We start from the raw sequence: 111,204 nt of genomic DNA, 5'->3' as shown, positions 1-111,204 counted from the left end.
TGCCAAAGGCTTCGCCCGGCGGCCCTTCAATCCCCTTTCCCAGCTGAAGGCTCAAACTGTCCTTTATTTAAATGAAAACCAGCACTCAACCACAGCCAACCTCAGGACTGGCGAGACCCTGCCATCCCAGCCCCCCGGGGGGCTGGGGGGGGAAGAAAATGAAGCACAGCAGGTGGGCATTCCGCATCCGCGTCCACGCAGCGCGCACGCCCCGGGCACAGGGAGAGCACCGAGGGAGGGCGATGGCCAACTGGTTCGGATTTTCACGACGGAAAACTCGGAAGTGATTGCCAGACGTGTTCCAAAAATCCTCACCCTGTCCCGTTGGAGCCCTGAGCACGTGGGGCACCTTCACTGTCACCGTCATCTTTGGAGCAGCAGGGGCAGAGGCGCGGATGAGGCCAGCCTGTCAGAGGTACTGACAGAGCTCCCCCGGGGAAACGAGGAGGCACCTGACAGGGAGGGGGCACCTCCGCGCGGGGGAGGCAAGCCGCAGGACGGGCCGCGGGAAATGATCTGGAATGAATTGGGTGCCTGTAAATTTCAGGTCCAAGACCATCAGGGAGACCAGGGAAACGGGCCGGGCTGCGGGCCGTTGCTGGTGCAGATAACCCGCCTGGAGATGTGATCACTCTTCACCGTTCTGCCTCCACCCGCCCAGGGGAGCCCTGGGCGGGCGATCGGACTGACCCAGGGCTAGAGCGACATGGCCCTTCGGTACCACCTGAGGTCCCCTTGGCTAATTAGCGTCAGGACAAGATTACCCAACACTGTCTTCCCGGGGCCCAGACACAGCACAGCACCCAGTAAGCGCTCAAGAAACGTCTGGTGAAATTAGTATTTATTCACAAAGTGAGTAAAATCTGGTGCGTCCAGCATTCTCACTGGCTTTCCTTGCTTAACTACTGAGCTGACGGGGAGAAATGTTAACTCTGATCAGCGCTGTTCTCACATGTGGATTTCCAACAATAAGAACCGCGGATAGCCCCGCTGTTTTGTAAAGAAATTCTCACCCTCCTTCCCAATACCCCGAGTCATAAATTCTGGGGGCACCTGGGTGGCCCCATCGATTGAGCATCCAACTCTTGGTTTCAGCTCAGGTCATGATCTCAGGGTCGTGGGATTGAGCCCCGCATGGGGAAATCCACGCTCGGCAGGGAGTCTGCTTGAGATGCTCTCTCCCTCTGCCCCTCCTCCCTGCTCTCTCTCTCTCAAATAAGTGAATCTTCAAAAAAAAAAAAAAAATCTGAAGTAATCATTAGTTTTAAATTATTACTATTTATTTAGACCTACTAACTTGGTGTGATCTGCCTACACGATCTAATTTAATTCTCCCATCAACACCCTGTAATGGGACTTTGAGTCTCGGGGTGCAGATTGGGAAACGGAGAAGCGGAACATCAGCTTTCTCAGGACCACACTCGTGGTCCCCGAACGCTGCTCTCTCCAGGGGTTCCCATTCACAAAGCTAGTTCCAAGGTGACAGCAACGCTTCCTCCTCTCTTCCCAGCCTGTCTGCCCGCCCCTCTCCCCGCCCCATGTGGGGAAGTACAAACTTGGAACATGGCCCAGAACTACACTTGGCATGTTTCACAGAATGGTTAATTCTATCATTTAAAAAAAAATTTTTTTTAACCCCCTTTCTTATCAGAGCTCAATCACCAGTTCCAATCATCATTCCTGTTATTCAGAGCCTGCCCCCACCACCCAAGAGGAAAAGTGGGGCTACTTGACCCGCCCTGGGACACTTTCCCCTGTCCCCAGATACGCTGTGAACAGGTTGCTTCCCTGAGGCCCAGCCAGCTTTCCACTACTCGCTGAGTCCCCACCACCGGTTTAGCTTACCTAGTGGTGACTCTCCGCCAGGGGGGACTTGGACATCCCAACACTTCACTACCTCCCTGACATCAGGAAAAATGCATCCTGTGGCGCAGCCAGCTCCAGGAAGGGCCCTGGTGCCCGAGCGGGGCGCTGTGGGAAGTGGGCTCCTGGCCAGCCCCTCACTAAGTCAGCTCATCTGCACAAGTCAGCTCATCTGCATGGAAGCGTTTTCTAAACGGCACTGTGAAAAGAAGGGCCATATGCACCCCGATGTTCATAGCAGCAATGTCCACAATAGCCAAACTGTGGAAAGAGCCGAGATGCCCTTCAACAGACGAATGGATAAAGAAGATGTGGTCCATATATACAGTGGAATATGACTCAGCCATCAGAAAGGATGAATACCCAACTTTTACATCAACATGGATGGGACTGGAGGAGATGATGCTAAGTGAAATGGGTCAAGCAGAGAAAGTCAATTATCATATGGTTTCACTTATGTGTTGAACATAAGGAATAGCACGGAGAGTATTAGGAGAAGGAAGGGAAAAATGAAGGGGGGGAAATCGGAGGGAGAGATGAACCATGAGAGACTATGGACTCTGAGAAACAAACTGAGGGTTCTAGAGGGGAGGGGGTGGGGGATGGGTTAGCCCGGTGATGGGTACTAAGGAGGGCACGTACTGCATGGAGCACTGGGTGTTATACAAAAACAATGAATCGTGGAACACTGCATCAAAAACTAATGATGTACTGTATGGTGACTAACATAACATAATAAAATAAAATAAAATAAAATAAAAAAATAAATGGCACCGTGCAAACAGTACGCATTACACCTGCCGTTCATTTGCGGAACATTCGAAACAACAGACTGGAAATAGGGATTTGGGGATTATCTGACAGTTGGAATTGTTCCCATTCATTTTGGACAATGAATCGCACCGTTTTCATTTGTAAACTAGCTCTTTAAGTTATTTTCTGACAGCCACCTGGGATAAAATAGGTGGAGCCGTCAGACACAGACCTGGGTGAACAGACTGAGTTCCCCTGAAAACAACTGGATCTCTCCTCTTGTATTTCAGGCCGCGCCAGGGCAAAACCGAATCCCCCAGGGAACGACTGACCTGACCTGTGGGCCTGTTAACCCCTGTGCAACACAAGGGTACCACTTACCCGGTGCGGTCCCGCGAACTTGAAGTAAGGTAACCTTCGAGGGGCAGCACTGCATTTCCAGAACCCTGTGCCTGCCACTCTCTCTTACCCGGGCCCCCCACGTTCCCCAGGGTCCCCCCAGCCAGGGGCCCTGCTGCAGACTCTGGCAGCAACTTCCGGCCTGAGGTCACCGTGAGTCACCCAAACATCCCCCTCTATGCCCAACCCCTTCCTTCTGCACAAAAGGACCCCCTCCCAGATTTGTACACAGGAGCACTGTTCTGGGGACCCCCAGCTGCAGCCCTGAGTGCAGGCCAGGCCCCTGGTTGCCTTTGTGACGGGGACAGATGATGATCACGCAACAGGCTCTCAACGCTTGGATCGTTTTCAGCTCGTTTTTTCTAAGGTTCACATGCCCAGTTTTTCTCTCAGCAGGACAACAGCGTAATAAGAAACTGGCAACTGGGAAAATGAATCATAGGAAAATTTTGGCCCCACAGAGAGCCTGGGTTCAGTTCCCTCTTGACACTGACTGGAAGCGGCCTAAGCTGGCCACACGCGGCGCGGGAAGGCTGGGTCGTGTCACAATCCCAGGCTTTGGAAGAGAATGTTCCGGCCGCCAGAGGCTAACTCAAAAAGTAGCATTTGGTGAAGGGTGGTGTGAGCCGAGAATCTCCCTGGCTCAAATGTAGAGCTGGGGGAAAAAGAAGGGAAAGAGAAGACAAGGGTTCTGGGATTCGGAGCTGGGGACACGAGACAATGAACATGTCCTCTGAAGACCACTCTCAGCCCCTAGGCTACAGTCACCTTCTGCCAGGTGGGACCTACTGAGCACTGGTCACCCGCGTCCCTCTGGGGACACAGTGGACGCTCCAGCTAATAGTGGGAGCGAAAGTTAAGTCAGAGCACACAGGTCTATATGGAAGGCGGTCATAGAAACACTCCAGCGCATTCAACAAACTAGGCCATTTGAAAAGAATTATCCAGATTGTGTCACAAACACTGAGGGGGAAAAAAAAAATATACGGGTGAAGGTATCTCCACGCTAGTACAGTTCTGTGGGGGGTTGTACCCCCCACGCAGGACATATGGGGAAATCCAGAAGCCTGGAGGAGGCTGGGGGCGCCGAGAGGATGAGGGTACCCACGCTGTGGGCTCAGCGCCCCATGAAGGAAGGCTTAACAGGCAAGTGAGGAATTTCTTATTCTAAATCAAAGAAATCAACACTGATGATTAAGAAAATAGCATTAAAAACTGCAGAGAAATCTGCAGGACCCACCGAACAGGGCCCATTGGAAGCAATACACAGCCAAAGGAGGGATAAAAACTATCGAAATGAACAAGAGCTGTGTTTCTCGGGGCACCCGGGTGGCTCAGTCGTTAAGCGTCTGCCTTTGGCTCCGGTCAGGATCCCAGGGTCCTGGGATCGAGCCCCACACCGGGCTCCCTGCTCCGCAGGAAGCCTGCTTCTCCCTCTCCCACTCCCCCTGCTTGTGTTCCCTCTCTCGCTGTCTGTCAAATAAATAAATAAAATCTTAAAAAAAAAAAAAAAAAAAAGAGCTGCGTTTCTCTAAGAGCAAACTTGGCCGGCATCCGAGCGGAGAATTCCAATTCAGATTGGTGGAGGGAAGCACTCACGTAGTAAGTCTGGCGAGGATGTGCTTTATCGTTGTAATTAACCTACTGAAACAGGCTGTCTCCTTACACTGAGAGGTGCATTTGTGCCTCTGGAGAAAAGTCAGCAAGAGACAGGATTTACTGTGCCGTTAAAAGTGAAGGAAAATACGGACTAGTAGGAGGGAGGGAGGGCAGGGATTCCGTGCTCTCAGTGCGGGGCCGGCCTCCAGGGCACACCGGCCACTGGTCTGCCTCGGTGATCGTCCTCTGCCCTCGCTCTGGCTGCCCCTCCGGAACAGCAAAGCCTCGTCCACCCCCCGGACTGCTCCCCACTGATTACCGATTCTCCCCGATTGCATGTTCATGAGAAGCTCTCCCAGCAACACCTTGAAATACAACTTCTGTGAGTTGTACATGTATTTTGCCCAAGTATCTTCCTTATTGCCAACGGTTTGGTTCTGAGTGTCTCATGAGTGAGACAGGCAAATGGCAGAAACACAGAATATTAAATATCGCGTCCTTCTGTGCCTTTTTCTTTCTGGTAGGAGAGGGAAGGGGTCTTCCCAATTTCAGAATTCTGGGTTTTCCCAGGTAACTATCATGGAAATACCAGAATCTGGCTTCAGAGGCACAAGTCATTCTCCTCCGGTGGTACCTCCTAGAGTTCACATCCACGCTGCTCCTTCACGCAACAGAACTAAAAAGATTTGCATTTTGTTTAGAAGCCAGTGATTCACAAGCAGGTTATTTAAAGACACTTTTTAATTTCCCATTTTGTTTTTAACATGTGATTTGGCCAGAAAAAGAAAGGGCATTCAAAGAACTTTCTTTGTAATTTAAGATTTCGTGAAAGGGATGGTGGGTGAGAAACTGAAACCAAAAGGAACATGATTTAGAATAATCATCTCTCTTAAAGTACATACACGTACACATATGCAAATAAGCGTGCCTATGTTTGTACTGATGTGTGATGCGGAAATAAGCCGGCAAGGAGGACCCCTTCCTTCACTGCAAAACTAATAAACTGTAACTAAATGTTTGCTGTGATATAGAGCCAAGCTTAAAATAAGAATAAAAATTGCCCAGGTGCCATTAAGAAGCAAGAATTCAGAGTGGGGGTGGAGGTTGGGGTAGGAAACACGGCACGATCTCCATGCAGGGGCAGGACCCAGAAGGGAGCCGGCTGCAAAAGGCTCAGAACCGTCAGGTGCTCCCACACCTCCCACTACAGCAAGCCTGCCGATGCAGAGTGAAGGCAAACTTCTGATGGGGACGGGGGGCAGCAGGTGCAAGTGACCTGTGAGAAACCAAGGAGACCCATGCACCAGCAGCCGAGAGCATTGTTCACCACAAGATGAGAAAACAGCAATATAGTCCAATCCACTATAATCACTGGGGAGTTGGCACAGGAAACTCTCAAATTACTCTGTGCAGTAGGTATACAAACCACTCACAAAATAAAGCACGCTTGCTGAAGAAAAGTTCGCAATCCTAAAAACCCCATGAAAGAGCAAACTATCCCTTTTTCTGCAGCTAACAGGAAAATTAGGATCTCCACAAGAATTCAGGAACATAGATGAGAGACCATAAAACAAGTGTGATTAAGAGGACTCTTTAAAAGGAAGAAAAACAAAAGAGTTGAAAATAAGGACAAATTTGAAAAAGAATCAAAGATAATTCCAGAAATGAAAAGTATAGTCAACAAAATTACAAACTCAATGAGAAGGAAAAAAAAAAAACAAACTGAGACTGAGAACAAGATTAGTGAAATAAATACAAAGAAGTTCCTGAGACTACAACACAGAGAAATCTAGAAGATACGAAAGAGGTTCAATATAAATCTAAAAGAAATCACCAAAGGGAAGAACAGCGAACAGGAAAGAGATAATATTCAACAAATTAAGAACACTCCAAATTTTCTTAATGAAGAACACAGAGATATCTAGACCTACACACAAGAGGAATTAAAAAAAAAAAAAAATCCTGTGTCTAGGGGCGTCTGGGAGGCTCAGTCGACTAAGCACCCAACTCTTGATCTCAGCTCAGGCCTTAATCGCAGGGTCCTGAGTTCAAGCCTCCATGCACAGCATGGAGCCTACTTAAAAAAAAAATTCCCTGTCTAAATAGTGGTGAAACCAGAACACCAAAGATAAAATAAGGGGAAATTTCGCACTTGTAAAATAGTTGAATAATCCAGAAATGTACCTGTAAGCTCCATGGATGTGGCGACACAGTGAGGACGCAGGAGGCAACAGGGGCTCTGACCCTCTGCCTCTCATGTTGGGTCGTGGGGCGGGGGGACACAGGTTCAAGTACTGCTCGCTTTCTGAAAACCTCAATTTTAGGCCAAGTCTAAACTTGGCCAGACTGAGTAAACCCAACAACCTCCGGCTTGCTACACATCCAGGGACGCCACACCTTGTACTAACAGGGTCCTGGATTTTCGCCCTCCCTCGCTGGCCATCTGGGTGGTTATAGAGCGTGCACCACTCTTCCCGAGTACAGCAGCCAATGCTTCCTAATGCCTACCGCCTGCAAGCGTCCAATTCCAGAACCTAATTTACCCAGCAATAAAGTACCCCAAGTGTATTCTTATGGCAAGAACCCCATCTTGTGGCAAAACGGTTCAAAGCCGAGTCTGGCCGTACGCTGCAGTGCCATTCTCATTCTGAAGACAAATCCGGGTTGAGAAGTTATCATTTTATCTGCTTCACCAGACACAGTATCTTCCCCACCATTTATCTTGTGTCTGGGATGGGCACCAGGTCTGCAGTAAATCTGCAGAGCACAGGATTCTGAGACTTTGGGGGTTATTTTCAGGAGAAAGCTGGCAGTCTTTACGCTGCTTCCTGCAGGAATATTTTAAGGGCAAACCAAGCACTGACTCTGGGTTGGCTTCCGAAATTGATCATCTGTCCGTTCTAGGGATGGTCCAGACATTCCCACTTTCTACAAGATGAACACACTTGGGCTAAAGCAATCACAAGACAAAGATGCCCTAAACCCCTAACAAATGACACCCTAATTACTACCATACATAACCACGCCACCCCACAGCACACACCTACCTAGGTCAGAGCCCTCACACCTTCAACCTCTAGAAGGTACCTGTTATTCAGGATCTCTTCTCCACAAGACAGTAAAACTCGATTCTAGGTATCTTCTTCCTTTAAGAGGAATGTCTTCCTCAGTGTCCTCTGCCACTGTCCCTGTTCCCATTTGGCTCTCCTATTTAAAGAGATTTTGAAAGGTCTTATTGTTAATAAGCTCAAAAATATGAAGCACTGAGCACAATGCCTGGCTCCAAAACATTAGCTATTATCACTGCTTTTATTATTGTTACTACCATTATTAATGACAACAGTACTGAAAAGGGGGGGAACACACCAGAAAGTATATTTCTCTATTTATCTCCCTCATTATCAAAGCTTAAAGAGGGGGGCCTGGGTGGCTCAGTCGTTAACCGTCTGCCTTCGGCTCAGGTCATGATCCCAGGGTCCTGGGATTGAACCCCACGTCGGGCTCCCTGCTCCGCGGGAAGCCTGCTTCTCCCTCTCCCACTCCCCCTGCTTGTGTTCCTCTCTTGCTGTGTCTCTGTCAAATAAATAAAATCTTTAAAAAAAAAAAAGCTTAAAGAAACAACTAGCTTAAACAAGAAGCCAAATTATTTTTATGAAAAGCAAAACGAAAACAGTATTTTTCTCCTCCCAAAATTGGGCTTTTTAAAGTTAAAAAAGACAGCAGATTAATATTAAAACAGCGTTTATTTGTTAATGTAACATAGGAAATTAAAGCAAGTTACACTATCTTTAAAAACACAGCTAATGCGTTTTAAGAGAAACCCTTCCCTCCCACCTCCCCATCCCCGCGTGAATTCAGAATCTAAGAGAAGTAACCATAAAACAAAGTTTTGTGGAATCCTTCATCCAAGAGTGCTTACATGATGATTAGGTTAATATTGCCTTCTTACAAAATTTCTCTTTTCTATTAAAAATTTTTGTAGCCTTGATTGTTTATTACAAAAAAATTCAGTACAAAAGTTTGATATATTGAAAAATGACCCCCCTCACAGCACCGTTATATATAGCAGAGAGTAATCAAGAGCAGATTGCTAATCTAGATGGAGCAATCTTCAGATTATACCCAGACACACAGTGGTTTAATTACCCTCCCGTCCCCTTCTCGTAAGAACTTAAAAAAACACACATACAAAAAAATGTCAAAAAATTTGAGGAACCCTTTCCAAACAGTACACAGTTAGTTCAGTGTCAATAATTCACATCTTGCAACAAAGAGTATGGATATGGTTTCTTTTACAAAACTTTCAGTGTCAAAAAAGGAAATTAAGGCCATCAGATTCGCAGCTTAAAAATTCACATAAAGGAAATACAAAAATATTCTGTGCTTCTGAGAAGGCTCTGCACTGCATGTTGGTAAGGATTACCATACTTCTTTATTCTGAGGAAGACCGTTGACTTGAGAAGTTTACATAATTGCACAGCTTCTATTGGATGCTCTTGTGGTTCCCTGATGAGGAAAAGTAGAAAGAAAAATCAGTGCTATGAAAGTAGATGACAGTACTTTCAACTAAGGCAGAGACAGGACAAATCCGTATTACCTGACTTCAAATACCCTTTGTAACCTTGTCTTACAGACTGCTTCCAACAAATTCCAGAACAGCGACACTGAACCCCAGCTGCACATTCAGATCCGGAGGAGCTTAAAAAAAAAAAAAATCTGATCTAGGTCCCTAGATCAACTAAATGAGAATTTCTCATTTAAATGGGGAAGTGGTATCTATTTATATGTAATTTTAAAGCTCCCTAAGTAATTATAATATGCAGCTGAAGTTGAAAGTGGCTGTTCAATAAATAACCTCCTTTTATAACTTGGGAAACAGGAGGTCAGCGGGTTCCATTCTGAACCACATCAGGGACTCCAGCTGGCTGCGTCCTCCGCTTACGCGTCCCAAAGCACGTGTTCTGGCTTCGTCCTCAAATGTGAAGTCAAAATGGCTCCCTCCATTCTTCTCTGTTACCACCAATTCCTTAAAACCTCACGGTCTGACTTGTGACCTACCTACCACCGCACTGGACTGAAACTGGCTTGGTGAAGGTCACAAAAAAACCCTTCTAATCGATTCGAAAGGCCACTGGACCCATTCTCTAATGCAAAGTCAAAATATTTACCATTTTGTCCTCCCTCTTTCAAACCTTGAAATCATTACCTACTCTGATCACAAAAGCTAAAAGCCTCGCACATCTCACTTCTTTTCCTTCTTGCCCCGCTCAAGTTCTGTCACCACGTCCTTATGAACCTCCATTCACGCAGTCCCTCCGTGTCTCTGCAGTCTCCCTGCTGGAGTCAACCGCGGATTCGGTGTCGGCGGCTCCCTGGCTCCACAGTGTGCAGAAGCTATCTGCCCAGGCATCCCGACTGCACACTCACCCCCGAGCTCCCCATTTCCTGTATGTCTGACACACACCCTCCAATACAACTGGACAGATATGCTTGGCACATAGGTCCTGACACATCCCCTGTGGTGAACGGAAGATCACCACAGATTCTCTGCCGCTCCTCCCGTCAAGAGCTGACGACTGTTTTACCCTCACTAGCACTGGAGATGGCCTCGAGACTCACTTCGGCTAAGAGAACATGGGCCTAGCCTTTAAGAGATCTGGTGCCCTCTTTCACCCTCCTGGAAGCCAGCCGCCATGTTATAATTAAGCTTTGGCTAAACTACTGAAAGATAAAGGAACATGGAGAGAAACGAGAACCTTCCAGCCCCAGCCACGGTCGCAGCTGGGGGCAACCGCATCATTAACTTCACTATCGCGTGGAGCAAAAGAGCTAAGTGCCCAGCTCAGCCCAGTCAGACCGCCGCTCATGGCAAGTGGGAAATACTTGTTTGAAGGCACTAAGCCTTGGGGGGTGTGTTAAGGCAGCCAACAGGTAAGTGGAACACCCGCAGAACACCACAGGCTGTCTCCTGCTACCCAAACAACTGCCAGTCCTTCCAAATGCTGGACAAGCATACTTCCCAGAGACCCTGCCAGCTCTTCTGGCGGCCTTAGCTCTCCAGCACCTGCCCACTCCAGCTCTACTCTGAGCCACTTGTCCTGCACCCTGAGGCATCTCCTACGCTGTTACTTTCCTTTCGGTCACTACGATGCTTCCCAGTAAGGGCAGGAAATGGAACTTGTCCTTGTTTTCTTGTCCAAGCTAAGCCTAAAGTATCTGTTCTTAAACAGTCCTCCAAAATGTATGAGGAAGTATCCAAAAATTCATTCTACCTCATACAACCCACTTCAGGTGGTCCTCAACCCTTGCGGCTAACCACATACGAGAACATTTTTGGGGGTAGGACTGGGGCCAATGAAGCAAAACGAAGAGATTTATAAGTCTGCAGACAGAGAGACAAAGTCTTAGAAGGATTAAGGGCAGGAATTCTGATTAATCATCTGACTCAAACAGCTTGAGAACATAAACTGAAGGCTTACTACTTATTAATAATTCCAATTTAATTAATTAAAATCAAATTTGGAGTTTCTTTATTTCAAGAGCTCTCAAAAGCCCAAGCATCAGCTAAAATCTATCTTGTAATTAGATGATTAGGAACCTAATATAGCAAGAATTTTGTTTCCCACTGCAATTGAATATTACTCTGGTTTCTAAAGTTTATATGCAGATACTCTAATTTAGTGATCTAAACTTCTCTATCACAGAACTCTTCAATAATTTTTAAGCACGCATTCCAGCCCATATATACTTATTTATAAGAGATATACAAGTCCTACCTGAACACCTAGGTGCATTATAAAACAAAACTGAAATGTGACATAATAAGAAAACAAATGTTTTACAAGAAGTGCTCACGTTTTCTCCCAGTACTCGACTGCGCTATCTTGAATATCCCCCGAACCAAACCCACCTGGCCAATCACTTACGTGGTTCATCAAGTAACAGGGGGAAAAAACCAAACTCACTATTGATTTTGGTTTTTATGTAACTCTGTCAATGAAACTTAAAAATATTAGAGTTATACCTGCTGGTGGAAAATTTCTTCCTCTGCCAGCACTTCAGGCGCGTCTTCCTCACCCTCCTCTTCTTCGGGGATGGTGGTTTTAAAGACTGTACTTCTCTGAGCAACCTCCTAAAACAAGAGTGGCTCGATCTCAAGTTAAAACCACACTTAAAAATCACAAAGGCAGTTGGGGAGAGGGAAATTTTCTTTGCTTAGCTTTTAGAAACCGCACCTTTCCTACATTAGGGATTATTTTTTTAAAAAGAAAAAAGTGGTTCATCGATAGCTGTAGCTACTGAGCAGGAAATTTTGCATAACCGGTAGCAGCTCTTAGATTTTCAATATTCCCGGCAGGGGAACTACTGCTGTCCTGCGTGAAACACCTGCGGCTACATTTCCCAGGCTTTTGATCCCATTCTGCTCCTGAGAACTCTGTGAACCATATAGCACACTGGATTCTTTATAACACCCAGCATGAATTCAGCTTCAAGATCCTGGCTCCTAGCAGAAAGAAGGCACTAAATAAATGCTGAATAAAATGAAGGTGAAGGGCAAGTGCTGTGATCTCGGGGACCATGGTGGCAACAGTCCACCCTCAGCAACTGGTTCCTCTTGGGAAATGGAATCAAGACAGACGAGCACTCCCTACTACCAACACACTAGTGAAGAAGCTCCCGCATATTCCACACAGAAAACAGTCCCATCACTCACTCACTGGAGGCACGACAGAATGTAACCATTCCCTGCAGAAAGGGCTCACACGCAGGTGACGCTCCTGGACTTACACAATGCAGCAGTGTCTCTGTGTGAGCAGAAGGCTGACCTGATGATCTGGCAGCAAGTAAATGAGTACGTCCTGCAGAGTGCCACAGAGCTGCTCACGTTATTCTGTACCAAATCATAAGGTCACTCAAGAAAGAGAACTCCACCGATGAAGATGCTAAAATTACACCAGTAAAAGCTTATCTGGAATCTAACACACAACCAGCTAGTTTAAAATGGCAGAGAAAGAAAACCAAAAACACCGTGTCGTACAAATGAGAGCTCCATTTTAAAATATGTCACAAAGGAAGCGAGGTGTACACTAGTGTTTTCTGGGGAATTTTGATTACCGTTGCATGGCCAAAGAAGAGGGACCATTCTGAGAGTTTCCATTAGCCAGAAACTTCAACTCTGGGAGCTCAGTCAGTGGTACACACACAAACGGCCATTTCACAAATATCAGCCTGCTGTGACCAAACCCACACTGACAAAAAGGCATGTGAATCCTTAGTTCAATTATAATGCTTTGAAGTAAGAGATCGATTGGGGGATGGCAGCACACAAAACAGAAAAAGGAATTCTCATAAAGATCTCAGAGTACCCAGCTTTCCATAATTCATCCTAAAATGAGGCAAGAAAAGTCAAAGAAAACCTGCTAGAGAATCTTACATTCCAGCTCGGGCAGCTGGTGACAAGTGTACACACCTCATCTGGAAATGCGGGTTCTTTAAGCATGTGACTTAAGAACATTGTCCCCAAATGCAAAACTCAGAAAAAGCAATTTGCCCAACAAAGTTAATCATAAATTAATTCAATTTAACTACTTTTAACGTAAGCATGTTGTTAAGCACTTTTCATTTGATGACACTTAAAAACCAATTAATCTAATGCAGAAAGCCTGCACAGAAAAACAAGTACGCTAAATAAGGTCTAAAAATTGATAGAAAAATCATAAAACAAATTTAGAACCAAAAATTGTTGGGAGGTTGAGGCCCAGGAAATTGTTATTAGTCAAGGTGCTAGTAGATAAATGTCTTTATCAAAAAAATTCCTCTCAGCAAGATATCCAGCCCTATCAAGTGCCCTAAAAGACCCACATAAATGATCTGTCTACAAAATGTATTATCTGTGGGTCCCTGTTAAGGCCTTGCACACATAAAGGGACAGGATTCGGGAGGACTCCAGCCAGCACCAGCCGATGAGCTCACCTCTTCCAGCTCTGCTCAGTCACGACACGCTGACAGCCTGAAGTCCCCACGGGGGGAGTGTGGGGTACCTACGCCACAGAAGTCAGCAAATTGTTACCTACAGATCCAAGCGGTTCTGGTGAGTGGAGGGGCCGACCATTAAACTATGATATCTCTGTACACCTACGTAGTCATCCACATACACAAAAGTTTCATTTATAACTATATTTCCGAAGGTACAGAGAGACTGCTTTCTTATTTCCCTCATAGAAAAACATTCTAGGGGCGTCTGGGTGGCTCAGTCAGGCGTCTGCCTTCAGCTCGGGTCATGACCTGAGGGCCCTGGGATCGAGCCCTGCGTCGGGCTCCCTGCTCAGCAGGAAATCAATCTGCTTCTCCCTCTGCCTGCCGTTCCCCCTGCTTGTGCTCACACTCGCCCTCTCTCTCTTTCTGGCAAATAAATAAATAAAATCTTAAAAAAAAAGAAATTAAGAAAAACATTCTATTTTAGCAAGTCAACATTTGCTCTTTTTAGTCGTCCACTATCCCCCGTCCTCGTTTGTCAAAGCCCCCGTTTTAGCTGGGTCCCCCTCTCTCCCATGGAGATGGGACACATGAGTCACAGGAGCAGAGTAGGATCGAGCTGTTGGAGGGGAGAAGGCAGCTCAAGCTAACTGTGTCCTCTAAACCCTCCCAGGGACTGGTTTAGAGGTGGGCCTGTGACCCAAGATGGCACATACGAGTGACTTCCAGGATGGGAAACTCACAGGGAACAAGGCTCTTGCCCACAAAAAAACAACCTCGAACGATGCACCTCCAGGAGCATCCAGCACCCATGCTGCATCAACCAAGGAAGACACTCAGAAAACAGACACACAGAAGATCCCTGGGGACACTGGGTGAGCCACTGGATCAAGTCCATTATCTCTGGATTTTTGGTTGTGTGAGCCCGTATATTCCCATTATAGATTGCTCAAGTGCATTTTCTGACATTTCCAATGCCTCAGCAAGAGGAAAATACACGTAAAAAATGAAACTAACTTAAGCCAATTATCTACAATCTTACAGAACAATGGTCTTTATGGTGGTAATTATGGACTGTTGCAAATATGGCCTGGGACCTACTAAGAAACATGGTTTCAGAATTAAAGGACTAAATACCAAATGTGACTTGTGTGACAACCACAGACATAAAAACTGTATTCCTGATACTTTCCTCGTTTCTGACCGAAGTCACTTAATAGAGCCCAGCAAGCAGAAGACAGAAGTTGGTTAAAAACAACAGACAATCCAACCAACCAAATAATCTAATATTCAAGGGTTTAAATTATGAAGGGAAACCTGAGCTGTAGTTAGCTCTGTGGAGACATCACTTTAACACCACCTCAAGCTCCATCCCGTTCATGGTATCTGCTTGTCCCCAGGCCATTCTATCTAAGATGTTTTGGGGGCTCTTCAACCTGCTACATTCCAAACCCTTCCTACAAGATCACTCATAACCTGAATCCGGTTTCAAGAGAAACAAAGGGCGAGGTGAGGACTGATCCCAGGGCACACAAAAGCCTGCTGCGTCGGCACAGCCCCACATCACAGACCGTGTCCGGAGCCCCGTGGCCCACCAATGCCGACATCGGGGGGTGCCCAGCACCAGAGCCGCGGTCAGTGCAGTGGGGCAGCAGCGATGGGGAAGGACCCCAACGCGCCCAACACAAGAAACAAGCAAGGGCTTCCGCAGAGAGAGCGGGAGAAAGACCCAACAGCCTGAAGCCCACGAGTGACTGATGGCATGTGTCAACGACGCCCCTCCTGAGAGCCAGGCCGGGTATCGGGGGTGAATTCCCCAGGGCTGCCCCCCAGTCTCACACAACTGTGCCGAGGTCTACAGTGATAGAATCACAGGCCGTTCCCTTCCTGGCTCGGCCTGAGATCACGGGAACTCCTCCCCGGTGGACAAGGGCTCCGAATGAAGAGCAGTCCAAGGACCAGCAGATGCACCCAGTGAGGGACGGATGGGAAAGTCGCCAGGCAGAGGACTGGGAACACAAACACCTCGGACCCCCCACAGCAAATCCTGTTAGTTACTTTATTTCTCTGAACTTAAGGGCAGGTCTGTGTTTAATTTTTAACATTTTTTTAGCCAGGGAAATTCTTACTGAATGCCTATTATGTGCCAGGGAAAAGCAGAATAGGTCCTTGCCCTTGATGTGCTTAGGACTCTAGTGAGAGAGGCCAATGGGCCAAAGCACCAGACAGGGTAAGAGGTCTGCAGCTGGCATCACGGGAGCAGAGAAGGAAACCTGAAGGGGAAGCTGCAAGCTGGCCTGCATCCACAACCCCCCTTCACAGAGCCCCATTTCTGGGGGGTGGGGGGTGGGCTGGTGTGCATGCGTGCATAGGGCACAGGTTGTCTTTACGTTACGGTGAGGGTAGGGAAGGTTCTTTGATAAGAATCTAGGACTGATAGGTTGAAAACAAAAACCTCAAGCAGATGTACACTCCAAAATCTTCAAACTCAAGAGTTTCACAAACATTCTGAGAGCTAGGACCCATAGCTAATAGCTAATAACATAGTTACCAGAAACCAGATAGATACATCCCAAGCGTTTCCCAATGGGTATCTCATTTATGTTATACTCATTACATTAGTATTATCACAGCTCTGTGACTTGTCTTATTATTATCCTCCATTTTAAAATGAGAAGATTGGGAGACCAACCATGAGAAACGATGGACTCTGAGAAACAAACTGAGGGTTCTAGAGGGGAGGGGTGTGGGGGGTTGGGTTAGCCTGGTGATGGGTATTAAAGAGGGCACGTTCTGCGTGGAGCACTGGGTGTTATACGCAAACAATGATCCATGGAACACTACATCCAAAACTAATAACGTAATGTATGGTGATTAACATAACAATAAAAAATTTAAAAAATAAATAAATAAAATAAAATGAGAAGACTAAGAGAGGTGAAGGAACTTGCCAGAAGTGACAAAGCCAGGGGGCAGGGGAGGCAGAAACTGGAGCCTGTGCTCATGTTCAGTGCTCCAAGATACACTCCCATTTCACTCCTAAAACGTGAAGTCGGCTTCACTTTGATTTACTCAGCAGCCTTGGTCTGGTGTAAGCCATCAGTTACTTCACATTTCAATGTGACTTCTGAAAAGAAATCACACTTGCACAAGGAACTTTCGAGTGGAACAGACACTGGAGCGGTACTGATAAAACGGCCTTACCTCTCCCTGAGAATTTTTCAATATAACCTTCACATCTTCACCAGTGCCCCAAGAGTTCTGGTTCTTCCAGATGAGGTCGGTGGGAGGACTGGCTGTGACACCAGCATTTGCAGCCCAGATCTAGAAAAAAGAAAGGACATCAGTTCATCCAGAACCCAGCCCTCCCATATCCTAGTGACGGCAACGTAATGAAGAGACTTGAACCCCTGATTCTAAGTCTCAGAACTGTGTCCCAGCTTCAGACCTGCTGTACGAACTAGCTGTGTGTCCAGGAGATCCTACTGAGGTCTCAGCTTCCCCATCTGATAAATGGGAATGCTGACGCCTAGGGATCTGAGGTGACATTATCTACATTCACCTCCTAGCCCCTCGACATGTCAGCTGAACGTGTGCAAGTGGCCTTATTCTCATTATCCATGAAATGGGACAGAAACGGGATTGCTGTGAAGAACAGGGGATTAGCCACACAGCGGGGCTGGCTCACTGAGCAAGGATCAGCTCTCCCTGTCAGCACCCTGTTAGGGTTTTTATGGGCCGTTCTTCCAAAGGTATCTTCCAGCGGCCAACAGCAGTCAGTGAGGTGATCCTACTAATTCCTCTCAAAAAATCTGCAGCAGACAGCCCATCTAGAACATTCTTATAGAAACTGGTATGTCTCCAAGGAGGGGCAGTGTCACAATACCCCAGGAGTGTCTGAGACTGAACTCCAGAATGCACGCAGGGAATGAACAAATAGCCCATTAATTAATGATAAACAGGACTACTACTGAAATAGGCAAACAAATAATTACTTTTCCCGTCTCATAAGCAAGGAAATTCTGCTATATTTTTAATGCATTTTATTGGCAAAAGAGTACTGGCAGAGTGGAGAAAATGTGAGTTAGAAAACCTAGGTGTGAACCCTGGACAAATCACTCCAGCTCTACCAACCTCAATGTCCTCATGTGTAGGGTTACTACCACCAGTCTTGAGGTTTCTAAAAGACCATACGAAAATAGAGAAGTTTTACACCCCATAAATTATTTCACAATATAAATGGCCACATGATAGCAACAGGAAGACTAGAAATAGCATTACAACTAGAAAGGGACAGGGAGCGTTAACTGCGATAAAACAAAAACCAATTGGATCCAGGCTGTTAGGTCATGTGGAATGTTAGTGTTTTCCTAATTTCAAGGAATACTTTTTCACCATGGTTCATATGGAATCATAGAATTGGTTTAGTGTTAATAATAATCACAAAAGGTCGGTAACCTTACTGGGTAATTTAATCTAAAACTATTATGTTCCAGAGTTATCCTATTCAATATGCTAGCCATATGTGGCCTCTGAGCATCTGAAATATGGCTAGTCAAAAGTGAGATGGTACTGTGAGGATAGCTGTAACTTTGAACACTTAGTCCAAAAAAAAAAAAAGAAAAGGTAAAATATCTGACAAATAATTTTTTATAATGATCACATGTTGAAAGAATAATATTTTGGATACAATGCATTAAATAAGATATAGTACTAAAGTTAATTTCATACCTTTCTTTTTACTTTAATGTGGCTACAAGAAAATTTTATCTTTTTTTAAGGTTTTATTTATTTATTTGACAGAGAGACAGTGAGAGAGGGAACAGAAGCAGGCAGAGTGGGAGAGGGAGAAGCAGGCTCCCCACTGAGCAGAGAGCCCGATGCGGGGCTCGATCCCAGGACCCTGGGATCGCGACCCCAGCCAAAGGCAGATGCCCAACGACTGAGACACCCAGGCGCCCCTACAAGAAAATTTTAAATATGTATATATATATTTCTCTTATTTGTGTTCTAGAGTTTTAAACTGATCTTTGCTATTGCCTGGTACAATTTTATAGTAAGATTACTTATCACTACCATGTTCCAAAGAGCTTATCACATTTAATGTTAGCTACTAAAAAAAAAAAAAAAGGATTACATTTCACATGGTAATTGAGTTCTCCACTAGACCTATAGTATATATATCTATTTGGTCCCTGAGGAACTATATCTAGTGGAAAAAGCAGATGATTGGCATAACGGTTTCACATTACTTTAGAGAGAGAGAAAGCACACTCAAATCTGAATCTTCTGAATTAGAATGTCAGATTCTTTCCACCACGTTATGCAGCTTCCATAAGACACATAATAGGACTGAACAATTTTCTCTCACCGTAATAATTACTAGAGAAGAAAGAACAGCGTGGTTAGGACATTTGTTCCCATTTTTTACCATTACAAAATTAGCATCTGATATTTTCACAATGTGGTATCAAGCTCTATGACACACTATTTAAAAGAGAAGTCCTAACCAGTTTGAGCCTTTGATCTTAAACACTAAATAAGATGTGTATCAATCATAAACTTTAAAATATGTGTTTAATATTTTTTAAAAGGAACTGATAAAAAGAGACCATCACTTCTACATACTTCAGGAATAAAAATGTGGACTTCTTTCACATCTATATCAAAGTCAACACATTGTGTGCAAAATCTACTAAGTAAAAGTAAAGGAATTTTGTATTTGCTCAATGAAGCTACTTCTCTAAAAAGTATGCTATGATATTTAGTGACTATTAAAGATGTGGCATTTCAGAACACAGCAACAGTGAACCATTTAGAACTCAAAATAGAGTCAGAGTGTCACAAAGCCCATCTCTTTTTAAATCTAGAAACTTAAACACTATGTAAAAACCACGTTACCCTCTCTAAAATAGTATGTTTTAAAAAGTGATTCATTACAACAGGACCTATCACTTAATAATTTTCATTCAAAACGTAAGTTCCCTAATCCAACACCAGAGATGGTGACTAAGGGTGAGGTGGGACCTGGACAACAAAACACTACCCAGATGATGCGGAGGGTCACCCAAGGCTGATGACTGTTGTGTTAAGGCATACCTTAGCATTAACAGATTATCCTCCTAATAGTTCTTTATGCCAAGCAGTATCTCCTGAATCAGACTGGGCTACAATCAGTCAAGAGACAGCTGTTTTATATCTACTGGAGTAGACAAAATAAAAAGAATTCAAAGGTCAATACTTTCACTTTTAATAGTCAATTACCGCTCTCAATAAGATAGAATTTTTAAAATCTTTAATAGCACTTGTAATTCCCTAATCATGTCAAAGATTTTTTAATGCCCATTTCTAAAATGCTTCTCTTTAAGCCAAGAATTTTCTTGAATCACTTTAACTGTTTGTTAAGACAGCGAAGTTAAATTAAATGATGATAAATTCACTTACTGTAACAGTCTGGCCTGCCTTCAGCACATATCTTGAGGTATATTTGTAGCTGACTGATGTGTCTCCAATTTTTCTGATCATTTCCCAGCCTCCCATTGGCTGATCCTATTCATAAACAGAGCAAAACAAGGTCACATCGAGTATACAGAAAGTGATGGCTAATCAAATGAATTTACACAGGCAGTTAAGCTAAGACAGCTCTGTGGCTGTCTTTCCCGGATTCTTATTTTCCTACCATAAAAAGAAAACATGGTTTTGTCATTCAGCAAAACAGTATCTTCAACAATGCTGCAGTTTTAATATTAAGGTACTTAATTTTAAAAAAGACAAAACTGGAAGAAAAGGGATGTGAACCAAACTAAATGGTCCGTATTCACTGCTAGATTGGGTGGGTCTATGATATTACAATACAATCTAGCAGTCATAATCACGATTATAAACATCTAATATTTGATTACTTTAAGCTTTAAAAAATACAGACACAAAAGGGCGCCTGGGTGGCTCAGTTGGTTAAGTGTCTGCCTTCAGCTCAAGTCATGATCCTGGAGTCCCGGCATGGAATCGCGGGATCAAGCCCCACTTCGGGCTCCCTGCTCAGTGGAGAGCCTGCTTCTCCCCCTGCCCCTTACCCTGCTCGTGCTCTCTCTCTTTCTCTCTCTCTCTCAAATAAATAAATAAAATCTTAATAAAATACAGACAAATAAGCTTAAAAACAGATGGAAGAAAATATAACCCTTTTCTTCTGCACCTATCCCACTTCTGCCCACACTTAACTCCCTTATCTCAAAGCATAAGGGGCTGAAAAAGGGTCAGTGATGCAATGACCAGTCCCAAGTGATGGCTATCATTTCTGGTCCCCAAGCTGCCAAGGGCTGCCGGGCACCTGAGGAAAGGTGCAGGGTATTTGAAGCAACTAGCTGCACTAATCTATACCCATCTCTAACTCAAAGACAAGAATAAACCAGGCTGAAAGCCAGCTTTAGAATAACTCAGCACAGGGCTGTTATGCCTTTTGAAAAACAGCCAAACTACAACAATGAAGCAGCAGAGGCTACTGTTGTTCTTTGGCTTTTAAAGTCGTGACTAAGAGGGCTTGGAGCCTATTCTCTTTAGTACGTGAACTGCTAGCTTGCCTTTGCCCATCCAAATTATTTACTCATCCACACACAAGACAGAGGAGAAAAGGAATGCTTTTCACAAACAACATGTGACAAATCCTGAACACATGCTTCAGAAAGTGACATCCATCCCACTGCATGTCCACGAACCCCTAGACCTGCCTTCCAGCATCATCTCACACCCCTCCACGACCTCCAGCTCCATGATGCCTAGCCAGGGAGGACCTTCACTACTGAGCTCTCAAAGACCCCAGCTCGAAACCTCAGAATTCCCTATGAATATTTTGTTTACTTTTAAACAAATAATTTCAAGATAGGGCTCCATACTATTCTTCAGACAAACAAATCATTAGTATTCACTCATTTATCCAGAGAGAAAAATACTCCCTGCACATATCTGAGTCTGGGCTCGCATTTCCTTCCTTTGCTGAGGTTAACAGCTATGAAAGAATATCTCCCATTTACACTCACAACTCCAATTTTTCCACAAGTCTGGCTAGGGCGGGGAGTAAGAGTAACTTATCCTTAGGAAGGCCACTGTGCAAGAATGACCAAGTGTGGAAAAAAGCTCTGGCTCTGTAAAAAAACATTAAGGAAGAAAACCTTTAAGCCAGTAAGTGTAGCATCTCCTCTTCCTCTATTTTAAGGTATACTTTACTTCACGAATATAATTTACTTCATTCTTGTGAAGACTACGAATCCAAATAAAGTCTGAGGCATTAAGGCAATTGCGAAATCATCTCTACCAGTCAGCAAAGCCTTCCTGGAGAAAAGGGGGGGTCAGTTTCTCACCTGTTCGGAAGTGTTCTTCAGGCGGATAAATTTCCCATCAACATCTATCTCTTCAATGCAGACATTCCCGGTGGCTGAGGCAGAGTGAGAGATGCTAACGCTACTGCTCGCCTCGGACTCTTCCACATCGACTCTCTTCCGCTTTCCTCTAGTTGTGCGCACGCTCCGACTAGAGGATGCTCGGGATACTGTCACACGAGAAGAAGGGCTTGGAGAGAGTTTCAATCTACATGGGAAAAACAAACATTCCATTTATAAGACACTTATGCCCTTCCTACTTTAGAAAAAAGGACATTAATAGCCTGCACATGCATTTCTTTTCCTGCATGTGCATTTCTAAAGCAAAACATTACTGAAGATCTGCTGGACAAGGCCAATATACTTCTTAACTAAGATAAGCTTATTTGTGCTAACATGTGCATCACACTATTCTTTAAAAAAGCAATAATTTGAATGTTTTCCCTAGGAACAGAATATAATCACTGTGCAGGAATTGTGGAAAACACAGGGGCAGGAACCAACCCACCTACCACCACCCTACCACAACCACTGTTCTGTTTGGTATACTTTTCCTGATTTTTTCATACCTGTGTTTTCTTTTCATAAAACTACAATCACAATGCATGTAACAATGAAACTGAATGGCTTCCTATTCTAAATCAGACACTTTCCCTTAGAAACTTTTTCTAAGAACAGGTATCAAAGGATTTATACATTAACCAGATTTGAAAAGTGACTATAACGTCTCTTTCAGAAAACTAAGTATTTTACAAAATATTAAATAATCAAAAGCTCAAGAAAAATACTCCATATCTTACAACAGTCCAGCATTTAAAATAATATTAATAAGACTCCTTAAACAATATTTTTTGTTGTTTTGGTAGAAATATGATCCATATCTATTTACCTCTACACCTAGATGTTAAAAAATAACAGAGAAAATACTTTATTTTGCCTGAAATTGCCTTAAATGTTAAAATAAAATTTTTGCAAAGGCCCAACCCTAGTTATTACTCTTTAAATAAAAAGGGTGGGGGCAAGAAGCAAACTGTGAGGTAGAGGGACACCTGAGGCGCTTACCTCTCCTCTTCGCCCTCTAGGAGCTTCCTGTAAGCACTGATTTCCATGTCCAGGGCTAACTTGACATCGAGAAGTTGTTCATAATCGTTCAGCTGTTGCTGCATCTGATCCCTTATTTCCGCCATCTCCCGCTCTTTGTCAGACAGCATGCGCCGAGAGTTGTCTCTTTCTTTAGCAAGCAAGTCCTCCAGCTCCTGAATCCTCTCCAAACATGCTCTAGACTTCAGAGTCAAGGGAACACATTTACTTTCGAGGAACATTCCAACACTAACACAAAGCAGCTATTTTTAAACCATTTCCTGGACGGGAAAACAAATAGAACCTGAAGGAATCTCTATCTTTAGAATGCAAAAGAGACTTAGATTTTAAGAAATTAAAAACCAAAATTTCTCCAACACAAAATACAACTTCAGGAAAGTTTTGGCTTATAAAAAGACTTTAGAAAGAGATAAATTTATCAAATGCAAGTGTCATAAATGTACATATAATTTTTCTGTATTTGGCCAAATAAAACAAAATTTTAAAAGCTATAGTTTTAATAAAAGTCAAGTCTAGCCCCCTACAATCCATTTCACTCAAAAGTATAAATTAACTAAAAATGAAACACGCTGACTAAAGAAACCTAAGGGCAGGTGAAAGGGTGTTGTGGAGAACTGCTAGGACTCTTCGGAAACCACAGGAAGGGATGCCAGTAGCTCAGGGACAGTGTCCCTGTAGAACCGCTGTGCGCTCGTGCTCAGGCAGCACACAGAGACCATATACAACACAGTGTTCTCTATTTACAGTAAGATGTTACTGTAAACACAGAAACTTTGTATTTGGTACATAAAAAGTGAGAAATCACACAACCTGTGACCAGAAAGTTCATCTGAGAAACCTTGTGTCTCACTAGGTAATTACTCTTCCGTGTTTCTCCCAAGACTGAATTCATCTCAGTGGCCTCAGAAAATGACAAAGGTAATCAACTCAAAAAGACTGATGGATAGCTCAGGCCCTTAGAATCACAGGCAGCAGCATCAGAGCAGGAGAGAAAGGGCATGTACAATGCAAAAATTAAACCTGGAAGACTACATATCAAAAGGAGAATCTGCACTGTGCGGAAACACTGTACTCTAGTTAGTACATGTATTCCTCACAGGGGTATGGCTTAAAAATTTTGAAAGCACTTTACATCTATACCCGGGATGAACAAATAAGTAAACAGGACGGTAGAAAACAGGGTTTTCACTCTCAAAGAGAAAAGTGATAGATAAGCAAGCAAGAAAGCCAAAAATGAACCCTGTGGTATGGGGTTAGTCAGAAACATCTGTATGAACGTGGGTTTAGCTTAATATAAATACAAGTGGACAGAGATACAATTACAGAGAGTGTGTAAACATGGTTTGGCATATCCACATATATTACCTAGCTCCATCCACAAGAGGGCCTAGAAGCAATGACACCCCAGTACCAGTGAGGCACTCGGCGTCCAGATCTTAAATTCTATGTACCACTCTCCAGTAAAAAGAACCAGGGCTCTGTGGACAAATGGCTGATTCCAGGGCTGTGGCAAGGAAAACAGAGGATGAGCCTGGAGCATCTTATAGTACTATAAATAAAGAAGTGCTCAAAAAAGGGGGGACACAATAGGCATTCTGACAGAACCACCTAAGCCAATAAAGGAAGGTAGTATTGAATTATAACCCAAAGTGTAAAATAAATATCCATGAGTCCAACTAATATAAACAAATGGATGAATACAATATAAATAAGTAAGAAAGAAGAGACAAATCTTTCAGAGAATTCCACTTAATAAATGTAGACATTCCCTTCAGGATGTGGAGCTTACTTCCTGTCCTCAACCCTCAAGAGTGAGCTGGACACAGTGACCTGCTTTCCAAGAACGGAGTATGGAAAGAGAGAAAGGGTGATTTGACAATGGAAAAACCTGGCAAACACTACCTTCACCAGTGATGAAGGTATCACCAGTGATGCCCTGTGGGTGTCCTGTGATCCCTGATACAACGTGTCAAGAAGGGCACTTACTTAAAACCCAGAACCCCAGTCTCATGGGAAAAGCACCAGACAAACCCAGACTGAGGGACAATACACAGGTAAGTTGCCAGTTCTCAAGACTCCCAAGGTCATAAAAAAACAAGGAAAGCCTGAGAAACTGTCAGACCAGGGGCGACTAGAGAGACATGTGATACCCTATAAAGAAAAACAAGAGCAACTGAACATGTGGTAAAATCCCAATAGTCTAGGGTCTAGTTAATAGTAAGGTACCAAAAGTAGTGTCTTCATGTTGACAAATACACCATGAGAACGTAAGATGGTTAAAATGGGGGAAAACTTCGAGAGGGACAGGGGACCTGCCGTAGTGTCTTTCTAATGTTTCTGTAAATCTAGGATTATGTCAGAGTAAAAAGGTTATTTAAAAAATAATCACTCAGGGGCGCCTGGGTGGCTCAGTCGTTAGGCATCTGCCTTCGGCTCAGGTCATGGTCCCAGGGTCCTGGGATCGAGCCCCGCGTCGGGCTCCCTGCTCCGCGGGAAGCCTGCTTCTCCCTCCTCCCACTCCCCTGGCTTGTGTTCCCTCTCTCGCTGTGTCTCTGTCAAATAAATAAATAAATCTTAAAAAAAAAATAATAATCACTCAATTAAAAACAGAGTAGCATCTGACACTCTATATCGGAAGCAGGCATTCATCTTAAGAGTGATCCTAAACATAATTCCTGCCTCAAGAACTCGCCCTTAAACTGCATTTGCAAAAACCATGCTATAAACTAAGAAATCCATTTTTTTTCCCTCACAGGCTTCTAATAAAATTTAAGTTCAAATGCTTCTCCTTCAATCAACCTCTCCACTGTATTTCTGATGTGGGAGGTAGACAGAAGGAGCAACAAGGTGGAATCTAAAGGAGAGTTGATGAAAGGCATGAAGTACCCAAGATTCGGAGGTAACATCTGAGCCTAGATTTGTAAACCCCAAAACGTCTCTTTGCCTACCTCTGACGTTAAAGAGTTCTGAAAGTGGAGAAAAACAAAATTTAGGTATAAAAAAAGTTTTAAAGTTACTGTGACTCATTTAGAAATATCTGAACTGTATTTTCAGTACATTCAATACACCTGTTATGTAGCGAAAATACAAAGAACAGGACGTGAGAGACAGACCTAGACCCTTCTTCCTGAGTCTGCCAACAAGTACCTCTGAGACTCTGGGAAGACTGTAACTAACCTCACTAAGCCAGTGTCACACCTGAAAAATGAAGAGGTCTAACTAGTTATCTGTAAGATCCTACCTCTCACTCTGAAGTATCTTATAACTGACTTGATAGTCCTGGTTTTCTTATTTTATAGTAAGTAACATAATTGTACTAGTTTATTATGGTGTAGCTACAATAGAAGTTTCCAGTTTGGGTGTTAGAAAAACAAAACTCAGAGGTGCTTTCAAAGTGCCTGTGAAGAATCTTCTGCAAGCCAAACAGACTGTGACCAACCAATTAATTTGGCCAGACAGAAATAACAGAAATGCTATAAGCAATATATGAAATTCCTAACTCCAAAACATTATACTGCTACCATCTCTATATTATTAAAAAATGTTTTCTGGAGTCAGCATTTTAAAGACTACGCCAATTTTATTTTTTTAAATTTTTTATTTATTTATTTTTAAGATTTTTTTTTTATTTTTAAAGTAAACTCTATACCGAACATGGGGCTCGAACTTCCAACCCTGAGATCAAGAGTCACACACTCTACCGACTGAGCCAGCCAGGTGCCCCAAGGTTATGTCTATTTTAAATAAAGTTGAAGAAGTACTTCACTAATGTGAGTCACATAACCAAAAGGAAACTGTATGTCCTAAGAGGCAGCATGATGAAGCTGGTATGACCCAACACCAAATGCTATTAAGATACACAATGGGGTAATATCGAGAGGGGTGGCTTTTTTCTTTTTCATGATCTAAGAGGCTGAAGTTTATCAACTAATGAAGATACTCCTCAAGATATATTATTTATCATAAAATCTGGTATCAGTAATGAATAGAGGAAAGGACACCCCCCTCCCCCCAGCTCCCCAAAGATAGGGAAATTTAAAACTACTCTGGCTGAAGAAGGTGCTTCTCCTATTTCATAAGGTCTTAGCTCCTGGAAACCCCCAAGGCCCCACCTAACATTGCTTAAATACCACTAACCAGAAGTTAATCAGAAAAACTTGCAAGGATGGGAAGAGAAGCTACAAGCCAACAGGGAAACAGCCCTGAACCTGAGTCAGGGAACGTGGCTACCGAGTTTCCCAGCCTCTCACTATCTAACTGCAGGCAAGTCTCAGACCGCCCCCCGCCACCCCCCCACCCCAGTCTGTAAAACCTCTACACCTCGCATCATCAAGGGGAATATGCAGCAGCCAAAAAAAATAAAAAGAAAAAAAAAGGTAGGGACACGGGAAATTGAAGGAAAGGAGATAACTAGAGTATGATTTATTAAATGGAGAAGAACAGTAAATGTCAACTCAGAGTAAGAACACAGGTGCCTCTTTTTTAGAAAGGTGCAATAGAAAAAAGATGATCTTTGAAGAGAGTGAGGGGTAAAGGGAAAAACTGGCAGGTAAGAGAGAAACCCATCTATCAACCTGGAGCTTCTCGGCAAGTAATTATACTCACCTAGGTCTGTGCCTAAGTGAACTCCAAAGATCCTTCCCAGCTCTAGTGCTATATGAAAACTTCAAAATACTATCAGGACAAAATACATCTAAAATAATCTTTTAAATTATGTTACAAATAATAAAGTACACGTGATAGGCAATATAAAAGCTTCTATTTTAATTTTGTTTACATTACCCTATTTTTATGCACTTCAATGTCTGCCTTGTTTTCTAAATTCCTACACTGTCTTCAGTTTTATAATCAGAAAAACATTTTACCAAAAATAAAAAAAGAGCTTATTTTATTATGTTATGTTAATCACCATACATTACATCATTACTTTTTAACGTAGTGTTCCATGATTCATTGTTTGCAGATAACACCCAGTGCTCCATTCAAAAAGAAAAATGACCCAAATAAATAAAATCATGAATAAAGAGGAGAGATCACAACCAACACCAAAGAAATATGAACAATTATAAGAACATATTATGAGCAACGATATTCCAGCAAATAAAATAATCTGGAAGAAATGAATGCATTCCTAGAGATGTATAAACTACCAAAACTGAACCAGGAAGAAATAGAAAAGCTGAACAGACCCATAACCACTAAGGAAATTGAGGCAGTAATCAAAAATCTCCCAACAAAGAGCCCAGGGCCAGATGGCTTCCCAGGGGAATTCTACCAAACATTTAAAGAATTAATACCTATTCTTCTGAAACTGTTCCAAAAAATAGAAATGGAAGGAAAACTTCCAAACTCATTTTATGAAGCCAGAATTACCTTGATCCCCAAATCAGACAAAGACCCCAACGAAAAGGAGAATTACAGACCAACATCCCTGATGAAATGGATGCAAAAATTCTCAACAAAATACTAGCCAATAGAATCCAACAGTAAAATTTATTCTTACACAGAAAATTTAGAACAACAAAAATCTCCCTCAAGGGAAAAGGAAGCTGGAGATTCTTCCCAAGTAATTAAGGTGAGCAGTAGATTAGGAAAGCCTTCTGAGTACTTAGGTGGTGTCTGTGTACTTTGTGTCCACATCAACACTACCATTAGACTGAAACCGATTTTAAGCAGCGTCCACATCTGCCCAAGCTGCACCTAGACTGTGCCATCAAATACTCACAGGCACTCGGTCGGCACATCCAGCGATGCAATCATTTGTCACTCGGGTGTACCGATGACCGAAGTAGTTACTAAATTCTTAATATGCAATTAATGCTACCTTCCCATGACCCTGACTAGTAAGGAGTTCAAACACTAAGAGAATTTGTCTAGAATAGCAAAGCATTTACCACTCACAAAGAATTTTTGCATGTTTTTCTTATTATGGTTTCCCAATGTGATGAAAAAGGAGTACGTCAGGAACAGCGCCGTTTGCAGATGAGGCTGCAAGATGGGTCAGGAAATCTGGGTCCAGGGGTAAGCCCCAGAAATAAGCCAGCATGTTAACCTCCTGAGCTCTGGGTAATCTATTAATTTAGGAATAACAGTTGCGCTCAGAGAACATTTATGCAACGCAACCTGAAAACATTGGGAAAATACTGGGCAACCAGAGTGCAGGAAAATACTGTGCTCTCTGAAAAGTGACATCAGGCAGAGCAAAGCACACCAGGCAGAGCAAAGCAGGGAGACGACAGTGAGGAAGGTGGCCTTCACTTGCAACTTAGACTCTTTCTAGAGGAAGAGGCTTATTACTTACCTCCTTCTGTAGATTTGAAAGCTGAGATGAAAGGCTCTCAATTCTCATACGACTTTCCATCAGTTCTTCCCGGGCACTGTTGACAGTCGAAGTATTCATCTCTGATGACAGCCTGGCGTTCTCCAGCTAAAAGAAACAAACCAATAGTCAGTCTTATCTAGTGACTTCAAACAAATGAATAAGGAAGTGTGATTCATTTCAAGGCATTTCATCTCAAACCTAAGCCCTGCTGGTGACTGGATGATGAAACAGGAAAAGCATCATGAAGTTTGCTGACGTGGTACAGATTCTCTTTTAAAGTCTTTCTGACTTGAGGCTCAAATCCCAGTACATGAGCTTAACAATGGTACTACACCTGGGTCTTTCTCCAAAGTTTATGACTTAAATATTGCACCCATTATATCTCTAACGTGTCAGATAATTCTGCAACTAAGGAGAAGGGGTAGGAGCAACTTAACTGTGGGTGACGTCTGTAGGAAAATAAACATCACGTATCTCTAACCCACCAAATCTAATTACAGAAGATAAAGCCAAAAACAGAAAGTACTGTTAGATTTTAGATTATGTCCCACCAAATAGAAACACTTCTTTCCAGAGCAAAAAATAGCCCCTTAGATAGAAACATCCTAATTCTCCAAATGCCCCTAACATTCCATTCTGCATGTGTCCGAGGCACATTTGTTGGCTCTCTGTGGGGCCAGGCTATGTGACTGACCAATCCTCCCTTAGACTTTAGCTCCTTCACTGCCCAGCACAATGCCTAGCACTAAGTAAGTGTTAGATAATTCAGGGTAGGATTTCAAAGATCTCTCCCTTTCACTAGCCAATTAATTCATAAAATGTTAAGATTAAACACAACATCAACAGTCTGAGGCCATTCAATAGAAAGTATTTTCAACACCTCTATGACCTTAATTTTTCTAAGTCTTCCACTGATAAACTCTTTTTAATCAAATCATGTCACATTTAACACACTGGGATAAAATCGTTTACTAGGAAAGCCTGTACTCGTTGGTGTTAGATTTTTGCATGATCTGCATGTACACACGTGGGAAGTCCCTAGAATATATTTTAAATGAACAAAGTGGCAGAGGAAGAAATATCAGAGACTTCCCACTTGGCCTCTGTTCAAAAAAGCCTGAAGTGTGGTGCTCACAAGCTTTGTGCAATGACACCACGGGAGTCAGATGAGGCGCGGTCTGGCACCCACCACTAACTGGGTGTGCGGGACAGCACGACTACAACGTGCCATGGCAAGAGAAGTGTTTTCAGAGGCTTGGGTTTAACTACTGTGACATGGCACAGCGACCAATCGGACAAAAAGGGAAACCCTTACCTCTGATAAGAGTGAAATAACCCTACTTTCTTTGAATAATTTCTAGTAACATTTACTTTACAGAAAATTTTTTTAAAGTCCATTTTCTATTTTCAGAGACTCTAGGCGAACTCATTAAAGAAAACTGGAAGCAAGTGGACACCAAGTCACACTCTTGCGGGTGAGCGCGGGAAGGGTTCCTGGCGCTCAGGGAGACCACTCACTTTGGCATGGTAAGTCTGCTCTAGCTCCTCCTTGTACAGCTTCACTTGGGCATCGTGCTGTTCTCGCATCTCATGCAGGGCCTGAGCCAGCTTGTACTCATACTCAATCTGACGTCCAGAATCCACCTCTACCAAGCGGGTTTCATGCTTCCTTCTGGTCTCATTGATCTCCTGGGGGGAAAAATAACAGAAAACCAAGTTACCTACCGTGGCTGCCCTGATACAAGTCTGCATGACATCAGGGCCATTTGACGTGTTCTAACTCACCTCCCCGGGTCTGTCCTAGAGCAGGCATGTGAACAGACCAATTTTTGCCTTTGTTTTCAAATGAGAAGATTTTTGAGATGGAACCAATGACAGAAGCAGGGGTAGCACCTAAAGCCCTAAGATTTTTATGTTTCTTATCAGTCGCATAGCTACGTATTTCTCTCAAGACAAGAAATGGCCTGGAAGCCTTACAGAAGTACCCATGAAATCATGGATAACTATGTACACTGAACAGTCATCATTTTTCTAAACTGGTGTAATAATGATCCTAAGGATGTCTCTGGAAAAAATGCCCATGAAAAGTTAAACTTGCCACTCAGGACAACTAACTAGAAGATTTAAGCTTAATAAAACTATTTTCTTAAACATACTAAGATGCAATAGGCAGAGCAAGCTAATTTATGTGCAGTATTTTAACAGCTGGTGCTAAGGTATCAATATCAATTGATATGAAAACTTATTACCAATATTACTTTACTCTCTTAAGTACATATGACCATTCACTATTAAAGAACAGAAATAGTAGGCATAATCCTTCAATTTATGTTTTAAGAAACTACCCAAAACTAAAATGGCTAGGAACACAAGTCCAAGAGTAAAATTTCCATTCCAGATTCTAGCTCTGAAAATGCATGTCTTTAATGGGCAATAATTAAAGAGCCCACAAGAGGGGGATATAACCCACTGATGTTTGTTTCTGCATCTTCCTGCATATGGCTCCCTAGGCATTCCTTCATCTTTCTTTTAACTGCTCACTGCAGAGGAAAATGCACTTGACAGAATCCAAAAACCAGCGTTCAAATTCCAGTTCTGTTACTAACCTCCCAGGGCTTACAGATATTTAATGAAGCAAACGACATGTAAATCATGCAAATAAAAGGTTTATTTCAACAAATACTGAGCACCTACTAATGATTTTGCCCTTTGTCTACCTCCTTTCCTCCTCTTCCTGTTTTTCTTCTTCCTCTTTCTCACCCCCTTAACTGTTCATATTAAGGAATTGAAGTATATTTATTGACGAGAATCATATCCTCTATGTTAAAAAAAAAAAGGAATATTTTAAGTTCATTCTCAAAAAGGCAAACACCAAAATATTCAAAGATGCTACGCAACCTAAAAATACTCAATTACTTTTTGCTGGTGCCATTTTTATTACTTTATATAGAATCAGTGACTTGCAAACAAAAAAATACCCTACACTTGGTTTAAAGATATAGGAGTCCACACACAGCATAAAAACTAAGTAATGATATATATCACAGGCAATTTTATCAAAACAAAACAAAAATGTAAATCAACTTAATATAAAAATGTCTCCATTTATAAAGCAAAACTGTAGTTAACAATTATGTGATAGCATTCACTATACTTCAAGAACTTCTGCACAAAATATTTCACTTTGATCATCACTACTCCTCCAAGAGAAAAGAGCAGGTATTGGTTATTTCATTTTTAAATAAATGACTCGAGAGTTGTCCAAAGTCTGTTTGTCCAGTGAGTGCACTATGCCCCAATACCTACATGTTTTAATAGCATGTAGTTATAAAAAGTCAAATTTCTACTTTATTTTTTTCACCAATTAACAAAAAAAAATGTTAAGTTCTATAATAATTCCCCATTTTTTAAATCATTGTTAGTTGCTGTTTTCAAAATTATATTACTTCTAAAATCATTTAAGTATTTAACTGCAGGTTCCATACCCTGGGTTAATTCCAATCCTCTTCAATCTTGAGAAAATATACATTCCCCGTTTTTCAATTTTATTACTTGTTTTTTGGCAACAGCTGCTACCTGCCAAGGCTTGACCACAGAGGCTAAGGCGTGTGAATGATATTTTAAAATATACATATGTAACTAGAAATGCTGTGGGCAGCCTGCCTTCAAGGTGGCCCCCAATGATGGCTCCCTCCTGACAGCCACGCCCTCATAGAATCCCCTCCCACAGTGCATCACGGCTGGTCTGTGACAGCGAGTGCCAGTACATCCCTTCTGGGGTTAGAAAGTTAGAGAAGGGGGCCTGGGTGGCTCAGGTGGTCAAGCGACTGCCTTCGGCTCAGGTCATGATCCTGGAGTCCCGGGATTGAGTCCCGCATCGGGCTCCCTGCTCAGCGGGGGGTCTGCTTCTCCCTCTGACCCTCCCCCCTCTCATGCTCTCTTATCTCATTCTCTCTCAAATAAATAAATAAAATCTTAAAAAAAAAAAAAGGTTAGAGAAGGTAATGAAGCTTCTGTCTTGTGTTCTCTCTCTCTCATCACTCTTTCTTCAGGAAAGCCGTATCATGAGCAGCCCCATGGAGAAGCCTACGATGAATTGGTTCTTCATACCAACAATCTGTGAATGAGCTCAGAGGCAGTTCCTCCAGTCCAGGTTGAAAGCCTGACTGCAACCTCATGAGAGACCCTAAAACATATCCATGCAGTTAGGCAGCTCTCAGATTCCTGACCTTCAGAAATTGTGAGATAATAAAGATTTGTGGTTTTAAGTTGGTAAATTTTAGAGTAATTTATTAGGCAGCAATAGACAACTAATACAAATGCTCAAGCAGGTTGAGAGTAATTAAGTGCTATGACCAAGCCCTTAGGAATTAAAGTGAAATCATATCTGTTTATTATAAGAGCCTGAGTTCTTGTATACAACCTTTTAGCAGCAGTACCTTGAATAATTTACCTATAAAATTTCTTCCAGTTTTTACATACATAGTTATAACAAAGCATTTAAGATCCCTCCACTCCTTAAAAAAATAAAATTATATAGTTACCTCCTCATACATGTTTTTACGGAACTCCAGGTCCTCAGTAAGGCTCTGACAGCGATTCTCTAAATCCACTTTAAGTAAAGTTTCATCTGCTAACTGTTTTTTGGCAGCAGCTAAGGAGGCTTCCAACTAATACACGGAGAAAGAATTGATAAAAATCACATACCAGTTATTTAGTAATGAATTTAAGAGACACCTATGGAAAGAATCAAATCAAGAATTAAAATTTCGGTATCTTTTATCTTGTTTCTTTTATCAGTGTATGAGAGTCTCTTATTACAACCTTTATCACAGAACTGTGTGTCCAAATGCTGGTCCCACCAAGAGTGCCACACAAAAACATCTCTCAGATCTGGTAAATGGCAACAGGTAATGAAAAAAGACCCACCAAGGATTTTAGCTACCACTTTCATTTTTTCCTGTATGTAGAGCAATGGTATGACTTTTTCTTTTCCTTTCTTTTCTTACATTTTGGTACAGTAAAGAAATAGGTTTTGAGAGGAAGACAGAATGAGCATAAACACAAGAGAAAGGAAGAAGAGCAGCAGTAAGATCTGCATGACCCAGATAAAATGACTGAGAGGTGAAGATGCTTTGCATGTTACTGCCTCAAAACTACCCTTCAGGGAAGCTATAAAAAATTTAAAAATTTTTTTAAATAAAAAATTTTAAAATTAATTCAAAAATCAAATCAATCAACCCAGTTAGATGGGGCAATTAACCTCCCAACACGGCTCAATACCAGAGTTTGCCTTACCTGGGAAATCTGATCCTTCAGATCCTCCAAATCTCCCTCTAAACTTTTTTTGTCACCAAGTGCAGTGGCCAGAGCTGCATCTTTAGAATTCAGTGCGGCTTCATATTCTCGAAGCTTCATCTGGGCTCCATTAAGATCTGATTCTTTCTTAGCATAACTGTAAGACATTTGAAAAAGTGCAAGACATCAAATTATACCCCTGACTTGAAGCCTTCTCCCTCCCTGCCGAAGGAGAAACAAAAGAAGATGTAGTTTAAATAAAGGCTACCATAATCTAAAATTACAGGAGCAATTCGGGAGCATTAAATCTAGAGTTTTGGTGGATAACAACTTTATCCTTCAATGATTTCCCTTTTTTTTCCCCTAAAGATTTTATTTATTTATTTATGAGAGAGAGAGAGAGAGAGAGAGAGAGAGGCAGAGGGAGAAGCAGGCTCCCAAGGAGCAGGGAGCCCGATGCGGGACTCGATCCCAGGACTCTGGGATCATGACCTGAGCCGAAGGCAGACGCTTAACCATCTGAGCCACCCAGGGGCCCTTTCATGATTACTAATGAATCTAGATCAAAGATGTCTACTGGGCCAATGTTCCAAAATTCTGGTGGTCTCTGAGTAAGAACATATGCCCTTCTTGGTTCTATAAAGAGATACTCACTACATGTTTCAGTAAGAAATGTTTAGGAAGAAATGGAAATTTATTATTTTAAAATACAATGTTATAAACCAAGATGTACAGGAGACATAAATCAAGATACAAAATGAGATTAAATAAGTGAAAATGAAGTTATTTTAAAAAGCAATTTTATGACTTGATATATCATGTAGAAATTCTTGAATAATTTAGTATTCTTCTTTGTATAGAATGTAGACTTCTATCGTGTAGAATTACTTGTAGTTCATATACAGTATTATATTAGCAATCTGACATTTATATACATTTACAAGATGGTTATTACCATGATAAATGCAGTTAGCATTTGTCACCCTACAAAGGTATTACAGTATCATTGAGCATATTTCCTCTACTGTACTTTATATCCCGTGACTTATCTACAGCCGGAAGTTTGTACCTCTTAATCTCCTTCGCGTATTGTACCCAACCAGAACCCCTCTGGCAACCATATTTGTTCTCTGTATTTGAGTCTGTTTCTGTTTTATTTTATATAAGCTCCCTTAATATTACATAAGAACTCACTGATCCCAAGCTTGCAAAATACATTCTATTTCTTACATAAGAAGTTATTTTAAGATTTCTCTAACTTACAAATAAGGGCCTTCCTAATATCTTGAGGAAAAATCATTTGTTTATACTATTAACTACAAAAATGAGGTTTGAATTGAGGTTTCTTTGTCTTCTAAAATACCACTTTTGGGGGCCTCTGGGTGACTCAGTCAGTTAAGCATCCGATTCGGCTCAGGTCATGATCTCAGGGTTGGGAGATGGAGCCCTGTGCTGAGCTCTGCACTTAGCAGGGAGTCTGCTGGAAATTCTTTCTCTCGCCCTCTGCCCCTCCCCCAACCTGTGCATGCGAGCTCTCTCAAGTAAATAAATCTTTAAATAAACAAACAAAAATAAAATATCACTTTTTATTAAATGTAGTTCTATACTATAGAATGAAGTTTCCTTTGGATATATTTTGTCAAATAATTCTTTAAACAAATAATTGTTTAAAGGACAGTATTTTTTTCATTCCAAACAATTGTTATCATTAGTTAGTGGCACTGGGAGAGCCTTAATACCAAAAATCTCAGTAACAATTCTTAATTAAAACTGCTATTGTAGAAGAGCATTTCTACAACTGATGATTGAGAATGCACTAGAAGAGGAACTCTCAGTTAACAGGAATTTTCAAAATAATCTTTTACTATCCAAATAAAATGAAGAAAAATACTGTCCAAAGGATGAGCACATATAATTTAAAGAGAAGAATTAATAGTATTCATCTCTTACTCGTTTTGGCATCATAAAACAACTATATACATAAAATCTCAGCAGTCCTATCAGTCATTTTTTTTTCTTAAATCCTGTATTTTTCAAAACCACAAGATGGCATCCTTTCACTGGAGATGGTTTAGGAGGAGGGGAGAAATGAGCTGTTAAAAAAAAAAAGGCAATCCCATAGAGTCATTAATTTATAACAAAAATGTCCAGTTCATACAAGGGCTGGCTTCTAAGGCTGGGAACTCATTAGAACAGAATCAATGCTTGTGAGGAACAATTTTGTCCCACTACATAAATGAGCAGAGCTGGGCAGGAATACATGTCATAAAACATATGATTTAAAACAAAATCATATTTCACAGAGTACTACACAATATTCACAAAAGCTACTGGCTTAAAATTACTTAACAAAAGTTAAGTACAAAAAATTCTACTAGGGGCACCTGGGTGGCTCAGTCGTTAAGCGTCTGCCTTCAGCTCAGGTCATGATCCCAGGATCCTGGGATCGAGCCCCGCATCGGACTCCCTGCTCTGTGGGAAGCCTGCTTCTCCCTCTCCCACTCCCCCTGCTTGTGTGCACTCTCTGGCTGTCTTTCTGTCAAATAAATAAATAAAACCTTAAAAAAAAAATTCTACTACACCACTTTCCAATATTTAAATCTCAGATCATAATGTGGTGCTTCCAAATGTGGTACCTCCTGGCAAGAAGGTCAACCTGTGCTTCCCAGAAACCAAACAGCCCACCAGGAAGGATACAGAATTTTTTAAAAACCACATCAATTTTAGAGGCTATTGCATATTCTATTTGGTATCACTGATTTAATGAATAATAAAACATGCACATTTCAAAATTCAGAATGTTACAACACAAGCGAAAGATACCATGCAACATCTTGAAGAAGAGAGGAAATACAAGAAGCCAAAATTAAGAGGGTGCACCTACATAACTAGAACATGGTTATTTCTTCAACAACAACAATCAAGACCAAATACGACCAAGGAGTGGTGGGGGTGCCTGGCTGGCTTAGTCGGTAGAGCAACCGACTCCTGGTATCAGGGTAATGGATTTAAGCCCCACAGTGGTCATGGAGTCTACTTAAAAAAAAAAAAAAGACCAAGAAGTGATGGAGTAAAGGGAATGAGAGTAGGATATGCTATTAATTTATGGTACCTTGAGCCACCCAATGGTACCAGTTGAAACTTGATGTCAAGTTCTTAGTTGCTTATGCAACTGTTAATCTGTAAAAATATAAGTTATTCTATTATAAATTCTTTCTTAAAGCTCTTTCACATCACACAGCAAACAAAGTAGGCAGATAGAAATCAGAAGTTGAAAATGTCCTTAAAATTGCAAACGAAAGCTAACTTTATGTGCTCTGGCTCCAGAGGGGAAGGAAGAGGAAGACAGTTACATTACTACCTCTGCACCTTGCACATACTTCTCTTACACTTTTCATACAAACCCACGTTTGCGGATGTACTGAGCTACCTCAAGTGACAGAACTGTTTCAGGGCAAGGACCATGTATTACTATCCTCGATCTTCCACAGAGACAACCTGTAGACAATGACTATTTTGGAAATTGGTTTTTTGGGGGGTTTTTTGTTTTTTTTTTAAGATTTTATTTATTTATTTGTCAGAGAGAGAGAGCACAAGCAGGGGGAGCGTCAGACAGAGGGAGAAGCAGACTCCCCGCCCTAGGATTATGACCTGAGCCAAAGCCAGATGCTTAACCGGCTTAAGCCACCCAGGTGCCCTATTTTGGAAATTCTTAGAAGAAATTCCCCCATACACTCCCCAGAAAGTTACTCCACTTTTTTATGCTATATAAAATATGTTTTTTCTAGAGGAAAAAAAATAACTGTGATACTTCTATAATCTCTAAAATTCACATACCTAGATGCCCTCCTTATCACCTTACCAATTACCATAAAAAAATTAAGACTACACACAAGTCTCCGTCTGATAAGCTATGAATCAATGAGTTTTATATGGCACATAAGTTGCCAATACCAAGGACACCTGGGGGCCATGCAGAAAGTTACATAATCTTGTCACAGTTTTCTAACTGTATTATTATTGTTCATTCATTACATATGACACAGGAAGTCTTGATCTAATTATCAGCACTTGGTCAAAGTACAGACACCTGCAGAAATGACATCCTAAAACATACACAACACATTAATTGGCTGCAGCCGCCACCTAAGCACAGAGTCACATTTGACGATGCCCTGGAAGAAAGCGCAACTTAGGAATCCAAAGTTATCAGAAGTTATCACTTAAGGGGTTGGTGGCATTTTTCTTGGACAGTATTTCTTAACTGGATTTGCTCAGTGTTGCTGACCTACCCTAAGCTATTCCCACACCTCCAGATAAAGAGACCTGTGTTTTCATTTTTATTCACCATGTGAATCTAACGCTAGAAATATTCACACTGCTGAACGTAAGTCAGAAAACATACCCATTTACAGTAGATGCTTACAGAAGAACTGAAACCCCAAATGCGACCAAGAAAACTTTTATAAAATGTAACTGACACTCCATTCTAATCGAGAATTGCCTCCCTTAATAAAAATAATTAGCTTTCATTTCAAGAAAATTTGAATTTCACCAGTAATAAGTAACCAGATCTAATCAAATATCTGACCATTATATTTTTTATAAAGATTTTATTTATTTATTTGACAGAGAGAGACACAGCGAGAGAGGAACACAGGCAGGGGGAGTGGAAGAGGGACAAGCAGGCTCCCCACAGAGCAAGGAGCCGGATGCGGGGCTCGATCCCAGGACCCCAGGATCATGACCTGAGCCGAAGGCAGACGCTTAACGACTAAGCCACCCAGGCGCCCCCAAATATCTGACCATTAAAAAAATAATCAGTGTGAGAGGATATACTTACATTTCTGTTAACATTCTATAGTAGTGACTCAAGAGTAACAGCCATAACTTGGAGGATAGAACATGGATGTACTTTCTCAAAAGAACCTAGTACCACTAACCTTTGGGACCCATCCCTAGAACCTCCTGAGGCCTACAGGGCTAACCTAAATACAACTGCTTAATTGCCACTTTCTGAATTACTCCTGACCACTCCCTACAACCAGCAACACCCTGTACTTCACTGCTTTCTCCATCTTGGTATTCCAGCCTACCACCTCTTTGACCTTGACTTGTCTTAAGGATTATAATTTCAAGCCTGGGTTCTGCACTGAACTACCTGGCTCTGGAACTCAGTGCTGGAACTTGCTTAGATATCTGCACTACCTCTTCCATTTGGACAAGTCTCCTATTCCTTGAGTATCCTTCATTTGCCTAAGTGTACCCAACGCCGACAAGCCCCACCAATAAAGAAATGGGAGATGCAAAAATGTACTCGATTACAGAACCACTAGAAAATGAATGCTCAGATATGTTAAGAAAAAAGAAAAGGAAGAAGATAGCAGGAGGGGAAGAATGAAGGGGAGTAAGTCGGAGGGGGAGACGAACCATGAGAGACGATGGACTCTGAAAAACAAACTGAGGGTTCTAGAGGGGAGGGGGGTGGGGGGATGAGTTAGCCTGGTGATGGGTATTAAGGAGGGCACGTTCTGCGTGGAGCACTGGGTGTTATGCACAAACAATGAATCATAGAACACTACATCAAGAACTAATGATGTAATGTATGGTGATTAACATAACAATAAAAAATTTAAAAAAAAAGAAAATGAATGCTCAATGTAGCTCTTAGGGGAAACACATCATTACTAGGTAATAAATGTAGAGCATATTTTATTTTATTAAGATTTTATTATTTATTTATTTATTTATTTATTTGAGAGAAAGCAAGAGAGTGGCAAAGACAGAGGGAGAAGCAGGCTGCCCACTGAGCAGGGAGCACGATACCCGGCTGATACCACAACCCCAGGATCAAGACCTGAGTGGAAGGCGTCAGACGCTTAACCAACTGAGCCACCCAGGCGCCCCAGAGCACATTTTAAATAAAGTCATACTACATATACATAACACAGAGAAAATCACTCAAGACCTAGTAAGCATATGACAGTAACTACTTAAAAATGAATAAGTATATTGTTATTGTAGAAACACTTGAAAAAAACTGATGAGCCACTTAAACAGGGAACAAGTAACTAGTATGGAACAGAAATCAAAAAGTAAACTTAGAGGGACACATACTTGGAACATAATCTGAAACTTATTACAAAATAGTTTAATTAAGTAATGGCAAATTACTGCCCTTCTGTTAACGTTTCATTGGTCACACAGGTCAGTTTATATCACAAATGCTCAGCTGAATGAACTGTCTAGATTGGCCAATAGCATAACTACAGAAGAAATCCTGGAGCTCAGCTTCTCTGTATCACCTACAAAGCATCTGTGTTCATTTTCAGGACAGGAACTATCTATCACATGCTTGGGTTTGGTTTCCTTCTTTCACAACTGCCATCATTTTCAGTATTTTCTCAAGTAATTTTGTCCTTGCTCCTTGATTGAAATATTACAGAAATAGAAGTACAAAGAGTTACATTAAGCAATTCAAAATAAAAGACCTAAATTATAGATGACCTCTTAGTTGGTCTAATAATGACCTAAGAAAAAGGTATATAAAAGTCGTTTCTGGATATTAAATGTCGTTTCCATGAAATTCACCAATTATTATACTGTATATATCAAAGAGCAGACAAGAGTTCAATAAATGCCTAATAAAATCTGTTGGAAAGGTGTGTTCTTAGAGAAATCCATCCAAGTTATAATACTGATAGACTTAAGAATATAGAATTTTAAAAGCTGTAAATTTGAAAAAAAATAACTAGACAAAGGAATATTCATGTTTCTAGAGATCAAAAATAGAAATACAAGTATGTGGGGTTTCTTATTACTGCTTTAACATGTTAGGCAAAAGAACAACTTAAGGAAACCAAACACCGCTCTCGAGTCAGTTTTAAATTCCACTCGTAATATTCTATAGCAAAATACTATGCAACCCTCTGCTTGTTTAGATCACTTCCTAGCAATTGTTAGAAGCTTATTATACATTGTCAGGTTCATCTTATAAAAGAATAGACACTCAACAAATACAGATTGAGACTTTTCCCTAATGTACATATTGTAATATCCTAGATGGAAAGGAGACGATAAAGAAAAATGAAAAAGGAACACAAGAACCCCATGCCAACAACACCCTTTCTTTGTCTAGCTGCCTTTCTTAACTCAGCACTAACATTTCATTTCAGTATGAAATAAATAACATTCTTATTTAGAAAAAACAAATAAATTACAGGCAGTGAAAGGGAAAAGCCATTTAGTTCTTCACCTGCAATCAGATAACACAACAGAAATCACTCTATATGAAACTGTTATTTCTAATCATAACCACAAAACAAGGGATTTTTAAATCCCTCTGCAGAGACCCACTCTATGTGGAGAGCCGAGGCGATCAGACCCAGCTGTCTGAACTCTGTGCTTCAAGGTCCCATAAGGTTCTTCTGAACAGCTGTCTGGTGGCAGCTCAACACCACTCAACACTAGAGCAATTATTCCAGTGACGATCAATCCAGCTTCTGAGGCTCTCTTCACACCCAGCATTCAAAATTAACATGCCTTTTATTATCTAGCCATGGTCCACACTTTAAAAAAATAAATAAATAAACTTCACTTTGAATTTAAGGTTAGATTATTAAGCCCAAACACAAACCTTCTTTCTGTCTTAAAACTAAACTATTTCATAATAATGGATGCAAAATGCATATTAAATGTGCATCTGCTCCAACATTCATTCACCAGCTTCAATTCTGTCCCCAAAGTATCTTCCCTTTCAAAGGAAAAAGGAATGTGATCCACAAAATTTTTACTAAGGAAATTTAATGAATTTCCCTGCAATTAAAATAAATGTAACACACAAAATTTCTAGAAAGTCCTATGATCACAATTTCTACTAACAAGGGTCTCCTCTGGCACTAGTAAAAAGACTAAGATGCTTTTGCACAAACTCAAAAGCTGCAATGGATAACTTCTGGTGGTAAAAAATTCTGCTACTCATTCAATATACTGAGCAGTCAACAAATTACAACAACCTAATCAGAATCAGGCAAACCCTAAATGAAATCAGATTATAATGAGGAAAAATACTAAAGACTTAAAATGGACCACAGAACCATTTATTTGAACAAAACAGATTCGTATATATAGTTACCTCTGTGCTTGCTTACAGGGCACGCTTAGAGCTTAAATCCTAATAAAAAATGACTTATTAGGGGAAAAAAACAACCGATAACCACAACTCTGTGCCAGACCATTGATCTGGGGGGCTTAGAAACCAGCAGTGAACAAAATTGAAACTGAAGTTTTTTTGTTTTTTTTTAAAGTCTGGACCATGGCTAGATAATAAAAGGCATGTTAATTTTGAATGCTGGGTGTCCCTGCTTTTACGGAAGGTACTTTCTGGTGGGTAGAGGCACACAATAAACAAACTAATATATGGAAGAGGTAATCAATACTTCAAAGAAAATTAAGCCAGAATAATGAGTTAGAAATTAACAGTATGATTAGTTATTTTACTGCTCCTCCATGGGTTTCATGCAACCCAATCTCATAGGAAAATAGCCTCCTACAAAAATGGTAATTACTAAGTCAATAATTATCTTAGCAGAGCCTAGAGAGTGCTAGAAAAATGTACTGATACAAAAGGAAACAAAGTCAGACACTAACCCCATCCACAAAGAGATTCCACTCTCATAAGGAAATCAATCATAAAGAATTATCTTAACACATTAAATTTGTCAGCAACTTTCTCAACGAGTGCTAGGAAAAAGAAGAAAGTACAGAGTGCTGCAAGAGTACGTGATATAACTTCTGGATAAAAATGTCACATTAAACACAACTCCATTATTACCCCTTCTAGAAACCCAACTAAAACAGCGAAGGCACAAATCCATAATGAAAAAAGTAAAGAGGAAATGACAAAATTGCGGAAGCTGAACATGGATGAATGAGTGAAAATGAGCTTGGCCAACACAAGAGCGCTGAATCCTAAGCCAGAAACAGGGATACCTGAGAAGTAACCTACTTTATACTACAGATACTGTTGATAACAAGAGATACCTTGGTAACTCTTAAGTAGAACTAGCTGAAAATCTATTAAGAAGCAGACAACTACTCCATTCCATGCTCCTGGGCCAAAAGACCCTCATCCACCATGGCAAAAGATGAAAGGTTTACTCTCTAAGGAAAGTAAGCAGAATCTTAGGGCAGTTACATGACACACCCAAAAATAGGGGAACTCGGAGGACTTGTACAGATGCTGATATCTCCTCTCAACCTCCCTGAGCTTACAGTAAGCTGGGCAGCTAAACCCCATAAAGACAAAAACACTGACAGTGCGGGTTCGCAATGAAATAATCCTGCCATTGCACCCACAGTGAAGCTTGGTCAAGAAGCCCCACTCATGCACATGGCTTTCCATCAGATTCTGACAGCCATTCCTGAATATAAAGGTACATCCAACAGTCATCAAACATCTGAGAAAAACTCTTCACTGTGGATTAACTCACCCAATGTCCATTCCACCCTCCCAGTTCTGCTTTCCGAAACTGGAAAGCTAAAAATGCCATTTTCCAGAATTTCTTGCAGGTAGGATTTTGGAGAAAAATTAGGTACTCTAATGCATCTGTAAGTGATATCGAAGAAGTTTTGTTTTTGTTTTTTTAGATTCCTGAGGATTTCCTATGAAATCATGACATCTGCAGATAGTTTTACCACTTCTTTTCCTAGTCTGGATGCCTTTATTTCTTTTTCTTTCTTTCTTTCCTTTTTTTTTTAAAGATTTTATTTATTTATTTGACACACAGAGAGAGGAATCACAAGTAGGCAGAACGGCAGGGAGTGGCAGAGGGAGAAGCAGGCTCCCTGCTGAGCAAGGAGCCCAATGTGGGACTCGATCCCAGGACCCCAGGATCATGACCTGAGCCGAAGGCAGACGCCCAACGACTGAGCCACCTAGGCGCCCCCTTTTATTTCTTTTTCTTGCCTAACTGCCCCGGCTAGAACCTCCAGTACAATGTTGAATGCTAAGTGGTGTGATTGGGCATCCTTGTCTTGCTCCTGATATTAGGAAGAAAGCAGCCAGTCTTTACCATTAAGTATGATATTAGCCATAAATTTTTTATAGATACTCTTCATCAGGTTAAGAAGCTTCCTTTTATCCCTCATTTGAATATTTTTATCATGAAAGAAGAGTATACTTTGTCATATGTTTTTTATGCATCTATTGAGATGGTTGTTGCCCTTTATTCTATTAATATGGTTTACTGCAGTACTGACTCTCACAGACTGAACCAACCCTGCATTCCCAAGATATAACCCGCCTGGTGATAGAATGTAGTCCTTTTACAAGGTGGTAGGTTTGGTTTGCTACTATTTCATTTTGGGAATTTTTGCACCTATACTCCTGAGGGTCACTGCTATGTGACACTTCTGTGGTCTGAAGTTTCTCCAAGGGAGTGGTCCAATGTCCATTCTCCAGTTTGCTGGGTGTCATGAGGCAAGTATCTGTTGCAACCGCAGAGGCAGCTGCCTGGTCCTGAGTTGTAGCCATACACTTTTTTTTTTTAATTCAGTGGCTCCACTGGTGGCCTCAGACATAAAAGCTCCCAAAATCTATAGCATTCCAGGCATCATTCCGGCACCTCTACCCCTTCTAATAATTTTTTCTAAGCACCTGCATCCCATATCGTTTTCTTCTCTGCTTAAGATATCTAGTGGTTTCCATTCCCTGCACTGACACATGCAAAGACCTAAATAAATAGAAAAAGAAATTAACTTGGAGCACAAAGGAACTGGGAAGGAAATAAAGACTTCTGAAAAGGTAAGAGGAAGTACTGCATCCATGAAATTTAAACAAGATCAACACAATATAAAGAAACATCAAGAGAGTACAAAGAAGCTATGAAAAATTTTTAACAGGGCAGCAAAAACTGGAAGATAAAATTGAGAACATCCAGGAGAGAAAAAATTTTTTTATTTTTTTATTTTTTATTTTTTTTAAAGATTTTATTTATTTGACAGAGAGAGACACAGCGAGAGAGGGAACACAAGGGAGCCCAACAGGGGGACTTGATCCCAGGACCCTGAGATCATGACCTTAGCCAAAGGCAGACACTTAACCAACTGAGCCACCCAGGTGCCCAAATAAATACATCTTAAAAAAAAAAAAAGAAAATTTCAGAATTGGACCAAAAAAAAGAAAAGATGCTACAAGCTTTCTAATTTTTCACTCATTAGTACTTCTTAGCTACAACAAAAGCTAGAAAACTATAAAGCATGGTTTCAAAATCCTTAGGAAATATCCTTTACAACTTAGAATTCTATATTCAAACTATCCATGTTCAGGCAACACAACTAGCCTAGAGAAGCACACAAGGCTCTGAATGATATTTCTTCAGTAACATAAAATTAGAAACAAAACAGAACAAAAAAAAAGTGATTCCAAATGACTTGATGTTTTTACAGTACCAAGTCTTTCTATATAAATTAGACAAAACTAAGTGGGGAAAAAATGTTATCTTCCTAGGTAATCAAAAGGTTGGGTACAGGGAAGAAAAACTAAGGATGGAACTCTAAGGAGTTCTATTGGAGATTATGTTCATAGCACACACAGGCATGGCTGCCATAACACAATAGACACATGCGTTCCTGAAAACTCTTAACATCTACAGACACTAGAGTAACGGATCGAGTGGAAAAATAAAGTTGGAACAACCCTCTCAAAACCTATGCAGTTTTCTAGCCAGAACACCAGCGATAGCATAAATAATTAATAATTAGTACCTCAGGAGATGACTTGGACAACCCTGGTAAGGAGCGTAGTGTGGCTACAACTACCTCGAGAGATGCTCATAAATGCACAGAAGCAGGCACGCTGGCTTGCAGGAACTGAGACAACAGAGACAGACGTAGAGCTCTGAGCAGACCACCAACTAGAAAGGCAAAGGGAACGCACCTCTCTGGGAGAGGGAGCCCCAGGAGCAGGCACTCACTTTTGATTTTCTTAAAATAAAGTTGAAAAGCAGAAACAGACCCATAAATATAGAGAACAAACTGAAGGTTGCCAGAGGGGTGGGGCACGGGATGGGGGTGGATAAATGGCTGAGGGGAAAGGGGATACAGGCTTCCAGTCACGGAACGGATGAGTCAGAGATGAAAGGTACAGTACAGGGAATACAGCACTGGTACTCTAACAGAGTTGTACAATGGTATTAAAATAGAGTTATGCAGTAACGGATGGTAGCTACACTTGTAGTGAACACAGCATTATGTACAGAACTGTGAAATCACTATGTCATGTACCTGAAACTAATGTAAGATTGTACGTCAAGCATACTTCAATTAAAAAATAAAAAAATAGTAAGGGGCGCCTGGGTGGCTCAGTCCATTAAGCGTCTGCCTTCGGCTCAGGTCATGGTCCCTGGGTCCTGGGATGGAGCCCTGCGTCAGGCTCCCTGCTCCGTGGGGAGTCTGCTTCTCCCTCTCCTGTGCCCCTCCCCTCCCCCCATCGTCTCACTCATGCCCCCTCTCTTTCAAATGAATAAATAAAAAAATCTTTAAAATAAAATAAAATAACAAAATAGAGTTGAAAGTGGAACTGAAGGCTTTCTTTACCTCTGAACTCTACTCCTGATATTCTTGTTCCCCTTTACTAAAGTCATATATAAATCAGTACAACCTGCAATTACGATAATATCATTTCTGTATTTAAAAGTCACATTTGAGCTACCTGGTGTTAAAGAAGAATTTGTAGCAAAACACTGACTTAATACTTAAAAAAAAAAAACAAAAACTGATCTAAACCAATCTAAACTAAAATGTAATGTACTAGGAGGATAACAGGAAGAAAATATATTATGGATAATAGAATAAAGAATTCAATTCCTCATCTTCCATAGCACAAAGTCAGTAATGTCATTTAGACACAGAAATAAATACCAAATGAGCAGTGAAAATAAATGAAGGTAACCTTTTTTCATGAGAAGCCTTGGGAGAACTGTTAATTATGTACACACCTAAACACTGCTGGGTAGTCCTAGGTTGGTTAGTTTGTTTTTCAAGGCTCATATTAAAAACATCTGATAGTCAGGGAAGACTTCCCTAAAAAATGGGTACAGTGGACATCCGAGAGATGAGAAGTTAACCCAAGGATGAGAGAAGTCCAGACAAAGGAAAGCTCTTTTGCGAAGTTGCTATTAAGAGGGAGCACGGTAAACAGGGTTGAATAAAGGACTCACAGTGAGGGGAGAGAGCAAGACCAAGTATGATGAGAGATGAAGCTGGAATCAGAAAGGAGCCAGCTCATTCAGGGAAGAACTTTGAGGCAGGATGACCAATATGTCCGTTTGCCCAGGACAATTTCCATTCATGCCAGTTGTCCTAGCATAATTTATGGCTTCCTCTTTCACACATACCAGTATCTCTATTTGATCACCCTGCAATTAGGTAATACTGAGGGATTAGTCTTTATCCTAGAAGCTACTGAAGTGTTTTAAGCAAAAGTGGTGAAGTGCATTATCAGAGGGATAAGTGCTCTGGTCCCCTACCCGATGTTTTATGATACAAAGTTCAACTGAGAATCTACTTTGAATAAACCTGTAAGAATGTCTCCTCTTCAGAGCCAACATTCTTGTACAAGGGATCTCACAGTCTCTTTCTTCCCACTCCTTCCTTAATTACCCCACTTCCTTTGATCCTACCTCCCTTTACTAGCATTAGGCACTCACAGTCAACAATAACCTTCCAGCCACCGAAGTTAATAGATACTTTCAGGCCTTATCATACCAAAACTACACTAGCATTCCTTCTTAAATCTCCTTGTCCTATGACGCAACCTTGTTCTACTTCTCTGTTACTTACCATCTCCAGTGTGGGTTTTTCCTTTCTCTACCTAGGCCTCCCATGTAGATGTTTTCCATGTCTTTGCCCCCTTCTCTTTTGTCTTTATCCGCAAATATCACCCATGCTCCTAAAACTATACCTCCAATCAAAGTCTCTTCTCAGAGCTCCAGGAAAGTACTCTAGATTGCCAGCCAACACCTCCACCTAGAAGTCCAACAAACAACACTAATTCACCACTAACCCTGAGTAGGTCCTCTAAACCAGTTCCTTATCCATCAAGCTCTAAGAGCAACACTTTCCCCAGGAAACCATGCAGAGAAGCAGAGTCACTCTAGACTCTTCTCCCCAATCTCCCAGGCTTAGCATCTCCTAATTGCGCTTTCTGTCCTTTCCCACTGCCTACCTGAATTCAGGGGCCACCTCATAACTTCCCAAGTGTCCTTACGGATGTTTTACCTCTACTCTTTGTTTCCTCCACAGAATGGCCAGACCATTCATCCATTTATGTCACCTTTTTCTTGAGGCTCCTCATTTCTTAAAATTCAACTGTTCTCTACCACATACATACATACATATTGCTCTAGTTAGATGAAACTACTTGCCATTCAGGAAAACACCCTCTCCTAATGTTTTCCAGCCAAGTCGTACTTACTTAGCTCCCAACACTTAGCTCAGACTTCAGTGCCTCCCCAGTCCCCTTGGGATGTCTTTCAAAACTTCAAAAGGCTCCAAGTTTGCCTTAGGTGGTAGTCTTTTCCTCCACAGCACCATGTGGATACCTACCATCATAACACTTATTACACTGTACTAACGTCCTGCATTTATGTTATCACAATAGCACAGTGTTTGTGTTCCTCCTTGCCCACAAGACTATAAGCAACTTGATAACAAGGACTGAGTGTCCCATCTATTCCCAGTATCTGGGTCAAGGCCTGGTATATAGTACCATTCCACAAATGTGTGCTGAATAAAAAATGAAAAGAACATTTCTCAAAAAAAAAAAAAACTTTTAAATTTAAATTTTAAGAAATCATTGTTTCATGAGTATCAAAGACTTAGAGCTTTTAATTCCTCTTAAAATTACTATTAAGGCAGAGAGTAAAGAAAGAAAGTAGCTTTTTAAGAAAGAAGGTAAATCCATCTCCACCCTTTCCTTATTAGCAAGTGAAGCCCTCCATTATTATTTCAAACAGCTGTTTCCATTTCTGCACTCTACTGACAAATCCAAAATTACCTCTTGGGGACTATGAACTATCACTGAGAAAAATGCACATCCAGTACCATTTGCAAAAGTAACCAAACAGACCTGAAAATCAACTGTCCCATATAAGTGTTCAAATCCCAATACAATGACAGTGCGTGGTGAGCCTGCTTCAGGTTGGTAAACCCACAGAACAGCACTGATGTAGGGATTACATGAAATGGCACAGGAGGGCACCTGGCTGTCTCAGTTGGTGCAGCACATGACTCTCGATCTCCAGGTCATGAGTTCAAGCCCCATGTTGAGCACAGAGCTTACTTTAAAAAAAATTGAAATGATCCACGTAAAAACTCTCTAGCAATGCTAGAAGACAGAACTAGGACTTATTCTAGCTCCATTTATCTAAGTTCTCTGTACCTCAAGTTTCCTCACTCATCAAACAGGGTTATCATAAGGCTTAAAAGACAGTGTCCATGAAGCCTCTAGCACCGTGCCTGGCGAACACGGTAAGCACAAAGTCAATGTTAGCACTTTCTGTCCTATATCTTGCACAAGTACTTTAATCTCCGTAGGTCTCAATTTCTTTAACGACAAAATGAGTTGGTTTAGATTGCACTATCCAAGACCTCTTCTAGCAGCAAAAGCATTCTAATTCTGTGTTCAATAAATCCAAATGCAGTGAAGGCAAACAGGACCAAGTAAACAGATTAGCTAAGGAAAACAGTATTTATCATCTAGGCCTACACCAAAAATATCAGCAAAAACCTAAGATCATAACGTGAGTTTTGACTGTTTGACTCCTTTATGCCAACAACATTAGCATTATGATATAAAAATGATCAAGAACTTGGGACATCTGGGTGGCTCAGTTGGTTAAGGGTATGTCTCTTGATTTTGGCTCAAGTCATGATCTCCTGGTCCTGAGATCAAGTCCCATGTCAGTCTCTGTGCTAGGTGTGGAACCTGCTTGAGATTCTCTCTCTCTCTGCCTCTCCCCTCTCTTGAAAAAAAAAAAAAAAGAACTAGAAAAAATTTCCAAAATTAAAATTAAATTCCTCTAAACAGGAAATGGACACTCATCTGTGCTTCAAAAATTGGCAAAATGGTAATTACTTTACCCAGTGGTTAACATTGAACCAGTAAACTAGTTAACATTTAACCATTAAGTTAACCAGAAGAAAAAACCTGTTATATTGTCAGCAAGAGAGAAGAGGATAATCGTGGTGCTCTAATGGCCTCTGAGAAATTGGGTAGATATATAGTCACTGTGAAGCGTATACCCTTATTTTTTTTTAAAGATTTTATTTATTTATTTGACAGAAAGAGAGATAGCGAGAGCAGGAACACAAGCAGGGGGTGTGGGAGAGGGTGAAGCAGGCTCCCCATTGAGCAGGGAGCCCGATGAGGGGCTCAATCCCAGGACCCTGGGATCATGACCTGAGCCGAAGGCAGACCCTTAACGGATTGAGCTACCCAGGCACCCTGAAGCGTACATCCTTGGTCACTGTAAGCTAAGTGACCAATGAAGTTACCAATATATCTTTAAAATGTGTTAAATGATAGTACAGTACATTTACTGACATGTAAAGATATTCACAAAATAGTGCTGCATGAAAAAAGGTTACATATCAGTATTTATCAAGAATAAAATTTTGTTAAAAAAAACATTTTCTGTTAATAATATGGATATTAGGGCGCCTGGGTGGCTCAGTTGGTTAAGCGACTGCCTTCGGCTCGGGTCATGATCCTGGAGTCCCGGGATCGAGTCCCGCATCGGGCTCCCTGCTCAGCGGGGAGTCTGCTTCTCCCTCTGACCCTCTTCCCTCTCGTGCTCTCTATCTCTCATTCTCTCTCAAATAAATAAATAAAATCTTAAAAAAAAAATAATAATAATAATATGGATATTAACAGAAAAACTTCAGAGCTTTTTTACGGAACTAAGGGTGATTTTAATTTTCCTCTTGGTGTTCACCTGTCTTTTCTAATTTTCCATAAAATATAATAATTTTTGTACAATAAAAAAAGCTCATTTTTTAAAATTTCCCCAAATATATCAGCCAACACACAATCCCCTTCTCACAGAAGTACAGTGAAAAAAAGAAGTTAAAAACCCTGATTAGGAAACTTCCTTAGATCCCAGTAATAACTGGGAACTTCAGTTAGGTTCCCATCACTCGACGCCTCAGCCTCAATCTCACTATTTGTGAATGAAAACAGACCTACACTTATGATATAAAATTCTAAAGATCTCTAACTCAGACATACCAGAGGTGATGTCATCTGGACAAATTAAAGAACAAATATTAACAGATTGTGCAGAGGGGGAAAAAAAGAATCAGCAGCATATTTTTATGATGCTTTATCTTTCATTCCATGTTTACTTTCTTGAATCTGGGTACACTAAAAGATTATCTAGTTGAAGAGATTAAACCTAGGGATTAGATTCCAACAACTCCAAAAGATATCTTGCTCTACCAAACATCCTTTGAAAGCACAGGAAGGAAGTGTTATGACAGTTTAATTACTTAGGATTTGCTTCCTAGACTTTACCACTAGTTCTAGGGGTTTCATCCTTCCATTTATTCCCCTGAAAATTAACTTTAGCATGCAGGTTTATAGCTCCTGTATTAAGGCCAGGTGTTACTGTCAACTTGTTTCTACCAGAGAAAAATAAGGACATGAACAAAACACAAGTAAAACATGAAGGTTTCTGTTTTTCAACTAATCATCCTATGTACAAAGAAAAATTCCCTAAAGCAGATTAGCATTTAGTATTTTAGGTTTGAAAACTGAAGAAGAATGTTAAAACAAGCCTGCAGAGTTGTTTACCCTATGACATTTCCTATATTTAATTCCATCAGTGACTAAAATATGTAGAAAGCCAACAAAGGAAGTATATACATGTACTAAGTCCAAATATATAGTAAATTCCAATGCCCCTCCCCACTAGGAAAGTAATAGGAAAAATTATTTTATATTTACATTTCAGTACTCTTTAAAATGGCTACAGTTTTAGCAATTTTCCTTGCTAAAATATTAGCAATATTTTATACAAATACTGCTGGATAAAAATTCATCCATTATTATGACACAAGTAAATAACAGGCTAAAAAATGGTTTAAGTTTCTTAATTCTTCCTGAGACTCCGAAAACTACTACTCACTCCTAACCCTAATTATACAGATGAGGAAATGCAGACTCAAAGAATTAAAGTACCTGCCCCAAGTCACAAAAAATAAGAAGCTGCAACTTCATGTAGTGCTCCTGCTTGATACCACCCAATCTCATGCTTTTGTGACTGACAGTGCCCCAAATATATTTGTTAGCAGCAAGTAAGTACCAGTAGGCACTTTTAAATGAAAACACGCAAATCCAAATTTCCCATTAGAAGTTTCCTTACTGATGTAATAACAGAGCAAAATCAAAAGAATGTTATTTTGCCCAAAGAAATATACAAATAAGGTTTAATCCCTCAACCACAAATCCATCTTCCTCAAAGCAATGGTGCTTGGGACTGGAGACGGAAAGTCAACAAATCTTCAGGTGTATATGTACCATGAAGAAACACGGTCAACATTATACTCTTTGGACAAAAAATGGACTTTTATTTTCATTTAATTACATTTAAAAAGAAGCACCATTTGTTTTGAAAAGGCAAGAAATTATGCTTTAAATCATTAGATTTTGTACAGTATCTCAAAGATTAATTTTAAAACAGTGGCTTTGAGCCCTAATACCTATAAAACATGAAACTATTTCATGAGATGTTCTTTTTAATTTTTTCAAATGAAGGGACAGTAAAATTGGCTCAGCATCTTAAACAACCCTACAGCATCCATTATGTTATATACCAGTGAGCCCCCATCACCACTTTCCTAATTAATTCATAACTCTCAAAGAGAAACTTTACTTTAGAGTTAATTTTGCACCTTTTCAAGTTTTAAAATCTACCACAAAACAAATGAGGAATAAAAGACAACTTCTAGAACCTGATGAATCCAGTGAACTTAATAAAAATCAATCAGTTTAAAAACACAAATCCAGGGACACCTGGGTGGCCAATCAGTTCAGTGTCCAACTTTTGTTTTTGGCCGAGATCACGATCTCAGGGTCATGGGATCAAGCTCTCTCCCTCCCTCCCAGTCTGCCCCTCCCACCACTCCTACTCATGTGCTCTCCCTCTAAAATATATAAATAAATAATATTTTTTAAAAAATAAAAACACAAATCCATATTCTCCTATATGCACTTCCAGAGTTTCTAAAACCTAAAATTTTTGTTAATTCATTTGCTGATAAAACCTGACCTAAATGGACATGAGGCTATTTTTAGTCATCTTTCTCCACTTACTATAACTATTAATATCTTTCCTCGCAGAAATATCTGTTTCACAATGGAGTGCTACCCCCCCCAGACCCCACTGGGGATATCCTATACAGTACATGCACATTACCTTCTTAAAATTCAAAGTGTTTTTACTTCCAGAACACACCTGGCCTTAAGGATTTTACACAAAAAACTGGGAACCTGTATCACCGAAAAAAAAAGTGCACCCACAAAATAAATTACTGAACTACCAACAGATTTAATTCTCTTATATCTAGCTTCCCTGTATAATTAGTTAATACTGAAATTCTGAATGTCAATCTTCCCTTTTTGTTTAAAGTGTTGACTGATAGCACTCATCATCATTCTTAGAAATTGTTGCCCAAAAAATTTCCAATCAATGTAAGTACGTTTGGACTGAATCAATCTTCCCTTTTTGTTTAAAGTGTTGACTGATAGCACTCATTATCATTCTTAGAAATTGTTGCCCAAAAAAGTTTCCAATCAATATAAGTATGTTTGGACTGAATCAGAGTAGCTATATCTTAGATCTGAGATGTTTTTCTGTGAGAGACCAAGTGTTTGGAAGCTATTGTCAAATTCTCTCCAGCAGGACCAAGGGTCTCCACGAATTCTTCCGTCTTTGAGGTATGCTGTGTGCTGAGGAACCAAAAAGGGACCAAGTAATTTTAGAATCTGTAGTTTTTTTTAAGATTTTATTTATCGAGAGAGAAAAAGCAAAAGAGAGAGAGCATGAAGGGAGGGGCACAGAGAGAGGGACAAGCAGACTCCTCACTGAGCAGGGAGCCCTAGGTGGCGCTCAATCCCAGGAGCCTGAGATCATGACCTGAGCCAAAGGCAGACACTTAACGGAATGAGCCACCCAGGCGCTCCTGGAATGTATAATTTTCTTAACCCACCTACATGATACACTAATTACAAAGACTCTAAATAAAAAACTAAAAACAGAAAATAATTATCAAACAAAAGAGTTAAATGGACCCAAACAGACAAAAAGTTTCTTCCTTTTCATCTTACAAATTATACTTCAATTTTGGTCAAAATTAAACGATTTGCAAGATTTCTACATATAGGCATTAGCCACCCTGCTATACCCTAATGAAAAGGCAGTTAAGTATGCCACATGAAATAAACCTATAGCATCAAAGTGAATTGGGAAGGGATCATCAGCAGACATTCCAACAAATTTCTAGAAGATGAAGAGTATATAAAAATACATACCACAAAACATGCATAGAAGGACTACGGGGGAAAGTGAGGGAGACTCAAAATGGGGCCATTAACTCATGGAACAGCTTTGCACCTGATCCTCCGCAGCATATCCTACCCTACAGGCTTTCCAACAAGTTAGCCAAGGGCACAGCCCATTCATACATAGAGGTCCTAATTTGTCCTTGCATCAGAAAAGGCAGGGAAGGAGCTACCTGAACAACAAAGCAGTGATGCTCAACCATTCATTTATAAATGGTGACAACCAAGGATCATGCACATGACAAAAATCACTTGCAAAAAAAACTAAACCAAACAAAAGGATCAAGTGACCAGGGAGGGAAAAAGAGATAATCCAGTAAACAGAAAAGAATTTAAAAAAAAAGAAAATTCTAAGTATTATCCTCAGACAGAATAAAGAAAATAATGCATCCTTAAAACAGAAACAAAGTGAATGAAAGAGAATACCTGTACAAAAAGATTTCTTGGAATTAAAAGTATGACTTCAGCCTTTACAATGTCACTATTGACCTAGAGAAGAGTCACAATAATTTCTGAGAATGGGAAAAAAAATTATGAGACAGAAGTGTTCAACATCTCCACCAGAGAACAAAGAAAACAAAGCACAGAAAGGTATGGAATAAAGTAAGTTTCCCAGAGCTAAATAAAGATCAAGGCTTTAAATAAAAAGAAACTATTGGCAACAGTAAGAATGCATAATGGAAATATCCATTCCTAGGCTCACCACCATGCAATTTCAGAAAATCAAGATAAAAGAAAATTCCAAAGCTTACACAGAGGAAAGGCAAAAGCAATTACCAAAAGAAAGTAACTGGGGGGGCACCTGGGTGGCTCAGTTGTTAAGCATATGCCTTCAGCTCAGGTCATGATCCCAGGGTCCTGGGATCAAGCCCCGCATCAGGCTCCCTCCCTGCTCAGCGGAGAGCTCGCTTCTCCCTCTCCCACTCCCCCTGCTTGTGTTCCTGCTCTCACTCTCTCTCTCTGTCAAATAAATAAATAAAATCTTTAAAAAAAAAAAAGTAACTGTGACTGGCATCAGAGATGACAACACTGGACGCTAGAAGACAATGGAGCAATATAATTCCCAAGTTCTGAGGAAAAAATGTTGAACCAGTATTCTATACCTAACCCAACTATCAATCAAGCATGAGACAAAACAGTTACTTTCAGACACACAGGACTCAGAGAGTTTACATCCTGCCAATTTTTCTGAGTAAAGTTACTTAAGATGCCCTCCAACATCATTCTCCAACAAAATGAGGTAAGACACCAAGGAAAGGAAAATATGTGATCTAGGGGAAACTGGGTCTAAATCAGGTTGATTCCTAGGATGTCAGCTGCACAACATGTCTTAAGTGCAGAAAGGCTCAGGGGAAAAAAGAATAGTTATGTAAAGGATATTACAATTACATATCTTTAAAAAGTCTTCTTTAGTCAACAAGACAAATGAAAAGGCCATTTTAGGGACAAAATTGTACCCAAAATATCAGGGGTGGGGCACCGGGGTGGCTCAGTCAGTTAAGCGTTTGACTGTGGCTCAGGTCCTGATCCCAAGCTTCACACTCGGTGGGAAGTTGGCTTGTCCCTCTGCCCCTCCCCTCTCCTACCTCCCCCTCATGCATGAGCTCTCTCTCTCAAATACATAAATAAAATATTTTAAAAAAAAATTTTTAAATATCAGTGTTGAAACCTCAAACGAAGTAAAACGTGGCATATTTTGAGCAATCGATGGCATGTTAGAAAAGAAAATGCATCTGATGCGGACAAAAGGAATACATACACAGATTTTAAAAATGTATTTTTAATCCCAGCACACTAAAGGATATCTCAGGGGGTATTATTTTCAATTTTCAATCCCTAAGCAGGCCTTCCTTAACCACACCATCCCTTCACCCTCCTCTACTTTTTTTTTAAAGATTTATTTATTTTAGAGAGAGAGCTCAGAGGGAGAGGCAGAGTCCCAAGCAGACTCTTCACACAGCAGGACTAGATCTCACTACCAGATCATGTGAGACGAAACCAAGGGTCAGACACTTAACTGACTGCGCCATCCAGGCGCCCCACCATGCTTTATTTTTATTCCTCTAATACCTGTTATTACTTATTATACCACAAACATTATTTTATCGATTCTAATACACATATTCTTCACTTTTTATCTTGCTGAAACTAGCATGCATCTTACAACCCATACACAGCATTTTTTCCACTTTAATTGACAAATAGACACACATCACTGTGTAAGTTTAAGGCATACAGCATGATGGTCTGATTAACATATAACGAGAAATGATTAACACAATAGGTTCAACTAATATCCATCTTCTCATGTAGATACAAAAAGAAGAAAAAAGGGAGAAAAATTCTCCTTGTGATGAGAACCATTAGCATTTAGCCTCTTAACTTCCCTATATATTATATGGCATGATGACCTATAGACATTGTGTTATACATTACATATCTCGTACTTATTTATCTTGTAACTGTGTGTATGTTTTGACTCCCTCCCTCCATTTCCCCCTCCCCCTCCATACATACCATTTTATAACTACAGTCAGCCAGGTGGCAGTCTTGTTACCGCCTGAAAAACGCTGTTAACTTTTGAAAAGATTATAAAAGCATCAGCACCAAAATGCTTCAGATTAGATGAAACAGGACCTTTATCCATTTGCTGGGTATTGCCGAGCCGTACTCAGCAACATGAGATCAGTAATTTCTTTACTTAAATTTATTTAAAAATCTCTGTAATCTCTGCACATAGAACAGTGACTGGCACATAACAGATACGTAATCTGTCACATTTAACATCTCTGAAACAGAAATGGGTCCAACAGGATGGATCCTACACAGCTGGTTCTGATTTTTTTTTCTTAGTGGTACATACAGTAATGGCAAGTCATTACACGCAATGACATCTAGGATATGAAGAAATTCAATGACAAAAAAATACAGAAATTGGACAGTACAAAAAAAATGGTCAGTGGAGTGAGTGAAATGACCCACTTCAAAAGATGACTCCAAAGGTTGGTAAATCCAAGAAATAGAAAAATAAGCTTATTTTTGAGTTATGAAACTAAACACCCAAATAAACAAAAACAAAAAGAGCTAAACACAATTGCCTCCTGGAAAAAGCAGAATGTCACCCATCTTTCACTATAAGCCAATCTACAATTATTTTTTATCAAGTGCACTTACTTTTTATGAACCATTTTTCAAATATTAATAAGGTGGGGAAGTAAAGATGCACACATACAAAATCACAGAGATTGAGACAAGGGCATTCACACAGACACACACAGAAAGACATTCATGGGCAGAGTCAAAGTCAAGAGTCAAACATATCCAGAAATTTCAACGGACAATGCAGGATGGAGACCATGAGCTCCGGAAGCAAATTTAACAAATATCTAAAGCATGACATAGTTGCGTACTGATTATAATTTGCCATTTTGTTCACCGCAAAGTCAAGGTAGGCTCAGCAAAGCCTTGCAAGTTTATCCTTACGCCCCGGACTGAAAACTCAGACCCCCTTAGGCGTAATAATTACAAACTCAACCTCTCCACAACACTTCACACTCAAAACAACAACCCTTTCCCCAGCCCTGGCCGGTCGTTAATCACAATGACAGACGCGGGGGCTTGAAAAGGTCTCTCCAGTACCAGAAGACCCAAGTGACTACATTAAAGGGGTGCACAAGCTCGGGGAGGAGACTGCTGCTGGGGGGGGGGTGGTAGGAAGTCCGCGGATCGGAGAACGGTGGCCATGACATGCAAAACCCCAGCTTTCGTCGTCAGGTCCACAAAAGCACCCAAGGGGACCTGCGCCTGACTTTGCAGAAAGACAGGACACCCTTCCCCGAAGAAAGCTGAAGAGCTTAAAAACCCAACTTGCCCTGGGCGGGCAGAGGCGCGCAGTTTAGACCCCGCCCCTCCCTCCCCGCCCAAGGCAGGCGTAGAACGCTCGCAAAATGTCACAGGGCCCAGACTGAGCGCGCCAAAGCGGGACCCACCCCCGGGAGACCGGGAAGCGGGAGGCAGGTCCCTCCCCTTCCTCTCTCCGCCCGCGCAGAGCTCATTCATTCTTGAGGAGGGCAGCCCATCTTCCCCGGCCGGCTATCCCTGCACCGCAAACCCACCAGCCGCTTTGTCTCCCGTCCGGCCGGAAACCAGAGCGCGCATTCGAGCGCGCGCCCAGACGCCACCACCCCGCACCGGGGCCCCGCCGGGCGTCCCCGCCGGAGAACCCTTCTAGATCTCGGGGTGCGAGGCCCGAAGCCGGCCGCTCCTCCTTGGCGGCCTCAGGTGCACGCTTCGCCCTGCCCTGCGCGGTAGCCGGGAGACGGAAATGTGCATCCCGGTCGCACCGTCGCTACAATTCGAGCCCCCTCCGCGACCCCTGTCCCCGCTAAGAAACACTCGATTCTCCTTCCGAAGGGCGTAGGCACCTGGCCCGGCTCTCCCGTCCCCCCCCCCCGAGCTTGAGCCCCCCCCCGCCTGTTTTGTGAGGTAACGCGACCGCCAGGCGGGCACTCACTTGAGGACCAACTGGTCGTGCTCGGCTTTGAACTTGCCCAGCTCGATCTGCAGCTTGGCGCGCTCGCGGGCCGTGTCGTCTAGTGCGCGTCGCGCGTCGGCCAGCTCGGTCTCGTACAGCGCCTTGAGGCCGGTGAGCTCGCGGCCGCGCACCTCCTCGCGCTCCGTCACCTGCAGCTGCAGCGCGCTGTTCTCCGTCTCCAGGCTGCGCACCTTGTCGATGTACACGGCCAGCCGGTCGTTGAGCTCGCGCAGCTCCTCCTTCTCCTGCAGCCGCGACAGCCGCGTGGGGCTCAGCGGCGTAGCGGGGGCGCTGGCGCGGCTGCCCGACCGCGGCGGCACGGGGGTCGCGGTCGCCATGGCGGGCGGCGGGGCGACTGGCGGGCGGAGCAGAGCGGGGAGGCCGCGGGCAGCACGGGACACGGAGAGGGCTGCAGAGGGAGAAGCGGAGACCGAAGGCACAAACCGACGACCCGCGCCCGCGGAGAAGCCGGCGTGGGAAGGGAGAAGCACCTGGGTCGGCGGGAGCCGGGTTACAGCACAAAGGGCAAAGGGGAAAGACTGCCAATCAGTCAATCGTAAACTGCCCTTTGTAAGAAAATACGCGCACACACTCACACACACACTCGGGAAGATTCGGGGCGAGGGTGACCGAGAAGGCCGAGCAGGGTCCACGCGCCGCCGCCGCCGCCGAGTCTCCCGCCCGCAGCACTTTGTTTCCTCTCAGGCGGCGCGGAGCGACTCGGGGGGGGGGGGGCCGAGGGGGAGGGAGCAGGGCGGCGGGGGGCGGAGGTGGCGCGGGCAGTGGCGCCGCACTCTCCAACATGGCCGGCGCGCTCCGGCACCTCCACGTGACCGTCGCCGGCCAATGGAGAGCCGGCGGCGCGCTCCGCTTCTCGGGGGCCGGGCCTGTAAATTCAAAATCGGAGCCTCGGGCAACCGTCCGCCTGGCGCGCGGGGCTGGGCGTGGCTGGGGAAGCGCTGAGGGAGGTGGAGTGGGGCGCCGGGGACTGCTCGCCCGGCGGCCCAGGGACCAGCGGCGGCCGGGCCTTCCCGCCACCCCGCGAGGACCCCCGGAGGGGCCGGGCCTGCGAGTGGCGGGAAGGAGCCCCGAGGTTTTCCGGGGCGGGTCCGCGCCGCCGCCTACACCCAGCGGTTCAGGGAAATTCAAACATCAACGGCCGTAACAGCCACACGCAAAGCTCCTAGAGGCCGGGACGACCGCGGACTTTGTAACCTTATCCCCGCCCGGGCGGACGGGGCTCGGGGCTTACAAAGGAGGCCCGGGCGCTATGCAGTTACGTAATGGGCTCTGGTGTTCGAGGTTCAAAACCCGCCGCGTGCCGGTGCCAAATGCAAGCCTTTATTTTTCTCTCGGAGGGAAAACGGTGTATCCCAGCACCTCCTCGCTGTCAAATCGACGTATGCGTGCGTGTCTTGAAGCGACCGAGTCACAGAAAAGCCAGAAACCCTGACTTGGGGTCGCAAGTGACATTAACGTGTGAAGGAACCCGCACAAGATGCCAGATTGTCTTGCTTCACTAAAATCCAGTGCATCAAAATCTTAAACGTGTGCAGATTTAAGTAGAAATTGACTTCTTGCTTAAAAAAAAGAAATGATCCCCCAAAATGTAACTGACAACTAATTCTAGTAGAATGTCCATTAATCGCTTTGAAAAGTTTTTACTTTCAGGCTAACGTTTGCCGGAATTTACTGTGCCCTGCACCTGGCTTTTTTTTTTTTTTTTTTTTTGAGACAGAATGAGAGAGAGCACAGGAGAGGGGGGAGGGTCAGAGGGAGAAGCAGACTCCCCGCCGAGCAGGGAGCCCGATGCGGGACTCGATCCCGAGACTCCAGGATCATGACCTGAGCCGAAGGCAGTCGCTTAACCAACTGAGCCGCCCAGGCGCCCTGCACCGGGCTTTTTGTAGGTTATCCGTCCACACGGCCGCTCTGTGGTGGGGGAACTGTATTATTTACCTTCGAAAATTCACCCATTTAATAGACGAATTTCCTTAAGGCTGCCGGGGAGGGACAGGACGTCGTTTGAACCCAGTTTCAGTTGACGCCAGAGCCTCGCCCTGAACTATAACCTAGAAGGCCACCTCATAATCTAGTGGGAACCCATCTGTAGAGTAATGACAGGTTAGATACCTTAATAATGGTAGAAATGAAGACCAGGATGTTCTTTAAATATTAATCAAGTCGTGTACATAAGAATTAGTGAAGGGCACCAGGCTGCATATCACCCTGGAGGGATTTCTGGGCACCCTGAGCGAAGATGATCTCATTAATGGTTCTCCTTTCTGGCCTGTTATCTAAAATACCTCGGTGAGAAAGACTTGAAAGGCTTGTATCTTGAAGTTGATGTTAGTTTAAAAGCAAATATTCAGACAGTTTTAATAACTTAAGTAGGTCTTCAAAATCCAAATTACTGGTGAAAATACAAATTACTAAGGAAGGTGAGCGCTGATCCAAGGTGGTAGACTCTGGCCCTGGAATGTAAACCCACCTCCTGGAGGCCCTTTCCACTACCCGGATGGTTTGGTTTTCACGCCATCTCCCCTTTGCCTCGGCCTTTTAAAAAATATTTTTAAATATTTTCTTTACACTTTTGAAGTGTCCAAACTGGATGTGCAGTGATTTCAGGCATGTTCTCTGTTACTCTCAAGCCCATGAAGCTTTCTCTTGATAGAATCCCTCAATTTCAGATTGTGTTTAGGAGACTCAGGTTATGTCCTCTCATCTGAAACAACAAAGACACTGGAGTCAGACAGTTAAGGATTTGCTATTGCTAGCTGTGTAACTATGGAAGTTATTCCTTGGTTTCCTTATAGGAAAATGGGGATGATTCCTACCTTGCAGCGGGTTTGTAAAGATTACATTTTAGACATATAATATGGGATGGCTAGTAATTCTTTTTTTTTTTTAAGATTTCATTTATTTGAGAGAGGGAGAGAGAGCACACGAGTGGTGGGCAGAGGGAGAGGGAGAAGCAGACTCCCTGCGGAGCAGGGAGTCAGATGCAGGGCTCAATCCCAGGACCCCGAGATCATGACCTAACTCCAAAGAAGACGCTTAACTGACTGAGCCACCCAAGCACCCCTAGTAACTCTTCCTAGTAGTAATTCTATGTCTCCAATCAAAAGCAATTTTTAAAAATGGGGGGAAATGGAAAATCTCTTAGCCATAATACTAAAGCAATCATGCAAACATTTGGTCAGGTACTTGACTAAACATACACTTCCCTTATTCTCTTGGCTATTCTCATGCCTAACACTGTACCTTGAGTATTTTCCCCCTGTTCTTTCGTAATAAGTTTGTCCAGCCCTCTTCATTTATGTAAGTCCTGTAATCCCATCACTGCTAATGTCTTCCCCAATTAATTAGAAGAGAGGTAACAGTATGTAAGTTTGGGGACAGTGCTGCTTCATTTACAAGGGCAATCATGATTTCGAATATGCTGCCCTGTTTTTCCTTTAAACTGTCCCTTTCGGGGCACCTGGGTGGCTCAGTCATTAAGCGTCTGCCTTTGGCTCAGGTTATGATCCCAGGTTCCTGGGATCGAGCCCCACATCGGGCTCCCTGCTCTGGAGGAAGCCTGCTTCTCCCTCTCCCACTCCCCCTGCTTGTGTTCCCTCTCTTGCTGTGTCTTTCTCTGTCAAATAAATAAATCTTTAAAAAATAAAATAGAATAAATAAACTGTCCCTTTCTTGTCAGGGCACATGTTCTGATTATTGGTTAGGCCATGTATATATGGCGTATATATATATATAATATCCCCACCAAGCCTCAACCTGCCATGACATTGTTTCCCTCTTCAACACTCTTCCCACGGCACAGAGCTACCTCATGACAGAGAGACAACTTATTGGACATTTGCCCTACTTTCTGTATATCATTTGGATCTGAGACAGCAAAATACAGGATACCTATCATACCTGGACAGAAGGGGCCCCCGACTAGGATGGGGGATGGGGAGGCAGGAAGAAAGGAAGGAGATAGTGAAAGCTCACAGTAACCCAATTTGTGCAGGGAGAGAGACAGGTGGCAGAGAGCGGATCATGCAGTGCAAACAAATGGGCTAGCAAGGGCTGAAGCACAAAATGAAAAATATTGCTAAGTGGTATCTCCTCGATATATAGGATCACTGAATACCATCGCTGAATAAATGCAAGAAGAAATAAATCTATACATGGTCTTTTACTAGGCCACATTGTTTCTATTTAATACACTTGGCAAAGTTAATACTGTTTCCAGTTCTCATGAAAGCATAACAATAAATCATGTTTCAAAAGGTTGAGTGACTATCCAGCATCCCTTCAAACTCTAATTTTTATTTTTGTATTTTAAAAAGAGCCAAAGAGTTTTAAAGATGTCTTTATCATCTTCAAAAGCATTGTTCTCTTAGCAAAGCTGCATGAAATTTACATACTGCTCAAAGTCATTTTCCAAATTGCTTATTGAGATCTGGATATTTGGCAAAAGTAGAATTGGCAGAGTTCTTTTAACCCAGTGATTCTGTCTTAGTGATAACTTAGAATTTATTTGAAAAGAGAAACCAATTTGCGTTCTTGCATTTCAGTTTTATTTTATGCCAAATTATGGTCATAATGCTGCTTTACTTATAAAGGTTGTCTTTTTTAATTAATTAATTTTTTTTTATGTAGTGTTCCATGATTCATTGTTTGCATATAACACCCAGTGCTCCATGCAATGCGTGCCCTCCTTATTACCCATCACTGGACTAATCCATCCCCCTACCCCTCTCCCCTCTAGGTTGTCTTTAAAGCATTTCTTAAATTAGTATTTATGCATCTGGTTTTTAACAGTTTTTTTTTTAATCCTACAAAGGTATGCCCCTTCCCCCTATATTCTGCATCTTTACTTTTAGAGTGGTAAAAATAAAAAAGACTGAAGTCAAAGTGTAAGGTGTATTTATACATAATTCGGCTGTTTCTACTCTGATTGGAACTGACCCTACTCAAAAGTTAAGGGCTTTCCTTTTTCATGATCAAGTCTTTAGTCTTTGATGGATGGTTTTATCCCTACCCAATAACATTTAAATGTATTCATTTAAATTTAAACTAAAGAGGTGAGACTTTTCTCACCTAAAATATCTTTGTTTCCTGACCCTACAGCTGAGTTCAAGAAAGCAGATGAAAAGGAAAATATGATACTCCCATAGTTGATGTACTAAAATAAAAGAATGAATTTTCAACCAGATGTCCACGTGTTCTTCATTACCACAATCTTGGGGTACCATTCTTCTCAGGCTGCCATTGTAAAACCAGGACTAAAGACAATCACACCATTCTCAGTTTTTAAGTTTAATAGTTTTGATATAGGTAGAGGAAAAGATTTGAAAAGAAAGGTGGTCTGGCTGAACGAGTTCCCTCCATTCCATTTTCCCATCCCTACCATCTCTTCTCCAATAAGAGCCTCCTGACTGGGGAAGGAAGGAGAGTTTGTGGGAGTCACCGTCTCTTGTCCCATCCCTGGGCTAAGTTGAGGGTAGGAGTTGAAGATCCAAGAATAGAGATGGTTTGTGCCTCACAACAAAGTTCCCTGTTGTCTTCCTGTTGCTGCGGCAGAGCAGAATCCAAGAGCAGCCTTCTCTAGAACCATGGTAGCAGCCTCAAAAAAAATGGCAGCAAGGGGTATAGGAGCAATAAAAGAAATGTCGAATAGTCTAAACTTCTGTGATGGTCAATTTTGTGTGTTGAGTGGAGCTGGGCAACAGCGCCCAGATATGTGATCACACATTATTCGGATGTTTCTGTGAGGGCGTTTTGCATGAAATTAATATTTAGATCAGTGGGCTTTGAGTAAAGCAGATTGCCCTCCGTAATGTGGGTGGGCCTTGTCCAATCCACTGAAGGCCTGAAAAGAACAAAAGACTGACCTCCCCCAAGGAAGATGAAATTCTAACTGCAGACAGCCTTCAGCCTTGAACTGCAACAGTGGCTTTTCCTGGGTCTCCAGACTGCCAACCTAGCCTGCAGATTTTAGACTTGCTCACCTCCCTATTCACATGAGCCAATTCCTTAAATTTCTTTGTCTATATATACATATCCTGTTGAATCTGTTTCTTTGGAGAATCCTAAGATACCTTCCCTATGTCCATAAGAAGATGTGGGGGGGGGGGGTGGAAAAGCCAACAGATTGAAATGAATCAGTGGGAGAGGGACGTTACAGAATGACCTGGGTGAACAGGCCCACCCGAGGCATGGTGGAGCCATACACAATTCAGCAGAAGCACCGTGGACAGAAGTGACAGAGGCCAACGAGCTCAGGAACCACGAGAACCACATCTAGAAAAGGCCAGTACAGAGTAGAGACTGAGCAAAACCAAAAAGCAGATGGCTCTCCCTACAGCTGTTAAGAATCTCCCTGGACTGGGGCACCTGGGTGGCTCATTGGGTTAAGCGTCTGCCTTCAGCTCAGGTCATGATCCCGGGGTGCTGGGATCAAGCCCTGCATCGGGCTTCTTGCTCGGTGGGGAGCCTGCTTTTCCCCCTCCCTCTGCCTGCTACTACCCCTGCTTGTGCTCTCTCTCTCTCTCTGTCAAATAAATAAATAAAATCTTTAAAAAAAAAAAAAAGGAATTAGACACTTAAAAAAAAATCTCCCTGGGCTTAGACTCAATCTCAGGCAGGACTGGAAGGATGAAAAATCTGAGGGGTATTAAACCTGAACGTGATTGAAATATAAATCTAAACTGGTCCAGGCCACTAGGAGATTTCAATCCCCATCATCAAATAGTCCCCTATATCTCTTTGCACTGCTTTTCTCCATCAGTAACTTTTTTTCCAACACAAGCTCTTCTCCACAAGTTAGAAAAGCTGACTTCTGGGCACTGCAAGCCTAAGTTCTCCTAGTAGCTCACAAAGGAACAAATCTCAGGAAAACTGATTTGATTGCTTGTTCTGGTCGTGTGCTCAGCCCTGAACCAATTACTATGTCCTCCTTGGCCAAGCCGAGGCCAAAATCCGGCGCATTGATAGGCAGGGGACAGGGAGATTGGAGGTCAAGGCTATAATCACCAAACCACATGGGATGGGTTCCATAAAGAATGAGGAATGCATCCCAAAAAGTGATGAATGGATGCTGGACAAACAAAAACGGTATGTGTCTACCTCATGAAAATAGAGCGAGAGAATTAACCTAAGCAGTCCCTTTCTTGCCTAAAATTCTCCAGAGATTTGCATATTTTTAAAAGCCTGGGTGGCTCAGTTGGTTGACCAGCCAATTCTTGGTTTCAGCTCAGGTCGTGATCTCAGGGTCGTGGGATGGAGCCCTGCATCCAGCTCTGTGCTCAGCATGGAGTTTCCTCATCCCTCTGCTCCTCCCCCAGCTCTAAAATAAAATCCTTTAAAAAAATAAAAAAATTTAGAATGTTAAAATACAGGGGTGCCTGGCTGGCTCAGTGAGTAGAGCATGCAACTCATGATCTTGAGTTTATGCGTTCAAGCCCCCCATTGGGCATAGAGCTTTACATACTTTACTTTACATACATATATACGTACATACATAAAGTTAAAATATAACTTCTTAAAGGTTTAGGATACCTAAAAAGTCATATTCGTCTACTCATGAATCCATGCATTTATTCATCGAACATTCGTGGAGAATTTACTACATGCAGAGCACGGGTGACGGAGGTACATGATCCCTGCTCTGAGGAGCCCAACAGTCCAGTTGAAGACAGGCAAACATAAATAAATTCTGCCTCAAAGTGCCAGGTACTAAAAAGGAGGTGTGAACAAAGAGGTGCAGGTGCATCAAGGACCAGACAGCCCTCTGTACCAGAGAAGGAAGACCCCACTTGGAAACAGATGATCTCTGAGCTGGGCTTGGAAGAATTTCAGCCTCCAGGGACTGGAAGATGAATCCGGTACTTTGTTCAGAACTGTAAATGGCAAACCACAGGCCCCAGGGAGAATTAGAGGGAAACCCCAGATGGACTCCCTAATCTCCTATGGTGTGCTTTTTATTTCAGACCACGCTGTGGAGAGGGTGCTTTAAACTAGGAATTAGTAAAGTGGTAAAGGAGGCAGATTTTCATCAACAATTAACTTTAGGCCCAGCTTCCAGTGGTCAAGAAAAATGGAGAATTAAGGAAATTGTCATATAATTAAAACAAGTAAGTTACTTAAACTGTGTTAATGCCTTGCCTAAGGCAAACCTAAGGTAGAAAACAAATTAAGCAGGAAATTTTGTTGAGTAACTCCTGTGTGCAAGGCATTACACTGTAGCCTATGAAAGAAATATTTTTTTAAGTGTGAACTGTGATTCGTTCCTCAGTAAAGGTATTGTGTGTGTAAAAATGAAATATGTAGGGGTGCCTGGATGGCTCAGTCGGTTAAGTGTCCGCCTTCAGCTCAGGTCATGATCCCAGGGTCCTGGGATTGAGCCCCACATCAGCCTCCCTGCTCAACGGGGAGTCTGCTTCTCCCTCTCCCTCTGCCCATTCCCCCGCACATGCTCTCTCTCTCTCTCAAATAAATAAATAAAATCTTGAAAAAAAAATGAAATGAAATATATACACAGAATAAGTAGGTGAATCAGTCAAGCTATGAATGATGTAGGTCCAAAGGAGTGACGTTGATGACAAGTTCAAATCACCGGGGCTGCTAAAATCTGGAGAATGAATAAATCCCCACAGTCCAGAGCAGCATGAGAGAATGTTGTGGAAAAAGAGAATTTGAACTAGACATCAAAGTAGGGGAAGACTTACTTCAGTAAGTGATTTGCTTTACCAAAAAATTAGCTTTACACACCCAATTTTTCAGGGATAGAACTAGATGACTCTGTATTTTGTATAAAGTATATGTATTAATGAATGTTGAGTAGGCACACCTGGGATTTAATGCTACCAAAAGTATTCTGTTAAAGTCTCTGAAAGACAAGACATAGAAAAGTAATTAGAGACCTCATTGATTTGCATATATGTTGAGTAAAGGAGCAACTAAAACTCTCCTATATTGCTTATGAGAGTACAACCACTTCAGAAACTGTTCCTTATCAAGTTAAAAATGCACCTACCCTGCAGGCCAGCAATTCTGCTCCCAAGACAAATGAAAGCACATGGCTACTGAAAGACTTGCAGAGTCTTTCGCTAGTATACTAGCGTTATTTATAATAGCCCAAAATGGAAACAATCCAAATGCCCATCGAGAGAATAGACAAATAAATCATGGTATAAGGACCACTCAGCAATTAAAAAGAATGAGTTACAGATACTTTCAACAATGTGGATAAATCTCACGAACATTAATATTGAGCAATAGAAAAAGTACATTTTATATGATTCATTTACATGAAATTCAAGAACAAATAAGTGTAATCTTTGTAAAAGAAATCAGAACAGTGGATGTCCAAGGGGGGAGAATTGATTGGAAGGGGGCATTGAAGAACTTTCTGGAATGATAAGTTCATGGGTATGTGGACAAAATTATCAAGAGCTCACTAAATTATACAGTTAACATGTGCATTTCACTATATGTAAATTTTACCACAATAAAAATAAACATATTCTGGTCTCTTATAGATTAGATTATAAAACTCCTGAGATGTACTTTGTAAATTTTTTGTAAATAAACAAGTTTCCACCTTACTTGTTGCTTGAGTTCTAAATATTCTGTGGACTCTAATACCTGTGTGATTTCTTCAGGAGACAGAAATTGTACACAGTCATTTTTTTAAGAAGTGACTTGATCAGATTTAAAAGATGAATTTAAATGAATATAACGCTGTATGTTAATTAAACTTCAATTAAATTTTTTATTATTTTTTTCAATTAAAAAATTTTTTAAAGGGGTGCCTGGGCAGCTCAGTCAATTAAGCACCTCACTCTTGATTTCAGCTCAGGTGGTGATCTCAGGGTCATGAGATCAAGCCCCATGTCAGGTTTAGCACTCAGCACAGAGTCTGCTTGACATTATTTGCCTCTGCCCCTCCCCCCACTTGCGTTTTCTCCCTCTCTCAAATAAACAAATAAATAAAATCTTTAAAAAAGTTTTTAAATAAGAAAATAATATAAGATGTATTTGAGTAATGAAGACACAGTTGTTCAGGCTGAAACCAGTGACTTAAAGAGAACTTTCTCATTTTGGTCTTGGAAAGATTGGAATATATGGGAATATGAATACTACAAAACTGAGAACGTCATAAAGAAGAAAGAAAGAAATCTAAAAAAGTAGTTTGTACCTATGAAATTATGCTTTTCACTATTATATTCATTTTACTTTGTAAGATTACATATTTGGACATTGATCATTCTGTTGATCACATACAAATACTGATCTCTAGCAATCCAGGGACCTGAATTCTTTTAATAACATAACAACTTTCTAAACAACTGAAGGCACACTGTAAGTTTAATTCAGTAAGAGTGAAAAAGTAATTTTTAAAAGGGGGATTAGGAGAAGGGAGACTTATAAAAGCTATTTAATATTATAATTTTATATTTTATATTTTAAAAGCCAAAAAATTACCTGTAATTTCAATAATATCTATTTTAAATTTTTTACTAAATTTTCTCAGCCAAACGGGCTTTGTTTGAAAATAATTGTTTTTTTTAAACTGGCTGTGGTGGGGGAAGACAGAAATCCGCCTGCCTCTAAGGGTTTTTTTCGATTTGAGGGGGCAGATGAGAATTTTGTGTTTATCACAGGAGCTCACGGGATGACAACGTTATGAGACACTGCTGTGGAGAACAGACAGGAAGTAGAGCACACGGCTCCTGCCCTTGGTCTCGCTGGGGCTCTTGAATTACAGCCAGAACCATATAGGCGAGTATACAATTACCTGTCAGAAGTAACTGGGTCAGATAGCCCACCATGTCAGCCATGACTGCAGAAAAGTTCCGCTGTGACATCCCCTTGGAAAAATCACCCTGTGGTGACTTGAATCAGCTCCTTGATGAGGTTTTCAGAAACCCTTTGTCATTTAAAAGAAACTGGTTTCATTTCTCTAATCTTAACCTCTGAGTTTTTTGTCATTTACTATATACTTCCTGAAAGAGATTTAAATTGGGCTGAACTCAAAGTGAGCAATGGAGAAAAGAGGTCTCAATTGTCATAGGGAAGTCACAGGAGTGAGCCCAGCATTTTTCTTTTCAAAAGTAAAAGGGATCCAAAATGTGGGCTTCACCCCCAAATATTTAAAATGTCATTCCTTCTATGAACTCCTATGGCATTATCATCTAGAGCAGTCATTTAGAACCTAGCATATTGCTTTTGGGTCTGTCATTTCAACCAAATCATAAGACTCTTTACGGCAGATGAATGTCCTTGGGAGACACTGCAGATGATGAAATACAGTTACTTTTCTGTTCATGGGCCCCCTTATTTGAGTAGAGCAATATACAACAAGGGATGATCTAAGTACCCTGGCCTTCACCGATCTCTCATTTTTCATGAGTCTGCATTACCTAAGAGATACTTCTGCATACTTCCTTTGAGCAAAGGACTCTGGTAGTCATGAGTCAAAAGATAGACTTAAAACATCTCAAAACAATGATTTAAAGACTTTGTAAGAATTCCATTTGGAAAACTTATTTTTTTATTATTCTTGTCTGAAAGTAAGAATGTGATCTGTAACATTTATTTTAGTCCCTATTATTGATAAAGTAGTACTAAGAGTCATCAATAATAAGATATAATGGAAAGGTTTTTCTCCTTAAACACAAATAGCCTATTTCAGTTTCAGGTTTACTATGTCATCTCACATGCTTCCTCCAACTTTGGTCACGATTGTTGATGAAGAAATTTCAGGAAATGAACCACTTGTTTAAAAATGCATATTTTTTTTAAAATGCATATTTTAAAAATTAAATGTGCATGCTAAAGCAATGAGTAAGCGAACCATAGATATATCATCCACCCCAAATGGAATCTGGTTAACATCAGATATGCTGGGACATCTAAAAGATGTTCAGCCAATAGGATAAATATCACATACAAGAGTAAGATACATGTATCATGTATTAGCAAACATAAGTGAATGTGAAAGCTTGGAAATTCGGTGGAAGGGAGATACAGAATTGCATGTTAGGATCAGAATTAGTGCTCTGTTCTGGATCACCAGAAATACACTTTCTCCTCCCATTTGTCTCTTAAACTCCCCCAAATGATTTGCGTTAGGAGATTAAGCAGTCGAATAGCTAGATGCTTGATCTCTTCTGCCATTGGGACAGGCAAAGAGAAAGAACACCGAGAACACTTCAGAGGCTGATTTGACCGATCGCTAAACAAAGAAAACTGAGAATATTTGGGGAAACCAATGGAGATATGTTAGGGTTTAGGTAGCATAAAGGCAGGACAGCGCAAGCTTTAGAATCAGGAATATCCAAGTGTGAATCCTGCATGGTCACACGCTGTGTGACCCCTAGCAACTTACTTAACATCTGTGAAGCTCCATTTCCTCATTTGTAAAAACCAGAGAAAGAACTGCCTCACAGGGATGTTGATAGGATTGAAAACATTAATGTACACACAGTGTATGTGGTACTTATTCAGGGCTAAGTAAGTACTTATTCCTTTCCTCTACAAAAAGAGATATTAGAATTTTTACTTCCCAATTTTAAAAGCTTCTATTCCACTTAGCGTATTAGAACATTATACCAGTACTGAGAAAAATCAGTGCCTCTTACAACACTGCATTTTCAAAATGTTAACTGTTTTACTTTGTCATGCTCACTAATGTTTATCTTGGTAGAGAGTCAATACCTATACAAATATTGCATAGTACATGTAGCAATCGACTTACTAGAGTTTGATTCCATTTCACAAACTTTCAGTGAGTACCAGTATGGCCAGCTCTAGAGAAACTACGAAGTAATCAAGACACAGTTCCCACCGCACAGAAACTGACAGAGTATGTAAGGAAAAGCCAATATTAGGTCCTCTGACATGTGCGCTCCTGAATCTTTTTATAATTATCTCTAAGTCAACCTCTCTCCAAACACAACATGCTATGTCTGTTGAGTTTAGACTTCTTAGCCAGTTTTTGTCATTTTATTGATAATTATTTGGATATTCAGGCATAGTTTGATTGGTTTGGATTGATTTTTATAACAGAAAGAATACATGTCTTTTAGTTAATGTTATCAAAACATCAGTTGGCACCTAGTTAATGGGCATCTTGCAAAAGATAGAAGGAGATAAGATCTAGTTTTCTTAGATCATATAATACTTAAACTTAGATTTTGACTTTGTGTGTCCCTCTACCACTTCCACGTTTTGAAGAGGGAAAAAAAAATGCACACTCTCTGCACGACCACAAGATCAACCACTGCTGCGTCCTGGCCAGGAAAAGGGGAGTATTAAGGGTGTGGCCATCTGCTTGCCACAGACTGCTGGTGAGACAAGAAAAGCTAATTAGCACCCCAACCCTCACCCTTACTCCTCCCTGCTCTCCATGCCTCCACCATCTGGCTGGCCTCCCTTTCCTCTACCGCACCAGCTTCTTTCTGCATCCTATGGCTTGGGGAGGTCAGAATCCTTTGCCTCTCCTAGCAAGAGATAAGAACAGTCTTCAGCAGCAGCCTGGACCATGAATTTCTAAAATTTTGAAGGAAATTGCACAAATCACTTTCTCTCCCCTCCCACGAGCAATGCTCTCTGTCACTGGTGCCTGTTATCTTACTGGAAACATCTCTGCCCAGGAAAATCGTTAGGTCTGGAATCCAATTTGTTTTGTAATTGACAATTGTCTAAGGATAGGCAAGCACCTAGTTTCCGCACTGAGTCTCTGTCACCACTTTGGGGTTTTGGGGACAGCGGTGGGATATAAAATCATTAAGTAAATATAGTACATTTCAGTATAAAGCCACAGGAAATGGTGAGAAGTACCTTTGATATGAGGCAGCAATGACAACTCAGATGTCATCACTTATTAAAGATGTCAGAAAAATAGGACATCAGTGAAGCAGATTAAAATTTTGAGACTTCATGGAATAAAAAGAGTGAAACTTCTAACTGGTAAACAAATACAGACCAGCTATTAACAGACAAGAATTATGATTTTCCTATTTACCTGAAAAATAATGCAATGTGGATAAACTGATGTTTCACTAACAAAAATCTTTGTTACTAGGTTACTTGGATTTGGTTACAAATACAACAGTATTTTTTTCTGTATTTTGTTCTTGCTCTGACTTATTTTTTCTTTCTTCCTACCTTATAGTAATATAAGCAATATACTTTTTTAAAGAAAATCTAACAGTGCCCGCTTAAAGGATGAAAGGTGGTAGAAAACAAACTTTGAAAATTATAAAGCTGTGAACACTGGCTCAGAATAAGAGGATGATTAGAATATTGGAGATAAGCTTCAGTTAAGCTTACTATGAAAAAGACTTGCTCCAGAGCTGTATCTCAAACACAGCAGTGTAAATTTGAAAAAAAAAAAAAAATACCGTGAGGTTTTGATGTCAAAATTTTTGCCTTACCAAACAAACTTGCTGAAAGAAATTACCCAAGTGTATCTTTTCATTTTCCTAACCAGAGGAAAGGAAGACCAACAAACTTTGGTTTAGAGAATTTTTCTGAATTAGATAAAATTAAGCTATGACTCAGACCCGTACAGAACGCCAGATGCTTCCTACCTGTAGGGGACATCTGTGACTTTTTCGGCTGCTCACTCTCTGAACGGTCTTCCTCCGTTTGGGGAATCCTTCACCCTAGGAGTCTTAGCAAAGAGACAAGGTCTGCCTCCTGCTCTAGATGCTAAAAAAGCCAACCAACCAGCCATTTCTTTTGTAGGCCAAGTTTGGCCAAGCAAAGGCACCAGCCCCAGAACTCGACTCAAAGCCATGGAAGAGCCGCAAATTTTTTCCTGTAGCTACATCCAGTTTCCAAAGGCAGCCGGGACAGAGCACCAGCACCAGCCTAGATGCAGTGTTGGCGGGGGTGGCAGCTACAGAATCTTCCCTTCCTTGGCAGCAACAGTGACCTTGGCAGGTAGCTTCTTTTTTTTTTTTTTTTTTTAAGATTTTATTTATTTATTTGACAGAGAGAGACAGGGAGAGAGGGAACACAAGCAGGGGGAGTGGGAGAGGGAGAAGCAGGCTTCCCGCCGAGCAGGGAGCCCGATGCGTGACTTGATCCCAGGACCCTGGGATCATGACCTGAGCCGAAGGCAGATGCTTAACGACTGAGCCACCCAGGCGCCCCAGGTAGCTTCTTTTGATCTAGGGCTCTAGCTGTCCCATGATCCTGTGAGCTACCTGGTAGTCGTCAGTGCCTTCCTTTTCTACGCAAGTCAGAATCAGCTTCTGTGCTTGCAACCAGGAACCCTAAGGGATACAGAGCTTCTGGAAAAGTGACTTAGAATTAAAAAGAGAGGAACCAGGGAATACAGTTTCTCTTATAAACTACATACTGCTCATGAAAGACATGTAGTTGAAGGTAAGAGCATTAGTAAAAAGCCATGTGTGTATTTTTCCTTAAGGTAAGTCAGGGAGGTGTGTCCAGGGGGATATATGAGGAAAAGGCCAGTTTCAGTGATAATCTAGAAACAAGGAAGGGAAACCTTATCCTTTTATCTGGGTCCGGGTAAAGATGACTTACACAGTTAAAACGGCAGGAGTACAAATTAACTGATGCATCTCACAATTATATAAAACAAAATACATAAAACAAAATAAAGTACATTAAACACATGAAAATGGGTAAGTGGGGGAGTTGGGAATAGGAACCGGGGGACAGAGATGGAGGGAATGGTTGCCCCAACTCGGGTGCAAAATGCAGGGCTTGTGTCTTAAGGCCTCTGGCCCTTGTGCCTGGTGACATTTCCTCGATCCCTGTGATCTCCAGAAGAGAAAGAAACTCTCCAGCTCTCCAATCTTCAGGCATGGAGATGAGCAAAGCACAAAGCAGCCTGTGGGTAGGGACTGACCCCCAGGATGCTGCCCCCCGCCCAGGTGTAGATAGGCAGCGGGGGGTTGGCAGATTACCTGCAATGGGGATCCATGTTCAGAGGATGATGATGTTAAACGCCCTCTTTTATAAACAAAACTCTCTCCATCTAGGCCTAATTATGGCATAACCATATTCTCAGCATCATGTTTGGGGGTGATGAAACAGTTGGTAATAGATTGTGGTGATGATTGCCCAACATCATGAAAGTAACTAACAGCACTGAATTGTACACATAAAATGCCAAGGTTTGTCAGCATGGCGATTCCTCAAAAAGTTAAAAATAGAACTATCCTATCATCTAGCAATTGCACTATTAGGTATTTACTAACAGAGGATACAAAAAGATTGATTCCAAAGGACACATGCACCCTGATATTTATAGCAGCATTATCAACAATAGCCAAATTATGGAAAGAGCCCAAATACCCATGACTGATGAATGGATAAAGAAGATATGGGGTGTGTGTGTGTGTGTGTGTGTGTGTGTGTGTGTGTGTGTGTGTATACACATGTACACACAAAGGAATATTACTCAGCCATAAAAATGAAATCTTGCCATTTGCAATGACATAGATGGAGCTAGAGAGTATTATGCTAAGCGAAATAAGTCAGTCAGAGAAAGACAAATAGCATATTATTTTACTCATGTGGAATTTTTTTTTTAGTAGGCTCCACGCCCAACTTGGGCCCAGTGAGGGGCTTGAACTTACGACCCTGAAATCAAGACCTGAGCTGAGATCAAGAGTCGGACATTTAACCGACTGAGCCCCCAGACACCCCACTCCTATGTGGAATTTAAGAAACAAAATAAATGAATATGGGGGTGGGGAGGCAAACCAAGAAACAAATACTTAACTGTAGAGAACAAGCTGGTGGTTACCAGAGGGGAGGTAGGTGGGGGAATGAGTTAAATAGGTGATGGGTAGTAAGGAGGGTACTTGTGATGAGCACTGGTGTTATATGTAAGTGTTGAATCACTAAATTCTACACCTGAAACTAATATTACAGTGTATGTTCACCAACTTGAATTGTAATAAAAATAGGGGAAATGCCAAGGTTTTTTATATATGTTTTATCGCAATTAAAAAATATTAAGAATGTAATATACCAAAACCCTTTGGAAGTGTATACACTTTGAATGGGTGAATTGTATGTGACTGATATTTCAACAAAACTGTTACAAATTTTTCAAAGCTATTAGGATTTTCGCTTTTAAGAATTTGGCACTTGGTGTTAAACAATACAGCATTTTGGGAACCGAGAAATTGTTCCTCTTGTCTAATGGATAACTAGCCACTTCCTTTCATAGCACATTAGACAGGTATATCAGGGACAATAGAAACAGAAATACCCCCGGGTTTGAAATCCATCAGAAGTTCATCATTGAAAAGAAACAGAAGGGAACAAGTAAGAAGAACCTGGCAGAGATGGACAACCTCATCTAGAAATTGGCAGCCCTGCCAGAAGGAAGTTAAGAATTATTTAGCAAAGGGCGCCTGGGTGGCTCAGTTGGTTAAGAGACTGCCTTTGGCTCAGGTCATGATCCAGGAGTTCCTGGATCGAGTCCCGCATCGGGCTCCCTGCTCAGCGGAGAGTCTGCTTCTCCCTCTGACCCTCCCCCCTCTCATGTGCTCTCTCTCTCTCTCTCATTCTCTGTCTCAAATAAATAAATAAATAAAATCTTTTAAAAAAAAGAATTATCTAGTGAAAATGAAAACCGTGCTTGGCTATAATGGGCTTTTTGTTTTAATCTATGCTATTTCAACGAGAAGCTGCCGGCTCCGGGCCCTCCCCATGTAAGACAGCACCCTCCCCGCGCTCCATCACCGGCAGACGCAGGGTCTTGAGCTCTCCTGGGAGCCTGGTCAAGCCCGCAGCTGGGCAGGGTACGGTCTCTTCATTTCTAGACAGGTGCCTGAATTTGCCCCGCACATTTCTATCCCCAGGCCTTCAGTCATGCTGCTCCCTCCACCTGCAATGTCCTTTCCACTTGTCAGCACATGTTGGAATCCCACCTAGCCCTCAAGGTTCCTAGTGCCCCGCTGGAGAGCCACCTTCAAGACAAACCAAACTGTTATCAGAATGACTGTAGACACCGTTCTCCGATATTTTTGGCCAGGAAGAGAATAGGGGATGGAAATCAGAAGGGTCTAACAGGTTCTCATTGTTGGCAGGGGTAAGGCAAGCAAAACAGAATTGGCTAAGGGAAAATATCCTCCCTAATAACCCCTACCATTCTCACCAATCTACGTGGAAACTACAAGTTTAGACCTCCTAGATCACCTAGTGATCTTCTTACAATATGGAAGAACGCATTTCTTTAAAACTATTAATGTAATACACCTAGTGATTTTAACATCTTAATTCAAAGTAACGGTCTCTCTTTACAAAAATCACCCTTCTATAATTATTATGGGAAAAACAGGCTACATACATATCTTTTCTCTCCTGGTTTGACATTTAACTTTTGTTAAATTGCTATTCGTTCCCACTTTCCGTGGCTTCCAAGGAAATGTTTGCATTGCCCAGAACATTTGCCTCCCAATTTTTTTAAAAGTCACACACACAGGGGCACCTGGGTGGCTCAGTCGTTAAGCATCTGCCTTCAGCTCAGGTCATGATCCCAGGGTCTTGGGATTGAGCCCCACATCGGGCTCCCTGCTCAGCAGGAAGCCTGCTTTCTCCCTCTCCCACTCCCCCTGCTTATATTCCCTCTCTCGCTGTCTCTCTCTCTGTCAAATAAATAAATATAATCTTAAAAAAAAGTCACACACAGAAAAAAATGACAATTATTTTTCATTTAGGAATACAGAAGCAATAGGCTAAGTGAATCATTTTTTAAAAAGATTCCATTTATTTATTTGGGAGAGAGAGAGTCTGTGCATGCCTGAGTGGGGGGAAGGGCAAGAGACAGAGGAAGGGAGAACCCCAAGCAGACTCTGTGCTGAGTGCAGAGCCATCGTGGGGCTCAGTCTCACGATCCCAAGATCATGATCTGAGCCGAAATCAAGAATCAGATGCTTAATCGACTGAACCACCCAGGCGCCCCTGGGCTAAGTCAATCATATCCCCAATTCCTCTGTATCATATCCCCAGCTCATTCATTCATTCATTCATCCATTCATTCGTTTATTTTCATTCATTTATCTATCTACCCATTCATCCATTCCTTGTAACTTCCATTCTCCACTCTTATTTCCAGTTCCCATAGGGAACCATTTTGAATGTTTAATGTATATTATTTGGTCTACTGTGTAATTATAAAATGTATACATTTTGTATACATTGATACACTTGTATAAGTGATACCATGTTGTAGATCTCATTCACTTTCTTCCTTTATTCCCTGAGCAAGGTCTTGCTGTGTCTACAGCTAGTCTATTACTCAGGACTTCATGGTGGACACCCATGTCTGGCACCCACCCAGTGCCTGCCTCTGCGTCAGCTGCCATGGTGAAACCCTTGTACATGCCCCCTCTCGGACCTGAGAAGGATCTGTTAGATCACAGGAGATACAGACACTTATCGTGAAGAAGTACCGGCCACTGCTCCCCGGACTGCTGCCTACACTAGTCTAAACACTGTGCCTAAAGTTTCCAACAGGCCGACAACCACACTCACACTTGGCATGGAGATGAGAATATTTGTACAGCACATCGGGGTGAAAAGATAAGGAAAACAGGCCCTGGATTCTGGCAGCCTCAGGCCCTCCAGCCTCCCCAAGGCAGAATGTCAGCTCACATCCCAAGGCATTTCTCCGTGTCACAACACAGAGGAGGAATGCCCAAGTAGGACCCCCTCCCCACGGCTACTATCCTCTGAAAAAATGACTCAAGTATCAGGTGCGTGTGGAACAAGGGAGAGCGCCGGTCAGTTTCGTAGGGTGTCCCTTTTGTAATCTCTCTTCCACCAGGAACAGTAGCTATTGCTGACCATTCTGCTACAGGCCTGAGAGCAAATACTGCTTCTTTCCACTTAAAGGAAGAAGCAAATGAAGACAGAACTGGTCAAGGCCTCACAACCAAGGGTCTGAGGAGTAAGTGGAATCCGGGACAGCTTGACTGCAAACCATGATCTCTTTCTATTCTTTCCCGGAAAGTATTTCAAGAACAAGGGGCAGAAAGAAAGGCTGCACAAGATACTAGCCTTGCTTCCTTGGGGGAACTCGGAAGAGCTGAGCTAAGGGGTGCATGCCCAGGCTGCCCCAGGAATGTCACCAGGATTCCAACGGGAGCAGAAGTCCCTTTCTTTTGCTTTGTTACCCTGGGTTTTTAGGAATTTTGGTGTGGCAGTTGAGATGCAAACTGATAAACTTTATTTGGAAACATCTGATGATCTGAGAACCATAGAGCTTGCTTTGTTAGGGTTTGTTTTTTTGTGTTTGTTTGTGTTTTTTTTTTTTGCTGTTTTGTTTTCCTTCAGAAGTGTAAATTGAGTGACTAATGTGTTTTCACAGTCTGTGGGCTGAGGTTGACAGAGGGAGTAAAATAGGCATCTTTTCCATTCCTGAATAATGAAAAGAAGGAAAATATCCCCAAGAGTTTATTTTTTAGAGAACTGTAAAAAAAAAAAAACCAGCTTATGGGATGATAAGGAGACAAATAGTTCAAGAGATGACATCTTCATTGATTCATAGGAAATGTCAATGTTTGCTGCAGTCTAGAATGAGAATTTTCAGGATTAAGTTCTGGAAGAGGAAGAAACATTTGCTTATATGCTTCTCGAGAAATGAACATAATATATTAACCAGGCAGAAAACTGATCTGTGCATGCTTGGCCTGCATTTGGTAGTTTTCTGACAACACCATGAGCTGAGGACAGGGAGGGACTGACATAAACCCCTTCCTGGTAATGAAGTGTTTGTCCACTCTGGGGTCACCGCGGGCATACTGAGTTGTCCTGTGGATTTCCAGAAAAGCATTTCCACCACCTTTCCAGCTTGGGTCTTGCATTAGCTGTATGAGGTCCAATATATCATGGGGAAGAGACTTAGGACATTAGTAGGAGACAAAGAAATGGGACTTCATATAAAGACAGACTACCAAAATAGTGACTCCAACAGTTATAATTACATGTACATAACTTAGACATAGTTAATTATAGTTTTCCATCTACATATTTAGAAAGACTGTAGATAGCATAACGTTTGGATGTGATGAAGTATGACGATATCAAAAAAATCCATGCCTGTGTTTATACAGATACACATATTTAAGACTAGAAGCCAATTAACCCCTATGACATATCAAAATAATGATATATTTTTGGACCTTTTTTAAAAGTTAAATTCTATTTAAGATTTTCTTTCTTTATTTTTATTTTAGAAAGAGAGAGAGAGGGGCACCTGGGTGGCTCGGTTGGTTAAGCGACTGCCTTCGGCTCAGGTCATGATTCTGGAGTCCCGCATCGGGCTCCCTGCTCGGCGGGGAGTCTGCTTCTCCCTCCGACCCTCCCCCCTCTCATGTGCTCTCTCTCCATCTCTCATTGTTGCTCTCTCAAATAAATAAATAAATAAATAATCTAAAAAAAAAAAAAAAACAAAACAAGTTTACATTGAAAAAAAAGAAAAAAAAGAGAGAAAGAGCATATGCAAGGGGGGGCGTGGGGGTGGGGGAGAGAGAGAATCTCAAGCAAACTCCCCGCTGAGCACAGGCCTCAATCCCATGACCCTGAGATCACAACCTGAGCCAAAACCAAGAGTCAGTCAGTTAAGCTGCCCAGGTGCCCCAAAAGTTAAATTCTACTTAAAAAGCTAACTAAATAAGAGATTTGTCCTTGACTGTGTGTTCATAATAATTGCCAGTTTTTCGCCTCTCACATATCTCCCGTTGCATACCGAGATGCCAGATTCATCCTGGATTTTCCACTGGTCACACCTCTCCCTCTTATTACTGCACCAGTCCTCATTTAATGCAAAAAAAAAAAAGTCGCAAAAATAAAATATTAGGAAAGGATGTATCATTTAATGCATTCATCACTCTACAATGGAAAATAACCAAGGTTTGCCTTTAACCGTAATATGTGGTTATACAATTAAAGCCGGTGTGTGGGTGGCAGTGAACTGCCCCCTTCTCTCTGAGAGCTTCCACGGAGCCCACAAGAGTGGATTCTTGATTCTTCTAAGTCTTGCTTCTGCTGTCTGGTTCTACCCTATCATCAAGACTGACTGGTCCAGAGCTGAATCCTGAGGAAAGAACAGTCAGTGTCTCTCTCCCAGGAAGCGAACATTTTGATCTAGAAATGTTTGAGGCAGCAAGCGCGCTATGGAGAAAGTCCCCGGATGTGTTCATGTTCAGCGAGGTCAACAGAGACGCCCTGCTTCTGCCCTCTCAAGGCCTGGGGTCCCTCCTCCCTGTACTGAGGAGATGCTCCAAAGTTCTCCCACAGTACCTCAACCCCTTGGTTTTTGGCTTAAACTCTCTCTCTCTCTTCTTTTTATTCTTCCCCCCCCCCTTTTTTTTTGTCACCTGTAACCAGAGGAAACTCAATTTAACATAAAAGGATACACATGTCTAATAGGATGTTGATTCAGTGCTAACATGGAATTTATGGTTTCTGGTTAACTGAAGATCACAGGGTCATGTTCTGGCTAATTCCGTCCTTGCTGGCGTACAAGAACTCTAAATGGCCACAACTGATGTGCTTGGAATTTGAAGGTAAGTTAAAGCTGTGTGTTAGAAAATGATTTAAGGAATTTGCAGGAAAATGTGGGGCCTGTTAACTTAAACACTAAACTTTTTTTTTTTTTGAGTAAAGAATGGCTGGAAAAAAAAAAGGATGTCTGTTCGACTTCCTTTCAGAATCCCAACATCACACAGGAGACTGTTTGTGAACTGTCCCTGAAAGTTACCATTCAGTTTCCCATAACCAAATGAGAGACTTCTCTCTGGTTGAGCACCAGATTACGAATGCTCATGCTGACCTACTCAGGATGTAAAAGTCCTAAGTCATTAGATGGTAGGGAGGTTTCAAAAAAATGTAGACAGCAGGAAATGGAGCAGAACTCTTAGCAACACATGCAGACTGCAGTAGGAGCCAGAGAGTCTGCGGTATCCTGTTATGCCACCTTCACTGGGCTGGCTGATGTTGTCTCATAGACCCAGTTAATGCTGGAGGAACTTAACAGGTGCATATTGTCTAGTGTGAGGCAGGGTAGCGTCATTATACCCAGAGACTCTCCAGCTTCTCAAGTTCGGACGAAAGCAGCAATCTTGTTTTTGTCTAACACTCAGGGTGTGTTTCCCATTAAACTAAAATCCTAGTAAGCACCTGTGGTGTCTTCTTCACGATCTCTCTCATGAAAATGAATTGCCCCTCCTCCTTTTCTTCTGGAAACACCAATATCTAGCTGTACCTGAAAATCTCCATCCAGGGCATGGGTAGAATGTGTCTGATCTTTTCTGTGCCCCAAAAGAAATGGCCTAAAACGGGGGGCAGTGTTGGGGAAGATTAAATGTGTTGATTTGGTTAGAGTTCCAATCTGTACCAAACTAGAACATCCTTTTATTGATTCTTACCCCCTCCCACCAATTAATTAGTGTTCTTTATCCTTCAAGGAATTCTTTACAAGAGAAGATATTAAAAGAATTCATAGGGGGCGCCTGGGTGGCTCAGTTGGTTAAGCATCTGCCTTTGGCTCAGGTCATGATCCCAGGGTCCTGGGATTGAGTCCGAATTGGCTCCCTGCTCAGCGGGAAGCCTGCTTCTCCCTCTGCCTCTCCCCCTGCTTGTGCTCTCTCTCTCTCTCAAAAATAAATAAAAATTTAAAAAAAGAATTCATAGGCTTAGCTTTTCCTAAGGATGTCTTATAAGACCAACTTCCGCTGATCTAAATGAGAATTTCAAACATTTCCTAGGGGTCTCTCAGTGGAGTTCATGGAATGAGCGTTCGTGTGAGCCCACAGTAACAATTCTCACGACACTGTAAGTCCTTGAGTGCCAAAACCTCGTCCAATTCATCTTTGCATCCTTAGCACCTACCATCATGCAAGCTCCAAAAACCTTTGTCAAATAAGCGTATCTTATTCATCTTTCCTATTCGGATTTAGTTCTCAGAGGGAGTAAGAGCCATGTGTGTTTAAACTTTAGGTGCCACACAAGTCTGACAAATTGCATGCACGGGCAAAGAACTTCAGTTATATCTTAATACATATTTATCCAATTAAAGCAAAGCAGTAAATACAAAGAGATTTCAAATATAAAGAGTCTTCAGGCAAATTGTAGAGAATGAGCAAGATGTATCAAAAGACCACTCAAAAAACTCAGGGCTTTGCTCTTGGAAGCAGATGAGTAGCCCCAAAAGCAAGCTCCAGAGTCGGGGAACCACGGTGGGCTGGAAACTGGGGGAAAGACTCATGTGAGAGGTGGAGCCCATTTGGGCTGCAAAGACTGGGTGAGAGACAAAGAGACAAAGCCACCACTCCCACCTCCGCAGGGCTTCCTAAATAGTCATCACCCCACTCTTTTCAGTTGGATGATGAGTCAAACCAAAACTGTCATCAAAGCTGCCAGGCCTTCCCCTGCCTCCCCCCGTTTTTTTTTTTTTTTTTACCCAAAGCATAACAGGGAAAATAAAAAGACAACAAAAACCCATAATAAATAAAATAGTGCACTTGAAGGAGTGACTTATTTATTGTCTTTATAAGTGTCCACTAAAAGGTTAACTAAGCATCTCCCTTGCTGGGTATATGGGGTAGGAAGTGGGGGGTGGGGAGAAGGACTGATTTCATCCCTTCTTTGCTCAAGCTTTCGCCCATCCTGCCTCTGAAAATAACTTTATCTGGAGTTTAAGTGGAACAAGGGTCTAATGGAACATCACATGTGAGATTAAAACATTTTTTTAATAAGGAAGGAAGAAATAAAAATCTAATGCAACAAATGCCATTGAATTGTACACTTTAAAATGGTTAACAGTTAATTTTATGTTATACGACTTTTACCTGGATAAAAAAAAAAAAAAGAATGGAGCAACCTTAATTTGCCACCTTAATTTGCCAAGGTCATGAAATTTGTCCACAGTACTTTGTGTGTTATAAGCATTGGGCCAAGACTGAAGGTAATTTCGCCCTGTGAAGAAATCCTGGACAGGGACCTGAATTTTTGTCCCAGCTCGGGTTCATCTCGGGGAATCTTTACAATTTCTTTTATAAATTACCAAGATTGGAATATGTGGTCACCCAGGTCTCTTCCCAAAGCAAACTGTTTGATTTTGAAGCAAGAGGGATTTACATCTTTATTCTTATCTTTCAAAAGGGCTTTTTTCCATACGAGTTAAGTCTAAAGGCCCAGGGAAGGGACAAAAACATTAAAACCCAAGCAAATCATTTTCACTGGGTCTCTCCTCACCCATTCATTGAAAAAACCCACAATTTACCGCCTTCCAAGATACAACTGTGAATGAAACCCAATCTTGCCCCCAAGAAGTATGCAGTCTATTGACCATTAGGTAAGCATTTACTAAAGGGCAAATCACAACACAGCCCAGAAAGTGTCCCTAGTGATCAGGGCTAGGAAGGAACTGGATCCAGAGGTTGGGGCAGGTGGAGCAGACCCACCAGCAGGGCAGAGAGCTCAGGCAAAGCCCGGGGCGCGGCAGATGAGAAGGTGAGTTTGCATAAGGAGGAACAGCCCCTTGGCACCCTTAGCATCACCGGGCAGATGAGGCAGCTTGTGACATGCATCTCCCCACAATGTTCTTAACTACCAAGAGAAAAATAGTTACCCTCCCAGGGAGGAAATGGGTAGACCTCTTCATCCAAGGGTCAAAGCTAAAGTCACCAGATAAATAACGAATTGATATAAAGTGCTTCTTGACATAGTGCCCTGAGAATTCTGTGGAATTTCTGCCACAAATGCCTAATCTCAGTTTAACCACAAGGAAACACCAAAAAGACAGAGGAACTGTTCCCCACCGATTGAGACTAAAGAGACAGAAAACTGAATGCAGCATTTGTTCTTGTATCTTCTCTTGCTATAAAGGACATTATGCAGATAATTGGAAAGATCTGAATAAAATCTGCAGGTGAAGTAGTAATATTGTATCAATGACAATTTCCTGATTTTGTAGTTATGTAAAGGAATGCTCTTATTTTTAGGAAGTAGACACTGGAGTACTTAGGAATAAAGGGGCATCATATCTGCAACTTATTCTCAAAAAATTTAGAAAAAGTGTGTGTATATCCATAGTATATTTTTATCTATATTATGTATTATGTTATACTGGTACATAAACAAATGCAAAGAAAAAGGGATAAAACAAATGTGATAAAAATACTAACATTTGTGAAATCTGGGTGAAAGATACTTGGGGATTCTGTGTGCTATAGCTGAAACTTACTTGTAATTCTGATTTTACAACAAAATAAAAAGTGGAAAAAAAAAAGAATTTGAGCCTCCTGATGCTAAAATACAAACCCAAATTTGTCTGACCACGTGTTTGACCATTGGCTATTTACCTCCTCTCTAGGTGACATATTGGATGAATAATAAATAATATAAGATGGGACAGATTGGATTTCTTACTGAGTATACCTTACATACTATAAAATTGTCTTTTTAAATATACAATTCAGTGGTTTTTAGTTATGCAACCACCACCACTAATTCCAAAACATTTTCATCCCCCCTAAAAGAAACCTACTCATCAGCCACCATTCCCTCCTAGCTCCAATCTTTGGCAAGGGCTTTTTTCTTTTCTCTTCTTTTCTTTTCTTTTCTTTTCTTTTCTTTTCTTTTCTTTTTTTGGAGAGAGAGTCCACGCGTGGCCAGGGAGAGGTAGAAGGAGAGGAAGAGAGACAATCTTAAGCAGGCTCCACAGCTGGTGCAGAGACCAACACGAGGCTTGATCTCAAGACCCTGAGATCATCACCTTAGTCAAAATCAAGAGCCAGATGCTTAACCGACTGAGCCATCCAGGCGCCCCTTGGCAATGACTCTCTGTCACTATAGATGTGCCTATTCCGGACATTGCATTTAAATGGAATCATATAGGGACACCTGGGTGACTCAGTCACTTGAGCATCCCACTCTTGGTTTTAGCTCAGGTCAGGATCTCAGGGTCTTGAGATCGAGCCCCAGGTCTGGCTCCAGGCTGGGCATGGAACCTGCTTAAGATTCTCTTTCCCTTTCCATCTGCCTCCCTCTCTCTCTCTCTGTCTCTCCCTCTAATAAAAAAAAGTTTTTTTAATTAAAAAAATAAAGAATAAATGGAATCATATAATAGGTAGTCTTTTGTGTCTGGCTGCTTTCATTTAGCCTAATGTTTTTAAGATTCACCTGTGTTGTAACATTTATCAGTAATTCATTCTGTTTAATTACTGAATAATATTTCACTGTGTGGATATGCCACATTTTATCTATTCATCATTTGATGGATATTTGGGGTTTGGATTATTATGAATAATGTTGTGAACATTTATGTACAAATTTTTTGTGTGGTCATATGCTTTTAATTCTCTTGGCGACATGACTAGGAGTGAAATTGCTGGTACACATACTATATTAGCTTGCAATTGTTGCCATAGCAAAATACCAGAGATTGAGTGGCTTAACCAACAAATTTATTTTCTCATAGTGTTGGAGACTAGGAGGCCAAAATCAAGGTGTTGGCAAGTTTGGTTTCTTCTGAGACCTCTCTCCTTGGCTTGCAGATGCATCCCCAAGCAGAAAACTACCTTTTCTCTTGCTAAAATGGTTTGCTTTTGATGACATAACTTCTAGGGTCATATCATGTTAAAAAAAATTGGGGGAGAGGCATAATGGAGGTGTGTGCACAGGACAGAGAGTCCCTTTTGCCATTTGGTGCTTTATAGGAGCCTGGTGAATAAAAAAATTTAAAGAAATTCAGAGATTAAAATTTTTTTTACATTAGTGTCATCAACATACACTAAACACCTTTTGGAATAGTGTTTAGCTCTTTTTGACACAGTAAAAAGTATTTTAAGGAAATCTATGTTTAATTTGTTATTTTTTGCGTTAAATATGGTGATTTCTTTGGCCTTACTTTTTTTTAAAAGATTTATTTATTTGAGAGAGAGAGAGAGACCCACATGCACACATGGTGGGGGTGCCGGGCAGAGGGAGAGGGAGCAAGAGAAACCCAAGCAGACTCCACCATGAGCGCAGAGCCCCACATGGGGCTCAATCCCAAGACCCTGAGATCACACCTGAGCCAAAACCAAGAGTCAAACTCTTAACTGACTATGCCACCCAGGCGCCTCAGCTTTACTTTTTAAAGGGGAGGATCTGAGTCTATCACTCATGGAAAGCCTGAAAGGGTTGATTAGACACGACTAAGAGCAGAGGTGGGGCCCCCAAAAGAGATGGGCAGGGCTGGCCTGCTGACCACAAGTGGTTGGCTTTCTGGTTCTGCTGGTCCTCAGGGTCAGGCTGGGGATGGGAGCATCTTTCATCCTCAGCGACAGTGCACAGATCCAATCTCTCCTAGAGAGCATCAGCCAGGGAGGTGTGTCCAAAATGAATGATCAGAGTGTGCAAATGTCCTGAGGCAGATAATAGGAGAAGGTGCAGAGCCAGCGAAGATGAGAATAAAGAGCGTCCAAGAGGGTAGAAGAACAGCAATTTCAGAGGTTTTAGTTATTGCCTAAAGTTGAGCTTTACATTTTATTAATAGAATGTTGCTTCATCAGGCTGGGTGCTTTGGACTCTTCCAGAATGGAATGCATGGAAGGAACAAGAAAGTTTAAATGGGGGTTTAGGTCAGTGTCACAAAACATAGGATATGATTGAGCAGAGGGAGCCAGGTGGCTCTGACAATCCCCCACCCCCCAAATTAGATTCAACTACTTGGGAGAGATAATTGAGTCAGCAAGTTTTGGAAAATATTGTTTATGTGGTTTTAAACTCTTGAACTTTGCTTGACAGCTGGCTTACAGGAGTAAAGAAGTAAGGATATTGGGATGTTTGTATTTAAAGTATATATTTTTTTGCTCTTAAACATCTTTGAACTTTTTTTCATCATCATCATCCTTGGTATTATGTGACTTTGGGTTTTTAAAGGAACTGACTTCTATTTTTGTAAAAGTCCATACCCGTATAAAATACTCTCTAAGAGAAGGTGCTGTTTTAATTTTTTAGTTTACATTCTCAAAGTTTTCCATGCCCAAATGGGAGTGTCTGCTGCATTATTCAAAACCCACAATCATTTGGTAAATGTATAATGACAAGAGAAACAGCATCTTTAGGGCATGCCAAAACCTCCCAGGTATGCGTCAGACACTTTATTTTGGCAAATTGGAACTTGTATATTTCCATAATAAACAATGTGATTCTGTTTATTTCTCAACCACTCAAGGGAGGTGGAATTGTGTCCTTTCAAAACTCAAACAAAGGGGAGCCTGGGTGGTTCAGTCAGTTAAGCGTTGGACTCTTGATTTCAGCTCAGGTCAAGATCGCAAGGTCATGAGATCCAGCCCCTCATCAGGTTCCACGTTCAGTGGGGAGTCTGTCCGTCTCTCTCTCCCTCTGCCCCTCCCCCCACTCACATGCTCGCTCTCTCTCAAATATTTTAAAAAATAGACTTTGATTTTTTTTAAAAGACTCTTTTTTTTTGAAGATTTTATTTATTCATTTGAGACAGAGACATACAGAGAGAGAGCATGAGTAGGGGGAGAGGCAGAAGCAGGCTCTCCACTGAGCAGGGGGCCCAATGCGGGGCTCCGTCCCAGGACCCTGGGATCACAACCTGAGCCGAAGGCAGACGCTTAACCATCTGAGCCACCCAGGCGCCCCTAGACTATTGATTTTAAACATGAGACATATTTTTCTGTTCTATGAATGTCAAGAATACCCAGAAAGGATTAGTGAACTATAGCTGGAATACATGAAATTTGCAATTCTATGGATTTTTTTCAAAGAATTCATTCTGGGGGCATCTAGGTGGCTCATTCGGTTGGGTGTCTGCCTTCCGCCCATGATCCTGGGGTCCTGGGATCGAGCCCCATGTCGGGCTCCCTACTCAGTGAGAAGCCTCTTTCTCCCTCTCCCTCTGCTGCCCCTCCTGCTTGTGCTCTCTCTCTCTCAAATAAATAAATAAAATCTTTTAAAAAATGATAAAAAAAATTAAAAAACCATGGAGTTCATTCTTTTTTTTTTTTTAAAGATTTTATTTATTTATTTGAGAGAGCGAGAACACATGAGAGGGGGGAGGGTCCGAGGGAGAAGCAGACTCCCCACTGAGCAGCAGGGAGCCCAATGCGGGACTCGATCCCGGGACTCCAGGATCATGACCTGAGCCGAAGGCAGTCGCCCAACCAACTGAGCCACCCAGGCGCCCTGGAGTTCATTCTTTAAAGTATATGCTTTTTGGACTCGGGTAGCCAAAGGATACTGACATTTGGAGGTTAAACAAATTTGCTTTTGGAAAAAAAAAATAAAAATGATCTACCGGGAGACCTAATCGTTTTCTTCTTAACAAGGCCAATTAAAAAAAAAAAAAAAAAGCCAGAATCACAAAGAAAACCACAACAATGTTTGCAGGGATTCTTTCAGTACTCCAACTGGAATGAACAGATCTCCCTGAGGTTATTTTTCACTGGAATTTATATCCCATTAGGGATATCTCAGCAGAGTAATGTGCTGAGCACAACTCAGGCAGGAATCTCACTGGCCATAAACATTTCAGAAATACACATCTAAGCCAGCTTTGGCTAGGAGCCAAGACAATACAGTAATCCACTTGGACAGCTGAGGAGGTAAAGTTGGGTCAGAGATAAGTAGCCCCTGGCTGAAGGCTCACAGCTCACCTACCACCTGACAAAGCCCATAGGCCCAGGGCCATGTGGTGCAGGTGCCCTGGTTGTGCCGGCCTAAAGCTCCATGATCCAGCTTCTGTTACCATAATTGCACTCGGCCCCAGTACTTAAGATTTGCCAAAGTGAATACATTCCCCACATTGATGCATGGAGGCTGAATTGAGCTGCTGAAATAAAATCCTCGATTTTTTAAAAGTTATTATTTTAATAAAATTTTCTCCTGGGTTTCATTTCATGTATTCAACAAATATTTATTGAGTGCTTCCTATGTGTTAGGGTTTCCCTTACGGTTAAGCCAAACAGAGGAAAGAGAGCCGCCAAGGTTTGCCCTTTTGAGTTTCTTCCCAAGTGAGCAAACTCCCAAAGGAGTCTGCAGTTTAGAATTGATATTTTCTGTGGCAGCTACCGGCTGTGGGGGGAACAAAAGTATCATAGATGACTGGGGACAGATGGAAGTAATGGCTTGGGTTCAAACAAAATGCAAGTTTATGGGCCAACTGCATAAAAAGGCCAAATTACTTTAACCGGCTACACCATGTGTAAGGTACGAAGGAGTACAAAAGTATAATTTAGGTAAGCCCTTTGGTGTTGTCAAAATTCTAGTCGATTTGGGGCACCTGGGTGGCTCAGTCATTAAGCGTCTGCCTTCGGCTCAGGTCATGATCCCAGGCTCCTGGGATCGAGCCCCGCGTGGGGCTCCCTGATCTGCCGGAAGCCTGCTTCTCCCTCTCCCACTCCCCCTGCTTGTGTTCCCTCTCTTGCTGTCTCTCTCTCTCTCTGTCAAATAAATAAATCTTAAAAAAGAAAAATCCTAGTCGATTTGAAAATTAACATATTGCCATGATGAAATAGGTTAGCACTCTCTCTATACTTCCTACTTCTAGTGCCAGCAAGCTTTCCGTTTGTTTCAAGTGACAGAAACCCAACTCAAAGTAGCCCGAGCGTGCGAGAGTTTATTGGCTTGTGTAACCGGTAAATTCAGGGGAGGGCTGGTTTCAGGATAACACATCCAGGGTCTCAGATAAGCTTGTCAGGTTTCTCTCTCAACTTTTTTTTTTTTCACTGTTCTGAACCTGTTCTTTTCTATGCAGGTGGACCTTCTCCACATGACAGGGAAATCATCAGACAATATCCCCCAGTTATCATCTACCCTCACCTCCATAATGCAAAAAGCAAAACAGCTCTAAATGTAAAGCCCAGAAGGGATTTTCATTGGCCTGACTTGGGTTGCAGCCTTTGCCTACTAAAACCAGATAAATTAGGATATTAGGAATGTCTGGAATGTTCTGTGTCCACGGAGCAGGGTCCTGGTTGAGCAACCCCACCAAAAATCACACGATTGCATTGCTGTAGGGGAGAACCAGTTCCCCAAAGGAAGATGAGCTATGCAAACAACATCAAAAGACATTCTTGAAGATTCCAATCCTAAACTTTGAATCTGCCCTTACCTCTTGGTTCAGCAGTGTTCCATTGAATGTTTGACGAGTATGGTTATATTTCTAGCTTCGTGATTCTTCAACTTCAGCTAGCATCAGAAACATCTAAAACACAGATCGTTGGGACCCACCCCAGAGTTTCTGAGTCACTAGGTCTTTTTCCAAGTGATGCTGATGCTGCTGGTCGGAGAACCATACTTTGCGAACCACTGTTCTAGAATTTTATTTTTTAATTGTCAAAGAGCATCTTATCCAAATAAATACCATTCCTGGATATATTTCACGGGTAAGTTTTCTAATGTTCAGGAACATATCATTCTGATGCTGATTAACATTGTGGCCTTGGGCAAGTTACTTAACCACTTTGCCAATTTTTTCTTGTGTAAATGGAAAATAATGGTACTAACTTCATATGGTTGTTGCAGAGATCCAATGAGTTAATTAATATACATAATACACTACACTGCATACATACACTACATTACACTTAGAAGTACATAATATGCAATAGAGAAGTGTTTGCAAGTGTTTAAATTACTCCAAGAAATAGAGAGGGAAATCATCCAAAGTATTTTATAATGGAATCAAAATATCAGTCTCAAACCCTAAAAAGGATCATGTGCACCTATGTCACCGATGAATTAACCAACCATGAAAACCCTAAATAAAATAGTAGCAAATAGAATCCAGCTGTACATTCAAAGAATACACTGTCAAAACCAAGTGGCTTTTATTCCAAGAACGGGAAGATGATTCAACTAAATCTACAAATATAGTTACTGTAGCATTAGGTCTGAAGCAAAAAAATCATATGGTCATTTCAAATGCTGGAAGGGTAATCATTACTGACTCCCGGTAAAATAGTTTAGTAAAGTCAAAATAGATGGGTAGCCGACTTTGACATTTCTGTTTTTGACTATCCGGCGTCAGTATCCTATTATGGGGTATGGAGTTTCGTGACTCTTGGTGGGATGAGGGGAACCACTTAAAAAGCCAGTCGCTTGTTTTCCTGACCCTGGGACCCACAGAACAAACACTAACCAAACCTGAGCAACCAGAGAACCTCACCCAGGACTCTGAGTCAGGAGTGGGTAATGCAAAGAAGCAGGGGTGAGTTAGAACGTCCTCTGCGGACAGCAGAGATGGTAGAATCTGCAAAGGGTGGCAGAGGCATCTCAACCTAACTAGTTTTGGGGAACAATTTTGGCTGCAATCAAGCTACCCAGCTTTTCATCTTTTATAAGAGATAAAATTTGAATTTACTTTTAAAAGATCAGTAAGATCGCGTCTTATGAAAGCTTTATAAAAAAAACATTGTAGGCAAAGGAAACAGAATGCATTAGATTTTTTCTGACGACCTAAGGGATAAAAAGAGAAATAATGGGTAAATGCTACAGGAAGTCAAAGAAACTTGGCAAGACCATGACTGGCATTTGCAGAGATGGATGGGTCACCACTTGGTAGGAATGTTGCATCAAAGACTCAAATATCAGATGCGTCCTTAAACTAGATGAGTTCAGGTGATTTGATTTGCAAGCCTGATAGGTATTAATGGACACTTCCCACAGGATATTCAAGGAATAAGCAAAACTCCCAAACTTCAAGGGAATCCCCGATTTCATGATTCCCAGCCTTTCTTGTTTTTATAGGTTGAGTTTGGATCTTCAGTCTTCCCAGAGATTCCATGAGTGATCAAATAGCCTTGAGAAATTTTCTTCCAGTAAGTCACCCAGATTCTGTTTCTGAGGGGAAAGAACCTTGAAACCAAGAATTTTGACTAGTGCAAGATGAATATTTTCTTGACCTGATTGTAAGAGTGTCTACCTTAAGCCAAAAGCCAACATTATTTTTAATGGTGAAACACCAGAAACCCTTGCATGCCAGCAATAAGCAAATGTGATTTCTATGATCATCCACCATAGAAGTCTCCAGATTTTTTAAAGTTTAAGTAGAGGGTGGCAGGGAACAACTTTTATACCACCCAAACCTTGCAAACCCAAGTGTGGGCAAGGCAAGCTGAGTGGCCAGTAGAATGCCTAAATCCAGTCAAGGAGAGATTTCCAGAAGCCAGGCCAAAGGAGTTGCGGCCGGGGAACTTGATAATATGTCCGAAAAAGCTTAACGTGTTCATTCACTCTCTCAGCCGTTTACTTCTGGAGATTCAGCCTAAGAAAATAATCAGGGCTGGGAACAAAGACTTGTGTGTGTGAAGGGCAGAAAATTTGCACCTGGCCACGACAGATGACAAGCAGTCTCTCTTTTAAGTAGGAAACTGCTTTCTTTTTCTTCTTCTTCCCCTCCTCACTCCCCTTTCCCTCCTTTCTGCCTTCTTCTCCTCCACCTTTGCCCCCTGACTCCTCCAGTTCTTTTTCCTCTTCCTCCTCTCCTTCCTCCTTTTTGTCTCTCCTTAACTTCCTCATACCTTCGTGCGCCTCTCTGTCATAAGAGAGAAGGTGCTGGGCCAGTCGAAAGGAGTAGGTTGGGGAAAAAAAAAAAAAAAGGAGGCTTAGTGCTTCTGAGGACAGATACACTGAAGTATGAGAAAAACAAAATAGAATCCTAAAGCTATGTATAAAGAAAAAGGAGGGGCGCCTGGGTGGCTCCGTCGGTTAAGCGTCTGCCTTCCGCTCAGGTCATGATCCCAGGGTCCTGGGATCGAGTCCCCCCTCAGGCTCCCTGCTCAGCAGAGAGTCTGCTTCTCCCTCTGCCTCTGCTCCTTCCCCCCTGCTTGTGACTTCCCTCTCTCTCTCAAATAAATAAGTAAAAATCTTTAGAAAAAAGAAAGAAAAAGGAGATAACTAGATGCTATGGAAAACTAGCCCCTAAATCACTGGATTTATACTAACTTATTATGTGATTTTAGCATAAAACCCTCTGTGCAGGTGTTCCCCATTGCACCTGGGAATCTTAGGGTTTTTAGCACCCTGGACCTTGGTGAGAAGCATCTGGCTTATAGCCAGAATTTACTGAATGCTCATTATTTTCTAAAATATTTTTCTTATGTGGATCACTTGATTTAATTTGCACAACTGCCCAATAAGACAGAAGCTCCTCTGATCCTGAACAGGAAGATGAGGAGCAGAGGTTTCGAGAAGTCATGACTGGGATATGAATCCAGGCAGACAGGAACCAGAACACCCCACCCCCCAGCCACTAAGTGGCAATATCCCAGTTGGCTAGGAAATCTAGAGGACACATTAAAACTAGTTATTTGGGTCAAAGGGGCTCCGATTCTCCTAACTTGGTTTGTCCTTTTTTACTGGCCGAACTTCATGGGGATGCATCAAGTCTTCCCACATTTCCAAACTCAATCTCTCTCTCCTGGCTGCCCAGTGTGGTGCATAGAGGTTAAGCTCTGGGGACATATAGACAAGAACTTAGCCTGCATCCTGGGGGAGCTGGCTTGCGTGACTGAGTCTGAAAGGTTGTCCCACTGGGAGTCCAGGCCCTGTGACTGACCAGGGCAGGTACTGCTCTTCATGGCTCTTTGAAACGTCTTGCAGAACTGCCCAGGGTGCGAGATGGGTCTGTGTTAGTGACACAGTTTCAGCCTCGGAGCCTTGGACAGGATGAGCAATGCCACGTGACAGCAACAGATGTGAGTCGAGAATTGCTTTGATTTTCCCGGTTTCAGCTGGATACCAGACTCCCTCCTTCTGGCTGCAGCAATAACAGTATGGAAGTTCCTTCTAATCTCGAGCCACTTTCTTTAGACATGGATGTCCCTAAGGCAGGAGTGAGAAGGGTGGAGGTTGCGCCTCTGATTTTTGGCTCCAGTGGTGAGACATGAACAAGGACCACTCCTTGGAATGAAGAAGCACCTTGAGAAAGTCCTAATCACATTGGTTGTGGGGGATGGGGGATCATTGGAGGATGTGCACAGGGGAAACACTGCGCTGCAAATTATCATACGGGATACCGCAGTTACTTCTTGAAGAGAACAGAACGTTTGCACTGTAGCTCCAAGTTCCGAAATCTTATATTGGACGCTGGCATTGGCTTTAAAGATGCCCTCATTGACAACCCACCCGATATATGAATCTCCTTGCCAAGAGTTGTCCAGCCTATTTCGACAGATCTCAAGACTGCGATTCAATATTTTTTGAAGCACCTCCTCCTGTGTTTGGAAAACATTAATAAAAATGGTCTTTTGAAAATTTTTCCAAAATCCGTCTCCCTGTAACGTTCATTCTTTGGTCTAGGTTCTACACCCTGAGGCAATATGGGCTAGGTCTAATCAATCTTCCACAAAACACCTTCCAAAAATGTGAAGGCAGCCAGCATAAGGGAGATAACACTTTTCAAAGCTAACCACGCTCAGGTTAATTTGTTTCACTGTTCCTTGTGTGACACGGGTCCAGGCGCTTCATGCTCCTGATCTCTCTCCATGAGGACTTGGCAGTTGTCTCTTTTTCTTCCAAAACACAACATCCAGAATTAAATGTCACGTTTCTGAAGTAGGGAGCAACTGTCCACTATGCTTAGCTATTAATGCAGACCAAGAGCATACTGGCTTCTTCTTCTTCTTCTTCTTTTTTTTGGTGGAAACCTCAAAATGGGTGGAAATTGATATAACTGCTGGCCACATTCCCTAAATCATGCTCTCATGAGTTGTTTCTAAACCCTGCTTTTGCTTTGCTCAAGGCAACTGCTGTACTCTTGGGACACTCAAATGCCCTCGGGGGTATGTTCCAGCAACAGAAGGAAGAGTCCATCCAATATTACTAAATCTGTGTTTCCAGATGCAAGACAATCTCATGCATTCAGTCACACGTCATATCTCCTTCTAAAAAAATGATTTAACATCTTTTAAAATGCCAGGGAGGGTGCCCGATTCCCTAACGTTTTAGCCATTATGCTTCGCTATGCAAATGTGGAAACGGCCTAAGGATGATAGGCATTTTTTGGTTTCCAGATAAAATGTAGGTTTCATTTAGAAATATCTTTACTCTTTCAGTTCTGAAACAATGGAGTCTTTTTTTTTCATTTTTTATTGTTATGTTAATCACCATACATTACATCATTAGTTTTGGATGTAGTGTTCCATGATTCATTGTTTGTGCATAACACCCAGTGCTCCACGCAGAACGTGCCCTCTTTAATACCCATCACCAGGCTAACCCATCCCCCCACCTGCCTCCCCTCTAGAACCCTCAGTTTGTTTTTCAGAGTCCATCGTCTCTCATGGTTCATCTCCCCCTCCGATTTCCCCCCCTTCATTTTTCCCCTCCTGCTATCTTCTTCTTTTTTTTTTCTTAACATATATTGCATTATTTGTTTCAGAGGTACAGATCTGTGATTCAACAGTCTTGCACAATTCACAGCACTCGCCATAGCACATACCCCCCCAATGTCTATCACCCAGCCACCCCATCCCTCCCCCACCCCCAACCACTCCAGCAACCCTCAGTTTTGAAACAATGGAGTCTTAGGAAAATATACTAGCGTTTGGATGAAGCTTAGAGACCCATCTTTAGAACTGTCAGGGAAACGGCGACTTTTATCATCATAAAGCCGAACTCTTGAAATGTAAAATGAGAATTCACTTTTTAGTCTCTCCAAGGGTTAGAAAAAAGATTAAAATGAAAGTCAGTGTTAGCAATGTTTAGGAAATCTTACAGGATTTTTCAACAAAAGATTGTTGCCTCTTTTAGCTACGGTTAGCTTAGGTAAGTACTTAAAACCTCAGAAATCATTTTTACACAAGCAGTGTCAGTGCAAGATTACGGTGCTTGGAACTGCCAGGCCTTCATATTTGTCTAGCCAAGCACGTGGAATTTGCCAAGTTCTTTATAAGTATGAGCATTTCCAGGTTTTTCAAAAACAATATTTGGGTCATTTAAAAAAAAAATCTTACAAACACTTCAGCTTAAACTAGTTCAAAATTAGTTACTTCATACTTCATCATTCCTTGGAATTGTATGTATTTTAAATCACATTTGGCCTCGAGCCATCCATGGCCTTATCCAACGTGTAATGCCGTAAAGAGAAGAGTACGAAATATTTTTGGCGAACTTTGGTGTTGATATTCCGGAAATATTTTATTTTTCTAAAAGCAGAGAAAAATAATGGTTTTCATTCGCAAACTCATTGAAAAAATGCTGAATAAAAGAATAAAACTATTGATATTAATGTAGTCACCCTACAAAAAGGTTAAGTGTCTTACTCCCTGGTGTGCAGATGGACAAAGCTACGTGCAGGACTGGACCTCCCTCTCCACCACCCCCAGGGTCCCGGTCTCTGGATGGAATTTCTAGAGGTGGAGATTGCATTTAGATGGTGCTCTGTGAACCACGCAGCAGAGCAGTGAAGCATCCTTACTAGGCTGGAGCCTGGAGGGCCTCTAGGAGCCGACCTGCCAAGACACTGGTCCTCCTTGCTCAGGCTGAACACCGAGACCTTTTTCCACCCACTTCTTCCTGTGTGGTCTCTTCCCTCCTTCCCTCCTCTTCTCCAGTGGAATTCCAAGTTGGTTGGAAGGTGAGAAGGGGTTGGTGCAGAGAACAGGGTGGGAAACTGTAACTGTGTATCTTAATTATTCAGCCTTCACCTAGACCGCTGGCTTCATAACTTCCACAGGCCGATAGTGGAACCCATCCCAGAAAGCAAAGAATGACTCATAACTAGTTCACGTGGGAGAAGCCCTCAGGTGCAAGGAAAGAATCATGGTGAGCACGGGGTGGGCGGGAAGACATGAAGGTTACACATGATTTATCCTTTGAAGTTTTCTACAACCAAATGACTTTAGAGAGAAAGGCAATGGATAACCTGTAATTAATAACAAACTAAAAGTATGTGGGTAATTTATGTGGGTAATTCCTCTAGGTTCTGCACGTTAAGTGAGATGAGAGAAAACCCATAAAAATAAAAATAACAGCCTTAATGAGAATATGTGCCATTCTTTGGAAAAGTAATGTTGGCTAAGTATTTTCAATGTTTATCATTATCTACGGTTTTAAAAGATTTTATTTTTAAGTAACCTCTACCCCCAGCGTGGGGCTCAAACTTACAACCCTGAGATCAGGAGCCACATGCTCACTGACTGAGCCAGCCAGGCACCCAGATCTGTCCTTAATTTCTGTAGTAAAATTAAATTGTTCTTTCCCAGGGTCATCAAAGAACCCATGTTGCCAAAAAAATCACTTCTTTTCTGTTTTCTGTGTTCGTAAGGGGGCATTCAACACAGATGACCACACATTCTTTTTTTTTTACCAAAAATTTTATATACATGGTATAAAGAGTCAAATGATTCCATAAGGTTTATTTTTAAAGTTAAATTAAAAAAATTTTTTTCAGGGGAGGTGGGTGGGGGGATGGGTTAATTGGGTGATGGGCAATTAAGGAGGGCACGTGATGTTGTGAGCACTGGGTGTTATATGCAACTTATGAATTATAGAACTATACATCTGAAACTAATGAGGCATATATGTTGGCTAATTGAATTCAAATTAAAAAATTTTTTTCGGGTGCCTGGGTGGCTCAGTTGGTTAAGCGACTGCCTTCGGCTCAGGTCATGATCCTGGAGTCCCGGGATCGAGTCCCACATCGGGCTCCCTGCTCAGCAGGGAGTCTGCTTCTCCCTCTGACCCTCTTCCCTCTCGTGCTCTCTATCTCTCATTCTCTCTCTCTCAAATAAATAAATAGAATCTTTAAAAAAATTTTTTTTTCAATCCCTGCTCTTCCTACCTCCCAGCCTGTCACCCCACTCACATACTGCTTCCATTTCCCATTTCCCAGAGCTTTGGACTATTTTTGCTCATTCTTTTGATACTGAGCTCCAAGTCTCTAATGTGCATATGACACCACTTCTTGAATTTCCCATTTTAGACACTATCTACTGATTTCATGCTATGGGTGATGAATTAATATGGATTTGGTAAGTCTGTCAGTCTGTCTATCCTCTCTCTTACACACACACACACACACAAACTCCATATACATTGCACTTGGCAATAAGCATACTTCTCATCCCCTTGACTCCAAATAGAGTTATATTATAAAAGTACTTAAGAGACACCTGGGTGGCTCAGTTGGCTAAGCATCTGCCTTCGGCTCAGGTCATGATCCCAGGGTCCTGGGACTGAGCCCTGCATCGGGCTCCGTGCTCAGCGAGGAGCCTTTTTCTCCTTCTCCCTCTCCCGCTCCCCCTGTCTGCGCTCTCACTCGCGCTCTCTCTCTCTCAAATAAATAAAATCCTTTTTAAAAAAGTACTTAAGGGGCACCTGGGTGGCTCAGTCGTTAAACGTCTGCCTTCGGCTCAGGTCATGATCCCGGGGTCCTGGGATCGAGCCCCGCATCAGGCTCCCTGCTCGGCGGAAAGCCTGCTTCTCCCTCTCCCACTCCCCCTGCTTGTGTTCCCTCTCTCGCTGTGTCTCTCTGTCAAATAAATAAATAAAATCTTTAAAAAATAATAAAGATAAATAAAAAAGTACTTAAATATCCAGTATTTCCTTGTTATGACTATGTAAACACTAGCCACGTGGTATACTTAAATATTCCCTCTTTTCTGTATATCATATATCCCTGCCTCATCTCTATTTCCCTATCTTACCTAGATTTAATAATTACTTACCCCCCCCATTTGCTCAGTCTTCTCTGTGTAGAGCTTCTTCCTAGTTCAACCCTAACTCAGTGCATTTGGGCTGCTATCACAAAATACCACCGACTGGGCAGCTTATAAACCACAGATACATATTTCTCATAGTTCTGGAGACTGGAAGTCCAAGACCAGAGCACCAGCTTGGTGGAGGTGGGGCCCCCTTCTGGACTGAAGACTTCTTACCGCATCCTCTCATGGTGAAGAAGCTGGGAAGCTCTGTGGGGTCTCTCCTCATAAAGGCACTAATCCCATTCGTCAGGGCTCCACCTTCCAAACCTAATCACTTCCAAAGCCTGAACCTACTGATACCATCACCTTTGGGAGTTAGGATTTCAACAATGAAATTTCAAACTGGGAGCGGGGGGGGACACACAAACTCAGGTCACAGCAAACCCTAAACTTTCCCTCAGTTTTGAAATTCTTTTCTCAATAAGTTCAGATATATAAGGTATTCAGTCCATCCTCCGTGTAGCACTCCCTCCTGGAGCATGCCAGTGGGCTCCAGTCAGGGTAGGGGGCTCTCCAGGTCTGCTGAACAGCCCTTGCTCCGGGACGTCTCATCAACATTTTTCTGGAGAATCCTTTCATCTGTCCATTGTGTTGGATCCTTGTTTTCTCAGAACCATATCTTTATCTTGGTTTACTCCCTTAATTAAAGCCACATTGTCTGGTAGCCTCCTGAGAAAAGGTATGTGAGTGATTCATCATTTTTAGCTCTGTATGGTCGTCTACTGTGTAAACATATCACAGTTTGTTTTTTCATTTTTCTGTTGATAGGCTTTTGGATTACTTCCAACTGGGGACTATTACAAATAGCCCTGCCATGAAAATTCTAGTGCATGGTTTTTGGTGACTTATGTAAGAATCTTTGTTGCATATACACTTCGGGGTGAAATTTCTGGTATAGGAGATGCAATGTGTTCAGAGAAAATAGGTATCACCAAAGCATTTTCCAGTATTTGTTGGACTGACTTACATAGTCTTCTTCTTCTTCTTCTTTTTTTTTTTTTAAGATTTTACTTATTTATTTGACAGAGAGAACACAAACAGGAGAGTAGTAGGCAGAGGGAGAGGGAGAGGCAGGCTCCCCGCTGAGCAAGGAGCCCGATGTGGGACTCGATCCCGGGACTCCAGGATCATGACCTGAGCCGAAGGCAGTCGCTTAACCAACTGAGCCACCCAGGCGCCCTGACTTACGTAGTCTTGCCAGGAATGTCTGAGAATCCCTGTCCTTCTACAGCCTTGCCAACATTTGGTGTTTTCTGCCTCGTTAATATTAACCTTTTTTGTGGGTTTGTAATGGTATCTCACTATGGCTTGAGTTTGCATTTTCCTGACTACTAATAAAGTTGAATGTCTTTTCTATGCGTGTTGTCTATTTGGACACCCTCCTATGTGGTGTCACTGTTTACATCATGTCCCTATTTTTTCTACTAGGATTGTTTGTCCTTTTCCTATTGATTTGTAGGAGTTATTATACATTCTAGACATAAATCCTTTATCAGATATATGTTTACTGGATATCTTCTCTCTGTGAATTGCTTTCATCATCTCTTAACGCTATCTACTGATGAACTAAAATTTCAGATATTAATATAGTCCATTTTATAATTTTTTCTTTTATGGTTAGTGTATTTTATGTCCTGTTTAGGAAATCTTGCCCTCTTCCAAGATCAAGAAGATAATTCTCATATGTTTTCCTCTAAAAGCTTTATTGTTTTACCTTTCATCTGGAATTGCATCTGGAAAAAATTTTCTGCACATGTTGAAATGTTTCAGCATGGTGAAGTACGCTAACACATTGTTTCCTGTTGGCTCATCCTTGCATATCTGGAGTCAACCCAAATCCACTGTGAGATATTTGTTATATACTGCTGAATTCAATTTATAAATTTGCTTGGAATTTTTATTATCGTTATGTTAATGAGTGAGGCTAAATTGTATTTTTCTCTTACACTTCTTTTTGGTATCAAGGTTATACCAGTTTATTAAGATAATTTGGGAAGGGCTTATTCTTTTTCTACGCTCAGCAATAAGATTACAACTATCTGGCACTTGAATTTATGGTAAAACTTGCTTATCAAATTATTTGAACCAAATTATTAGGTTTATTCTGTAGGGAAAGTTTTTTTTTTTTAAGATGTTATTTATTTATTTGAGAGAGACAGAGATAGCGAGGGAGAGCATGAGTGGGGAGGTGAGGGAGAAGCAGGCTTCCCACTGAGCAGGGAGCCCGATGCGGGGCTCAATCCGAGGACACTGGAATCATGACCTGAGCTGAAGGCAGACACTTAACTGACTAAGCCACCCAGGTGCCCCTGTAGGGAAAGCTTTTAAACTTACTAATTCAATTTATTAATAGTTAGAAGACTATATGGATTCTTTCTTTCACCTTGAACTATTTTATTAGGTCATATTTTACATAAATTTATCTATTTCATGGAGTTTTCAAATATATTAGGATAATATTGTCCCTAATTTGTCCTTTCGTATTAATCTGTCCTGCATCTATACTGATGTCTCCCTTTTCATTCATAATATTGTCTTCCTTTTTTTTCTTGATCTTGTAGATGGTAGTGAAATTTTTGTTCCTTCCAAAGAATCGTCTTCAAGATTTAACTTTTAAGCTTAGAAACTTGTTAGTTTTTAAAATATTGCAGTAAAATTTATATGTGTTACAGAGATTGTGGTCTTTTTTTGGATAGTTTTGGATGTGTTTTATTTTGTGGCTACCACATAAGTAAATCTTAAAAATTCCATATGTGCTTGACAAGAATGTATCTGATTATACATCCTTTAGATCTAGCTTGTTAATCGTGTTGTTTAAGTCTTTAATACCCTGATGATTTTTTTCTGCTTGAAAGATCATTTAGTGAGAGAGATATATTAAAATCTCCTTCTTGGAGTGCCTGGGTGGCTCAGTTGTTAAGCATCTGCCTGCCTTCGGCTTGGGTCAGGATCCCAGGGTCCTGGGATGGAGCCCCGCATCAGGCTCCCTGCTCAGCGGGAAGCCTGCTTCTCCCTCTCCCACTCCCCCTGCTTGTGTTCCCTCTCTTGCTGTGTCTCTCTCTCTCTCAAATAAATAAATAAAATCTTAAAAATAAATAAATAAATAAATAAAATCTCCTTCTTGCATAGGGAATTATCCCATTTCCTCTCAAAGTGCTAATAAATTTTGCTTTCTATATTTGTTGCTATGTTAGCAAATGGATAAAACTTTAGAATTTGTATATCTTCTATCTGAATTGAGCCTTATATTAATATGTAGTGATCCTTTTTGACTCTAGTAATGTTTTTTTCCCTTATAGCTTATTCCTATAGCCTGATACTACTATGCCTTTCTCTCTTTTACATATTATTTGTATATATTTTTCCATGTTTGAAATGCATGGAACTTTAAATTATGTCATCATGTCTTTTATTGGAAAAATAAAATAAAAATAAAAATTTATTGGCTCAATCTTACAACCCTGATTTCATGACCTGAGCCAAAATCAAGAGTCAGATGCTTAACTAATTGAGCCACCCAGACGCCCCTGGTTTTTAACAGTTTTATTGAGATATAATTTATACACCATAAAGGCCACCCACTCAAAGTATACAATTCAGTGGTCTTCACAGAGTTGTGCCACCATCACCACAGTATTAGAACATTTTTGTCACTCCAAAAAGACCACACACATCAGCAATCACTCTGCATTTTCTGCCTGTCCCCCCCTCCCTCCTGCAGCCCCTGGTAACCACTAATCTACTTCCCTTCTCTATGAATTTGACTCTCCCAGGTATCTCACATATATGGAATCATACGGTATTTGTCCTTTGGGGTCTGGCTCATTTCACTTAGCGTGATATTTTCAAGTTTGTAATACATACTTCATTCCTTTCCACTGATGAATATTTTATTGTCTGCACATACCACATTTGTTTATACATTCGTCAGGTGATGGACGTTTGGGTGACTTCCACTTTTCAGTTATTGTGAATAATGCCGTTATGAACATTCATGAGCAAGTTTTGTATGGACATGTGCTTTCCACATGTACGTTTCTTTGGGTAGATGCCTAGGAAGGGAATTGCTGAGTCTTAAAGGAAGTGTAGGTTTAACATTTTGAGAAACAGACGACTGTTCTCTAAGCAGCTTGCATCATTTTGCAGTCCCGCCAGCACTGTATGAGAATTTTAATTTCTCTACATCTTCAACAGTACATGTAGTGATTTATATTTGTGACTATAGCTATTCAAGGATGTATGAGGTTGGGCTGCCATAGGCAATACCACAGACTGAATGGCTTAAATACCAGAAAGATTTCTCATAGTTCTAGAGGGTGGTAAGTCCAAGATCAAGGTGGTGGCCAATCTGGTTCCTGGTGAGACTCTATTTCCGGCACGTAGGTGGGCACCATCTTGCCGTGTGCTCACATGACTTCTTTGTGTGTGTAAAGAGAGCGAGCTATGGTCTCTCCTCTCCTTACAAGGACACTAATCCTATTAGATTAGGGCCCTGCCCTTATGACTTCGTTTAACTTAATTACTTCCATAAAGCCACTGACTCCAAATACAGTCTCATAGGAGGTTAGGGCTTCAACATATGAATTTTGGAAGGAGGCAAACATTTAGTCCATAACGTAGAAAATATAAAGTAGTATCTCATTGTGGGTTTGATCTGCATTTGTCTGATAGTAATTACTTGAGCATCTTTTCATGTGTTTTATTATCCATTCATGTATCTTTTTTAGGGCTATGTGTATTCAAATCCTTTGTCCGTTTTTAAATTGGGTTTTTGTCTTCTATAATTGAATTGTGAGAGTCTTTTATATATTCTGGATATAATTCCTTTATCAGATATATGATTTGCCAAATATATATTTTCTAAACTAAACATTTTAAATTATAAAAGTCATGAAAAAATGGGGGCACTTGCTAGCCCCAACAGAACACGCGACTCTTAATCTCACGGATCTAAGTTTGAGACCCATGTTGGGTGTAGAGATTACCTAAAAATAAAATCTTAGGGGCACCTGGGTGGCTCAGTTGGTTAAGCGGCTGCCTTCAGCTCAGGTCATGATCCCAGGGTCCTGGGATCGAGTCCCGCATCGGTCTTCCTGCTCGGCGGGGAGCCTGCTTCTCCCTCTCCCTCTGCCTGCCTCTCTGCCTACTTGTGCTCTCTATCTCTCTGTCAAATAAATAAATAAAATCTTTTAAAAAAATAAAAAAGAAAGAAAAGAAAATCTTAAAAAAAGAAAAGTCATCAAAAATGCAAACTTCACCAAATATCAGAATTATCAAAACAGCGAAGAAAACAAATTACATCACAAAAGAATTTTAAAATTCCAAAAACAGAAAATATAAAAAAGGACATTAAAAAATAAAATATGCCTCTCACATCAAAAAAAATGCAAATGTGCTTACTCACCTTTTACAAATAAACAGATTTTCAGATTAGATCACAAAGCAAAAACCAAACTCTGTATTTTGTATGAGAAACACACCTGAAACAAAGTGATTCACCAAGGCTGAAAATAAAAGGATGGGCAAAAGTAAACTAGGCAAATGCAAAGTAAAAGAAAGCAGGAATTGCAATCTTAATATCATGGAATAGGAATTTATGCCAAAAACACATGAAATGAGACCAAGTAGGGCTACTGAAAATATTAATTGATGGAATCTACAATGATGATATAACGGTCATGGATAGAGATGCCCCCAAAATGTGGTAATATCTGCAAAGAGAAGATACTACAGGAGATAACAGACAGAATTAGACACATCTACCTTAGGAGACTTTAATTGCACCTGTGAGTCGAAAGCGGATCAAATAGATTTTTTATTTTATTTTATTTTATTTTATTTTATTTTATTTTAAGATTTTATTTATTTATTTGAGAGAGAGAATGAGATAGAGAGAGAGCATGAGAGGGGGGAGGGTCCAAGGGAGAAGCAGACTCCCTGTTGAGCAGGGAGTCCGATGCGGGACTCGATCCCGGGACTCCAGGATCATGACCTGAGCTGAAGGCAGTCGCTTAACCAACTGAGCCACCCAGGCGCCCCCAAATAGATTTTTTAAAAAGGATATGAGGATGTAAATAACATGATAAGGTAGAACTGGTCAATGCATCACATTTCTTTAAATGAAAGATGCCATCAATTGTGAAACGTAACACTTTTTATGTAGCATGGACAGAATAAATGCTATCAAAGTATGAAACAATGCCTTAATTGTAGACCTGCAAAATACATGAACAAGTCTCATTATCTTCTGCTCAATGTGAAATCTCTTTCATCTCTTTTGAGGGATTTGGCAATTTCTCCTAAAATCAGTCACTCTGTTTGGTGTACAATAAGTATACTCCTGTATGTATCTCAAGAACAAAATGCCACACAGATCCATCTACTCATAGTTACCGTCCTTTATTGTTTTTTTTTTTTTTAAAGATTTTATTTATTTATTTGACAGAGAGAGACACAGCGAGAGAGGGAACACAAGCAGGGGGAGCGGGAGAGGGAGAAGCAGGCTTCCCGCGGAGCAGGGAGCCCGATGTGGGGCTCGATCCCAGGACCCTGGATCATGACCTGAGCCGAAGGCAGACGCTTAACGACTGAGCCACCCAGGCGCCCCTACCGTCCTTTATTGTTTTAAGGTTCTAGAAGGTCTTTGGTTGTTTTTGCAAGAAAATGTAGAATTACAGCAATTCTTCCATCAACAATATTTGCCTTACCAACATCAAATTTATACCTTTCTGCCTTTATTTCCAAGCTTTTCTCTGTGCCCAGTAACTTTTAGTTTCAGTGCCAAAACATACTATAATCTTTTCACCCACATTCAAAATGGTAATTAAACCCAACATGTACAGAGCCAGCAATGCAAACATAACTCAGTTGAAGAGTCAATGACATACACAGCTGGGACCAAGTTTGTCCATGCGCCAGCAATAACAACCACATTCGAGTGCCATCTGGCCAAGAGTAATTAGAAGATGCCAAAATGGAAAGATGAATCTCAACCAGGGATTTTAAAATGTAAAATTAAGACATTGTGACTTAGATTCAATAAAACATGGTATATTTTTTCCCTCAGAGTTGGTAATACATCTGCATTCCAAGTGCCCATTGAAACCTGACCATATACGAGTCCACAAAAAAACCTGAACACATTTCCAGCAGTAGACATAATACAGACCACATTCTTTAGTCACAATACAATAAAGCAAGACTTACTAACATTATCACAAAATAAAGGCCCTTGTACCCAAACATGTAAAGAAAACAAATTCTCTTGTATCTTGGATCAAGAGGGATATACTGAAATACTAGGCAACCACCCATGTTCTTGAATTGTGCATCAGTCAAAATCATCAATTTTTTATTTTGTCAAATAATAAATAAATATTTACATTTTAGGGATTACCAGTGAGAAAAATAAATGGCAGTTCTACTTTCTAGAACAGTACAAGGGAAAGGAGCAATAAGGACCAATGACAAAGAGCTTACCCCCTATGTTTTCTTCTAGGAGTTTTATGGCTTCAGGTCTTAGGTTTGCGTCTTTAATCCAGTTTGAGTTTATTTTTGTGTTTGGTGTAGGTTAGGGGTTCAGTTTCATTCTTCTGTATGTGGCTGTCCAGTTTTCCCAACACCGTTTATTGAACAGACTGTCCCTTCCGCATTGTAGATTCTTGGCTCCCTTGTCATAGATTAATTAGCCATATAAGTCTGTTTCTGGGCTCTCTATTCTGTTCCAATGATAGATGTGTCCGTTTTTTTGTTTTTGTTTTTGTTTTTGTTTGCAATACGACTCTTTTGTTCCCAGATTGGATTAAGTCCCACCCTAAGGGCCTCATTTTAACTTAATCACCTCTGTAAAGGTTCTGTCTCCAAATACAGTCACATTCTGGGGTCAAGGGCATCCGGGCTTCAATATATGAATTTCGACGGGACACAATTCAGCCTGTAACAAAATTTATGCTAAAATATTATATGGGAGACAAACCGTAAGAGACTCTTAGGAAACAAACTGAGGGTTGCTGGAGGGGAGGGCGAGGGGTGGGGGGATGGGGTCACTGGGTGATGGGTATTACGGAGGGCACGTGATATGATGAGCACTGGGTGTTCTATGCAACTGATCAATCACTGAACTCTACTTCTGAAACTACTGATACAGTATATGTTAATTAATTGAATTTAAATAAAATTAAAAAATATTACATAATTTTTCAGTATTTCCATATAGGAACCCTAGGGCATGGCTACATTATCACGGTGCTTCTCCAACTTTAGATGCACTTATGAATGCCCTTCGGATCTTGTCAAAAATGCAGATTGTGATTCAGTAGTTCTGGGAGGGCCGTGGATTCTGTAAGACTATCCAGCTCCAAGCAAGGCTGAGGCTTTGCCCCCAGGGGACCCCACTCTGGGTAGTAGTGAAGCATGACAAGATATGAAGTAGTCCGATCCTTGTACCTCCTTGTCATCGAAAGGTTTGGATTTGAGAAATAACTGCATCAGAAGATATTCCACACAAGAAAAACAGAAAAATGAAACAGCAGGGGAACAAATGTGATTCATACTTGTAAATGATAAGAGAAAGAAATTTAAATGAAATAAGGATACCATGCCAAGACAACATACCATCTTAGTGGAGAAAATGATGAGGTAGCATATCCCCCCACCCAAAGTGAATAAGTGAAGAGTGTTAATATACCCCACCAGCGCTGTCACATTTTCCAAACTGCAAATTTACAAAATCCTTTTTCATGCCACTGCATAATTTCAATACTACTACAGGTGACACAATGGGATGCCCACCATGTGTCCTCAGTGAGAGCAAATACAGTGTTTTTAAAATGGGAAATGATTCAATCAGCACTAATAGCCCCCTTTCCAGTTTATTTACTGCCAATTTTTTTTAGTATTATAATCATACATCACATAAGGAAGAAGCTCAGATTTAGTGAATTATTCAAAGACTATGTCTTTTTTTTTAAAGATCTTAATTATTTGAGAGCGAGAGAGAGAGAGAGAGAGAGAGCACACACTCACACACACACATGCAGGAGCAGGGGGGAGGGGTAGAGGAAGAAGTAGACTCCCCACTGAGCAGGGAGCCCTATGAGGAGCTTGATCCCAGGACTCTGAGATCACGACCTGAGCGGAAGGCTTAACCAACTGAGCCACCCAGGCGCCCCAAAGACTATGTCTTTAATTCATTTGGGTTTCCTTGTCCATACCACCTTCCCCTAAATTACAGGGTTTTTTGGTAACTTCCTGTAAAACAACAATAAACTCTTCATAATTAAAATCTACCGAATTACCATTAATTTATATTTGTAGTAGGTTAACTCTGATGGAACACAGGAAATTGTACAAAATGAGGGTCATTCTTTCTTGTGTGAGACATTTCCACACCCTGCAGGTGGTTTAGCATTCCTGGTTCCCACTCATTAAATACTAGTACTGCAGCCTCCAATCCTTATGAGGCATAAAAAGATCCCTACAAATATTAAAATACACTTTAGGATGTTGTCCACCTCTGCACAGATCGTCAACTAGACTAGACTAAACTTTCCATCTTGAAGATTCAATGCAACTTGCAAATGCCTGACTTAAAAACCAAGATCGTTAGGGCACCTGGGAGGTTAGGTCAGTTAAGCGTCCGCCTTCAGCTCAGGTCATGATCCCAGGGTCCTGGGATCGAGTCCCGCATCGGGCTCCCTGCTCAGCGGGGAGCCTGCTTCTCCCTCTGCCTGCCCCTCCCCCTGCTTGCACTCCCTCTCTCTCTCTGTCAAATAATAAATAAAAAATAAAGAACCAAGATAGTAAATATACTAAAACAGTAAATGCTTCACAACTGTTTTATAATCCAAAAGTTCCATGCAGAAAAGTCAAGCCCTAGAAGAATCTGACATACTCACTCAGGATTTGTTGCGGAAAACCCCAGGTGGTTGGGATAGCCAGTGAGCTCTGAAAGTTCTTCCCTTACTAACCAGAAATACAGGAACAACTGCTTCTATTGTTTTTATAACCTGTTTTACGTAAGTATGAGCCTCCTTCACTCTCTGTTCAAACACAACATACCTGAAGACACTGTTTAAATTCACCCCACCTGCAAGACTTTGTAGCATCACTTATGGAAGACAGGGCCATATTTCATATCATAATTTTCATGCTTAATTACCCTACCTTGAATGAGGTGACTTCAAGGAACCATCTGTTCAGAAAATAACCGGATGAACACTTGAGAGAAAACATGTGAAAGGGTAATTAATGTGGTAAGCTAAACAACGAGAAGACCTACAAAACCATATTTGGTTCATTTGCAAGATTTCATCAGACACTTCTCTTACCATAGCGTCTGTATAAAATTATGTGATGTGTGTATCAGGCCCTATCATTTGCAAAGCTATAGTCTTGCCAACAAGTTGGTAAACTCTGGCTTATTTGCCCCTGAGCTCAAAATCTAGACGGATTAATAGCATCAATAAATTAACCCTTCACAGCCTTAGTAAATTATGAAAAAAACAGTTTAACAGTAACTTCCTAGATTCATAAAATGCTCTTTTAATAAAAGTCAAAGCCATGTGTTTTTGCTATGTCTGTCACTCACAGGCCTCAGTTTACTCCAGACATTAAAGGAAATGGGTCGCATTTTAATTGTTTGC

At 41.5% G+C, this 111,204-nt stretch overlaps 1 protein-coding gene across 1 annotated transcript; it reads right to left on the bottom strand.

Moving 5' to 3' along the window:
• Positions 1-8,338: 8,338 nt before the first annotated feature.
• LMNB1 (lamin B1) lies at positions 8,339-60,555 on the bottom strand. The gene is made up of 11 exons (XM_028103587.2): positions 59,820-60,555; positions 34,684-34,840; positions 33,930-34,055; positions 30,904-31,074; positions 29,365-29,490; positions 23,025-23,245; positions 21,945-22,170; positions 20,035-20,139; positions 16,795-16,914; positions 11,639-11,746; positions 8,339-9,120 (listed from the first exon to the last, which is right to left on the bottom strand). The coding sequence occupies exons 1-11, from the start codon at positions 60,176-60,178 to the stop codon at positions 9,079-9,081; spliced, it is 1,761 nt and encodes a 586-aa protein (XP_027959388.1). The 5' UTR covers positions 60,179-60,555; the 3' UTR covers positions 8,339-9,078.
• Positions 60,556-111,204: the final 50,649 nt, after the last annotated feature.

This window comes from Eumetopias jubatus, unplaced genomic scaffold (genome assembly GCF_037043125.1).
Source record: "Eumetopias jubatus isolate StellerSeaLion01/CBP00866 unplaced genomic scaffold, mEumJub1_p1.0 scaffold_5, whole genome shotgun sequence".
Lineage (NCBI taxonomy): Eukaryota > Metazoa > Chordata > Mammalia > Carnivora > Otariidae > Eumetopias > Eumetopias jubatus.
Note: the sequence above shows the minus strand (reverse complement) of the source record. Positions and strands in the feature narration are given on the sequence as shown.

What these genes read in the sequence shown, in the direction of transcription:
- LMNB1 (XM_028103587.2), bottom strand. Translation starts at nt 60,178, where the DNA reads ATGGCGACCGCGACCCCCGTGCCGCCGCGGTCGGGCAGCCGCGCCAGC. An exon ending in GTAAAAACATGTATGAGGAG is followed by an intron (nt 31,075 to 33,929) that starts GTAACTATATAA and finishes TTTTCCCCCCAG; the next exon opens with GAGATCAATGAGACCAGAAG. An exon ending in AGGCAGGCCAGACTGTTACA is followed by an intron (nt 16,915 to 20,034) that starts GTAAGTGAATTT and finishes TCTTTTTTCTAG; the next exon opens with ATCTGGGCTGCAAATGCTGG.